Source organism: Lynx rufus, unplaced genomic scaffold (genome assembly GCF_022079265.1).
Source record: "Lynx rufus isolate CCGP_SWC_20201006 ecotype Redwood Valley unplaced genomic scaffold, mLynRuf1.p SCAF_16, whole genome shotgun sequence".
Classification (NCBI taxonomy): Eukaryota; Metazoa; Chordata; class Mammalia; order Carnivora; family Felidae; genus Lynx; species Lynx rufus.
In genome coordinates, this window is record NW_025814830.1 from 19,413,901 (window position 1) to 19,558,079 (window position 144,179).

A 144,179-nucleotide genomic window follows, 5' to 3' on the forward strand; every position below is an offset into this window, starting at 1 on the left:
CACATTTGGGGGCATTTTATTATACATGTTGAAAAAATAAGAACTATTAATATTTGGGCCCTTGTCCTGCTCACCGCCACCTACACCGTCTAATGCCCTTGTCTTTCACGCATCCCTCTCAACAGCAACAGCAGCAAAACAATAACACAAGCCCCAAGGTCATGAATGATGTGGAGTATCGGCAATGTTTTGCTGGGCCAGAGGGTTTTTACACTGTAATCAGTTTGATGCTCAAGAAGAGCCACAAGCAAGGGTTGGTGATACTCCCATTTTACAGGTAGAAAACAAACTACAAGAAGTGAAGTGACTTACACAAGGATAAACTTTGTGTATGTGATAGAACATGGATTTGAAAGATTGATTTAGCCATGAACCAGATCCTGCACTATCTTTTGTGCCATGTCTTTTTTTTTTTTTTTTATGCTCTGTATTGGAAATCCCCAAATGGCAACCTGTGTGCCATTGTACCTGTAGTGTTCCCAACCTGCACAGTCTTAAAAGGGAGATTTTTTGCGTGTTTTAAAATGTTGGAATCTGGCAACACTGAACTTGTTTTATCATGAGAAAAGTGCTGTGCACTGGCTGCCCTCTTAGTTGGAGCAATCACTCTTCCAGGTCATCACAGTTCTCACCAGACCTCCTCCATTGCGTTATCTGCCTGCCTGGCCCCACTGACAGTGACACTTGCCCTGCAAGCTAAGTTATTACCCCCACTCTCTTTAGTTTTCCTTCATTCACCCTGTTCTCTTTACTTTAAAATAATCCTCCCACCAGTTTTCCACATTTCCGTCTTACCAAATCAATCTCCGTTCAGGGTCAGGTCAATAAAATTTTATATCTGCTGATTCCTTTATTTTTATGGTACATAACGCTTCCTACTATTGGATTTCCTGGTGATTCCTCTGACCTTGAGATTGAGGCATAGAGAAGAATCTTTATTTTTCTGTTTCCTACAACCTCAGATTTTGCGTACAGGCAGTGCAGGATAGTGGTGAATGAATAAAATGGCGATTTTTGTTGTTGTTGTTTGGGGGCACCAGTGGGTTTTGGAGACACTGTTCAGGGCGTGAGCAGAGTACACCAGCCCATCCCAAGCCTATTCTTTGGATCTGGAGGTAAGAAACAATAAAGGAGGACAAAATTTCAACAGCAAATGCAAAAGCATCTTTGGAATTTGTCTAGTGACTAAAGGGTTTCTTCTAAAAATTAGAGGCTTACCTGACTTTCCCAAGAACAGGTAAATGATACAGAACCGTAAGGCAAACTTTTTCTATAATAATGCCTTCAGCTTGTAGTTTCAGTTCACGTTCTAATCTGTCTAGATGGTTTGTAGAAAGATAGTTCTGAGGGTGTGAAATGGGAGGGTTGGATCAGAAGATCCATGAGGTGAGAGGAAGATTTCCAAGACACATCAGAGTTCATCTTAAGAAAGAAAAACCTGTTTTTTGTTATAGTCTCTTAAATTTTCTCTATTTCCAGAAGTATCTGGTTTTGCTTGAGTTTAGAACTGAATCTAGCTAGCATCTTTGTTGCTAAAGTCACACCTAATACAGTTAATGTAAATTATTTAGAAATGACTTTTGCAATATGGCAGTTAAATTTCCCAAAATATTCATGGTGGTACAATATACAATAGTACAGTATTGTACTGTTGTACTAAAGTGTAACCTGCTAGGTAGAGTGGCAGTAGACAGCTGGATTTCTTTCACCACCAAATCTCTGGATGAGAATGTCAAAACCATTCTGTTTAATGTTCCTGTACATTTGCTTGTATACTGTTATATGGTTAAAGATTGTGGACACTGTTTTTAATGTAGAAGTATGGACTTTGGTTCCTTCATCTTTTAGGTATGATACACATTTTCCTTTGTAATTCCAGAGAATACCAAAGGAAGGTAATTCATACTTGATCCCAAACCCCAGTCTACACTGTTAGGTTAGCATTAGGTAGAAGTAGGGTAGTATATGATGTAATGTCACTTTGCCATAGTTGTAAATATTAGGTAGTCACTACCCTTGTCCTGGTCCCAGAAAAGTACATAGAGTGATTTTGATAGGTTTCACCATTGTTTGGGAATACAGCTGGCCCTTGAACAACATGGATTTGAACTGTGCAGGTCCACTTATATCTGGATTTTTTTTTTTTTATAAACATGGTACACTGCTGCAAATGTATTTTTTATGGTTTTCTTAATGTTTTCTTTTCCCTAGCTTACTTTATTATAAGAATTTATTATAAGAATTATATATATGAGATATATAACATACAAATTATGTGTTAATCCCACTGCATATGGGATCAGTGCCCCTAATCTCCACGTTCAAGGCTGACTTACAGCTTCCATTGTTACTGACTTTGAGAACCATGTGAAAAGTGTGGTCATGTTCTTTATTGTAATACTCAAGGAAGTATATTAGGATGAGACAGCCTGGTAGGCTGCAACTTACATGAAATTGCATTTTATAAGTACATTTTTCTTTTTGAAACAACACAGTTTTTAAGTGAGGAATTTTTAATGTCCCTTTTATAAAAAAAGAAACCTTGTGACAAATTTCCTAAAATGCGTATACAACTTGCAAAGAGATTTGCTTCCTGAAACATACTTAAAAGTGATGCCAGTAAGTTAATTTTTTGTCAGATATTTTAAAATAGTATGGACAAAAGGTCATAATCTGTTTAGTTTAAAAACTACTTACATCCAAAGTACTACATAAATAGTAATTAGTTAACATTCATTTGACACAAAGATCTGGCCAGCCTGCAGTAGTAGTGTCTCAGTTGAGAAATCCACAGCACTGAAAAAGAAAGATAATGCCCTTACTCTTACAGAAGTTACTGCCCTTCACTGAAGAGGGGGATATATGAAAATTTGTCTTTTATCCTGTACTAAGTTGAAATAACTGGCTCTTTTGGAGATTTCATTTGATAGTTGTGTATTTTGACAAGGATGTCCTTTTCTGCCCATTGGTGGCTTTACTTGAAGTTAAAGTAATACTGATTTATACTCCAGAGTCTAAAATAGAAAATCTCTTCATTTTCTGCAACTAAAGTTATACTAACAGTTCACAGAATGTTTATGGTAATAAGTATTTATGAATTTTTAGCAGTTCTACTGAACTTTCAGAGAGTAAGTAAATAATAATGTGAAGTTAGGGGCGCCTGGGTGGCGCAGTCGGTTAAGCGTCCGACTTCAGCCAGGTCACGATCTCGCGGTCCGTGAGTTCGAGCCCCGCGTCGGGCTCTGGGCTGATGGCTCAGAGCCTGGAGCCTGTTTCCGATGCTGTGTCTCCCTCTCTCTCTGCCCCTCGCCCGTTCATGCTCTGTCTCTCTCTGTCCCAAAAATAAATAAACGTTGAAAAAAAAAAATTAAAAAAAAAATAATGTGAAGTTAGACATTTGTTTTAATAAGATGATCACAAATCACCTTTTTTTTTTTTTTAATGTTTATTTTGTGCACGGAGAGAGAGAGAGAGAGAGAGAGAGAGAGAGAGAGAGAGAGAACGTGGGTGGGGGAGGGGCAGAGAGAGGGAGAGCGAAAATCTCAAGCAGGCTCCTGAAATCAGGAGTCAGACGCTTAACTGACCGAGCTACCCAGGAGCCCCACAAATCAACTTATTGGGTGGACTTGATGAGTTTTATGGTCCCTTGTAATCCAGAGAATATGGGAGGTAGTTAACATAGTTGTATGTCTTGGCATGTTGAATTTTGGGGATTTTAAAATATTGCTGTTTACAGTACTATTTAACTTTTTAGATTTGATCCACTAAATCGTTAGAAATTCTGAATCAACTGTGTTCAATCAGGAAGAACTCAGTTTACGCATATTATCCTGTGATTTCATACCAGTATGATAGGTAGTGATTGACTTCCATTTCTTTTTCAATATTTTCTATGCAGGCACTGCCATCCTGACCATTTCTGGCATTAGTGCTATATTTCACATTTTTATAACTTGATTTTTGCTTATGAATTCACAAAGGTTATTTCCTGATGTATACTTCTTTCAGGGTACTCATCTAATTGTTTTTTTAACTTTCTGTTTATCTTGCAGTCCCTGCTTCTGTTCGTTATTCCCACACAGACATCAGAGTGCCTGACTTCTCTGACTATCGACGCACCGAAGTGTTAGATGGTACAAAGTCTTCAAAAGAGAGCAGTGAGACTAGAAAAGGTTTCTCCTATTTGATAACTGCAACAACTAGTATAGGTGTTGCATATGCTGCCAAGAATGTCGTCTCTCAGTTTGTTTCCAGCATGAGTGCTTCTGCTGATGTGTTGGCCATGTCGAAAATCGAAATCAAGCTATCCGATATTCCAGAAGGCAAGAACATGGCTTTCAAATGGAGAGGAAAACCGCTGTTTGTGCGTCATAGAACCAAGAAGGAAATTGAGCAGGAAGCTGCAGTTGAAGTGTCCCAGTTGAGGGACCCGCAGCATGATTTAGATCGAGTAAAGAAACCTGAATGGGTTATCCTGATAGGTGTTTGCACTCATCTTGGTTGTGTACCCATTGCAAATGCAGGAGATTTTGGTGGTTATTACTGCCCTTGCCATGGGTCACACTACGATGCTTCTGGCAGGATCAGGAAGGGGCCTGCACCTCTCAATCTTGAAGTTCCCTCATATGAGTTCACCGGTGATGACATGGTGATTGTTGGTTAGAGATCTGGACTCAAGTCCAAGGTTCCTTTCAGTCGTCTTGTCACCTCAGAAGACCTATGAGCAAGCCTTCTGTACTTAAGTGGGTTGATTTGAAATATTTAAGAATTGCTGATAATGTATTTGCAAACATTTATGTGAAGTAAATTGAATTTAATGTTGAATGCTTTCAAGCATTCACCTAATAAAGCCACTGTTAAACATTATTAAGTTCAAAGACTTAAAAGGTGCAGTGTCTTTGATAGTTAATTCTAATTAAAAATTACAGATTTACATACCAGATATTTGTGAAATCTGTAACTGACTTTCTCCTTCATCTTCCTTCTTTATGTTAGGGTCAACAGATTCTGCAGAGCTAACGGTTAGACTGAGGTAAAATTAGCTGGTCATTTCCAAGTCCTGGGAGATGTTTATGGCATTGGCAGAAACAGTAGTATCCAGGTTTCCCTTTTGTTCTTTTACACATGAGTCCTGGCTGTGTGTGTCCTGCCGCACGTGCCCCCCCCCCCCCCCCCCCCCGGTCTGTATGATGATGTTGAATGTGATCTCTGGGAGAATCCTAAATGGGGTGTTAGCAGCTCTGAGGGTTTAGCCCCAGCTCTAGCTAGCTGTTTTCCTGCTAGGAAATTTTATTTTTCACTTACGGGAATAAGTAATTAGAATTCTTTAGTTTTAAGAGGCAGTGGTGAGATAGTATCTGAGAAAAGCTTTCCAAAATGGGAGTGCCACTGTTAACTCCTTCATCTGGTGAGGATATTTGTGTTCCCATTGCTTCTGCATCCACCCTATCTAGAGACAAAAGGGGAGTAGTGTATCTGAGACTACTGTAAAGGATTCTGCTGGTTTTGTTTCTGCAATGATAACATGTTGAGGTGTTTTCCTTCAGTTGGATACACAGTCCCCACTTTTCACCGTGATATGAAGGTGGTGGGCACAGGAAGACATCAGAATTGACACCCTCTTTCTGCCTTCTGCCTTCAATTACACAGCTGAAATAAGACAGATCTGATATTCTCCCTGGGAACTAGGAGTAGGCTTTGACCCTTGTTGAGAATCACAGCTACTTTGATAAGTGCCATTTGGCGGTAAGTCAGTAATATACCACTGGGTCCATCTTTGATCACACGTGCATTTGTAAGAAAGCAAACTAAATTCAGTGGTTAGATCTTCCAAAGGGAGCTGGTCATCCAGGACTCCAGTCTTTAAAACAGTAGCTAAGTGTATCAAAAAGAAAACTTTTTGTTTATGAGCAGATATTTGGTTCATTTCTTTACCATACCTTTACCATTCTAGAAAGAAAATTAGCATGGGTGATAAATGGGGCTAATAAATAATAGTATTTTATGTTCTGGTATCTAGGTGTAAACGTGAGACAAAAAGTGCCAAATATTGCTAATTTACTAAAAGCAGTGAAATTATATCATTAAGTATAAACAATATGGGTGTGTAGTATTTGATGTTAATATTTGGAGCATCTTGCATGAAGTCCGTGCCCCTCCCCCCACTCCCAACCATGAGGCCATGAGAAATTAGTATGTATTTGTTGGATATTTTGCTTATTGTTGTAGTGAAGATTCCTTTTTTCCCTAATATATATGGGGAAGATCATCTTACACTTACACATGCTGCTTTTTCATGGTGCCAGTTGTCCACAACTTACTGTTTAAAGCTACACCCATATATTTATTATAAGCTGACAAAATTTGAAGTTGAATTGTTAAGTTCCTACTTTAAAATGGCAGCAGGAGCTGTTCATCACTTCCTCAAGATACGCCAATGTAGAAACTGGTATATATTTTACATTCGTAAAATTCTTATTTGGATGGGATGATAAGTAAAAATGCCAGGTTTTAATTTGAAGGTGAATTATTAAGCCTGGAATGGAAACCTCAAAGCATTATTAAATGAATCCTTAGACCCCAGTGAATCTGAGTGACTTTTGGGGGGGTGGTGTTTGTCTTCATGTGTGAAAGTTAAAGGAATTTTGTTCCTTTGGACATAACTGAAGCTGCTGAGCTTTTAATATATCCATGTGTGGGTTGTGTGAGTTGGGGGCATGGTGTAGTAGAAGTAGTACTGGACTAGAATTTAGGGTTTTAATTCTGGCTTAGCCATTTCCTAGCCATGAGACTATGGGCCTGTCACTTCTTTTGGACATTTTTTCCCCCATCTGTAAATTTGGAATGGTTGAACTAGATTGCTAAGAGTTCTCTGACCTTTTAGGATACTCTGACACCCCCCCCCCACCCCGCCCTAGTAATGGGAATGGGTTTTCTTAAATAAGCATTTGTTGTGTTCTCAGTATTTGGTATTGCAACAAAGACACCCAAGCTGCTAAAAGCAGCATTTTAATCAGCTGAGCCAACCTTTTACAATAGTGGTTGGTCAACCTGGGACAGCACTACTATTCTAGGGGGTGTTTGTGGCCATTATGTGATTGTCACAGTGATGGAGCATGCTGCTGGTATTGGGGTGGAGGGATGCGGGAGTGGGAACACGAAATGTTCACTTGTGAGGGAAACGCAGGTCCACGAGCTAAAAGAATACTGTGCTGCCAAAAATATCAACAACACTTCACTGAAGAAAAATGCTCATACCCTATTATTACCCCCTCCCACCCTGAAGTGACACCTCAAAATATTTCATTTTTCCATATTTGAAATGCCAGAATAACTGCTCTAGTGGCTCCCAGCCTGTGGAGGACAAAATAGAAAGTTTGCAGGTTCCTAAATGTATTGCAGGTGTTCTGTGCTGGAATTGCTGGATTTGGTGGCTCATTATGGCTTTTGTGATATTTTGACTAATAATGATAAACTTAAATTCCACTCTTCCATTTATTTTTTTTTTTTAACGTTTATTTATTTCTGAGACAGAGAGAGACAGAGCATGAACGGGGGAGGGTCAGAGAGAGAGGAAGACACAGAATCTGAAACAGGCTCCAGGCTCTGAGCAGTCAGCACAGAGCCCGACGCGGGGCTCGAACTCACATACCTCGAGATCGTGACGTGAGCCGAAGTTGGAGGCTCAACCGACTGAGCCACCCAGGCGCCCCTGCACTCTTCCATTTATTTTTTAAAGAAGGCTTGGTTCCACAAGTGATAGGACAAGTAAAATTACTTCACTACTTTGCTAAGTGGGTAGAGCAGACTTAATGTTAGCTTTTTGATTGTTTCAGTGAAACAAAGTTCTGGATATTAGGGGGAAATGACTTAAAAAAAGAAGAAATTTGACCAGTTGGCATCCTGACATCAGATCATTAACATGTACTTATTTTTACTGGGAATGAAGACTGACAGTGTTGAGATAAAATGCCTTTTTATTATGCTTTAAACAAAGTGGTTATAGAAAATAACCTTTCAAAGAACTTAACATTGTTTGTTAATGTCAATTTACTTTGGTCTTTCTGAGAATAACTTTGTAAAATCTAGCTGACTCAAAACTGAGTGTGTAGAGGCATCTGTCCTTATTTGATATATATGGTTTAGGATCAGAATGTGCTATTAGTACTCTTAATTTTTCTGAATAATGTGAATATACTATATTTGTCATAAGTCATTCTTCATTCCCACACTGCTAAAACTGATATTTTCTATATTTTTATGTCATTTAAGTACATTTTATATATTAACACAAAATAAATGTGCATATTTTTCAGAATGATATTCTTGGCCCAGTGTTCTAACACTTACCTTGTCATCTGTTTGCTAATGACTCCCCTACATCACTTCCCTGAGCCTCATACTCATGTTCAACCATTTAAACCGGTTATTTATGCATAGATATTCCATTAATACCTTAAACTTAAAATGTCCAAAAGGAAAGGAAGTCCTCTCTGTTTTCCATAAGACAATCTCCTTTATTGTTGGTGGCCTTCCTAGCTAGCCAGTAATCTAGCTGGCAGTAAAAACCTCTAGTCCCCTCTGCCTCCCTTTCCATTCCCCCCTGTCCCCAGCCTGAATCCCCAAACCCTGCTAATTGTACCTACTTAGTAAAATAGGTCCATTCCTGTCTCTGCAACTTGTAACATTCTAGTAGGGGCAAACTTTGGGCACTCCTACCCACTAGGTGAAGTGTACTTCTGTGTAGGATTTCATTTAATCCTCAAAAAATCCTGTTGGCTGGGTAATGTTGCTATTACTAGTTTTACTGGTACTGAAACTGAGGCACATCATCATACTGCCAGTAAGTTAGTGGAACTGAAATTTTAGTTTCACCTAGGGAGTCTTAGTGCAGAGTCTATAGTCCTGATCACTATCCTATATATATACCTATATATCCTATATATATAGGATATGTGTGTGTGTGTGTGTGTGTGTGTGTGTGTGTGTGTGTGTGTGCGCGCGCGCGCGCTCATATGCTTTAACTGAGGCCTTGTATCTACCAAACAGGTCATCTTTCCTCCAGTCTTCTCACATTAAAGCCCATCTTCCATATAGTCACCAAGTGGTATAGAGGTTAAGAGTATGGACTCTGCATGGAACCTCTACAAGATCCTCCTTATCTGCATCCCATCAGTAAAACCTTTGCACTGACAGTTTTCTGGGCTTGTTTTGTCCTAGTCTCTTCCCATGCTGTCTCTTCTGCCTCGTTCCCATTTCCTTTGTCTTGTCTGGTTTGTCCTCTGCCTGCCCTTTGAGATTGTTTAGGTGTGGTATCCTGTACCTGAATTATATTCACTTTTGCAGCAAGTTTCCCCAAAATAACCAGGGCATACCCATTGAGATATCCATATTTTTCTCTATGTTAAAGTTCACTCTCGGTCTGTCTCCCAACCCACCACTAAACAGAGGGCTGGGGACCATGGCAAGTACTCAGCCATGGAGTTGAATGCTGAATGGGGGGTGGGGGTGGGGTGGGGAGGTGAACTTCTGAGTGGTATTGTCTGAAAGAAAAGGTTTCCAGGGAATACTTTGTATTAACATTTTTAAAAAATAGAACAATCATGTAATATCTGTATCTTTCTAGGACTTTAGGTCAGAGGAGAAATGAACTATATTACAGGATGTTTTGGATTTAAGTTTACACTCCTCCCAGAAGAAAAAAATGGAAAGAATAAATAATTCACAGTCTTAAAAAAAATGGATTATTTTACTTTTTCCATTTGCTTCATAATGAGCATTCTCCCCAAATAAGATTTCAATGTCAAAAGGTTTGTCCTCTAGTATTTTATTTCCAACACTAAAATGCTATGGACATCATGTCATTACTGCTACCATTTTCTCTCTCTTTTACTCACTTTCTGTCCTGGAATTTAGGATGGGAACATTTTGCTTAGCAGGGAAAATACTATCAAGTAGGTGAATTGACCAGTTCTCTGAGGTAGGAAGGGTGGAGGATTATTTTCTCTTTTTCAGTACTCAGCACTACTTATCGGAAGTTAAAAAGGTCCTACACATAGTACTGACAGGAATGTGAGGTTAAGATGGTTTCTACTCCAGGTGCTTAAAGGAAACCTAAATACACCACAAAAGAAAGACTAGCCAAGTGTTTGCTTATAAAAAGATTATTATAGATCAGAAATCTCTGGTCAGCGGTACAAGATTAAAATTAATTTTGTGAAGGACTTCAGCAGTATCTTTGTAATAACTCCTCCATAATGATCAACATAAGACTGGTCTATCAGTGAACCAAAAATCCCAAATTCAATAAACTACACTTTATACTTTTGCAGCTATTATCCTAAACTTGGGTCAATTTGAGTGCAAAAGCTTACAGTCATCTAGCTTTTGAAATCCTTATCTGATTAGAATATTTGCAAAGGTAAGAAATGAAAGTGCATAAGTAATAGGTTTTTCGTCCAGTTTTTAAGAGGGCAAACAAAACCTTGACTCCTTAATTGAAAGGGAAAAAAAGCTAATGCATTTCACATAATTGTCTGCTTTAAGATAAGTATCTGAAATTTGCTGTTTTCTTTTATCTGTTCATGGCTAAAATTTCAACTCATGCCTCTTCCTTATCTGAGGGAATACTTGCTTTCTTAGCTCTGCCTAAAATACACACTCTTCTGTGGGACCTGTTCAGCCCACTGGAGAAACAGCATTCTGAGGGCCCCAGCTGATCTCAGTATGTGAAAATCAGGTTAGGACTGTATTCCCCCTTAGTCAAGATTATCTATTAGACCCTTTTAAACACAAATCTCAAATGAGATTAAGGGTATGAAAGGCATTATAGACCTTAAAGCAAAATACAAATGCTCAAAATGTTATTTAGTGAACTATACCAGGGAGACCATACATGACATTTAGAATATGATTAGGTATGCAGAAAGGCAATTTTGGTGGAGGTATGTCCCTATTCAGATTGTGATTTATCAACTGAAAATAGGTATTAATCCTGCATTCTCATGATGCTTTGGTCCCTGGAAGTTCAGGTTCACATGTACACATGGTTTCAATGTTAATAGCAAAGCTGAACTCATCCACAGTAATGGCTCATGTTGTAGGGCCTCCTCCCCTGCCAGGTTTTAACTAAGGGATTATTAATTGAATCCAAAAGCTAGTTCTCTGAAAAGAACAAGAAAATAGACACAGCTTTTGTAAGCTTGATAAAAAGAAAACAAAAGCAAAAATACATAGAGAAGTAGACATCATCAAGTGATGGAAGATATTAATAGTAATGAAGTAACAAGAATGCAACTCTAGGGGCACCTGGGTGGTCAGTAGATTAAGTGACTTCGGCTCAGGTCATGATCTCACGGTTCGTGGGTTTGAGCCCTGCATTGGTCTCTGCTGACAGCTTGGGAACCTTCAGCCTGCTTTGGATTCTGTGTCTCCTTCTCTCTGTCCCCCCTGCTTGTGCTCTATCCCAGTCTCTCAAAAATAAATAAACATTAAAAAAAATTTTTTTAAACGGAATGCAACTCTGTGCAACAAAAGTTGTAAAGCTCAGGGGATACAGATGATTTATTAACAAAATATAAAATACCAAAATTCACCCAAGAAGTAGAAACCTTGAGTATACCATAATTATCATAGATCAAGTTAAGTATTAAAAGTTACCATAACTGGTTGGCTTCATATCTGAGTTCTGTATGACATTTTAAAGAAAAGATAGTTTCATCACTGTTTCAACCATTCTGGATCCGAGCTTCTCTAATCTTACCATGCATACAAGTCACCTGGGGATCTTGTTTGTGATGCATATCCTAATTAGGATATGGGGTAGGGCCTGAGATTTTTGCATTTCTAACAAATTCTAGGAAGTGAGCTTGACATCCAGTTGATATCCATGTTGCTAGTCCATGAAGCATACTTTGGGTTAGCAAAATTCTATACCATGGCGTTGTGGGGTAAGGTGGGATATGGAAGCTCTACAATTCATTTTGTGAATTCAACATAAGATTAATATTAAAACTAGACATTAAATATACAAAAAATACATCAATCTCATTTACTGAATAAACACATTTTAAAAATTTTTTAATGTTTTATTTTTGAGAGAGAGACAGAGCAGGAGTGGGGGGAGGGCAGAGAGAGAGGGAGACAGAGAATCTGAAGCAGGCTCCAGGCTCTGAGCTGTTAGCACAGAGCCCGACATGGGCTCAAACCCACAAATCGTGACCTGAGCCAAAGTCGGATGCTTAACTGACTAAACCACCCAGGCGCCCCACAAATAAAACATTTTAAATAAAATGCCAGTAAAATAAATCTAGCCTCTCTGTTTCTCCCTGTTGGACAGAGATAGCTGCACAATCCCTGAGATAGGATGGTGAAGGTTGGAGTGAATGGATTTGGCTATATTGTATGCCTGGTTACCAAGGCTGTTTTCAAATCTGGCAAAATGTATACTGTTGCCAATAATGACCCCTTTGTTGATCTCAACTTCATCCAGTATAATTCCACCCATGACTAGCTCAATAGCACAGTCAAGACTGAGAATGGGAAGCTTATTATCAAGGAAAAGCCCATGTTCATCTTCCAGGTATAAGATCCAGTGCTGAATATGTTGTAGAGTCTCCTGGTGCCTTCATTATCTTGAGAAGGCTGGGACTCATATGAAGAGAAGAGCCAAAAAGTAATCATTTCTGCCCCATCTGTTGATGCCCCCAAGTATTGTGTTGAGCTGAACCATAATTATGACAACTCAAGATTGTCAGCAGTACCTCCTGAACCACCAACTGCTTGCCCCCCGACCAAGGTCATCCATGACATCTTCAGCATTGTGGAGGGACTCATGAGCACAGTCCATGCCATCACTGCCACCCAGAAGACTGCAGATGGCACTTCTGGAAGCTGTGGCATGATGGCCGAGTGGCTACCCAGAATATCATTACTATTTCTCCTGGTGTTGCCAAGGCTGTGGACAAGGTCATCCCTGAGCTGAATGGGAAGCTTACTGGCATGGCCTTTATGTCCCCACCTCCAATGTATTGGATGTGGGTCTGACCTACTATCTAGAAAAAGCCGTCAAATGTGACATCAAGAAAGTGGTGAAGCAGGCATCGGAGGGACCCCTAAGGGCATCATGGGCTACGCTGAAGACCAGGTTGTCTTCTGCGACTTTAACAGTGACACCCCTTCTTCTACCTTTGATGTTAGGCCTGGCAATGATGGCTTTTCCTGTTATGACAATTAATTTGACTATAGCAACAGGACTTTATGAAAGATAAGTAAATTACAGGACTTTATGGGGAAAAAAAGTCAATCAATATTTAAGCAAATTAAACATGCTCTTGAGTGAGATAGCTTAGTTTCATTAAAAAGTAAATTCTCCAAATTAACATGCATTTAGGATCTCCGTAGTGGTTTTTGTTTGTATGCTTATTTTGTTTTATTTAGGATAAAATGGGAATACAATTTATACAGAATAAAAAATATCCAAAAAGAGCCAGGAAAAGTATGAAAAAGAATGAAGATTTGCTTGAGATACAAGAACCTGTTATAACATCATTGTAGTTAAACTCATATGATATTGGCATGGGAATAGACATGTTAGTGGAACAAAATAGACTGTAAAAAGAACTAGATCTCAGGGCATATGAGAATTTAATATTAGAAAAGCAGGATTCAATTCAGTTGTAAAAAGAATGAATTGTTTAAGAAATGGTGCTGATAACTGTTGGTGGGAATGCAAATTGGTGCAGCCGCTCTGGAAAGCAGTGTGGAGGTTCCTCAGAAAATTAAAAATAGACCTACCCTATGACCCAGCAATAGCACTGCTAGGAATTTATCCAAGGGATACAGGAGTACTGATGCATAGGGGCACTTGTACCCCAATGTTTATAGCAGCACTCTCAACAATAGCCAAATTATGGAAAGAACCTAAATGTCCATCAACTGATGAATGGATAAAGAAATTGTGGTTTACATACACAATGGAATACTACGTGGCAATGAGAAAAAATGAAATATGGCCTTTTGTAGCAATGTGGATGGAACTGGAGAGTGTGATGCTAAGTGAAATAAGCCATACAGAGAAAGACAGATACCATATGGTTTCACTCTTATGTGGATCCTGAGAAACTTAACAGAAACCCATGGGGGAGGGGAAGGAAAAAAAAAAAATAAGAGGTTAGAGTGGGAGAGAGCCAAAGCATAAGAGACTGTTAAAAACAGAACAGGGGCGCCTGGGTGGCGCAGTCGGTTAAGCGTCCGACTTCAGCCAGGTCACGATCTCACGGTCCGTGAGTTCGAGCCCCGCGTCAGGCTCTGGGCTGATGGCTCAGAGCCTGGAGCCTGTTTCCGATTCTGTGTCTCCCTCTCTCTCTGCCCCTCCCCCGTTCATGCTCTGTCTCTCTCTGTCCCAAAAATAAATAAACGTTGAAAAAAAATAAAAAAACTTTAAAAAAAAAAAAACTGAGAACAAACTGAGGGTTGATGGGGGGTGGGAGGGAGGGGAGGGTGGGTGATGGGTATTGAGGAGGGCACCTTTTGGGATGAGCACTGGGTGTTGTATGGAAGCCAATTTGACAATAAAGTTCATATATTAAAAAAAAATGGTGCTGATAAAACTTACTATCCCTCTGGAAGAAGAGTGGACCCCAGCTCTCGTTATGCATAAAGACAAATTCTAGGGAGATTAAAGATGCATGTAAGACAAAATATTTTAAGAAAAATCTCAGAAACTGCATATAATATGAAGATGGAAAACACCTTCTTAATCATGACAAGGCACTTAAAATCTATATCAGAAAATATAGGGCTGTTTGTACACAAAAATGAAATCTTGAGCAAAAAAGATATTAGCCAAATCAAACCACAATAGATTTGTAAGAAACTAACAATAAATAATGAAAATGAAAGAATTAGTCAATATAACATAGAGATTTTATAAATTGACAAAACTCCAGGAAAAAAGTAGGAAAAAGAAATGTACAAGTGAATACAGAAAAAGTAAATCTGAGAGACTAATAAATGAGAAGGTATTAAATATCTTAGTTGTTAGAGTAAGCACAATGGTAACGAGATATCACTTTACATCCATCAGGTGGGCAAAACTTTAAGGAGAAATAATATTTTGCTGTCAAATAAGTGTGAGAAAGGGGTACTCACATATTTCTGGCAGAAATAGGAAACAGTTTTAATATATTTCTCCAGATTGTTTTCCCAAGCCAAAAATACACATACCCATTAGTGCAGACATTAATCTTCTGAGACACTCCCCATAGAAATAAAAACTACAGAAAAATGAAGATATAAGAATATTTGTATCAGTGAATATATAGTGGGCCCAAGCTAGAAACAGAATGACAATGACACAAAATATATAAACATTTTTAATGTTTTATGAGTGTAAGAAAAGTGTGGAAGAATACCAAGTGCTGTTAACATGGATTATCTGGGATTGAGGTGGGTGTGGGGAAGAATTCAGGGGGAGGATAGGGGTTCATAGAAACAAGTTAATAAGAAAAAAGCAAGAAAATGTGACTAGCCCTGCCTAGCATGAATGATAGCCCATTTTGCACAATTATATATGTACAAACATACACATACATACATATATACATACATGTATGAATATATGCATATATGCATCTATCTGTGTATATGCAGAAACAGATTGGGGAAAATGAGTTATACAAATATCTATAGACGTATAGAGATGTTCATGACATATTGCTAAGTGGAAAAAAAAGAAAATTACAAAGTAAAATGTATAATATGATTCTCTTTGGCAAAAACAAAAACATCCTCTATATTGTTGCTTTGATATGTTTGCATGAGCAAAGAGGAAGGCATGGTCCTTTAACAGGACCCCTTCTATCCTGTTAGAAGGGGTCACAAGTGTAGAGTTGAGGGGAGGGTGATGATTAGGCTTTTTCTTTGAAAAATTTTTTAATGTTTATTTATTTTTTAACGAGAAAGAGAAAGAAAGCCACAGTGTGAGTGGGGGCAGAAAGTGAGGGAGACGCAGACTCTGAAGCAGGCTCCAGTCTCTGAGCTGTCAGCACAGAGCCTGACATGGGGCTCAATCTCATGAAGGATGAGATCATGACCTGAGTGAGGTCAGACGCTTAACTGACTAAGCCACCCAGGTGCCCCAGGTTTTTTCTTTACACAGTTTTTAGTATTATTTTACCTGCTAAAACAAACCTGTTTTGCTTTATAATTTGAAAAACTTGAAATTATATTGTCCATTTTCCTGACTGGGAACATCAGTTGGTCCCTCCTATTAATTAATATTAGACATTGACTAGTGTTTGTCAGTGGTCAATTTTTTGCATATTAGCCATTAGATATACACTTATACATAAAAGTCCTATGAAAGTACAGTTGTGTATATATGGGTAGAGTAATTTTTTAATTTAGTAATTGTTTTGTAGGAAGATTAAAAACAATAGATTACCACTTATTTACTTGCATCACTTATAAATCCTAAATCATAGTTTGCTTTGGTTGATTCAAACATGAACGGAAAAAGGATGGAGGTTAATTGCAGAAAATTCGTTTGTATCTTGACATATAATTATATATTAATATCTAGACCAGAGCTGTCTAATAGAATTTTCTGCATTGAGGGGCACCTGGGTGACTCGGTTAAGACTCTGACTTTGGCTTGGGTTATGATTTCACAGTTCATGAGTTCGAGTCCTGCATCGGGCTTTGTGCTGACAGCTCAGAACCTGGAGCCCGCTTTGGATTCTGTGCCTCCATTTCTCTCTGTCCCTCCCATGCTCTCTCTCTCTCTCACAAATAAATAAACATTAAAAAAATTAAAAATATAATTTTCTGCAATGAAAGAAATGTTCTATAATCTGTATTGTCTAATATTGTAGCCACTAGCACATGTGGTTATTGAGCACTTGAAATGTGACCAGTGAGTGAATCTGAAGAACTGAATTTCAAATTTCACTTAATTTTAATTTAGTAAATGGCCACATGTGTACAATGCAGATCTGAAACCACTTTTCTTACTAAAACCAAACAAACATATCCCAAAGCTGTTGACTGGAATAGCAAATTTGCCTCTTTTGTCTAATAACTAATGTGTAGGATAGTGTTCTCTATGTATAATGCTATAACAGCTTTTTAAAAACATTGTTATGATGATCTTTACATTTTAATAAACTATTTCAAACACAGAAATATGACAAAATGATAAACACTCATAAATCCACCATTGTATTTAACAAATGCTAACATTTCATTAAATTTTGCTTCAGATTTTTTAAATAAAATATTACATATCTAATTGAAGCCCTTTCCCTCCATCCTACACAACATTCCACTCCATATATATATACATATACATATATATACATATATACATATACATATCTATATATATACAGATATATAGGTATCTGAAAATCTATATATAGACATGTGTCCTTCCTGTCCATTGGTCTCAGATATTTACCTCATACTTTCAAAGGTGGACAAGAAACAAGTGCCTTTATCACTGTATAAAATTTTGTCTAGGCTATATGTTTATGTGTCTCTACATGTTTGCCATAAACAATCCAAGAAAGATTAGAGAGATTTCAGAGCCATAGACAGAAGTTTAAGCAACTTGGATGAGAGTTACCTACCTCAGAAAGTGAGAGTAGATTATGTAAAATAAGAATCATACAATTCTACAACAAAAAAAAAAACACACAAATGATTCAATTTTAAAATGGTCAAAGGACCTACACAGATATTTCTGCAAAGAAGACATACAAATGGCCAATAGGTATATGAAAAGCTACTCAACATCACTAATTACCAGAGAGAGGAGGATCAAAACCATAATGAGCTATCATTTCACACCTGTTATGTTGTCTATTATCAAAAAGATAAGAGATAACAGGTGCTGGCAAGGTTGTGGAAAATAGGAAATCTTCATACCTGTTGATAGAAATGTAAATTGGTACAGCTGTTATGGAAAATAGCATGGCTGTTCCTCAAAGAACTAAAAACTGAACTACCATATGATCCATCAATCCCACTCCTTGTTATGTATCTGCAGGAACTGAAATCAGTGTCTTAAAGAGATATCTGCACTTCCATGTTTATTGCAGCATTATTCACAATAGCTAAGATATGGAAACAAACTAAGTGCTCATCAACAGGTGAATGAATAAATAAAATGTGTATGCATATATATATATATATGCATACATATATATATATATATATGCATGTGTGTGTGAGTGTGTGTGTGTGTGAGTGTGTATGTGTGTGTGTATAAAATGGAATATTATTCAGCCAGAAAAAGTGATATCCTGCCATCTGTGACAACGTGGATGAACCTGGAAGGCATTATGCGAAGTGAAATAAACCAGACAGAAAAAGACAACAAATACTGTATGGTATTGCTTATAAATGGAATATTAAAAAAATTAAAAGCCAATTTCATAGAGAAACAGAGCAGAATGGTAGTTGTCTGATACTGGAGTAAGGAGGAAATGGGGTTATGTAGGCCAAAGGGTATAAATTTTTTCAGTTATAAGAAGAACAATTTCTGAGAATCTAATGCACAGCCCAGTGACTATAGTTAATAATAGATTTTGTATACTTAAAAGTTACTGGGAACAGAGCTTAATCATTCTCACCACACAAAAGAACTATGTTAACTATGTGAGGTGATGGATGTGTTAATTATCTTGATTTTGGTAATAATTTGGCAATGTATATGTATATCAAATCATGTTGTGTGCTTTAAATATATACAATTACATTTTTCAATTACTCCTCAATAAAATTATTTAAAAAATAATTATTAAGGAAGAATTAAGTTTGGTGGATTTTTATGAGAAAGGACATTTGCCAATAGGTAGGGGGGTCCAAGGGAAAGAGTCCATTTTCCTAGTCAACAATTGAGGGTCATCATAATGAGGTTTCTCTATATTTTTCATAAAGGGACTTGCCTAGAGAAGTGGTTCTCAAATTTGCTCATTAGAATCATCTGGGAGCTTCAAAAACCACTGATTCCCAATCCACTTCCAGAGATTGTGACTTGATTAGTCAGAATTTTTAAATGATCTCTAGGTGATTGCAATATGCAGTCATGATTGAAAGCAATAGCCCCAGACCAATTTTTCAAACTTGGTAGCCACTAGAATCACCTACTCAGCTTTAAAACTGCCTGGACTCACCCCTAGGCATTAGTTGTTTTAAAACTGATTTAAATGGTATGGAAGCCACCAAGAAAAACAGAGGAAAGTCAAATAAATACAACCAGAAATGAAAGAGGAAACATTCCAACTGATACCACAGAAATACAAAGGATCATAAGAGACTACTATGAACTTTACTATTATATGCCAACAAATTGCACAACCTAGAAGAAGTGGATAAATTCCTAGAAACATAAAACCTACCAAGTCTGAGTTATAATGAAATATAAAATCTGAACAGAAAAAAAAAATATTAGTAAGGAGATTGAATTAGTCATTAAAAACCTCCGAACAAGCAAAAGTCCATGACCAGATGGCTTCACTAGTGAATTCTACCAAACATTCAAAAAAATTAGTATCAATCCTTGTCAAACTCTTCAAAAAAAAAATATGAGGGGATTCTTCCAAACTCATTTTATGAGGCCAGCATTACTCTGATACCAAAACCAGACAGGATGTCACAAGAAAAGAAAATATCCCCGATAAACCTAGATGCAAAAATTGTCAACAAAATATTGCAAACCAAATTCAAGAATACATTGAAAGGATCATACACCATTATCAAGTGGGATTTATTTCAGGGATGCAAAGATGTTTCAACATCCACAAATCAGTCAATGTGATATACCACATTAACAAAATGAAAGATAAAAATAATGATTATCTCAATAGATGCAGAAAAATCATTTGACAAAATTCAATATCCACTTATGGCAAAAACTGTCAACAAAATGGGCATAGAGGAAATGTGCCTTGACATTTCCACATATGTGACAAGCCCACAGCTAACATCACACTCAACAGTTAAAAGCTGAAAGCCTTTCCTCAAAGATTTAGCGCACAACAAGGATGTCCACTCTTGCCGTCTCTATTCAACACTGAAAGTATTTGGAAGTCCTAGCTGGAGCAACTGGTAAAGAAAAATAAATAAGAGGCATCCAAATTGGAAATAAAGAAGTAAAACTGTCACTATTTGCAGATGACATGGTATTATTTAGAGAAAATCCTAAAGATTCTTAGAACTAATAAATTCAGTAAAGTTGCAGGATACAAAATTAATACATGAAAGTCTGTTGTGTTTCTATAATAACAAACTATCAGAAAGAGAAATTTAAAAAATTCCATTTATAATGCACCAAAAAGAAGAAAATACCCAGAAAGAAATATAACCAGGGAGGTGAAAAACCTATATATTTAAAACTATGAGACATTAATGACAGAAATTAAAAAGACACCAATAAATGGAAAGATATTCCATGCTCATGGATTAGAAGAATCAATATTGTTAAAATGTCCATACTACCCAAAGCAATCTACAGATTCAATTAAATCCTTATCAGATTTCCAATGGCATTTTATACAGAACTAGAACAAATAATTCTAAAACTTGTATGGAACCACAAAAGACCTCCCATATCAAATCTTTGAGAAAGAGCAAAGTTGGATGTATCACCCTCCCTGATTTCAAATTATAGTACAAAGCTATAGAAATTAAAATACTATGGTACTGGCATAAAAATAGACACATAGATCAATGGAACCAAATAGAGATTACAGAAATGAACCCATACATATACAATTAATTTATGACAAAGGAGCCAATAATATACAATGAGGAAAGGACAGTCTCTTTAATAAATCATGTTGGGAAAACAGGACAGCCAGCCACATGTTAAAAAATGAAACTTGACCACTTCTTACATCACACACAGAAATGAACTCAAAATGTATTAAAGACTTGAGCATAAGACCTGAACCATAAAATTCCTAAAAGAAAACATAGGCAGTAAGCAACTAGATATTAGTCTTGGAGATGATTTTTTGAATCTGAAACCAAAGTAAAAGCAATGAAAGCAAAAATGAGTAAGTAGGACACTAAAATACTTCTGCACAGCAAAGAAGACCATCAACAAAATGAAAAGGCAACCTACTGAATGGAAGAAAATATTTACAAATCATATATCTGATAAGGGGCTAATACCTAAAATATATAAAAAAACTCATACAGCTCAATAGCCAAACAAATAATCCAATTAAAAATGGGCAGAAGTTCTAAATAGTCATTTTCCCAAAGAAGACATACAGGTGGCCAACAGATACATGAAAGAGGCTCAACATCATTAATCATAAGAGAAATGCAAATCAAAACCACAATGAGATACCGTCTCATTGCTGTTAGAATGGCTATTACCAAAACCACAAGAAATAACAAGTGTTGGCAAGGATGTGGAACCCTTGTACGTTGTTGTGGGAATGTAACTGATGCAACAACATTGGAAAACGTGGAATTTCCTCAAAAACTTAAAAATAGAACTACCGTAAGATCCAGAAATTCCACTACTGGGTTATTTGAAGAAAATGAAAATACTAACTGAGAAGATTTATGCACCCTTATGTTTGTTGCAGCATTATTTACAATATCTAAGTTATGACAGAAGCTTCCATCATAAATGGATACAGAAATTGTACACAACCATACACAAGAATGAAATCCTGCCATGTGACAAGATGGATGGACCTCAAGGGCATTGTGCTATGTGAAATAAGTCTGACAGAGAAAGACAAACGCTGTATGATTTCTCTTATATTTAGAATCTAAAACAAAAACAAAAATAACAATAGAAGGAGCTCATAGATACAGAGAAGAGATTGGTGGTGCCAGAGGTGGGGGTGGGGGGATGGGGGAAATGCGTGAAGAGATCGGAAAGTCAAAAAGGTAAAAAGGAAAAAAATGCAGTTCGTGTAAAACAGACACAGAAATTTTTAATCATTTTCAAAATATTGACTATATATATATGTTTATATATATATATATATGTTTATATATATATATATATATGTTTATATATATATATATGTTTATATATATATATATATATATATGCTAAAAACACTTTGTTTTGATTCATTAAAAAACAATAAATGATAAAGAAGCAATTTGGGATTGGGATATTTTAAAGCTCCCAACCAATTCTAATGTGAGGTTAAATTTCTGAATCTCTGGCCTAAGGGCCTATGTTTAGAGGAAAGAATTAGCTCAAGAACCTCAAATGAATTTAGAGCTTTATTTCTGACTTTAATGTGCTGGATTCTGTCTATAGTGGCTATATAATTGAGGAAAAGGTGCACAAACACAAAATAGAACAATCTCTAGGACACATTTTGCTTCTAGTCAGTGCCAGTATATCCAATCCAAAACACTTGGATACACAATTCCATCCATTTGTCACTAGGGACTCTCTCTTGCATAAGAATTTTAGGATCCGGCCTTTTGAAGCACAGAAGTCATTTTGGATTATGAGAAAGAAAAGGATTTCAGGTTGTTTGATAGATGCAGGAACGATTATAGTGTAAGGGAATGAGGGGGCAGAGGACCAAAGGCAACTGCCATTTTTCCAGCCACTGCATTGCATTCCAGGAGTGGTTGATACTCGATGCGAAGGCCAGTATAAATCATATTATTTAAGGAAAGGGTGTATTTGTCATTTGCCTTCAACATTTACTTCATCTGAATGAAATGGTTGTTCCTAGAAAAGATAGCTCACTGCTGAGTTGAGTGAGTGAATAGGTTGCAACATCAGTAAGAAATGGAATGTGGCTTTCCCAACACGCTGAGATGAGGGAGCTGAACAGCTCTGACCCAGGAGTTGATGCTTTCTAGGGGAGGAAGGGGAAGCAATAAGAGGGCTGATTAATAAGAAAATGAAAAATCCCAACAATAAATGCTGTAGATACATATTGTGGGTACTGTACCTCTGAGCAGTTTCCTTTCATTTTTTGAACCAAAGGAGAAGAAACTGAGAGATTAATCTTCGATTGACTTGAGGGGGGAACAGGGGAAGATCTTTTAAGATCTAATATGTTCTTTGGTTGACAATTACACTTTTTATGGGAAGAAGGTAGTTCTAACATAAAGTGTAAAACATTCTTATATATTACCTGAAAAGTTAAAGACAACATTTTATGCAAATACTATTTTTTCTAAGCATTTTTCGTACAGATGAATCTATGTGCTTTTCTTAATACAAATCATATCCCCTGTACAAAGTAATTTACCAGAAGAATATTCTTGATATACTAAAGCTGTGTACAAAACAGTCTGCACAATCTATCACAGGAAAAACTCAGCTGATCACCCTTGTGGTACCTTTAAGGCATATAATTTCGAAGGATTTAACTTGAGGTGACCAGCAGAAAATACCCAAGTCTGGTTTCAGAAAACCACAGGGAAGATTCTGATTCTAAAGACTCCAAAATTTGCTTTTAGCCAGGCCTCATGTGAAATGGGGATATAATACGGCTAACTGCCATTTTGCACTTTGTTCCCTCACCCCCTTATATTTAGTCCAGACACTCTTCTTTCCTATCACTTCTTTTTTAGAGAGCTGTCATATTAGCTTATGGAAAAGACCCTCAGCAGACAGTAATTCAACTTGATGGAGGCTTACAAGGAGTTATTGGCATAAATTATCTCTGCACAATTACCCACCAGTTCATGTCACAAGTGTGTTCCATTGCTCTCGCTCTCTCTCTCTTTTTACAAACTACTTAGCATAATTATGTTATTTTAATGACTAGTCTAGCAACAGTAATTATGAAATTACCCAACAGTCTATCAATTGGCATTGAAAAGTTCTTTTTCAGTCCTAGAACTCTCAATTTTGGTGACACTTCTCAGAATTACCAATACTTCTGCTAAAGTTTTCTATGCTATTTCTGACCACCTCAAAGCAAAGGAACCAACCAGATGACATAGTCTTCGTCAGATACTAGTTTTCACCTGTCCATTCATAGACCTAAGTTGCTGTGGTGGAATGTTCTGAGAACCCAACAGAAAAACCAAAAGCTGGGTTAACTCTGCTGGAGGTGACTTCAGAGTCTTCTTCTCCAGTAGACAAGTGCTGCAGTTTCACGGAGTCTTTCTTGGCAATGATTGCAAACTGGGTGCCACAAAATACAAATATTTCTCAATCAACAGGACTAAGGCCTGGAAGCTGTGTGGTGACTTGTCCAGGATCTCACAGTTAATTAGCAGGTGGAATGGGACTCTGTTCTTTCCACTGCTCCTCCCATCTTGGGGCAACCAAGAAGACACGATATTTGACTGAGGACTCTTATAGGAATACTGTCACTTAGTGCCATTAACAAGTCACAGGTGTACAGCATTCAACAATTTTCTCAAGGCCTCTGTCTTCCTCTGACCTAGATGATGCCCTGAGTTCTGACCTCATTTCGAGGTCTTCCTGATTTCCTTTGAACTGCCCATAATAGGAAAGGCTTGATGTTAGTGTTCTTGACCCCACTCTAGAATTAGCTCAAGATTTGTGGACCACTAGGCAGGAAGAGCCAGAGTTTCTCCCATGTTCCAAATGCCTCACCTCCTAGCTACTCATTAAAAGTTTCTACCATCCCAGGTAGAGCATTTACTGAGAACCTACACAGGTACACCCCAATGTACCTGAAGTTTCTATAAGAACATTCAAGCCAATGAATGAAAATTTGGGGGCTGGCTGGCTGCTTATTTGCCCTTGTTTTGTGAATGGCTGCACTTCTGCCTTCCTTTGTAATAACTTTTTGTATAATAAAATTGGTGCATAACTTTGGAGGAACAAGAAGTAAAACACAACCTCAAGAGCCTTGTCAGTCATGTCATTTGGAATTGTTGGCAGTATTTTCTTACTATTCTTCTTAATGGGGTGAGCCATTAAACTCATGCCCTGAGAAAGGCACTAACTGGGCCAGAAGCCACAAGAAGCCAGAAGTAATCAGAGTAATAATTATATTATTATAACAAATATTACTAGCATTTTTTCCAACATTGTGTGCCAGAAAAGATTCTAAGAGCTTAAATATCCATACACCTGAGGCAGGTGGCAACTTCCCCCAGTGAGGAAGGGGATATAGAGAGGTTAAGTTCTTGCTCAAGCTCAAACAGCAAAACAACCTGACCTTAGTATATGTTCTTAATTAATTAAAATCTTTTTATTATTTTTCTTTTTCCTTAATGGGAAGAAGCACAGAGCAGCTGGGCTCAAGCTGCTTCACTTCTTCACAGTCCCTGGTGCCATCTTTGGTCATTAACAGGCCTGCAGGAGCTTCGATAGGCCTTGAGATATGATAGAGATCAGCGACTAAACAAAGCATATTCTTCCAGCAATCCCTATCAAAATGACATCAGCATTCTTCACAAAGCTAGAACAAACAATCCTAAAATTTTTATGGAACCAGAAAAGACCCCCATAGCCAAAGCAATCTTCAAAAAGAAAACCAAAGCTGGAGGCATCACAATCTGGACTTCAAGATGTATTACAAAGCTGTAATCATCAAGATAGTATGGTACTAGCACAGAAACAGACACTTAGATCAATGGAACAGAATAGGGAACCCAGAAATGGACAAACATATGGCCAACTAATTTTTGACAAAGCAGGAAAGAATATTCAATGCAAAAAGACAGTCTCTTCAGCAAATGGTGTTGGGAAAACTGGACAGTGACATGCAGAAGAATGGACCTGGACCACTTTCTTACACCATACACAAAAATAAACTCAAAATGGATGAAAGACCTAAATGTAAGACAGGAAGCCATCAAAATCCTCGAGGAGAAAACAGGCAATGACATCTTTGACCTTGACCGCAGCTACTTCTTACTAGACATGTCTCCAGAGGCAAGGGAAAGAAAAGCAAAAATGAACTACTGGGGCCTCATTAAGATAAAAAGCTATGCACAGTGAAGGGAACAATCGCAAAGCTTAAAGGCAACCAACAAAATGGGAGAAGATATTTGCAAATGACATATCGGATAAAGGGTTTGTATCCAAAATCTATAAAGAACTTACCAAACTCAACACCCAAAAAACAAATAATGGGCAAAAGACATGAATAGACACTTTTCCAAAGAAGACATTCAGATAGGTAAAAGACATATGAAAAGATGCTCACTCATCATCAGGAAAAGACAAATCAAAACCACACTTAGATACCACCTCACACCTGTCAGAAATGGCTAGAATTAACAATTCAGGCAACAGCAGGTGTTGGGAGGATGCAGAGAAAGAGGAACACTTTTGCACTGCTGGTGGGAATGCAAACTGGTGTAGCCACTCTGGAAAACAGTATGGAGGATCCTCAAAAAATCCCAGGAATTGCACTGCTTGGTATTTATCCAAAGGATATAGGAATGCTGATTCGAAGGGGCACATGTACTCCAATGTTTATAGCACCATTACCAACAATAGCCAAAGTATGGAAAGAGCCCAATGTCCATCAACTGATGAATGGATAAAGAAGATATGATACACACACACACACACACACACACACACACACACACAGGATACTACTCAGTGATCAAAAAGAATGACATCTTGCCATTTGCAACAACATGGATGGAACTAGAGTGTATTATTGCTAAGTGAAATAAATCAGTCAGAGAAAGACAAATATCATATGATTTCACTCATATATGGAATTTAAGATACAAAACAGATGAACATAAAGGAAGGGAAGCAAAAATAATATAAAAACAGAGAGAGAGACAAACCATAAGAGACTCTTAAAGAGAAGAAACTGAGGGTTGCTGGGGGTGGGGGGTGTTGGATGGGCTAAATAGGCAATGGGTATTAAGGAAGACACTTGGGATAAGCACTGGGTGTTATATGTAAGTGATGAATCACTAAATTCTGTTCCTGAAATCATTATTACACTATATGTTAACAACAACAACAACAACCCAACAAAAAACAAAACAAAGCGTATTCTTCCAAAATCTTCTGCTCCATTCTTGAACTTGGTGTTCCAGGTAATTGCCTACCACAAACTGTGAGTTTGATGCATCTGTAGGATGCCATTTGTAGGACGCTGAGACCATCAGCACCATAAGGCAAAACTAGATTTCTCTATTCATTAGCCTTCATTAAAGGAGGCACTACCCATTTGTTGACTTGGTTTAAATGAAGAATGATTGTATGCCAGGTGCATAAATAATGAGATTTAGCCTGGAGAAGAGCATATTGATTTAAAGAAACATGAGACCTGACTTTGATTTAGAGGGCCCTTGAGGAAAAGAGGTGTGCATGTGTTATCTGTGTCCAATGGTTGACTTCTTGGGAGAAGGCAGAGGAGACATGAGAAAGGGCTCATGGGATGGTAAGGCTACACGGGTACAGAGTGGGCTGCTTATAGGCAGCAAGACAGCCACATTGGATGTGAGCATCATATAAGGGATTCGAGAAAGAGTGGTTTTGCCTTAATAGCTGTCCTGATTCATGGACTCAGGTGTTCATTAGAACAGCTATATTTCAAGATTTGGAAAAAAACACTTAAATGCTTATAATTGGGCATTATATGAGCTAGGATGCTTTCTCTACCAAGAGATAGAAAACTGTACCAAATTGACTTAAGGAAAAAGGGAACATTTTGGTCTATGAGATATCAAAGTTCAGGGATAGTTAGACATGGCTGGACCCAGGGATTCAGGTGAACTCATCATGACCCTGCTTCTTCTGCCCAGGTTTTTGGCTCCAGTTCCTTGGTACTGGATCATTTTTAGGCAGCTTGTCCCCTTAGGGTGTGGAAACGGCTGAACCTCATCCTTCCAGATTCAAATATGGAGGTGCCAGCATTTCCAACAAAAGAGCTACTGGGGAAATTAAAAATCCTTCTAACAATAAGAACCCCCATCCCTACTCCATGCCAATAGGGAAGAGGGAACAAGCATCATTTTTTCTTTTTCTTTTTTTAAATTACAATATAATTAACATAGTGTTATATTATTTTAAGGTGTACAGTATAATGGTTTAAAATTTTTACACGTTATTCAGTGATCATCAAGATAAGTGTACTTTTAATCCCCTTTTATCAGTTTCTATTCCCCCAACAACCTCCCCTCTGGCAACCACCAATTTGTTCTCTGTATTTAAGAGTCTGCGCTTTTTTTGTTTGTTTCTCTCTTTTTTTCTTTGTTCATTTGTTTTGTTTCTTAAATTCCACATATGAATGAAATCATACAGTATTTGTCTTTCTCTGACTGACTTATTTCACTTAGCATTATACCCTCCAGGTATTCATTCATGCTGTCGCAAGTGGCAGGATTTCATTCTTTTTTATAGCTGAGCAATATTCCAGTGTGTGTGTGTGTGTGTGTGTGCACGCCACATCTTCCTTGTCCATTCATCTATTGATGAACATTTAGGTTGCTTCCATTTCTTGGGTATTGTAAATAATGCTACAATAAACATAGAAGTGAATATATCTTTTCAAATACGTGTTTTTGCTTTCTTCGCTTTCTTTGGATAAATACTCAGTAATGGAATTACTGGACACATTGTAATACTACTTTAAAAATTTTCAGGAAACTTCATACTGTTTCTGCAGTGGCTACACCAGTTTGAAATTCCCAGCAATAGTGCACAAGGATTCTTTTTTTTCCCCACATCCTCACCAAAACTTGTTGTTTCTTGTGTTTTGATTTTAGTCATTCTGACAGGTGTAGGTGATAGATATATCAATGTAGTTTTGATTTGCATTTCCCTGATAATGAGTGATGTTGAGCATCTTTTCATGTGTCTTTTAACCATCTGTATATTTTCTTTGGAAAAATGTCTATTCAGGTCCTCTGCCTATTTTTTAATTAGATTATTCATTTTTTGTGTGTGTTGAGTTGTATAAGTTCATTATATATCTTAGATATTAAATCCTTATCAAATATATATTTTACAAATATCTTCTCCCGTTTAGTAGGTGGCATTTTTGTTTTGTTGATAGTTTCATTCACTGTGCAAAGATTTTTACTTTGGTGTAGTCCCAATGGTTCAATTTTTGCTTTTGTTCCCTTGCCTCAGGAGACATATCTAGAAAACTATTACTATGACTGATGTCAAAGAACTTACAGCCTACATTTTATTTTAGGAGTTTTATGGTTTGAGGTCTTACATTTAGGTCTTTAATCCGTTTTGAATTTATTTTTGTAGATGGTGTAAGAAGGTGGTCCAGTTTCATTCTTTTGCATGTGGCTGTCCAGTTTCCCCAACACCATTTGTTGAAGTGATGGTCTTTTCCTTATTGTATATTCTTGCCTCCTTTGTCATAAATTAACTGACCATATATAAGTGTATGTTTATTCCTGGCTTTCTATTCTGTTCCACTGATATATATTTCTGTTTTTGTGTCAGTACCATACTGTTTTGATTAAACCTGATATTTTCTTGAGTAGGTGTGAACTTACACGCATTTAGATAGTCCATGCAAGACTACACATCTGTGCAGAATTTCACACAGTTTATACAGTAAAGTAGGAAAAAGAAAAAAAGAATGCTTCTTTTATCTTCTTGAGAGACAAATGGATGTACTTTGTGATAGCCTTGTGTACATTGTATGAGAGACTCCTGAGTCAATTTTGGGGGTATGTGTTTATACTTCATAGAGTCAGAAGGCCTGTGACTTTGTACTATAAAGTCTAGACACTAGGTTTATTTACCGTATGATTACAAGATCTGGCCTACCTATTATGTTTTTAAGAAGATACTCTAAAGGCCGGTGTGCCTGGGTGGCTCAGTCGGTTAAGTGTCCGACTTCAGCTCAGGTCATGAACTCACAGTTTGTGGGTTCGAGCCCCACAGCGGGCTCTGTGCTGACAGCTCAGAGCCCAGAGCCTGCTTCAGATTCTGTGTCTCCCTCTCTCTCTGCCCCTCCCCTGCTCATGCTCTGTTTCTCTCTGTCTCAAAAATAAATAAAACATTTAAAAAAATAAAAAAAGAAGATATTCTAAGGGTAACTAAAGGTAGGGAGGAGCAGCTGCTGCCCTTTATTAAACAAAATATCATTGTATTTACCTGCATCATACCACATTGATTCCAGTTTGATTCCAGTTGGGTGGTATGCTCATTGCTCACTGCTGAACCAATATATGTGGCCAGAAATAGGACATACTGATTGGCTTAGGCCTGGGTTATTGAGGGGAGGTTTCTAAGAGGGAAAGCAAAGTACAATAGGAGGAGGATTCATGAAGGCTGTGCAGAGCCTTCTAGATTCTCAGGGGCCTAGGGATAGGGCAGCAGTATTTCTCTGGTCAAACCTAACAGGTGACTTAGTTTGGCTGTCAGGAGTTGGTGTATCACTGTGCTGCCAATTCTCAAATCCTTTTTATAACCATAAGACTTCAGCTCAAAGAAGAATGAACAATTGCAGGTTTTTTGAGAATAATTGCTATGGATTTCAAAAAACCTACAGTGAGAGAACACAAAATACAGTCTGAGAGCCAAGTTTGAACTGAGGGCAGTCATCTTGAATGTTAAGGCCCTGCTTGTAAAGCAAATGTTTTAGGATGAAATCTGTGGGAAGGTTTGGAATCCATGGGGTACCCCAGCTTTCCTGCAAAGGATAACTACCCAAACCTAAAGTGGTTTAGCCAACTATCAAAGGGAGTGCCTAGATCATGGTGCACTATATTTGCCACACCCACAGCCAGTGTATTATATTATGTGTGAGTAACCACATTTTCTTCCAGGGACCTGGGGAGGGGGCAAGACCTTCAGCCTAGGTGGGGATTGTTGTAAAGTTTTGCCGGATAAATATCTATCTTCTAAAAATATTACCTCTTTGGAATCTATATGTGGTGGCCAGTTATTAATTGGACATCAGAATAAAAATGTTAAACAGAGAAAATCAGGATAGAGAAGGAAGTATATGAGTTTTGTTGGCCACAAAGTACTAGAACAGGAATTAGTAAACTCCAGCTCCAGCCTTATTGTGCAGATAAGAAAAGTGGGCCTTGGAGATTAACTTCCCAGGGACACTCAGACAGTTGTGGCCAAACTATAATTTTAACCCTACTATACTATTCCAAAGGCAATGATACTTTGCTCATGGTGGGAAAAAATACAGAATTTCCTGTAGTTATTGATAGGTGAGATTCCAAAATGCTATTGGAGGTCACTGCTCCCACGTCCAAAAAGACATTTCCCAAGTGATTTCCAAGGCCATCTTCTGGTGACAGGTGGAATGGAGGTGCTCTTGTTTAAGATCAGACCTTTATTCATGTCCATGCAGGATCATAGATCAAATGCAGGTGGCTGGAAAAGCCTTTACACAAATTGGCTGAGATAGTTAATACTAGTCTGAGATATCATATAAATAGAACTAGTAGTATAAGAAGCCTATCGCCCTTTGGACTGCAAGCAAAAGAAAGTTCTGACCAGCAAACTAGATAGGCAAACCCTGACTGTCAACCTCTAGTAAGGCCCAGAGAGCTGAATTTTCTAAAATTTTCTTCTTCTTGTAGTGAGTATGTGCTCTACTGGAGTGGGAGAGATGGAGGTGAGTTAGATGAGCGGTGAGTGAAGTGAGGTGAGTGCCTAGCCTCTCATTTCACAAGCACAGACATGAAGGCAGAGAGAAACCAGAATTCACTGTGCTTCCTCCCTCTGGAGATTGCAGCATTGACAGAAACAAGCCTGGTGGCTGCCTGGTATCACAGACTCACCATTCTGGCTCTGTGTGCTGGCTAACATAGGGGCTTCTCTTACCTTGTCTGGTCATCCCATCCTTAGTTGTCTGACACCAGGGTGATCAGGGATCTAATGGAGATGCTATGATTCATGGTCAGATAGAGTCTGTTGGCACTCACCTCCATAGACTAGAAGGAGCCCTTTTGCTTGCTGCCAATCACTCTTTGCCAACATTTGTTTTTTAAAGATAGCAACCTGCCTTGGCAGATAATCTGCTTTGGCTTATGATTAGCATTTCTGCCATCAACCTGAACCCTCCTCCTGTGTGCTCCATAAATCACTAGCCTTTTTTTGCTGTGAATTCCTTGTCATCTCCACATTGCTGGGCTGAGGTCATTAAAGGTTGTTGCTGCCAGTACTATTTATCTTCAAGCTTTGTTTTCTCTTCTGCCTTTCCAGGCCTCTTCTCTCTCAGGCAAGTCTCCTTTCAATTATCTCAATAGGTCATCCCCTCAGTGACTATGATCCATTTCATTAATTTTGTTCTAGCTGATGTGACAGACTATGGTGCCTTCATCTGGCCATCCCAGCCTCAAGGATGATTGAAGATGCTGGGCCATTTCCCTCCCACCCAAGGACATGAGGAACAAAAATGACATGGCAGAGATGTTGGTAGATCTGGCTAGGCTTCAAGGAAGCTGTGTGGCTCTGTAGAGCTTACAGATGGCTTGGCAGCCTTGTTAGACTGGGAGCTTCCAGCTAGTGACCAATCTCTAGCCTTTCCCCAATTCTCCCCCAACTCCTCCCTTTTCTAAAGCTGGGCACCTTGCAAATGCTCACTAGATGTAGGTTGAGTAAATGGATAAGAGAATAGATGAATGAATGTGATTAACTATTAAGGAAGTCAATGCAACAAAGCAGCAATTAAACTCAAACCCCTTTGATGTAAGGCCCTTTCTGGTCTGTCCCCTGCTGGCCTGTTTAGTTTCATCTCCCATACTGTACTCTTAAGACTTTATACTTCAGTAATATAGAATGACCAACACTCTAGCTCCGCAACAGTGGTTCACACTTCCAAGCTTTTGTGCAAGTGGTTACATATGTCTGAATTCTTTTCACTTCTTGCTTCAACTCAGATGTTTTTCCACTCCCCATTTGTATACCCATTAGTAAGAACTGTTCTCCAAAGTCACTCTATGGTCAGCTTTCCCCCTCTGATCCTCTTCTGTAACTGATGCACAGGGATCCTCAATTGTAATGATCTATAATTCTGTTCCTTATAGTGTGTTTGGTGAAGTGCCATCCAAAGAGATGGTCCCCAAATGACATTCTGTGTTAATAAGTCAGGAAAATACTGTAAATTGGACATCTCTCATAGAGATTCACAGTGCCCATTAGCTTTTTCCCTCAGTTTTATTGAGGCATAATTGACGATTACAAATTATACATATATTTAGAATTACAATGTGATGTTTGGTATATGTATATACCCTGAAATGATTACCACACTCAAGCTAATTAATATATCTATCACTTTACTTAGTTGCCTTTTTTTTTGTGGTGAGAACACACAAAATTGGCAAAATTGGCAAATTTCAAGTATACAGTATAATATTATTAGCTACAGTCACTATGCTGTACATTAGATCTCCAGAGTACATTCATCCTACATGACTGAAACTGTGCACCTTTGGACCAACATCTCCTCATTTCCCCCACTCCCCAATCCTCATCAACCACCATTCTACTCTCTGCTTTTATAAGTTCAATTTTTGCAGATTCCACATTTAATGAGATCATGCAATATTTGTTTTTCTCTGTCAGGCTTATTTCACTCAGCATAATATGCTCCAGGACATCCACTGTAGGATATCCCTTATTGTAGTTTCCATATTTGACTATTTGAATAATGCTGTAGTTCTTAACAGGGGTATACAGATATCTCTTTGAGACTGTGATTTATTTCTTTTGGATATATGTCAAAAAGCAGGATTGCTGGATCATATGAGAGTTTCATTTTTAATTTTTTAATTTAACATTTTCCATAATGGCTGAACCAATTTACATTCCCACAAACAGTGCACAAGGCTTCCCTTTTCTCCACATTCTTGCCAACACTTATCTTTTGAGTTTTTTTTTTTTTTTAATTTTTTTTTTCAACGTTTATTTATTTTTGGGACAGAGAGAGACAGAGCATGAATGGGGGAGGGGCAGAGAGAGAGGGAGACACAGAATCGGAAACAGGCTCCAGGCTCTGAGCCATCAGCCCAGAGCCCGACGCGGGGCTCGAACTCACGGACCGCGAGATCGTGACCTGGCTGAAGTCGGACGCTTAACCGACTGCGCCACCCAGGCACCCCTCTTTTGAGTTTTTATAATGGCTATGTGTGAGGTAACATCTCAATGTCTTTTTGATTTGCATTTCCATGATGATTAGTGATTTAAGCACCTTTTCATCTACTTGTTGGCCATTTGTGTGTCTTCTTTTGAGAAATATCTATTCATAGTCTTTGCCCATTTTTTAATTGGGTTGTTGAATTTTTTTGCTATTGGGTGCATTATACATTTCAGATATTAACACCTTACTAAATGTATGATTTGCAAATGTTTTCTCCCATTCTGTAGGCTGTCTCTTCACTCTATTAATTGTTTTCTTTGCTGTGCAGAATCATTGTAGTTTGTACTTTCACTTGTTTAGTTTTGCTTTTCTTGCCTGTGCTCTTGGGATTATATCAAAAAATCATCACCCAGACAAATGTCGGTGACTTGCCCCCTAAGTTTTCTCCTAGTAGTTTTATGGCCTCAACTCTTATGTTTACATCTATAATCCATTTTGAATTCATTTCCATATGTGGTGTGAGTTAAGAGTCCAGCTTAATTCTTCTCATGTGGATATAAATTCTCCTCAGCACCATTTATTGAAGAGACTATCCTTTCCCAATTGTGTGTTCTTGGTACACAAGATCAGTCAACCCAACATGGATAGCTTTATGTCTGGGCTCTCCATTCTGTTTCAATAGTCTGTACATCTGTTTTTATGCCAGCACCATATTCTTTCGATTATGGTAGATCTGTAATATATTTTAAATCAGAAAGTGTGATGTCTCTTTCTTTGCTCTTCTTGCTCAATATTACATTTTGTAGTTCCATATGGATTTTAGAATTTTTTTTGGTAAGAAATGTCATTGGAAATTTGATAGAGGCTGCATTGAATCTATACATGGCTTTGGTAGCATGGGCACTTTAACAATTCTTCCAATCCATGAATATGGAATATCTTTCTGTTTATTTTTGTTTGCTTCAATTTATTTTATGATTGTGTTACAGTTTTCAGTGTACAGATCTTTCACTTCCTTGGTTAAATTTGTTCCTTAGTATTTTATTGTTTTTGATACTGGTGTTATAAATGGGATTGTTTTTTTTCTTTTCCAGATTATTCATTTTTAATATATAGATGTGCAACTTATTTTTGTATATTGATTTTATATCCTGCAACTTTACAGAATTCAGTAATTATTTCTTGAAAGAGAATCTCTTTTGTATTGTTGGTGGGAATGCAAGCTGGTGCAGCCACTCTGGAGAACAGAATGGAGGTTCCTCAAAAAACTAAAAATAGAACTACCCTACGACCCAGCAATTGCACTACTAGGCATTTATCCAAGGGATACAGGTGTGCTGTTTCGAAGGGACACAGGCACCTCCATGTTTATAGCAGCACTATCAACAATAACCAAAGTATGGAAAGAGCCCAAACGTCCATCGATGGGTGAATGGATAAAGAAAATGTGGTATATATGTATACAATGGAGTATTACTCAGAAATTAAAAAGAATGAAATCTTGCCATTTGCAACTACGGATGGAACTGGAGGGTATTATGCTAAGTGAAATCAGTCAGTCAGAGAAAGACAAAAATCATATGACTTCACTCATATGAGGACTTTAAGAGGCAAAACAAATGAACATAAGGGAAGGGAAGCAAAAATAATATAAAAACAGGGAGGGCGACAAAACAAAAGACACTCATAAATATGGAGAACAAACTGAGGTTTGCTGGAGGGGTTGTGGGAGGGGGGATGGGCTAAATGGGTAAGGGGCATTAAGGAATCTACTGAAATCATCGCTTCACTATATACTAACTAATTTGGATGTAAATTTTAAAAAATAAAGTTAAATAAAAAAAAGAATTCATTAATTAGTTCTTACAATTCTTTGGTGGTCTATAGGATAAGATCATATCATCTGCAAACAGAGGCATTTTTACTTTTTCATTTCCAGTTTGGATGCCATTTGTTTTCTTTTTCTCTCCTTATTGCTTTGGGTGGAATTTCCAATACCGTGTTGAATAGAAATTGTGAGAGTGGACATACTTGTCTTTTTCTTGATCTTAGAGGAAAAACTTTCAGTTTTTTACCACTGAGTATGATGTTTCCTGCAGGCTAATCATAAATGGTATTTATTATGTTTATGTACATTCCATCTGCACTTAACTTGTTGAGATTTTTATTGTGAAGGTGTTAAATTATGTCAGATACTTTTTCTGCAACTGTTAAGATGATTATATGATGTTTATCCTTTATTCTGTTAATGTGGTATATCAATGTGACTTATTGCATCCTTGCATCCCAGAGATAAATCCCACTTGATAATAGTGTATGATCCTTTAATGTGTTACTGAATTTAGTTCGCTAACATTTTTTTGAGAATTTTTTCATCTTTTTTCATCAGGAATGTTAGAAAATCCTGTAATTTTACTGTTGCTATTTGGTTTTAGTATCAGGGTAATGCTAATATTGTAGAATTAGTTTGGGAGTGTTTCCTCCTCTTCAAATTTTTGAAAAAGTTTGAAAAGGATTGATATTCTTCTTTAAATATTTGGCTAAATTTGCCAGTAAAACTATCTGGTCCTGGACTTTTTTTTTTTTATGGGTAGGGTTTTGATTACTCTTTAATTATTAGTCTGTTAACATTTTCTCTTTCTTCTTGATTCAGTTTTGGTAGGTTGTACATTTCTTCTAGCTTATCCAATTTGTATATAATTATTCCTATTAGTCTCTTATTATCCTTTTTTTAAATATAAAATTTATTGTCAAATTGGTTTCCATACAACACCCAGTGCTCATCCCAACAGGTGCCTTCCTCAATGCCCATCACCCACTTCCCCCTCCCTCCCACCCCCCTATCAACCCTTAGTTTATTCTCAGTTTTTAAGAGTCTCTTATGGTTTGGCTCCCTCCCTCTCTAACTTTTTATTTTATCTTTTGTATTTCTGTGGTATCAGTTGAACTATTTCCTCTTTTCATACATAATTTTATTTATTTCACTCTTCTCTCTCTTGGTTAGTCTAAAGATTTGTCAATTTTGTTTATCATTTCTTTAATTTTTTTTTTTTTACCATTTATTCCGTTTTGAGAGAGAGAGACAGAGAGAGAGAGAGAGAGAGAGAGCGAGCATGAGCGGGGTAGGGGCAGAGAGAGAGGGAGATACAGAATACAGAATCTGAAGCAGGCTCCAGGCTCTGAGCTATAAGCACAGAGCCCGATGCAGGGCTTGAACTCACAAACCATGAGATCATGACCTGAGCTGAAGTCGGATGCTTAACTGACTGAGCCACCCACGCACCCCAATTTTGTTTATCTTTTTTAAAAAAACTAGTCTTAGTTTAATTAATTTTTATTATCTTTTAGTATGTATTTAATTTATTTCTGCCATCTTTATTATTTTCTTCCTTCTGCCAGCTCTGGGCTTCGTTCTTCTTACTCTAGTTTCTTGAGATATAAAGTTAGGTTATTAATTTGAATTTTTTTTCTTAAAGTAGGCATCTATCACTTCAAAGTTCCCTGTTAGAACGGCTTTTGCTGCATCCCATAGACTCAGGTATGTTTTGTTTCCGTTTTTATTTGTCTCAAGCTATTTTCTATTTCTCTTTTGATTTATTCTTTGACCCATTCGTTGTTCAAGGTAGTGTTTAAGCTTCACATATTTGTGAATTTTTTCCAATATTCATCTTGTTATTGATTTCTGTTTCATACCATTTTGATCAGAAGAGATGCCTGATATCATTTCAGTTTTCCCAAATTTGTGAAGACTTGTTTTGTATTTTAAAATATGATTGCTGCTGGATAATGTTGCATGAGCACTTGAGAAAAATGTGTACTCTGCTGCTGTTGGACGGAATGTTCTGTATGTCTTTTAGTTCTTTTTGGCCCATCTGGCTTATAGTGATATTCAACTACTCTCTTCTCTTATTGATTTTCTGTCTGGATGATCTATTTATTGTTGAAAGTGGAGTATTGAAGTCCCCTACTATAATGTTATTGCTGTCTATTTCTCCCTTTAGTTCTGTTAATATTTGCTTTATATATTTAGGTGCTCCAATATTGGATGAATATATATTTATAAGTGTTATGTCTGGTCAATGAATTGACAGCTTTATCAATGTGACCTTTTTTTATCTCATGTGACAGTTTCTGATTTAAAATCTTAGGGATCCTATGCAGTTGGGTAAGCTAGGCACTCACTGTGCTCTCACCTTCCCTTGTGGGAGAAATTGTGGGCTTAGGGGGTCACTTTTGGCATTGAGCTCAATGCTCAATGGAAGGAAGGGTAACATGAGAAAGTGAAATGGTTCTTCTTGTCCTCTTCAATGCATCCATTCTTGGATTTTTTGCTTCAGCATGATGCTGGGACCTCTCTACTGGACTTCCATGCTCCCACAGAGGCACATTTGCTCATGAGTTGTCAAAATCAATTTTTCTTTGGGGGATAAATGCAGAAAACTATGATTCCACCATATTGCTGATTTCCCTCTACCACTGTCATTAAAAAAGCTTCAGTAAGTCCAAGAATAAACAAATCTATTCAATTTTAGCTCAAATTTTCTAAAAATTTTTCTAAACTTTAAATACAGAGCCCTCTTTCATTAGTAGTTACTGACATCCCACCTATTTATGTTTGCTTGAAGTTCCCTTGGCAACACTACTTCATTACATTCCATTTTCATCTCAGGGTCGAAGTTTAGGGAGAGCAAGGACTTTTTATCCTATCCTGGACACCTCACAAGTGCACAAAAAAAATATGTTTAATTGAATTGGTTTGAGCTGACAAGGTGAGCAGTGCACCTCCAAGAATTTTAAGAAGTTTCCCCATGATTCTCCAGTCTGGTTTTCAGCAGGCTTGCTTTTTAAGGCTATGTTCTCTACTGACTGACACCAATAATTCTCACTCATGACCCCTGATAATGCTTCCTTTACTATCACTTGTGGGCAGTGACATCAAATGAAGGTGAGCAGCAATGAGAGGGAAGACATGTGTTCCTTTTGGGAAATTCATGCTTGGCTGGAGAGAGGAGATGGAAGTGTTTCTCAGAGGATGTCATCTGAGTGCCTCAGATGGGAGGCAACTCATGATCACAAAGGGATACTGGAGCTGCCATAGGTGGGGTGAATGATATAGCAGGGTCAGGTGGAAGAAGAAAAGGATGAAATGCACTCATTTATTTAGGAAGCATCAGCCCATCTGCTGTAACATAGCTATGTTAGAGCATGGTGTGTAGTATGATGGTATAACAGACAACACAAGAGGAAGGTTGCAGTGAAGTTTCTCTAGGACTGCTGATACCTGTGGCAGCCTAACCAGAGGGGATGATGCTAGAGCTCAGTTCTTCAGATAGACATGGGGGGAAAGGCTTTCTTGGGAAAAGTTATAGTGTATGCACATTATGATGGTATGAAACAACTGGCCATACAAAGGGAGCTAAGGGGTTCTGAGGGTGTCTTAGGGCAGTGGGTGGAGAGTAGCATGAGGAGCAGGTAGGAAAACGTCATGGAGGGCCTCATAAGTCATGGAATGAAATCTACCTTGAGTGCAATGAGAAGCTGCTGAAGGGCTTTAGAGAGAAAGTTGAAATCACTTTACAACTGTGGAAGGCCAACTTAGCAGAAGCAGAGGATGGAGTAAGGAGGAAGTGAACAAGAAACAAGAAAATCATGAACGAGACTCTGGTGTTCAGATATATAGGTGCTGAACAGTAGCAGAGGGGATGGAGAGAGATGAAGGAGTCTGTAAATACATGGAAATAAAGAAATATTTTATTTTAAATTTATCAATATCACTAGGACTTGGTTCTTGTGGTGATGTGGGAAATGTCAAGAGAGTTGCAGGTAGCTTCTGATTTCTGCCATGGGCTTCTGGGTTTGTCTATATGAAAACATAAGAGTTAGAAGTTATCATGATTTTGTATTAGGACAATCGACTCAATTGGCTGGTGTTTGTAACAAGTGAAAGTGATAGATTTCTACCTTTTGCTTTGCAGTCTTCTCTTCCTTCATGCTTGTTTCAGTAATTTCTTTTGGGGAATAAAGTCTCCACCAAACTGTTTGCATTCCACAAGTTTATTCAGATTCCACAAATCTTGTTTCACAGCATGGAAGAAAATGCCTTCATGTTTTTATTCACAAATGGCTACAATCAAAGCAAAAGATTAACTGGGTTTCTATTCTTATTCATCATAATTTAGTTGGGACCTACCTGCTCTTGTGTGAACTATAGGGCTGGGATTTTCTTTCACAATTGATGCAGTTCTGGGGCTCTGAGACATCCAGCTGAGAGCTTGGCACACCCTCAGTGCCCAGAAACACTTATTGACCTGACACTCCTGCTCTTCCTACCCCAACATTTCTGAAATCTTATTTTTTCTTCACAGATGCCAGACTGTATGAGTCGATATTTTACCATCAAGGACCAAACATGCCCCTTCTCCATGGAGGCTTCCATGGCTTCTGGGAGGAAACATTCTCCGTCCTCAAATCCTATCATTCTCTCCTGGCACCTCTGATGAGGCGGTTATCAGCAACTGGGACTCAGAGTCAAGCATTGGTGTCCACATTCCAGTTCCAACACATACTACCTAGGAGACATCCAGAGCCTCAGTTTCCTCATTTGCAGAAATGAGAATAATAGTCACTCCTCTCTCTGGAGGTTGTTGTATGTGTTAAATGAGTTAATGCATATTAAGCAGTTCACATAGTAAGTGCTCATTTCATGTTAGCTATCATTATTATAATTTTACTTTTACTAATGTAATTATGCCTCATATTAGATTTATCTGTGGTCATATTTCCTCTATAAGACTGTGAGGACAACATTGTGACTATTTCAGGCCTTTGACCTGTAGAGTGCTAATCACAATGCTTGCCACATAGTGAGTACTCAGTAAATGATGAATGTTCAATGAATATCCCTGAACAGTTATTACTAGAAATTTTTGAGAAATTTAGTTTTTCTCATTCTCTGTGATTTATCCTATTTCTAGGCCTTTAGCCCAATTGAGCCACCTCTGAGACAAGGGTGTGCTACAGACAGTGTCCAAGTGAGATCCTCACCCTGTGTGTTATTTTTTTTTGGCTCTTGTCCATGTCATAATGTCCTTGAAGAGTTGTGGTATCTCATAGCACCTGGGCATTTTCAAATAGTTTTAACTTTTATTCTCTCAGGAAGAGAGACATACAAGCACATTTTTGTATCCTTATTAGTTGAAGACATGGACTAGGAAACACTAGGCAGATGGCAATTTTCAAGACTTAGAGTGACAGTAGAAAGCTTGATTCATGGGTAGGTGAATACCTTGAAAGACACAGACAGATTATATCATCTGTATGGGTTCTTTTTTTAATAAATTAAGAAAGAAAATATAATTTTATGGTTATCCACATGTTTAACATTTCCAATGCTTTAAATTCTTTTCTATAGATTTGAATTTCCATCTGGTATCATTACTCTTAAGCATTTCTTGTCTATGGCAATACGTTTCCCCTGCTTTCTGTTAGCTGTAAATAGCTTTATTTTACCTTCATTTTGGAAGGATATTTCACTAGATACAGAATTCAATGTTGACACCTTTTTTGTCTTTCACTACTATAAACCTATTGTTCCAGATGTCCTCTGATCTCTATTATTCCTGGTGAGAAGTTAGCTGTTACTCTAATATTGTTTCCTTGCACATAATATGTTTCTTGCCTCTTTCTGGATTTAAAGATTTTCTCTTTACCTTTGTTTTTGATAGTTAGGTTATAATGTGCCTAAATATAGTAGACAAATTGTCCACAGCTTACTGAGACTCTATTTTTCAAGGAAATCTTTCTGTCTGGGTTTCAGTTTGGATAATTTCTACTGGTTTGTCTTCAAGTTTGTTGTTTTTTTCTTCTCAATTGTTCAATTGGATATTAAGCCCATACAATACACTTTTCATTTTGCATATTGTGTTTTTTCACTTCTAATACTGCCAATATTTAGTATTTTCATATCTCTCCTAAAATATACCACTTCTATACTTTTTTAAAAATATTTATTTTGGGGGCGCCTGGGTGGCGCAGTCGGTTAAGTGTCCGACTTCAGCCAGGTCACGATCTCGCGGTCCGTGAGTTCGAGCCCCGCGTCAGGCTCTGGGCTGACAGCTCAGAGCCTGGAGCCTGTTTTGGATTCTGTGTCTCCCTCTCTCTCTGCCCCTCCCCCGTTCATGCTCTGTCTCTCTCTGTCCCAAAAATAAATAAACGTTGAAAAAAATATATATTTATTTTGGGGTGCCTGGATGCCTCAGTTGGTTAATCATCCGACTTTGGCTCAGGTCATGATCTTGCAGTCCATGGGTTCAAGCCCCGCATCAGGCTCTGTGCTGGCAGCTCAGAGCCTGGAGTCTGCTTTGGATTCTGTGTTTCCCTCTCTCTGCCTGCCCTCCTCCCCACCCCACCCCCCACTCACACTCTGTCTCTCTCTTTCAAAAATAAACATTAAATTTTTTTTAATTAAAAAAATATTTATTTTGAGGGAAAGCGCATGTGTGCGTGTGCATTGGTGGAGGAGGGGCAGAGAGAGAGAGAGAGAGAGAGAGAGAGAGAGAGAGAATCCCAAGCAGGCTCCGTGTGTCAGCACAGAGCTCAACATGGGATTCAATCTCACTAACTGTGAGATCATGACCTGACTGGAAATCAAGAATTGGATGCTTAACCAACTGAGCCACCCAGCCCCTTCACTTGTAATATCAACATTTTCCTGTAAATTTAAATATATTTATAGTAGCTATTTAAAGATATTTGCTAAATTCAACATCTAATTCATCTACAGATCTGCCCCCATTAATTATTCTTTTCTTTTGGGAAAAAAATGGGTCACATTTCCCTGCTTTTTTGCATGTCTAGTAATTTTTTATTGTATATTTAACTTTTTAGATGATAAATTATATAGGCTTTTGATTCTGTTATCCTATTCTGAAAACTGTTAGGTTGTAATGGGAAGTTACGTTACTGGGGAATAATTTTGTTCTTGTACAGGCTTGGTTTTAAGCATTTGAGCTCTTTGTTAGAGCATTTCAGATTTTTCTTTATTCCCAGAATATAGTCTTTAGTCCTAATATATAGTTTTTATTCTTAAAAAGGTGTGGTCTTGATATTTCAGTGGATAACTCCAGGTACTGAACAAGCTCCTCTAACTTGGTGGGATTTGAAATTCAAACTTGTCTCCCCAGCACCAGGAGCTGCCAAACTGTTTTCAACTCTTAGCTGTCCAGCACTTGCTATATGCTTAGTTCCTAAGAACACTCCCACACACATATGAAGTTTAGGAGTCATCCATGATTTTGAAGGCCCTGTACACAGATACGAGGGATCCACCTCATTCTGAGAATCCATCCCGCCTCAATTTTCATTTGTGTCTGGCAGCTCACAACTGCAACCTCTGACCCTCCAGCCCAGTACGACAGCCACTTTTTACCTGAGTGCTGTACCTTGTGCTCTGAAAACTTGTTAGGACCTTTGAGAAGAGGAGGTAATGTAAATTTCACCTAGTTTGCTTTCTTCTTTTTGAGGGCCATATCTCTTCCAGTTTATTACCGCTTTTTGTTGCTCCCTAGTGCCTTAAAACAGTTGTTTTTCTTGCATTTTTTCCAAAGTTTATGCTTGTTATTGGCAGGAAGGTTAGTAATCTGATCATTGTACCATTACTAGAGTTAGAACTGACTTGTCCAAGCATATTCTTGTTTTACAGAGCCTTTTATTTTTTTAAATCCTTAAGACAGAAAAAGATGTTCTCCCGTGATTGAACTAAGGAGCTCTGTAAATATGTTTATTCCTTCTTTAATTTGCCCAAGAAATATATTCTGAACTCTAGACTGTATAAGGATCTGCCAAGCATGCTGTATACTTCTCTTTAAAAAGATTTTATGGGGGCGCCTGGGTGGCACAGTCGGTTAAGCGTCCGACTTCAGCCAGGTCACGATCTCGCGGTCCGTGAGTTCGAGCCCCGCGTCAGGCTCTGGGCTGATGGCTCGGAGCCTGGAGCCTGTTTCCGATTCTGTGTCTCCCTCTCTCTCTGCCCCTCCCCCGTTCATGCTCTGTTTCTCTCTGTCCCAAAAATAAATAAACGTTGAAAAAAAAATTAAGTAAAAAGATTTTATGTTTAAGTAATCTCTACATCTAAGGTGGGGCTTGAACCCACAATCCCAAAATCAAGAGTCCCACACTCTACCTACTGAGCCACACAGGCGCTCCTCCATATACCCTTTCAACTACACTTACCAAGTTAAAATTTAGCAGCAACTTGTCATTATTTGGAATTGGTTTTATGACCTTTGATGCTCCTCCCAAACCTCAAAATCCACAATATTCTGAATTAGGTATGGGACCTACCTAAAAGTATCTCCATTATATAATATTAAATTATACTTATTGTTTCAGTTATAGTGGATGTCATTTAAATTTTTTTATCTCACCAGAATCCATTTGTTTTTCATTTTTTTAATTTTATTTTTTAAATTTACATACAAATTAGTTATCATCTAGTGCAACAATGATTTGAGGAGTAGATTCTTAATGCCCCTCACCCATTTAGCCCATCCCCCCTCCCACAACCCCTCCAGCAACCCTCAGTTTGTTCTCCATATTTATGGGTATCTTTTGTTTTGTCCCCCTCCCTGTTTTTATATTATTTTTGCTTCCCTTCCCTTATGTTCATCTGTTTTGTCTCTTAAAGTCCTCATATGAGTGAAGTCATATGATTTTTGTCTTTCTCTGACTAATTTCGCTTAGCATAATACCCTCCAGCTCCATCCACATAGTTGCAAATGGCAAGATTTCATTCTTTTTGATTGCCAAGTAATACTCCATTGTATATATGTGCCACATCTTCTTTATGCATTCAACCATCAATGGACATTTGGGCTCTTTCCATACTTTGGCTATTGTTGATAGTGCTGCTATAAACATGGGGGTGCATGTGTCCCTTCAAAACAGCACACCTGAGGGGCGCCTGGGTGGCGCAGTCGGTTAAGCGTCCGACTTCAGCCAGGTCACGATCTCACGGTCCGTGAGTTCGAGCCCCGCGTCCGGCTCTGGGCTGATGGCTCAGAGCCTGGAGCCTGTTTCCGATTCTGTGTCTCCCTCTCTCTCTGCCCCTCCCCCGTTCATGCTGTGTCTCTCTCTGTCCCAAAAATAAATAAACGTTGAAAAAAAAAAAACAGCACACCTGTATCCCATGGATAAATGCCTAGTCGTGCAATTGCTGGGTGGTAGGGTACTTCTATTTTTAGTTTTTTGAGGAACTTCCATACTCTTTTCCAGAGTGGCTTCCCCAGCTTGCATTCCCACCAGCAATGCAAAAGCGATCTTCTTTCTCCACATCCTTGCCAACATCTGTCATTGTCTGAGTTGTTAATGTTAGCCATTCTGACAGGTGTAAGGTGGTATCTCATTGTGGTTTTGATTTGTATTTCCCTGATGATGAGTGATGTTGAGCATTTTTTCATGTGTCGGTTGGCCATCTGGATGTCTTCTTTGGAGAATTGTCTATTCATGTCTTTTACCCATTTATTCACTGGATTATTTTTTTTTTGGGTGTTAAGTTTGATAAGTTCTTTGTAGATTTTGGATACTGACCCTTTATCTGATATGTCATTTGCAAATATCTTCTCCCATTCTGTCGGTTGCCTTTTAGTTTTGCTGATTGTTTCCTTCGCTGTGCAGAAGCTTTTTATTTTGATGAGATCCCAGTAGTTCATTTTTGCTTTTGTTTCCCTTGCCTCCAGAGACGTGTTGAGTAAGAAATTGCTGTGGGCAAGATCAAAGAGGTTTTTGCCTGCTTTCTCCTTGAGGATTTTGATGGCTCCCTGTCTTACATTGAGGTCTTTCATCCACTTTGAGTTTATTTTTGTGTATGGTGTAAGAAAGTGGTCCAGGTTTATTCTTCTGCATGTCGCTGTCCAGTTTTCCCAGCACCACTTGCTGAAGAGACTGTCTTTATTCCACTGGATATTCTTTCCTGCTTTGTCAAAAATTAGTTAGCCATGTGTTTGTGGGTCCATTTGTGGGTTCTTTATTCTATTCCATTGATCTGAGTGTCTGTTCTTGTGCCAGTGCCATACTGTCTTGATGATTACAGCTTTGTAATAGAGCTTGAAGTCTGGGATTGTGATGCCTACTGCTTTGGTCTTCTTTTTCAAGATTGCTTTGGCTATTCAGGGTCTTTTCTGGTTCCATACAAATTTAGGATTATTTCTAGCTTTGTGAAGCATGCTGGTTTATTTTGATAGGGATTGCATTGAATATATAGATTGCTTTGGGTAGTATTGACATTTTAACAATATTTGTTCTCCTATCCAGGTGCATAGAATATTTTTCTATTTTTTGTGTATTCTTCAATTTCTTTCATAAGCTTCCTATAGTTTTCAGTGTATAGATTTTTCACCTCTTTGGTTAGATTTTTTTCCTAGGTATTTTATGGGTTTTGGTGCAATTGTAAATGGGATTGATTCCTTGATTTCTCTTTCTGTTGCTTCATTGTTGGTGTATAGGAATGCAACCAATTTCTGTGCATTGATTTTATATCCTGCTACTTTGCTGAATTCATGAATCAGTTCTAGCAGTTTTTTAGTGTATTCCTTTGGGTTTTCCGTATAGAGTATCATGTCATCTGCGAAGAGTGAAAGTTTGACCTCTTCCTGGCCAATTTGGATGGCTTTTATTTCTTTGTGTTGTCTGATTGCACAGGGTAAGACTTCCAATACTATGTTGAATAACTGTGATGAGAGTGGACATCCCTGTCTTGTTCCTGACCTTAGGGGGAAAGCTCTCAGTTTTTCCCCATTGAGGATGATATTAGCGTTGGGTCGCTCATATATGGCTTTTATGATCTCGAGGTATGATCCTTCTGTCCCTACTTTCTTGAGGGTTTTTATCAAGAAATGATGCTGTATCTTGTCAAATACTTTCTCTGCATCTTTTGAGAAGATCATAAGGTTCTTGTCCTTTCTTTTATTCATGTGATGAATCACATTGATTGTTTTGCAGATATTGAATCAGCCCTGCATCTCAGGTATAAATCCCACTTGGTTGTGTTGAATAATTTTTTTAATGTATTGTTGGATCTAGTTGGCTAATATCTTGTTGGGGAATTTTGCATCCATGTTCATCAGGGAAATTGGTCTATAATTGCCCTTGTTAGTGGGGTCTCTGTCTGGTTTTGGAATCAAGGTAATGCTGGCTTCATAGAAAGAGTTTGGAAGTTTTCCTTCCATTTCTATTTTTTTGGAACAGCTTCAAGAGAATAGGTGTTAACTCTTCCTTAAATATTTGTTAGAATTCCCCTGGAAAGCCATCTGGCCCTGGACTCCTGTTTTTTGGGAGATTTTTGATTACTAATTCTATTTCTTTACTAGTTATGAGTCTGTTCAAATTTTCTACTTCTTCCTGTTTCAGTTTTGGTAGTGTATATGTTTCTAGGAATTTATGCATTTCTTCCAGATTGCCCATTTTATTGGCATATAATTGCTCATAATATTCTCATATTATTGTTTTTATTTCTGCTGTGTTGTTTGTGATCTCTCCTCTTTCATTCTTGATTTTGTTTATTTGGGTCCTTTCCTTTTTCTTTTTGATCAAACTGGCTAGTGGTTTATCAATTTTATTAATTCTTTCAAAGAACCAGCATCTGATTTCATTGATCTGTTCTACTTTTTTTGGGTTTCGATAGCATTAATCTCTGCTTTAATCTTTATTATTTCCTGTCTTCTGCTGGTTTTAGTTTTATTTGCTGTTATTTTTCCAGATCTATAAGGTGTAATGTTATGTTGTGTATCTGAGATCTTTCTTCCTGCTTTAGGACGGCCTGGATTGCTAAGGTCCTCTTATGACCACCTTTCCTGCATCCCAGAAGTTTTGGGTTGTGGTGTTATCATTTTCATTGGCTTCCATGAACTTTTAAATTTCTTCTTTAACTTCTTGGTTAGCCCATTCACTCAGAATCCATTTTTGCTTCCTCTAATAAGTACCTAGAATAGGGAACTATTTCTCTCCCCACTCTCATAGGCCATGTGGTTCAGGTAGGGTTATATCCCATTCAGAAGAAGAACATGAGACTCTGGTTGAGCCAATCAGACTACTACCAAATCTTAGTAGTCATAAGTGATTGGTTTAGGGCCTGCCATGTAAATCAAACCCAGTCAATCAACATAATTACATCTCTTGGCTAAAGTAATTATTTCATTATATCAAGATGCAGATAATGGCCCAAGAGTGAATACGTGAAGAAGCTACTGGAAAATAAACTCCTGGGTATTTATCAAACTTGAAAACATAAAGATGTAGATGGGGGACTATTGGCATTATATTCACATTAGAGGAAACTGAAATTAGAACAGTATAGAAGAGAGCAGAGACAAAATTTGAAGAGAATGAGTGCAAATCATTTGAGGGCTTGGATACAGTTGTGCACTCTAAGCCTATACTTTTCAGGTATGTGAATTAGAGAAATTCTCTTTTTTCCCTTAAGACAGTTTGAGTTGGGTTATCTTTCACTTAGAACAGAAATAGTCCTGACCTATCAGCCAAAGGTCTAAATGCGGAGTGCCAATTATGGCACCCAACGATGGAAAGGTAGGCCTGGCCATTCCAACTTGTTTTTGAGTGAACACATTTAAACAAGGCATGTCAATCACCAGATTCACAGCTGATGGCCTTTCTTTGGCACCCTGCAATCATTCTCCTGCAATTTTCCAGAATAAGTGGATGCAGACACTAGATCAACAACACTGATGATATGTTTATATGCTACACATTCTTAACCCATCCTGCAATCAGGCTACATCTCTCTTCCCAAGTGGATGGAAATTCTTCATATATTAGCATTCTATGTATTCCCTCTCTGAGCAGGGCTTCAGCTATTATGCAACCTCAGTCCCTGTCTACTGGACGAGAGGTAACCTTTGAGCAATTTGTGGGAACAGTTATACAATCCAATTTCTGACTGTTCTTGGCAAAACTGAACTTTAAAGGTGCTTACCTGATCAGAAAATTCCACATGTTGGTTTAGAAAAAATGTGCCTGCTTCTATTTTTTTTAAGGTTTCAGCCAAAATTAATCTGCAGTGTCTCCCAGACATTTAAAAAATAGTCTCTGACACCTCAACTACTTGATCTGTCAAATATTTTTTCCTCTTCTAATTGTTATAATGTTCAAGACCTTTTGTGCAAATTTCAAACAGAAAAGAGAATTACAAAATAGTCATTGTCTTTCTCTTTTTCTCTGTGTGTGTGCTACAGTGAGGCTTTTTCCTGGGCACCCACAAAATCAGAGAGTCTTAGGAATATGAAGATGATTTTTGACAAGCAGCAAACTGTCACTTTGGACCAGAAAAACATCCCCTTTTTCGTTTATAATGCCTGATTTTTCCACAGCAGCATAAGCACAGCATGACCATTATTCCCAATTCATAATTTATTTTGGACCAGATTAGATTGTCAGTCATGTGTCATTCTGTGTCCCATAGAGTTACCACTGCAATGCTATGGACCAGGCGTGTCCTGGATGAGTATCTGCTCTGATTCCTTCAGTTAATTTCACAAATTCATTTTGTTGTTGTTGTTGCATTTTCCCAGGTACATTTACAGAGTTCTTTACTTCTGTCTACCAGGAAGTATTAGCTCAGCTATGTTAGAAGAAGGGAAATAAATGAATCACTTATTGAATCTTCCTTTGTGAAAAGAAGGGTATCCCATTTACTGAGACCAGATCTGGGCACAGGGATAAAATTGTAGTAATCAGTATATGGAAAGTTGCCAAAATGGAAGACCCTTGGGGACAGGGCTAAGACAGACATTTCTAGTGTTCACCAATATTTGGTAATCCTTTCTTTCATGAACACTTGGGAGCCTACACTCCCCCATCCTTTGCATTTAGTCAGTGCCATTTAGATCCTGACCAATAGGATATGAGGGGAAGTAACTTATGTCCTATCTGGGCTGAGGTAGTTTAAATGCTCTGTATGATTCAGTATTCTCTCTCCTGTCAAAGGTGCTATAGGAGGCTTCATGATAAGATGCAGAGACACAATATTGAAAGAGAGCTGCCCAGGCCTGCAGTGCACTCTGAACAAGAAATAAACATTGGTTATTAAGAGTTAGGTGTTGTATGTTGCCACAATATAGCCTAATTTGTCCTGAATGATGTAGAAATTTTGAATTTAAAAAGTTGAGATAGGAGCGCCTGGGTGGCTAATTTGGTGAAGTGTCCAACTCTTGATCTCTGCTCAGGTCATGATCTCATGGTTTCATGAGTTTCAGCCCCGCATTGGCCTCTACACTGACAGTGGGAAGCCTGCCTGTGATTCTCTCTTTCCTCTCTCTCTGCCCCTCCCCTACTTGCACTGCCTCTCTCTCTCTCTCTATCTCTCTCAAAATAAATAAACATTTTAAAAGTTAAGATGTAATTTATAAACAGCAAAATATAGATCTTTAAGTGTACAGTTTGAACTATTTTTACAAATACCTGTATTCATGTACAAATACCTGTACTCATATAGCCAATACCCGTTTTCAGGCACAGACATTACCGTCACCCCAGACAGTTATTTTTTTGTTTGCCCCTTTCCACTAAATCTCTTTCCTCCAGAGAAATCATTGATTTGCTTTATTTTTACTCTAGTTTTGTCATTTCTAGAACTTCACATAAATAGAATTGTATACCGTATAAATTTTGTGTGTGTCTGATTTCTTTCACTCATTGTAATATTTTTGAGATTTATCCATATTGATAGCATGCACTAGTAGGGCTTTTTATTTTTTCTTTTCTTGCTGAGTAATGGTCTATTATATGATTTGCCATAGCTTATCCATTCTTCTTGTAATTCCAGTTTGGGGTAATTGTGAATAAAGTTCCTATGAAAACTTGTTTACAAGGCTTATTGTAGACATATATTTTCATTTCTCTTGGATAAACACCTTGGTGTGGGATTTTTGGGTCATAAGATGTATGTTTAACTTTCTTAAAAGGTTAAACTCTCAAAACCATTTCCAAAATATTTATACTATGTATACCTGCAACGTATGAGAGTTCTAGTTGTCTCTACATCCTCTCCAACCTGCAGAGTTGTTACTCTTTTTCATTGTAGCCATTCCTGGGGTGTGTAATGGTATCTTGTTTCTTTAAATTAAAATAGTTTTAATTTTCATCACTCTGATGACTAATAGTATTGAGCATTTTTTTCATGTGGTTATTAGCAATTTGTATATTTTAATTTGTGATACATCTGCTTATATTTTTTGCTTGTTTAAAAAGAACTGGGTTATGTGTTCTTTTGTAAATGAGTTGTAGAAGATATACGTATATATGTGTATATATATAATAAATATATTCCGATTGATATATTGTGAATATTTTCTTCCAGGCTATAGCTTGTCTTTATTTTCTTAATGGTATTTTTTGATGAGAGGATAATTTTTTATTTTAATAAAATCCAGTTATCAATGTTTTTCATTTATGGTTAGTACTTTTTGTATGCTAAGAATCTATACTGTCTCCCAAGTTATGGAGATATCTTCTGCCTTAGAAGAAGCATTATAGTTTTTGTCTTGAGTCTAAGATTTATTTTGAATTAATATTTGTGTGTAGTATAGGATAACACTCATGACTCTTTTTTCCTTTTTATTCATGTGGATATATAGTTATTCTAAAAAACTTGTTGAAGAAATTTTCTTTTTCCCAATGGGTTGTTTTGGCATCCTTGTCAAAAATCATTTACTTTTATACATATGGACATATTTTGGACTTTCAATTACATTCCATTGATCTATTCTGTCACCAAAAACACATTTTATTTTCTTTTAGTTTTAATTTAAATTCCAGTGAGTTAACATACAGAGTAATATTAGTATCATATGTAGAACATAGTGATTCATCACTTACATACAACACCTGGTTGCTCATCACAAATGCACTCCTTACTCCCCTTCATCTATTTAACCCATCCCGCTATCCTAGCCCCTGTAACCATCTGTTTGTTCTCTATAGTTAAGAGTCTGTTTCTTGGTTTGCCTCTCTTTTTTGCCACCCCCATATTTGTTTGTGTTATTCCTTAGATTCCACATGTGAGTGAAATATTTGTCTTTTCTGACTGACTTATTTCACTTAGCGTAATACTCTTTAATTCCATCCATGTCATTGCAAATGGCAAGATTTCATTCTTTTTTATGGCTGAATGATATTCCAATGTGTGTGAATGTGTGTGTGTGTGTGTGTGTGTGTGTGTGTGTGTATCTCACCACATCTTTATCCATGCCTCAGTTGATGGACATTTGGTCTGTCTTTATAATTTGGTTATTGTAGATAATGCTGCTATAAACATTGAGATGCAGGTATCCCTTTGAATTAGTACTTTGTATTCTTTGGGTAAATACCTGGTACTGCAATTGCTGGATATTAGGGAGTTTTTTTTTTTTTTTAGCTTTTTGAGGAAACTCCATACTGTTATCCAGAGTGCCTGTACCAGTTTGCATTCCCACCAAAAGTGCAAGAGGGTTTCCCTTTCTCCACATCCTCAGCAACACCTGCTGTTTCTTGTGTTGTTGAATTTAGCCATTCTGACATGTAAGAGGTGATGTCTCAGTAGTTGTTTTTTTTTTTTAATTTTTTTTCAACGTTTATTTATTTTTGGGACAGAGAGAGACAGAGCATGAATGGGGGAGGGGCAGAGAGAGAGGGAGACACAGAATCGGAAACAGGCTCCAGGCTCTGAGCCATCAGCCCAGAGCCCGATGCGGGGCTCGAACTCACGGACCGCAAGATCGTGACCTGGCTGAAGTCGGACGCTTAACCGACTGCGCCACCCAGGCGCCCCATCAGTAGTTTTGATTTGTATTTCCCTGATGATGACTGGTGTGGAGCATCTTTTCATATGTCTGTTGTCCACCTGTATGTCTTCTTTGGAAAAATATCTATTCATATCATCTGCCCATTTTTTAATTGCATTATTCATTTTTTGGGTGTTGAGTTTTATAAGTTCTAAATATATATATGTGGATACTAACCCTTTATCAGATATATCATTTGCAAATATCTTCTCTCATTCTGTCAGTTGCCTTCCCCATCACCCTGTAGATTGCTTTTTAGTTTCATTGATTGTTTCATTTACTGTGCAAAAAACTTTTTATTTTGATGTAGTCCCAACAAGTTTAGGTTTGCTTTTGTTTACTTTGCCTCAGCAGACATATCTAGAAAGAATTCGCTATGGCTGATGAGAAAGAGGCTACAGCCTGTATTCTCCTTTTGGATTTTGATGGTTTCTTGTCTCACATTTGGGACTTTCATCCATTTTGAATTTATTTTTCTATATGGTGAAAAAAAGTGATCCAGTTACATTCTTCTGCTTGTCTCTGTCCAGTTTTCCCAACACCATTTGTTGAAGAGACTGTCTTTTTCCCACTGGATATTCTTTCCTGTTTTGTTGAAGATTAATTGACTATAGGGGCGCCTGGGTGGCGCAGTCGGTTAAGCGTCCGACTTCAGCCAGGTCACGATCTCGCGGTCCGTGAGTTCGAGCTCCGCGTCAGGCTCTGGGCTGATGGCTCAGAGCCTGGAGCCTGTTTCCGATTCTGTGTCTCCCTCTCTCTCTGCCCCTCCCCCGTTCATGCTCTGTCTCTCTCTGTCCCAAAAAAAATAAATAAATGTTGAAAAAAAAAATTAAAAAAAAAAAAAGATTAATTGACTATAGAGTTGTGGGCTCATTTCTGGGTTCTCTATTCTGTTCCATTGATCAATGTTTCTATTTTTGTGCCACTACCATACTGTTTTGATCACTACAGCTTTGTAATATAACTTGAAGTCCAGAATTATGACTCTTCAGCTTTGTTTTCCTTTTTCAAGGTTGCTTTGGCTATTGGGGGACTTGTGTGGTTTCATATAATTTCAGGATTTTTTCTGTGTGATGAATGCTGGTGGTATTTTGCTAAGGATTGAATTAAATATGTAGATTACTTAGGGTGATATAGACATTTTAACAATATTTGTTCTTCCAACCCATGAGTATGGAATATCTTTCCATTTCTTTCTGTCATCTTGAAGATCTTTCATAAGTGTTTTATAGAATACAGGTTTTCAGAATATAGGTCGTTTACCTCTCTGGTTAGGTTTATTCCTAGGTAACTTATTGTTTTTGGTGCAATTGTAAATGGGATTGATTTCTAAATTTCTGTTTCTGCTGCTTAATTATTGGTGTGTAGAAATGCAACAGATTTCTTTACATTGATTTTGTGTCCTGCAACTTTAATGAATTCATCGATCAGTTCTAGCAGTTTTTTGGTGGAGTCTTTCAGGTTTTCTATGTAGATATCATAGCTTTATAATAAGACTTAAAAGTTGAGGAGGTCATCTAACTTTATTCTACTTTTTCAAGATTCTTTTATCATTCTTGGTCCTTTCCAGTTCCAAATAAAATTTAAAATTAGCTCAGCCTTCAAAAATCCCTGTTGTAAGTTTATTTGGTACTGAATTGAATATATAGATCAATTTTGAGAGAACTGAAACCTCAACATTAATGAATTTTCCAGTTCATGAAAATGGTATATCTCTCCATTTATTTGGGACTTTGTTAATTTCTCTTAACACTCTTTTATAGTTTTCAGTATAGAAGTCTTGCACATACTTGTTAAATTTATTATTAGGTGTACTATATTTTGAAATGCAATTTTAAATACTAGTTTTTAAATGGAATTTTTGAATTCTGATGTCTTTGAAACTATAATATTGCCCTGAGCATTTAATAAATTTGGATTTAAGTGTATGCAAATACTCTTTCTTTGCCTCTTGTCACTTTATGTAATTTCACATACTTGCCAATGACCTTTCTTCTTCCTTGTGTTAAATAAAATCCTGTTTTTACGTCGAGAATTTTCTTGCTCTTTGAGAAGATGGCGGCATAGGAGGACGCTAGGCTTGCCGCGCATCCTGCTGATCACTTAGATTCCACCTACACCTGCCTAAATAACCCAGAAAACCACCAGAGGATTAGCAGAACGGAGTCTCCGGAGCCAAGCTCAGATGAGAGGCCCACGGAAGAGGGGCCCCTCCTGAAGTGGATCACCTAAGGAGAAGCGAGCTAAGCCTGCCCCTCCTGCCCCTGTGAAACTTGCCTACCCACCCCAGCTAATACGCCAGACCCCCAGCACCACAAGCCTGGCAGTGTGCAAGTAGCCCAGATGGGCCACGCCACCCCACAGTGAATCCCGCCCCTAGGAGAGGGGAAGAGAAGGCACACACCAGTCTGACTGTGGCCCCAGCAGTGGGCTGGGGGCAGACATCAGGACTGACTGCGGCGCCGCCCACCAACTCCAGTTATACACCACAGCACAGGGGAAGTGCCCTGCAGGTCCGCACCACTCCAGGGACTATCCAAAATGACCAAACAGAAGAATTCCCCTCAAAAGAATCTCCAGGAAATAACAACAGCTAATGAACTGATCAAAAAGGATTTAAATAATATAACAGAAAGTAAATTTAGAATAATAGTCATAAAATTAATCGCTGGGCTTGAAAACAGTATAGAGGACAGCAGAGAATCTCTTGCTACAGAGATCAAGGGACTAAGGAACAGTCAGGAGGAGCTGAAAAATGCTCTAAACGAGATGCAAAATAAAATGGAAATGACCACAGCTCGGACTGAAGAGGCAGAGGAGAGAATAGGCGAACTAGAAGATAAAACTATGGAAAAAGAGGAAGCTGAGAAAAAGAGAGAAAAAAAAATCCAAGAGTATGAGGGGAAAATTAGAGAACTAAGTGATACACTAAAAAGAAATAATATACGCATAATTGGTATCCCAGAGGAGGAAGAGAGAGGGAAAGGTGCTGAAGTTGTACTTGAAGAAATAATAGCTGAGAACTTCTCTGAACTGGGGAAGGAAAAAGGCATTGAAAACCAAGAGGCACAGACAACTCCCTTCAGACGTAACTTGAATCGATCTTCTGCACGACATATCATAGTGAAACTGGCAAAATACAAGGATAAAGAGAAAATTCTGAAAGCAGCAAGGGATAAACGTGCCCTAACATGTAAAGGGAGACCTATAAGACTCGTGACTGATCTCTCTTTTGAAACTTGGCAGGCCAGAAAGGAATGGCAAGAGATCTTCAATGTGATGAACAGAAAAAATATGCAGCCGAGAATCCTTTATCCAGCAAGTCTGTCATTTAGAATAGAAGGAGAGATAAAGGTCTTCCCAAACAAACAAACACTGAAGGAATTCGTCACCACTAAACCAGCTCTACAAGAGATCCTAAGGGGAATCCTGTGAGACAAACTACCAGAGACATCGCTACAAGCATAAAACATACAGACATCACAATGACTCTAAACCTGTATCTTTCTATAATAACACTGAATGTAAATGGACTAAATGCACCAACCAAAAGACATAGGGTATCAGAATGGATAAAAAAACAAGACCCATCTATTTGCTGTCTACAAGAGACTCATTTTAGACCTGAGGACACCTTTAGATTGAGAGTGAGGGGATGGAGAACTATTTATCATGCTACTGGAAGCCAAAAGAAAGCTGGAGTAGCCATACTTATATCAGACAAACTAGACTTTAAATTAAAGGCTGTAACAAGAGATGGAGAAGGGCATTATATAATAATTACAGGGTCTATACATCAGGAAGAGCTAACAATTATAAATGTCTATGCGCCGAATACCGGAGCCCCCAAATATATAAAACAATTAATCACAAACATAAGCAACCTTATTGATAAGAATGTGGTAATTGCAGGGGACTTTAACACTCCACTTACAGAAATGGATAGATCTAGACACACAGTCAATAAAGAAACAAGGGCCCTGAATGAGACATTGGATCAGATGGACTTGACAGATATATTTAGAACTCTGCATCCCAAAGCAACAGAATATACTTTCTTATCAAGTGCATATGGAACATTCTCCAAGATAGATCATATACTGGGTCACAAAACAGCCCTTCATAAGTTTACAAGAATTGAAATTATACCATGCATACTTTCAGACCACAATGCTATGAAGCTTGAAATCAACCACAGGAAAAAGTCTGGAAAACCTCCAAAAGCATGGAGGTTAAAGAACACCCTACTAACGAATGAGTGGGTCAACCAGGCAATTAGAGAAGAAATCAAAAAATATATGAAACAAATGAAAATGAAAATACAACAATCCGAACGCTTTGGGATGCAGCGAAGGCAGTCCTGAGAGGAAAATACATTGCAATCCAGGCCTATCTCAAGAAACAAGAAAAATCCCAAATACAAAATCTAACAGCACACCTAAAGGAACTAGAAGCAGAACAGCAAAGGCAGCCTAAACCCAGCAGAAGAGAAATAATAAAGATCAGAGCAGAAATAATATAAAATCTAAAAAAACTGTAGAGCAGATCAATGAAACCAAGAATTGGTTTTTTGAAAAAATAAACAAAATTGACAAACCTCTAGCCAGGCTTCTCAAAAAGAAAAGGGAGATGACCCAAATAGATAAAATCATGAATGAAAATGGAATTATTACAACCAATCCCTCAGAGATACAAACAATTATCAGGGAATACTATGAAAAATTATATGCCAACAAATTGGACAACCTGGAAGAAATGGACAAATTCCTAAACACCCACATTCTTCCAAAACTCAATCAGGAGGAAATAGAAAGCTTGAACAGACCCATAACCAGCGAAGAAATTGAATCGGTTATCAAAAATCTCCCAACAAATAAGAGTCCAGGACCAGATGGCTTCCCAGGGGAGTTCTACCAGACGTTTAAAGCAGAGATAATACCTATCCTTCTCAAGCTATTCCAAGAAATAGAAAGGGAAGAAAAACTTCCAGACTCATTCTATGAATCCAGTATTACTTTGATTCCCAAACCAGACAGAGACCCAGTAAAAAAAGAGAACTACAGGCCAATATCCCTGATGAATATGGATGTAAAAATTCTCAGTAAAATACCAGCAAATCAAATTCAACAGCATATAAAAAGAATTATTCACCATGATCAAGTGGGATTCATTCCTGGGATGCAGGGCTGGTTCAACATTCGCAAATCAATCAACGTGATACATCACATTAATAAAAGAAAAGATAAGAACCATATGATCCTGTCAATCGATGCAGAAAAGGCCTTTGACAAAATTCCGCACCCTTTCTTGATAAAAACGCTTGAGAAAGTTGGGATAGAAGGAACACACTTAAACATCATAAAAGCCATTTATGAAAAGCCCACAGCTAACATCATCCTCAATGGGGAAAAACCGAGAGCTTTTTCCCTGAGATCAGGAACATGACAGGGATGCCCACTCTCACCGCTGTTGTTTAACATAGTGTTGGAAGTTCTAGCATCAGCAATCAGACAACAAAAGGAAATCAAAGGCATCAAAATTGGCAAAGATGAAGTCAAGCTTTCACTTTTTGCAGATGACATGATACTATACATGGAAAATCTGATAGGTTCCACCAAAATTCTGCTAGAACTGATACATGAATTTAGCAAAGTTGCAGGATACAAAATCAATGTACAGAAATCAGTTGCATTCTTATACACTAATAATGAAGCAACAGAAAGACAAATAAAGAAACTGATCCCATTCACAATTGCAGGAAGAAACATAAAATGCCTAGGAATAAATCTAACCAAAGATGTACAAGATCTGTATGCTGAAAACTATAGAAAGCTTATGAAGGAAATTGAAGAAGATATAAAGAAATGGAAAAACATTCCGTGCTCATGGATTGGAAGAATAAATATTGTCAAAATGTCAATACTACCCAAAGCTATCTACACATTCAATGCAATCCCAATCAAAATTACACCAGCATTCTTCTCGAAACTAGAACAAGCAATCACAAAATTCATATGGAACCACAAAAGGCCCCGAATAGCCAAAGTAATTTTCAAGAAGAAGACCAAAGCAGGAAGCATCACAATCCCAGACTTTAGCCTCTACTACAAAGCTGTAATCATCAAGACAGCATGGTATTGGCACAAAAACAGACACATAGACCAATGGAACTGAATAGAAACCCCAGAACTAGACCCACAAACGTATGGCCAACTCATCTTTGACAAAGCAGGAGAGAACATCCAATGGAAAAAAGACAGTCTCTTTAACAAATGGTGCTGGGAGAACTGGACAGCAACATGCAGAAGGTTGAAACTAGACCACTTTCTCACACCATTCACAAAAATAAACTCAAAATGGATAAAGGACCTGAATGTGAGACACGAAACCATCAAAACGCTAGAGAAGAAAGCAGGAAAAGACCTCTCTGACCTCAGCCATAGCAATCTCTTACTCGACACATCCCTAAAGGCAAGGGAATTAAAAGCAAAAATGAATTACTGGGACCTTATGAAGATAAAAAGCTTCTGCACAGCAAAGGAAACAACCAACAAAACTAAAAGGCAACCGATGGAATGGGAAAGATATTTGCAAATGACATATCGGACAAAGCACTAGTATCCAAAATCTATAAAGAGCTCACCAAACTCCACAACCGAAAAGCAAATAACCCAGTGAAGAAATGGGCAGAAAACATGAATAGACACTTCTCTAAAGAAGACATCCAGATGGCCAACAGGCACATGAAAAGATGTTCAACGTCGCTCCTTATCAGGGAAATACAAATCAAAACCACACTCAGATATCACCTCACGCCAGTCAGAGTGGCTAAAATGAACAAATCAGGAGACTATAGATGCTGGCGAGGATGTGGAGAAACGGAACCCTCTTGCACTGTTGGTGGGAATGCAAATTGGTGCAGCCACTCTGGAAAGCAGTGTGGAGGTTCCTCAGAAAATTAAAAATAGACCTACCCTATGACCCAGCAATAGCACTGCTAGGAATTTCCCCAAGGGATACAGGAGTACTGATGCATAGGGGCACTTGTACCCCAATGTTTATAGCAGCACTCTCAACAATAGCCAAATTATGGAAAGAGCCTAAATGTCCATCAACTGATGAATGGATAAAGAAATTGTGGTTTATATACACAATGGAGCACTACAGGGCAATGAGAAAGAACGAAATATGGCCCTTTGTAGTAACGTGGATGGAACTGGAGAGTGTGATGCTAAGTGAAATAAGCCATACAGAGAAAGACAGATACCATGTGGTTTCACTCTTATGTGGATCCTGAGAAACTTAACAGAAACCCATGGGGGAGGGGAAGAAAAAAAAAAGAGGTTAGAGTGGGAGAGAGCCAAAGCATAAGAGACTGTTAAAAACTGAGAACAAACTGAGGGTTGATGGGGGGTGGGAGGGAGGGGAGGGTGGGTGATGGGTATTGAGGAGGGCACCTTTTGGGATGAGCACTGGGTGTTGTATGGAAACTAATTTCACAATAAATTTCATATATTGAAAAAAAAAAAGAATTTTCTCCTCCAGGAAGACATTTTTAATTACTGTGTCCTTGTAGTTCTTCCCATCCTCCCTCCTTTCATTCTTGCATTATCCGTTCAAGCACTCATTAATTAGAAAGATAGATCAGGCATGGCTCCTGTTCTCAAGGAACTTAAGTTATAGGAGAGGAGGCACACAAATAAATGTTAAGTAGAAAATAACCAATGTCATCTGAAAGTTAAAAATAAAATGAAAAACACTCTTGGCTGGAAGAGGAAGGTAAGATCATGGGAGGTTGCCTGAGGACTTTTTGGGTTGTAATTGTCTTTAAGGTCCTATAGCATTCGCAAGACTATTAAGCATTATCTAAATTCCTCAGTTAGATTACATGGTTCTAGATTGCAGGGACCACACCTTACATTTGCTATGTTTTCCAATGTGGTAGTGCTTCTCAAAGATCAGTGTACCAGAGAATCACTTGGTATGCTTTTTTAAACGCTTATAGTCCCAGGTCCACCCCTAGGGATTTTGAATAAGTCTACGGAAGGGTTCAGGACTCTATTTTTAACGAGGTTTTGTTTACTCTAGTGCAATGGTCTGTTGAATTACACCTTATGGTGACTGGCATAGTTTTAGGCACACACTTAGTATTGAGAGAGTAGTATATTCCTTAATGAATGTATCTCAATAGCATCATAGGAATGCAAAAAATACCAGAACCTTAGTAAGAACCTTTTAACATCTCTTGCAATCAGAATGGCATAATTTTATGTGGCAAACAACTTGGATGAAGTCTCTGCTCTGTTTTCTTTCTTTCTCTTTTCTTTTCTTTCTTTTTTCTCTTTTTTTCTCCTACTGTTCTGCTTAGAACTTTTCCTGCCACTGTTTGATGTGAAATGACCTTGCAAATTCTCCTTTCTGCTTTTGCAAAATCCTGTCTCTCTTAGACACTTCCAATCTTGATCTTTTCCCTGCTGGAGTATTTCTTTGGCTTTTACTCTCCTTGTAAAGGATTCCCTGACTGAGTCTACCTCTGCTTTAGTTACATTCCTGCATTATTCACTCAAGAGGAAAAATAACCTTCATAGCAGAAGAAAATATCCTACCTGCTACAGTCTTGACGACCTCCAGCTGTTCCTGTGATTGGTGTGACCCACACCTCAGATTCCCTGGGTGACATACAACCCATGCAGATCAGTTGTTATGACAACCATATTTATTTTCATGCAAGTCTTTCTCCTGTAACTCTTTTCAAAGACTAATTTTGCATTGTACTCTCCACTCTAATGTATAGTATATAGCATACAATAGTTCTCCAAGACACCTTAGATCAAGGGTCTTGAATTTCAATGATAATGGCTTCTTCAGAGCCAAGTGAATTTTTCAGTTCAACTATATAGCTACTGTTTAATCTCCCAAATGAGACAGGGAGAGGCCAGGTAGGACATTTTTCATAAGCGAAAAGGTTCTAAACCTTGAATGTAGACTTTAAAAACTTGCATATATTTCAGGTAACTGGTACTTGGCTGCTTTATAATGAAAGGTCTCCTCAATAAATATTCTTGAGTGAGCTCAAACTAATCTGAGGAAAAGTGGGAAGTGCCACTCAACCACGAGGAGTTCAATTTGGCAAAATCATGGGTCAGAGGGGATTGCCCCCTATAACTGAGTTACTTATATGTGTTTATCTCATGTAATGTACTTCACACTCAATCCTCTGGCACATTTGTTTTTTTCTAGGGCATCCAAGAGAATGGATTGTGGCTATGTAAACAAACTGATAAATAATGTGAGATGCTCTGGCCACTGGACCTGTCCCATTTACACACCTTTCCTGATAATTCCTTCCATGCCTATTCATCCTCCTTTCAGGGTTGACCCATAATTCTGAGCTGTGGCTGGAGGAAGCTTAATAAAGCTAAGCCTAGGACATTCATTGTGAGATCCCCATAAACAAGAATGGTTGACACATGGGCAGTTTAAATCAGGCCTGAAATGTTATCTCCCCTGGCCAGAGGCTGTTGACTACTGAGTTTTTCCCTCCCTACAGCTATCGTGGGTTGTGTTTGTGTGTCTACATGCACACGGAGGAGCACTGAGGAAAAGGATCACTTTGTGCACTGATTCAGTTAGTGCTACTTTTGAGTTAATGTCAGTGGGCTGGTGAATGAGTCATATTTGTGGCAGTAGGGCTGCTTCTTTGAGCTATCACACCAACCACGGTGATTCTAGGAATTGTCTCTGAGGTGTACCCAGTCTATTCACTTCTCGTGGTCACACCCTCACACCAATACTGAGCTTCTTCCCTGCCTTCTGCATGACCCTACTTCAGATGGGAATACTGATTAAAGCCCTCTCATACTTGAAGGACCAGCTCAGGGACCCCCCTCCCCCCGCACCAGGAAAGCTTCCAATCCCCTTCCTGTCTTAGTTTGAAATGGATGACTGTTGTGTGTGTCTGTGTGTGTGTGTGTCTGTGTGTGTGTGTGTGTGTGTGACTTTTCAAAACATGCTGGAGTTTTTATTGAAATAGTAATGCATAGCAGTCAAAAAGGTAAACCTAGGAGATTGAGGATCTCATGCCAACTCTGCCACTTAACAGCTGTGGACTTGGGGAAAATTACTCTGGTTTCTCCAAATCTCAATTTTCTTATGAGTAAAACAGGAATTATAATAGCTTTCTTACAAGAAGTATAATGAGCTTCCCTTGAAGGATTTTTGGAGGAATTATACAGCATTGTTTTTTAATTTTTAAAAAAATATTTATTTATTTTTGAGAGAGAGAGAGAGAGAGCACGATAGGGAGTGACACAGAGAGAGAGGGAGACACAGAATCTGAAGCAGGCTCTAGGCTCTGAGCTGTCAGCACAGAGCCAGACACAGGGCTTGAACTCATCAACCCTGAGATCATGACCTGAGCCAAAGTTGGACACTTAACTGACTGAGCCACCCAGGCGCCCCTATATGGGACATTTTTAAAGCATCCAACATAGGACCTGTTTGTAATATATGCTCATTAAATGTTACTTGTTGTTGTTATATTTATTTGTTCATTAAACAAATATGAATTGGGCATTGTGTAAGGTGCCACAGATACAGAGATGAACAGTCCCTGTCTTGAAGGAATTTACAGGCTAGTAAGGGAGAAAAACGAGATTCTATGAATTGCAGTTAAATGAGGTAAATTTAATGGTGGAGATGGGAACCTTCATGGTGCTGCCCAAGGCAGAGTTGGAAACTCTGGCAGAGTTGGAAACTCTGCCTCATCTTGTTGTTGGCTTGGGTGTAGCTATGTGTACTATGGGCCCATAGGTTCCTGATGGGCAGGGGCAGTATTTCTTCGATTTGATTCTAAGATTTTGGTAAATGATTAAATAAACGTATAGCCATTGAATTCAAAGCAGAGAACTTGGATGTTCCTCATCTTCCCATGTTTCCATCAAAGCCCATCTATCTCTGCCTCTTCAAGCTATAAGTAGCACTAAGTTCTGAAGGGCACTTGCAGTGAGGATAAGGCTTTAAAATTCCAGGTTATCCTGAGCAGATGACCATCCTGGATTGCATGGAAGGTCCCTGGTGGGCGCTGTGCCAAGTCAGAGTTGACTCAGTGCCCTTTCTCTCTGCCAAGGTCAACACTATGGGCAAGCGATTTCCAGGAGCGGGACTCCCACCCTGGTGGGTAGTTACTTAAGTTTTTATGAGCATGGCTTGATTAATTAGCTTCTGAAAGGACAGTAGTTATTCCCAGAGAGGCTGTTAGGAAGCACCTATGTTATTTGGTCCTTGCAAGAAACGATTAACTAAAATTCACAGTCTGCAAAATAATTAACCAAGAACTGTGACACTACATTATGCAGTCATTTTGAAGAAAAGGTCTCTTACATTGCAACTTAAAACTTTAAATTATTTTGGAGAGTAGCTTTGGCTTTTAGATAGATTATAATAAAAGCAAATTATTGTACATTTTAATAACTGGCTTCTTTGAAAAGGAGATCTGATACAACGCTGATGACTGTGATGTATCTCATAAAAGCTAATTGACAATCTAGTTCTTTAAATACCACAAGAATCCATCATGGTTAATATTACTACGATGAGTTCCAAAGGAATTAAAGATGATTTACCAGCCATTGAGACATTTTGCTAATATTATACATACTGAAGGAAGTAGTAAAAGAGATTAATACTTTTAGCCATCTCCAATTGCCTAATTTGTAAACAGATGCCATGCTCAGCACCTGCAGTTCAAGGGCATGTACCTGGTTAGGATGAAAACAGCACTGTGATTATGCACATGGCTTTATCTTGTCTCTACATTGTACTTTCTCTGGAATTTCTACAGGCCCATTGGGATATGGTGGTTCTATTCTTGGAAACAGCTGTCTCCTTTATTCATTTTGTTGTATTCTGTCTCTCTTCTCTGTGCCTCTCCTAAGAGACTCTATTGCAAGAGGTGCACTGTGATACACTGGGCCCCCTTGGGGACAATTCAGTAGACACAGTTAACACTTATTGACTTTACAAAATGACCAGGGGACTGATAAAGGAAAGAAGGGATTTAACAATGGAAGAATTCTTCTTCAAAGAACACTAGAGTGGGGGTCCCAGCTCAGTTGGCCCAGGGTATTCAAATCTTGGTATATTGACTAGAGGTCACAATCTGATGAATGCAGAGCAATCCATCCTCAAAGAGTTAAAAAAGGTTTTGAGTCAATGTTTAAAAATCTAGACTTTTGGGGGCAGTCTTTCTTAGAAAACCAGAAATGTGATAAAACTAGGCTCCGAACCCCATAGAGTAGGAAGCTCTACCTGCTTTAGACAGGACACAGGTCATCTCCCTATCCTTGTCTTGGTTTAATAACTATCTTCTTGCACTTCAAATATGGAGTCTGGGGGCTCTATCAGAGACCACTAACTCTAGAACTTGAAAAAACTCTAGGGAACTTAATTATACGAGGATTTTTCTTTGCCCTCAGAAAGAGTCTAGAAACTTGCTCGATGTGTGAGGCACTTTGATTTGGCCTCCTGATTCCTAGACTCTACTCTCACCACTCCCCTCCTCATCCCCAAAGCTCCAGCCATGTATTTCTCTAGCTGAGAAGAAACATGGCCCAGTTGAATATTAGAAAACAAAATAATCTGAATGCTAAAGCATGCATATATCCTGAGGGCAAAAGTATGGGAAGCCATACGCTCTACCTATGCCATGCTGACTTTCTGTCACACTTTGGGTTCTTTGTGGACAGAGACAGCAGGGGAAGTAGCAATTATGTTAGGCCTTTTCTCCTTAGTAAGAGGATTTCCCCTTCTCTCTGTTAATTTAGTTTAGTTTTACAGAATTCTCATCTTGTGATATTAATACATTGTCAACTTGCTCTTGTCACTAGTTAGTAAGCTCATTGAGGGGCAATCCATCTGGGTGTAAAGTGGGTTTCCCTAGGCCTCACTTGCCTGAAGATGCAATGGAGCAACATGCTTCATTACACACATTTGGCTCTGCTGCTATCTCAGCACTATAGTATGCTACAAAACGTCATTCAGCAATTCTGGAAGGTTTCAGGAGGTGGCTCATGCTTGCTCACAAATCAGAGTGTTCAGCTGTCTGGAGCTATCTGCCATTTGCTTCCACTTCTACTCCAGGCTCCCTTGGTTGATCCACCATACCAACCGGGATGCTGTGTTTATTGAGCTTGGCCACTGAAGCCCCTGGATGATTGTGCCCACCTGGTACCCAGACTCTGTTTCTGACACCACTTCTATAGCAGGGTGGGTCCACAGCTATTTCTGCTTTGTCTCCCACTGTCTCCTGACAGGAACCAAGATGGGGATAACCAGAGCTCCAGAGAAGTCTTCTAACAACAGCTCATTTTAGAGAATCAGCATTCCAAATGTGTGGTAGGCACTGCACTGGAGGGTTCCAGAATGGGGGATGCAATGCACAAATCTTGTACCTCAGGAAACATAGACCCGCAAACATGCAACTACATCATGATAGGTAAAGTAGGAACAAAGAGGCAGGACCCTGTATCCAGACTCCTCTCTAGGAAAAGTAACATTTAGACTAAAACCTGAAGGCACATAGCAATTAGGTAAGAAAAGGTGGAACTAGAAGAAAGAAGGCAAAAAGGAAAGACGAATGAATTGCAATGCATTTAAAAACAGAGAGAGGGAAAGGGCATGGGTTTTTCTAATGACTGCAAGTAGTATAATTCAGTTCCAGTAAAAAGAGGGTGCTTGGGTGATTGCTGATAAAAAGAAAAAAAAGGAGACTGGAGATGTTGCAGAGGCAGGAGGAGGAGCTTAAAAACCACCTTAAGTGGTTAGACTTAGAGTGATATGGAGCCCATGACAGGCTTTAAACAGGAAGGCTGGCACAGAAACAGACACTCAGATCAATGGAACAGAACAGAGAACCCAGAAATGGACCCACAAGCATATGGCCAACTAATCTTTGGCAAAGCAGGAAAGAATATCCAATGGAATAAAGACAGTCTCTTCATCAGGTGGTGCTGGGAAAACTGGACAGCAACATGCAGAAGAATGAACCTGGACCACTTTCTTACACCATACACAGACATAAACTCAAAATGGATGAAAGACCTCAATGTAAGACAGGAAGCCATCAAAATCCTCGAGGAGAAAGCAGGCAAAACCTCTTTGACCTTGGCCGCAGCAACTTACTCAACAGATCTCCAGAGGCAAAGGAAGCAAAAGCAAACATGAACTATTGGGACCTCATCACAATAAAAACCTTCTGAACAGTGAAGGAAACAGTTAGAAAAACTAAAAGGCAATCAACGGAGTGGGAGAACATATTTGGAAATGACATTATCAGGGTTAGTATCCAAAATCCATAAAGAACTTATCAAACTCAACACCCAAAAAACCAAATAATCCAGTGAAGAAATGGGCAAAAGACACGAATAGACATTTCTCCAAAGAAGACATCCAGATGGCCAACCGACACATGAAAAAATGCTCGACCTCAATCATCATCAGGGAAATACAAATAAAAACCACACTGAGATACCACCTTACACCTGTCAGAATGGTTAACGTTAACAACTCAGGCAAAAACAGATGTTGGTGAGGATGCGGAGAAAGTTGCATTGTTGGTGGGAATGCAAACTGGTGAAGTCACTCTGGAAAACAGTATGGAGGTTCCTCAAAAAATTAAAAATAGAACTACCCTACGACCCAGAAATTGCACTACTAGGCATTTATTCAAGGAATATAGGTATGCTGTCTTGAAGGGACAAATGCACTCCAATGTTTATAGCAGCACTATCAACAATAGCCAAAGTATGGAAAGAGCCCAAATGCCCATTGACGGATGAATGGATAAAGAAGATGTGGTACATATATACAATGGAGTATTACTTGGCAATCAAAAAGAATGAAATCTTGCCATTTGCAACTATGTGGATGGAGCTGGAGGGTATTATGCTAAGTGAAATTAGTCAGTCAGAGAAAGACAAATATCATATGACTTCACTCATATGAGAACTTTAAGAGACAAAACAGATGAACATAAAGTAAGGGAAGCAAAAATAATATGAAAACAGGGAGGGGGACAAAACATAAGAATCTCTTAAACATGGAGAACAAACAGAGGGTTGCTGGAGGGGTTGTGGGAGGGGGGATGGGCCAAATGGGTAAGGGGCATTAAGAAATCTACTCTTGAAATCATTGTTGCACTAGATGATAACCAATTTGGATATAAATTTTTTTAAAAAATTTTTTAATTAAAAAATTAAAAATTTAAATTAAATTAAATAATATATCATAAAGCATGCATCTAGGTCATAAAAAAATAAAAATAAGCAGAAGGGGGATTTGAGTGAATGTGAACCTTAGATATACCATTCTTGTGTAAAGAATGGGTGAGACCTGCAATTCCTGCAGAATGACAGGCTAGGGACTCTGTCAAATCCTCCTGCTGGAACACTGGATATGTAACATTGGAGAAAGCATCTTTGAATTGGCACGTTGGTTGGGAATAGTCAGAGGTCAAAAACTAAATAAAATCAAGTAACCAGGAGTAAACAGGGCATGTAAGCCAGCTTCCACCTTAAGTGTGTTTGCCAAATTGAGGGACCTTGAATCTTGGATTTTGTGGCTCTACAGAGTACATAGTACAGGGCTTATCCAAAGTGGAGAGTCTAGTAGGAATGCTTTCCCTCACCCTTCCTGTGTCCCCACTTAAAGCTGATATCTCAAATGGCCACACTGTCCATGAAAGTGTAAACTAGAAATAAACCACCCATCTCATCACCAACTACCTCACCAAGGAACTGCAAGGAAAATTGCCCTTCTCAAACTTTGGAGCTGAGTAGGTAAAGGGAATAAAGAAAAAAAAAATCTCTTCTTAAAACTTATAATACACCAACCCTTATGTAGGTTTGCATTCCAAAATCAAACTATCCATTTACCTAAGAATTTAGTTTAAATTGATTCTGGCTGGTAGATTCCCCCAGGCATGTGGCAGAATCAAATTCAAATCTTCCCTGGGGATCTAGCTTTCCTACCGGTCTCAAATAATTTCAACAGATAAAGTTCTGGAAATAAAAAATAACACATACCTCTACACACATATAAGGAAATGAGGCATAATGAATAAAAATCAGCAGAAATATAAGTATTTGACCTGAAAATATTTCAGATAGTGGAATTATAGAACAGTCACCATAAAATAAGAATGTTTAATGGTTTTCAAGTAACAGAAATGCAAACAAAAAGTAAAACACTATAAAACAGGATGGATTATATTAACAAGAGCATTTAGATATTGAAATATGATGATTGGCATAGAAAAGTATAATGAATGAGTTTAACAGTAGATTAGGCACAATTAAAAGAGAGAATTAGTGAACTTCAGATAGATCTGAAAAAACTATCCAGAATAAAACACAGAATCAAAGAAAAGAAATATCTGACAGTTAAGGGAAGAAATTGCAGAGAAGAGAGAGAGAATGGGGCAGAAGCAATATTTGAATAGGCAATGATTGAGAATTTTCCAGAAGAGATAAAAGAAGCCATTGTACAGCTTTGCGAATTCCTACAAAAGCAGAATTAAAGAAAACAACAACAACAATGACAACAACACACCCTGCACATCATAAAGAAACACCAAAGGCAAAGATAAGATTTTAAACAGAGCCAGGTTAGAAAAAAGAGATAATTTCCAAAGGAATGGCAATGAAACTGATAGCAGACTTCTACACTAAAATATGGAATCCAAAAGACTATGGAATAGTATCTTCACTGTGTTGACAGAAAAACTTGTGGACCTGGAATTATATATCCAGAACAATTATCTTTCTATAATTAGAGTAAAATATAGATAATTTCAAATGAAAACTGAGCACATTTCCCCACAGCTCACTCTAATTAAAGAAGATTCTAAAGAGTTCACTTCAGAAGAACTGCAATCACAAATGAAAAAATATGATGTGAAGGGAAAAATCATGAGCAGAAGATGGGATAAATATGCAGGTGAATTTCACAAATTCTGGTGGCATAAAACAATAAAAAGATATGGCATGAGGTTTTAAAAACAAGATGTCATACACACCAGTAACAAAATAAAAGTGAGAGCGCTTGCAGTCAACATGATAACATCTTAAAAACAATGTTTATGTAAAAGCAAGTTACAAAATAATCCATGTGATATTATACTTTTTAATTAAAGTTTGAGAGCTTGCAAAGTAAGAGTCTACATCACATATGGCTGCATACCCATATAGTACAAGTATGTAGCATTCACGAGTAGCATACACACCAACTTAAGTTTGTGGTTTCCTACTGGCAGCGATCAGAGAAAGAAACAGGGAATTTCAGTTGTAAATACATGTTCTGTTTTGGAAATAAAAATATATCTGAAACAAATATGTACAAGTTTAAGATTTGTTCAATCTGGGTAGTAGGTACACAGATATTTATGTATATTTGAAATATTGTAATAAATTATGTTAAAGTCAACATGGCCAGAAAGGAAAGTTTAAAGGGTATTAATTGGAGAATATGGTGGCTTGAAAGAGTCCTCTTCCTTCTTTTTAAAGTAAATCTGACTGAGAATTCAGCGTGCTCAAATGCTGCCAGGGTGGAGCTAGCAGAAAGGGCAATTGGTACAGTGTGATCTCTAAGGGGGGATCAGATGCCTGGATTCTAGAACAATGCTTCAGGAAACTGCCTCATATAGAAGAGGAGTCCTTCTTTCTTGATAAGAGGTGTGTAGAAGGAAACCAGGTGAATTTCTGAGTTTGGTACAGTTGAAGGTGTTCCCATTTGATACCTTGAGTCAACTCAGAGAGAGAGGACAGATGTTTGAGGAGCCTGAAAGGGGCTTGGTATCAACTGAGAGGTGCCATGGTGTTCTTGGCAAAGTGGGCCAAATGTGTGTCACATGCTCCCAGTGTACCAAAGCCCTGTCTCTCCTTTCCTCAGCCAGTTAGCAGAACTTTTAGTGAAATAGCTCCTCTGGAGGTGCCACAGCTTTTAGGTATGAGCCTGAATGGGCTGGTGGGAATGCTGTCTGGTAGTAGTCACCTTTACCTGAGTACATCATCCCTGTACACAACCAAGGGCAAACTTAGTGGTTCTCAGATTTTACCTGGAAATATCGTTCCAATCTCTCACTATTTCTTTCTCCTCTCTTGGGAGGCTCTTTTTTTCTCCATCCAAATAGAGTTTTGCTACATTGCCTCACCATTTTTTAATTTTATTTTTTATTTTTTAAAATTTACTTCCAAATTAGTTAGCATATAGTGAAACAAAAATAATATAAAAACAGGGAGGGGGACAAAGCAGAAGAGACTCATAAATATGGAGTCCATTGTCTCACCATTTTGCTACATGTGCCCATCCTGGTCATAACACCAGGCTAAATGAAACTTTGGACCAAACAAGGTCCTTTGCTCCATCTGGGTCCCAGTGCCCAGCCCTGGTTTCTGGTCAGAGCAGGGGCTCGCTCATCACCAGGCAAATCTCACATCTTACCTCTCTCCTTTGTACAGCACAGCACTGCATCAATGTAGTCAGAAAATGAGACCCTCAGCACCTCTTTAGGCCTTTGATCACATGATCCCCACTTATCCCATTAACAGAAACAAAATCAGCAATGGTACTGATTGACCATTTTCTCCAAGACCTGGAAAACCATTATATTCATGAAATATTAAGCACCTCTTAATCTGACAGTACTTGTTCACTTCTTACATAACTTTAATTGCTTTATATCCATGGCATTATGGAAATTATGCACCACTGCCTCTGAGACTGTTTGAATAGTGTTCCCACATTCAAGTAACAGGTAAAAGTTCCTATAGTTCCTGTATCACCTCAAATCAGTAGTCAGTACTGACTACAAGTCAGTAGTCTCAGATTTTAGTTTCATTCAGTTATATGATGATAACAGTCAACTCATGGGTTCTTTGATATTCATCTTATAGACTGATATCCCCTGACAGAAATTCTTGGGAAGAAAATACAGAAGTGATCAGTGTCCATGGACCAGTGGGTCTAATGGTGGTCAGTATGCTTCTAGAATGGGGTTTCTCAATCTTGACACTAATGACATTTGGGGCTGGATAAATCTTTTTGTGTGAGTCTGTCTTGTGCATTGTAGGATGATTAACATATCTGTGGCCACTACCTACTAGATTTAGGTAGCATCCCCCCCAAATTGTGACAACCAAAATGTCTCCATACATTGCTAAATGTCCCCTGATCAAGAACTGCTGTTACAGAAGATTGTCTGAAACTGAGAGACAAACACAAATCAGTTAGGTGAACTTGATGTTGGAGGATTCATTAACTTAGATTGCAGGGAGGACCCATCTGTACTATAAATATTTTATTTGCCAGTGCTATCAGTTAACACATTAACCAATGAGGCCTGAATGCTGGTGATTCTCAGGTTTTTGCCTTGATCTTCTTATTTCCTTGATTGATCCCTGTGTATCTCATTTACTTCTAAAGTTCTAGTGATTCTTGTAGGCTGGAGAATTCATACCAACCTAAACATTTCTGGTGAGCTCTGGACCAATAAACCCAATTTCTTATGGAATCTGGATGTTCTCTGAACACTTCAAACACAATTTTCTCCAGATAGATTTATTGCATTAGCCAGAAGGATATTTTGACACTAAAAATTTGATGATATTTTTCTTCTTCTTGAAACTTTTGTTCATACCCCATTACTCTCAAATAAAATCCAACCTGCTTAACACAATGGACAAGTCCCTTCATAATCTGCCTGTTGGTCCTCTTGTTTCTTACTAATACTTCTTTCTCTGGCACCTTGCTCCAGCTACACCCATGTTCTTTCTTGACTTCAAGCATTTGATCTGTTTCTCCCTTCTCCTGGCTCAGGCCTGCTGAATATTCCAGTTATAGCTTGGATATTACTTCCTCCTGAAGTATTCTTAGAGCCCACAGATTGGGTCTGTAGCTTGGTCCTGTGTCTCTTCCTTTGTAGTGGAAAATTTTCCCAAGAGATTTACTTTTACTAAGAAGATCACATTTCCCAGGGGCTCCATGTACTGCCCTCCATAAAGAGAAGAGGAAGATTAGGGCAGAGAGTCCAGTTTCCCTAGTTGAGGTCCCCATGGTCACTCATTGTGAATTTATGTTGTAGAGACTCTGAATTCTATTATGTTCCTCTTAAGAGTGTTGAGTCTTTTTCAATATGAGGCAGTTAAATTGCTGGCAGGACAACCAGAGTTATTGGAAGCTAGGCTTTATGTTTTATTAGAGCTGGTGTGTTGCTTTACCCCTGGACCTAGGGAGCACTACTTAGTTTGGGGCAGAATCTTAACTTCTAAGTAAAATTATAGTATTTCAATGGAATGCCTAAGATGTTTACCAAGTCCTTCTAACTGGCTAGGATACATACTTCAAATTTAGTCTCCCATGCACTGAAGAGGAGCTGAGATAGGGCATCAGTCTTTTTACTGTGTTTCTTGGAGTTCCCACCGTTCATAGACAGTTTAGGGATGGACCAAGAGATGGAGGGAAGTTTCTAGACAGATATGGGGACTCCCTCTTCTCTATAGCTTCTCTGGTTAAAGGATTTGCATCTTGAATTACCAGCCATTTTGGCAGTTTCAAACTCCCTCTCAAGTCAACATGACCATAGCTTTCAGCTTGTACCTTAGTGGCCAGCTTGTATGACTATGGTTCTCACTCTCTCCAGCACTTTTATTTCCAAGGAAAAAATTGCCCCATGTTCTGTCAACTTTTGGGTTCTTCCCAGTTCCCTGAAGTAACTATGCTTTATATTTTTCCCCCAGAGTTTATAATTGTTTTCTGGGAAAATTCTACCATTCCTGGAACTGGAAATCTTAAGAAATATTAAAAAGAATTAAAAAAAAAAGAATAAATAAATGAATGTGTAAGTTTTGTATTAATATCAAAAGCAACATAGGGAACTTCTAATTAATTGCATGTAAACATTGTACAAAACATATTTGTGGTTGATTGGAAATACTTCGGTCTCAATTATTTTAACTATACTTTGGGATTTTTATCTTTTCTTAAAGGTGTGTTGTAGAGGCTGACTCAAACACAAAGTTTTGCTACCTCAATATTCCTTAATATTAGACAATAAATTAAAGGGTTTTTTTTTTTTTTGGAAGGCGAGTTGGTGAGCCAGCAGATCACCTAAGTACCTAATGTAACAGCAAACTCTAAGAGTGGTTGATATTTTCTGTTTCCAATTCTTCTTGTATTTTCATAGCTACACTAAAACTGCAAGTGACCTACACATTGATAACCAAAATTGCCAATGATCAGTCTTTATTTAACTTGACTCTTTGTAATATTTGAATATTTTTCAAATATTTGCAATATTTAAGATGTTTTTCTCCAAAAACACGTTTTTGCTTGGCTTTCAGGAAAACCAGACTTTTCTAGTTTTTCTTCTACATTACTTCCCAGATCCCTTTGCCATTTTCTCTGTTTCCCTAATTGCTAAAATTAGAATGCCCCCAGGTAAAGTCTTTATACACAATTTCTTTTCTATTGACCTTTTGTCCCTCGGTAACTGTATCATGGCTTTAAATATCATCTATACAATGACAAATTCCCAACAGTCCTCTCATTTCCATCTCAGAAATCTCTGAACTGTAGAATTGTATATCCAGCTACCTACTCTCCTTATTCATTCTGATATCTAATTAGGCATCTCAAACTCAACATGTCCAAAGTAGAACTATCTTCCTCCACCCCCTCACAACCTGGCTATTCTACAATCTTCTCCATATCAGTTGGTAGCAACTCCAATCTTTCATTTCCTTAGGCCAAAATTCTCAGAGTCACCCTTGACTACCCTCTTGGAAAGTACCCAAAATGCAGTCTTTCAGCAAATCTTGTTAGTTTACCTTCAAAATCTAACCAAAATTTCCTAGTCACCCCATCATTTCTAACCTAGGTTACTACAGAAGTTTCCCAACTGGCCTCCTTGTTTGGCCCTTTACCTCTGTAGTCTACTCCAGAGTGATTATTTTTATTTATTTTTACTTCGTTGTCTTTATTAAACTGGACAATCCCCCAATTTGACTCAAGTATAGAAAATACTATGTTTCCCAGACTTTGTTTTGGAGTATTAAAAATATCTGTATTGTACATATTAGGTTGTAAAGCATGCAACATGAAGGGTTTTGTGTGTATGTGTGTGTGTGTGTGTGTGTGTGTGTGTGTTGTTTTGTTTTGTTTTGTTTTTTTTTTTTAGTTTTTATTTTAATTCCAGATTTCAAACTACATTGCAAAGCTGTAGTAATCAAAACAGTATGGTCCTGGCACAGTAATAGACACAGATTAATGGAACAGAACAGAAAGCACAGAAATGAACTCACAACTATATGGTCAATTAATCTTTGACAAAGCAGGAAAGAATATATGATGAAAAAAGACAGTTTCTTCAATAAATTGTGTTGAGAACACAGGACAGCAACATGCAAAAGAAAGAAATGGGACCACTTTCTCACACCATACACAAAAATAATTCAAAATGGATTAAAGACCTAAATGGGAGACCTAAACTATAAATATCCTAGAAGAGAACACAGGTAGTAACCTCTTTGACATTGGCCATGGCAAGTTTTTTTCTAGATATAGCTTCTGAGGGAAGGGAAACAAAAGCAAAAATAAACTATTGGGACTTCATAAAAAAAAAAAAAAACTTCTGCAAAATGATCATTATTTAAGGTACCCACTTGCTTCCCATCCATTCAGAGTAAAAGCTGAAGTCCATACAATGTCTACATGTTCTTCCCTACCATTCTCATCTCATGTACTATTCTCTCCTCTCTTGTTATGCCACACAGGTCTTCTTAAAGAGTCTAGGCACACTGCTGCCTCAGGGCCTTTGCACTGGCTGTTCACTATGCCTGGAATATTCTTCCTTTAACTTCCTTCGCTTCATCACCTTCTTCACAACTTTCTTAAAAATCCCTACCATATGATTGTGATGCTATTCCTGTCCACTCTATTTTAGTCATGTCTTTCCCTCCTCCCCTACCCTGTTTTTCCCCAAGCACTTATCATCATCTTACATCCTACATATTGTACTATACTTTTCTATTTATTGTCCACATTAACTGAGTAGACTCTAAGTTCCATAAGGGAAAGGATTCTAATCCTGGAATATAGATGAGTACCCAGTACAAGAAATTGACTCAATATCTATCTATCTATCGATCTATCTACCTATCTATCATCTATTTTTATTTATATTGAAGTTAGTTAACATACAGTATAGTCTTTACTTCAGGAGTAAAACCCAGTGATTCATCTCTTACATATGTACTCAGTACTCATCCTGAAAAGTGCCCTCCTTAAGGCCCATCACCCACTTAACTCACCCCCCATAACCTCCCACTCCAACAACCCCCAATTTGTTCTCTATATTTAAGAGTCTCTTATGATTTGCCTCCCTCTCTGTTTTTATTTTTCCCTACTCTCCCCCATGTTCATCTGTTGGGTTTCTCAAATTCCACATATGAGTGAAATCTTATGATATCTGTCTTTCTCTGACTGACTTATTTCGCTTAGCATAATACCCTCCAGTTTTATTCACATTGTTGCAAATGGTAAGATTTCATTATTTTTCATTGTCAAGGAGTATCCCATTGTATAACTTCATTGTATCGAATAGTATCCCATTGTCTAACCCTCAGCCCAGAGAGGAGGCCAACTCTCTCCCCAAAGACCTGGACCAGCCTACATACAACTTCTTCTGCTGGGAAAGTTCAAATGCCCTGAGCCTCTGGATATCCACATAGTTCTAAAACCAAATTAATTAGTTAAGAGTGGGCCCTGTGGCAAAACCTCTCCCACAGTCACAAGGTCTGGACACGACTCCCAGGTTGAAGGCAGAGGATGTGTCTCTGAGACACTCTCTCTGAATGGATTCAGGGAAGGACTTATAAAGGTGCAAAGAAGTGTAAAGGTGTATATGGAAAGAAAGAGCCCTTCAGACATTGGAAGGGAATTATGTGGAGAAGGCAGTGCCCCGCACAATCTCCTAACAACCTGGCTGTGTGAAAAAGAAGAAACATCTGAAGGCTTAGGGAAAAAATCCCTCTAACAGTCTCCATGTGGGAGCCCTATCAGCAACAGGCCTGTCTTCTTCTTTCAGAAGGACTGGAGAGCCCTGGAGCTTTGTCTGCTTTCTTGCTTTTCCCATCAGGGAGAGGAGTGAACAGTGACTGTGCTGCACTGTGAGTTGAGCCCAGCTGTAGATCCAAAGTGTGAGAATGGGCATTGGTGCGATCTTCCTCTAAAGGGCTCTTTCCTTGATGACCAGTTCCTGAGCCTACTGCTCCTGTGTGGACTGTCTGCTTTGCAGGATGAAGTCACTGCATTTATACAGGCTATTGAGGCAAGCTGGCTCCCACCCACCCCACCCACATTCCAGAGAAAGCCTACCACCAAGCTTAGGGATCAGAGGGCTTCTCCTTTGGGATATCAGATGGTGATGGCTGTAACTGAGTGCAGAACAGAGTGGGAATCATCTGCCCATCCCTTGGTGCTGCTGAGTGAGTGCCAGCTTCTTGGCTCCAAAGGGTGAAGAAAGATATAGCTACAAGTGCAGTAAGGGGAAGGGAATGGCCACACAGGGGACCAAAGTTGGTTTGCCATTTCCATCCAATGGGAATGTGATCAATGTAGAAAGATGTTTAACTTCATTTCTCCTCTGCCCAGAAAATGGGCTACCTCCATCCTAATACCTCTGGCTCAGCCTCCACACAAACAGTTCTCAACCAGATCTCTTCCAATGCCTTAGGACTTTGGATGTCCATGTAGTCCTGAAACCAAAATTCCAGGGACACTGTGTCTCAACCTATCTCACAGTCAAAAGGGCTGGACCAGATTCGACATTTGCAAGCAGAAGATATTACTCTGGAAAACTGAATTTATATGCACCTCAAGAAAAAACCTAGATTGATAATAAAGCAATATGGTGAAAATGGATACATGCAAGGCCAGAGTTCTTCATTATGGGTGAGAATTGGATAGTGTTGAGAATGGACTGACTAGCAGAATGTATTAGCAAGGTGGCTGCGTCAGGAATCAGAAGAATCTTGTGTGGGTTTTGGCTAAGGAGTACTCTACAGGCTGTCTCTTGGCTCCCTGTGAGCAAGAGACCCACATTCTACCTTAAGAAAGTGAGGGAAACCTTTGGCTTTTGTCATGTTTCTGCCCCTAAGATCAGTAGATAGGAGCAGGGGTGATTCTGGGGTATATATCAATTACATATTCTTAATCCATTCATCAGTTGATGGACATATTTTCCATACCTTGACTCTTGTCAATAGCATTGCTATGAATATTGGGGTACATGTGCCCCTATGAATCAGCACTCCTGTATCCTTTGGATAAATTCCTGGTAGTGCAATTGCTAGGATGTAGGGTAGCTCTATTTTTAATTTTTTGAGGAAATTCCACACTGTTTTCCAGAGTGGTTGCACCCACCAGTTTTCATTTTCACCAACAGTGCAAAAGGTTTCCCCTATCTCCACATCCTCACCAATATCTGCTGTTTCCTGAATTGTTAATTTTAGTCATTCTGACAGGTGTGAGGTTGATTTATAGTTTCCTGATGATGAGTGATGTTGAACATCTGTTTTCCATCTGGATATCTTCTTTGGAAAAGTGTCTATTCATGTATTCTGCTCATTTCTTCACTGTATTATTTGCTTTTTGAGTGTTGAGTTTAATAAATTCTTTACAGATATGGATACTAACCCTTTACCTCTGATATGTCATTTACAAATATCTCCTCTCATTCTGTCAGTTGCCTTTTAGCTTTGCTGATTGTTTCCTTCATTGTGCAGAAGCTTTTTATTTTGATGAGCTCCCAGTAGTTCATTTTTGCTTTTGTTTCCCTTGCCTCCAGAGACATGTTGAGTAAGAAGTTGCTGTGGCCTATGTCAAAGAGGTTGCTGCCTGTCTTCTTCTGTAGGATTTTGATCGTTTCCTGTCTCACATTTAGATCTTTCATTCATTTTAAATTTATTTTTGTGTGTGGTGTAAGAAAGTGGTCCAGTTTCATTTTTCTGCATGTTGTTGTCCAGTTCTTCCAGCACCATTTGCTAAAGAGACTGTCTTTTTTCCATTGGATACTTTTTCCTGCTTTGTTGAAGATCATTTGGCTATATAATTGTGGATCCATTTCTGGGTTCTCTATTCTATCCTATTGATCTATGTGTCTGTTTTTATGCCAATACCATGCTGTCTTGATGATTACAGCTTTGTAATACAGGTTAAAGTCTGGAACTGTGGTGCTTCCAGCTTTGGTTTTCTTTTTCAACATTACTTTAGGTATGTGGAGTCTTTTGTGGTTCCATACACATTTTAGGACTGTTTGTTCTAGTTCTGTGAAGAATGCTGGTGTTATTTTGCTAGGAATTACATTGAATGTGTAAATTGCTTTGGGTAGTATTAACATTTTAACAATATTTAACAAATATCCAATTTTTCCCATTTCTTTGTGTCATCTTCAATTTCTTTCATAAGTTTTCTATGGTTTTAGTGTACATATCTTTTACCTCTCTGGTTAGGTTTATTCCTAGATATCTTATAGGTTTTGGTGCAATTGTAAATGGGATCAATTCCTTAATATCTCTTTCTGTAGCTTCATTATTGGTGTATAGAAATGCAACCGATTTCTGTACATTGATTTTATATCCTGAAACTTTGCTAATTCATGTGTCAGATCTAGAAGGCTTTTGGTGGAGTCTTTTGGGTTTTCTACATAGAGTATCATGTCATCTGTGAAGAGTGAAAGTTTGACTTCTTCTTTGCCAATTTGGATGCCTTTTATTTTGTTTTGTTGTCTGATTGCTGAGACTAGGATTTCCAATACCATGTTGAATAACGTCATGAGAGTGGACAACCCTGTCGTGTTCCTGATACTAGGGGGAAAGCTCTCAGTATTTCCCCATTGAAGATGATATTATCTGTGGGCCTTTTATATATGGCTTTTATGATGTTAAGTTATGTTCTTCTATCCTGAATTTCTTGGGGGTTTTTATCAAGAAAAGATGCTGTATTTTGTCAAATGCTTTTTCTGCATCTATTGATGGGATCCTATGGTTCTTAAACTTTTATATATACATTGTATATAATTATATATATATATATATATATATATATATATATAATAAGAATTGACCAAAAACAAATCAGAAACTCTGAGTCTGATTCCAAAAGAAAAAAAAGAAGAGGGAGGAAAGAAAAAGAAAAAAAAAAAAACAAAAAAACCCAAAAACCACAACAAAAAAGGAAACAGTTGTCTGTTGATGGCTGTGCTGGTCTGGAAGAGAGACTGGCTGTGTTGAGTCAGTCAGACCCACTCAAGTAAGTAAGAAGTTGCCAGGCAAGGAGGGGAGGAGTTTGATGTAAGCAGGTCCTGCCTCCACGGGGGCCTCTGTGCTGCTCTCTGAAGCCCCACCATGTTGGTGTTGGAAGGGAAAATGGCGACGCTCCAATCTCTCCTCCTTGGACCAGGAATCTCAACCCACACTGTTCAGGTAGCCCTCAGAGAATAGAGGATGGTCAACTTGTCCTGCTCCACAGTTCTCCTGCACTTTCTAGGTGCTCAGCTGGGATTCAAAACAAGAAATCTTAAAGGACCCAGCTCCGTGTAGCTCCTCTCCCCTGTTCCAGAGTAGAGCCACTCCACTCTGCTGATAAAAGGCTTTTGGCTGATACCTGCAAGGTCTATTGTCCTTGGGGAGGCAATAAACCCTTTTCCCAAAGTACTCCAGGAAGGGGACTGTTGTCTCTCAGTGTGCCTCTGAGATCACTACACTGGGCTATACATACCGGGGCTGGCTCCCTCCTCCCCAGGAGTGTGTGCCCTGGCTTCCAGTTCTGTTCCAGAGGAAATCATGCACTTTGAAACCTTGGAGTTTCAGCTCCTAAGGCTGTTTGAAAAAAAAGAAACTGGCACTCTCCGTACTTCTCATTCCCCTGTCTGTGGTCCAGAAAGGTTTTCCTCTTGTGCTAATCAATGCTGCATTTTCACAACCCTTCTCTCTTTCTCTCCCTGGTCTCTCCACAGAAAGGGTTCCCTCTCCTCTGTGCCTATGCTGTTTTATTTCCCCAAATTCACATACACACATCTCAATCTTGCCAAGCTGTCTCCCTCCAACTGTGGAGATCCTTCTGCCACTACACAGATTGATTTCCTGGGAGTTCCAAATGATATCCCCTCAATACAGCTGTGTTTGAGGGATGAGAAAATCCTGGTTCCCCTACTTCTGTGCCACCTTAACTCCATCCTCAATAAACATTTATTGAATGACTACTAATGCATTATATTTAGGTTGATATAAAGCAACTAGATTCTTAGGTGCATGGTGGTTAGGTACTGAAAGAGATGACTCTTGATGAACATATAATGGTTTATGGGAAAACAGAGGATCCAAAGAAACTAAACTCAAACCAAGGAGGCTCACAGATTCCTCTTCAGCTTCAGCAGCATTCTTGTTACAACACTTCTATTCTTTCCCCCTTTGGATGCTGACTTGTATTTCTGTTAGAACATTTGTAGGAAGCAACAGTTTTTTGCCTATTTTCTCCTCATTGTGATAATAGCACCTTGCTTTTCTCTGAGGGCATTACCCATCCTCAGAGTTCAGTCCATGACTTTTGGATGGAGCCATGATCTTCTTTCCCCAGGCTCTTGGAGTGAGTCATGGACCAGTCCTGGGCAATGAAATATTCCATCTCCCTGAATGGCTATTAGATTAGGGATGGCTTCATAATTCAAGTTGATCCAGTTAGAACAAGCAAATTCTGAGATATTTGCTAGAAGCATAAGAGAAACTTTTTTTTTTGTGATTGTAGTAAGACTAACGTAAACTTGACCTATAGGAATCTATCATGTAGAGACAGTCTATCTGAGAATGAAGCCAACATAGGAAAGGAGAGTAGAGAGATACAGACTGATTTCTGACAATAATGTTTAATCTCCTGGATCCATCTATCCTTAAACCCATCCCAAGCTATTCAGTTATATGAGCCAATAAATTCCCTTTTTTGATTGAGTTGAAGGAGGTTATGTCACTTATAACCAAAGAGTCCTGAGACAGTACTTGGTAATTTTGCCATCAGTTTCTTATGTTCATGGCACTTCCAACTTCCATAGAAACCTGTTGGATTCATCTTTGCATCTCCAGTTGCACTCGTAGTGATCCAGGTAGGAGGTGCTTAATAAATAAATACTGAGATGCATGGATGATGGATGGATGCATGGATAAGGAGAAATGTCTTGGTTCAAATTGTTTATGCTTTATTTTATTTTTTAAATATGAAATTTATTGTCAAATTGGTTTCCATACAACACCCAGTGCTCATCCCAACAGGTAAAGCAGGGACTGTAGTTTATCAAATGAAATCTGTAATTGTATGTCCTGTGTCTATAAATTCAATATACTTGAAGGAAAATATTCTTTCGGTTAGTGAAATTTTTAAAAACCATTTTGGAAACGAGTTTCTGGATTATCTTCTGGGGCTAATACTATCAATGATAAAAATCCGTTATGAGTAGGAAGGCTGTGACAGGATAGTAGAGATTCTGGGATTCTGGCTGGTTTCTTAAGAAATGATATGAATATATAAGAATGGTTAATTACAGCCAAGAAGGGGGAGGTGGTTGTGACTTAAGCTGGTTTGTAGGGTGTGGTTTTGTTTTCTTGTAACTCCTAGAGGCTGTCTGGGGTATAGATGTCACAGATGAGATTGCTCAGTAATCTGATAGTTATCTATACATCCTATTAGTGTACTTTGAATTAAAGACCACTACTTCTTTAGTTTCCTCATATTGAGAGTGCTTGCTATAGTGGTCCCTAGATCTTCCTTCACAACTTTTTTGTGAATGTATGATTATGATAAAATGCTTTTTTATTTTTATTTTTATTATTTTGGGGGGAGCAAATAATTTTTAATTTTTTTTAAAGCAAATACACCAAAGAATCGTGCAATGCTGCCAGCACTGGATGCAATCCTGACCCACAAGTCTGCACACTTCTTTGTAGCTGGTCCTGTGATAGCAGAAGCTTTCATTTCACCTTTGTTGTTTACTATGATCCCTGTGATATCCTCAAATAGAGAAACATGCCTTCTTTTCTCCGGTATGAATCTCGTTGTCGAATTACCACTGCTGGATGTAACTTCTTTCTCAACTCTGGTTTGCCTTTGTTCACTGTGGCCATCACCATGTCCCCCACAGCAGCAGCAGGAAGTCTGTTCAGTCGCCTTGATCCCCCTTCACAGAGACGACACACAGATTTTTGTCTCCTGTGTTATCAGCATAGTTGATATTGCCTCCTGCCAGAAGACCCAGAGAAATTTGGAATTTCCCACTGGACCACACACCATGTCCTCGCTTTGACATCTTGAACACCAGAAAGGGACAGAAAAAGCAAAATGTTTTTTAACTAATTGCTTAAATGGAATTATTTTACATTGTTTTGCATATTAAAATGGATACCTCATTCAAAGGCTTAATTTATTCCTCAGCCTCCATTAAATCCCTTGTTTTAATGTTAAATTAATGTTAACTTAATTTTCAAATACCACCAAAAAGCCTGTGGTAGCTTTGTTAGTGATAAACTCATTCTAACGCTGTCAATTTTCTCTTATTAAGTGTTTGTTCAAATGTTCTTGCCACCAGAAAAACATAAGCAAGACTTTCCTCTAGGCAGACTCATTTTGCTTCCATGCATTCTTCTGTGTTTCCTTGGTCTCAGGATGGCTGATGTTGTTGGGGCAGGTTTTAGGAAAGTCCAAGGTTGTGACAGAATGATGTTGGAACCATTGCCTCCTTGGCTGCAGGTGTGATGAGGTTGCATGAAACCAGGCTCCTTGAAAGTGACTAGCACTTTCCCTGTTCCTGAGAGGCATCTGCTTTCTTATGGCTTGCATTTCCTCAGACTTTGCAAGTCAGGTCTGTGACCACTGAATGGGAAGGAGGATTGCTAGTCCTCTTCCCAGAGGCTGACCTGTGACAGGAACTGTGACTGACCTGTTCGGGGCAGCCATCCAACTGCCTATAGGACCAGCACATGAAAAGCTGATGAGTGAAGTGGCTGTTTGGCAGCAGGAGACTATATACCCTGCAGAGCAAACGGTTGCAGTTAGCTCTGTGCATTCCCAGAGCGGTTGGGTCTTCCTGAGATGCCAATTTTGAACTCTTTTTTTTTTTTTTTGAGGTGGGGGAGGTGGGGGGAGGAAGGGACAGAGAGATTGAGAGTCCCAATTAGGCTCCACACTGTCAGTGCAGAGACCAATGTGGGGCTCCATCTCAGGAACTGCGAGATCATGACCTGAGCTGAAATCAAGAGTCAGACGCTTAACAAACTGAGCCACCCAGGCATCCCTCCAATTTTGAACCTCTGTATGCAGGTACCTAAATCGAAAATATTAGCAACTAACCCAATATTTTATAAAACTCGGTGCAGCATTGTGTGACCTTTCCTTTGTCTCTCACACTTAGTGGCTGAGTTCTAGCCCTGTGGACCCCTGCTCCTCTGTCCTTGGTCTGCTCCTTTAGAACCTCACCCCCTCTCTGGCCTGCTGTGTGAGTTTGGCAGTCATTTGGCTTCTGTGTCTAAGTTCATTCTCTAAGAACACTTCAGCCCTCCCAGTAATCGAGGGATAATTATAACCATCATGATGCCACCTCCAAGGACTGGGATGAAAATTAATGAAGTGCTTCTCACATGCTCTCAAGCAACTTCAGAAGAAGTTGCTACTTTCTCACAGAATGTTATTCATCCCCTACCAGGTGGAAATTAGAGAACTAATAGGGCAATGTTTCTGGAAGCTTGGCAAGCCTACCATCTGCATCAGGATCCCCTGGGGGAGACAAGGGATTGAGTGGGGGAGGGACTTCCTCCTTGAAATGCAGGTTCCCAGCTCTACTCCACTCCCACAAAATCAGATCCTGAGAGAATGGGGCTTGGGAACTTGTGTTTTAACAAGCACACTCTCACCCCCAGGTGACATTAATGTCATTAAAGTTTGGGGAGAACTTCTGAGCCTTCAGAGGAAAGTGAAGGGGAATTGCTATGAAAAAAAGCTTTGGGTGAAAAGGGGGCATCTCACTCAGCTTCCTTGAGCCTGTGAAAATGGCTTAGTAAGACATTGGAATTATTTAAAATAGAACAAAAGGGATTCTGGGAAGATGGCGGCGTAGGAGGACGCTGGGCTCACCGCGCGTCCTGCTGATTACTTAGATTCCACCTACACCTGCCTAAATAACCCAGAAAACCACCAGAGGATTAGCAGAACGGAGTCAACAGACCCAAGTGCAGACGAGAGGCCCACGGAAAAGGGTAGGAAGGGCGGCGAGGCGGTGCGCGCTCCACGGACTGGCGGGAGGGAGCCGGGGCGGAGGGGCGGCTCGCCGGCCAAGCAGAGCCCCCGAGTCTGGCTTGCAAAAGCGGAGGGGCCTGACGGACTGTGTTCCGACAGCAAGCGCGACTTAGCGTCTGGGAGGTCATAAGTTAACAGCTCTGCTCGGAAAGCGGGAAGGCCGGAGGACAAAGGGAGGGTGAGCTGCGGAGCCCCCGGACGACAGAGCTCAGTTTGGCGGGGAACAAAGGCGCTCGCCAGCGCCATCTCCCCCGCCCATCCCCCAGCCAAAATCCCAAAGGGAACCGGTTCCGGCAAGGGAACTTGCTCGCTCCGCGCAAACACCCAACTCTGTGCTTCTGCGGAGCCAAACCTCCGGCAGCGGATCTGACTCCCTCCGGCTGCCACAGGGCCCCTCCTGAAGTGGATCACCTAAGGAGAAGCGAGCTAAGCCTGCCCCTCCTGCCCCCGTGCACCTTGCCTACCCACCCCAGCTAATACGCCAGATCCCCAGCATCACAAGCCTGGCAGTGTGCAAGTAGCCCAGACGGGCCACGCCACCCCACAGTGAATCCCGCCCCTAGGAGAGGGGAAGAGAAGGCACACACCAGTCTGACTGTGGCCCCAGCGGTGGGCTGGGGGCAGACATCAGGTCGGACTGCGGCCCCGCCCACCAACTCCAGTTATACACCACAGCATAGGGGAAGTGCTCTGCAGGCCCTCACCACACCAGGGACTATCCAAAATGACCAAGCGGAAGAATTCCCCTCAGAAGAATCTCCAGGAAATAACAACAGCTAATGAGCTGATCAAAAAGGATTTAAATAATATAACAGAAAGTGAATTTAGAATAATAGTCATAAAATTAATTGCTGGGTTGGAAAACAGCATACAGGACAGCAGAGAATCTCTTGCTACAGAGATCAAGGGACTAAGGAGCAGTCACGAGGAGCTGAAAAACGCTTTAAATGAAATGCAAAACAAAATGCAAACCACCACGGCTCGGATGGAAGAGGCAGAGGAGAGAATAGGTGAACTAGAAGATAAAGTTATGGAAAAAGAGGAAGCTGAGAAAAAGAGAGATAAAAAAATCCAGGAGTATGAGGGGAAAATTAGAGAACTAAGTGATACACTAAAAAGAAATAATATATGCACAATTGGTATCCCAGAGGAGGAAGAGAGAGGGAAAGGTGCTGAAAGGGTACTTGAAGAAATAATAGCTGAGAACTTCCCTGAACTGGGGAAGGAAAAAGGCATTGAAATCCAAGAGGCACAGAGAACTCCCTTCAGACGTAACTTGAATCGACCTTCTGCACGACATATCATAGTGAAACTGGCAAAATACAAGGATAAAGAGAAAATTCTGAAAGCAGCAAGGGGTAAACGTGCCCTCACATATAAAGGGAGACCTATAAGACTCGTGACTGATCTCTCTTTTGAAACTTGGCAGGCCAGAAAGAATTGGCACGAGATTTTCAGGGTGCTAGACAGAAAAAATATGCAGCCGAGAATCCTTTATCCAGAAAGTCTGTCATTTAGAATAGAAGGAGAGATAAAGGTCTTCCCAAACAAACAAAAACTGAAGGAATTTGTCACCACTAAACCAGCCCTACAAGAGATCCTAAGGGGGACCCTGTGAGACAAAGTACCAGAGACATCACTACAAGCATAAAACATACAGACATCACAATGACTCTAAACCCGTATCTTTCTATAATAACACTGAATGTAAATGGACTAAATGCGCCAACCAAAAGACATAGGGTATCAGAATGGATAAAAAAACAAGACCCATCTATTTGCTGTCTACAAGAGACTCATTTTAGACCTGAGGACACCTTTAGATTCAGAGTGAGGGGATGGAGAACTATTTATCATGCTACTGGAAGCCAAAAGAAAGCTGGAGTAGCCATACTTATATCAGACAAACTAGACTTTAAATTAAAGGCTGTAACAAGAGGGGCGCCTGGGTGGCGCAGTCGGTTAAGCGTCCGACTTCAGCCAGGTCACGATCTCGCGGTCCACGAGTTCGAGCCCCGCGTCGGGCTCTGGGCTGATGGCTCAGAGCCTGGAGCCTGTTTCCGATTCTGTGTCTCCCTCTCTCTCTGCCCCTCCCCCGTTCATGCTCTGTCTCTCTCTGTCCCAAAAATAAATAAACGTTGAAAAAAAAAATTTTAAAGGCTGTAACAAGAGATGAAGAAGGACATTATATAATAGTTACAGGGTCTATCCATCAGGAAGAGCTAACAATTATAAATGTCTATGCGCCGAATACCGGAGCCCCCAAATATATAAAACAATTACTCATAAACAGAAGCAACCTTATTGATAAGAATGTGGTAATTGCTGGGGACTTTAACACCCCACTTACAGAAATGGATAGATCATCTAGACACATGGTTAATAAAGAAACAAGGGCCCTGAATGAGACACTGGCTCAGATGGACTTGACAGATATATTTAGAACTCTGCATCCCAAAGCAACAGAATATACTTTCTTCTCGAGTGCACATGGAACATTCTCCAAGATAGATCATATACTGGGTCACAAAACAGCCCTTCATAAGTTTACAAGAATTGAAATTATACCATGCATACTTTCAGACCACAATGCTATGAAGCTTGAAATCAACCACAGGAAAAAGTCTGGAAAACCTCCAAAAGCATGGAGGTTAAAGAACACCCTACTAACGAATGAGTGGGTCAACCAGGCAATTAGAGAAGAAATCAAAAAATATATGGAAACAAACGAAAATGAAAATACAACAATCCAAACGCTTTGGGACGCAGCGAAGGCAGTCCTGAGAGGAAAGTACATTGCAATCCAGGCCTATCTCAAGAAACAAGAAAAATCCCAAATACAAAATCTAACAGCACACCTAAAGGAACTAGAAGCAGAACAGCAAAGGCAGCCTAAACCCAGCAGAAGAAGAGAAATAATAAAGATCAGAGCAGAAATAAACAATATAGAATCTAAAAAAACTGTAGAGCAGATCAATGAAACCAAGAGTTGGTTTTTTGAAAAAATAAACAAAATTGACAAACCTCTAGCCAGGCTTCTCAAAAAGAAAAGGGAGATGACCCAAATAGATAAAATCATGAATGAAAATGGAATTATTACAACCAATCCCTCAGAGATACAAACAATTATCAGGGAATACTATGAAAAATTATATGCCAACAAATTGGACAACCTGGAAGAAATGGACAAATTCCTGAACACCCACACTCTTCCAAAACTCAATCAGGAGGAAATAGAAAGCTTGAACAGACCCATAACCAGCGAAGAAATTGAATCGGTTATCAAAAATCTCCCAACAAATAAGAGTCCAGGACCAGATGGTTTCCCAGGGGAGTTCTACCAGACGTTTAAAGCAGAGATAATACCTATCCTTCTCAAGCTATTCCAAGAAATAGAAAGGGAAGGAAAACTTCCAGACTCATTCTATGAAGCCAGTATTACTTTGATTCCTAAACCAGACAGAGACCCAGTAAAAAAAGAGAACTACAGGCCAATATCCCTGATGAATATGGATGCAAAAATTCTCAATAAGATACTAGCAAATCGAATTCAACGGCATATAAAAAGAATTATTCACCATGATCAAGTGGGATTCATTCCTGGGATGCAGGGCTGGTTCAACATTCGCAAATCAATCAACGTGATACATCACATTAACAAAAAAAAAGAGAAGAACCATATGATCCTGTCAATCGATGCAGAAAAGGCCTTTGACAAAATCCAGCACCCTTTCTTAATAAAAACCCTTGAGAAAGTCGGAATAGAAGGAACATACTTAAAGATCATAAAAGCCATTTATGAAAAGCCCACAGCTAACATCATCCTCAACGGGGAAATACTGAGAGCTTTTTCCCTGAGATCAGGAACACGACAGGGATGCCCACTCTCACCGCTGTTGTTTAACATAGTGCTGGAAGTTCTAGCATCAGCAATCAGACAACAAAAGGAAATCAAAGGCATCAAAATTGGCAAAGATGAAGTCAAGCTTTCGCTTTTTGCAGATGACATGATATTATACATGGAAAATCCGATAGACTCCACCAAAAGTCTGCTAGAACTGATACATGAATTCAGCAAAGTTGCAGGATACAAAATCAATGTACAGAAATCATTGCATTCTTATACACTAACAATGAAGCAACAGAAAGACAAATAAAGAAACTGATCCCATTCACAATTGCACCAAGAAGCATAAAATACCTAGGAATAAATCTAACCAAAGATGTAAAGGATCTGTATGCTGAAAACTATAGAAAGCTTATGAAGGTAATTGAAGAAGATTTAAAGAAATGGAAAGACATTCCCTGCTCATGGATTGGAAAAATAAATACTGTCAAAATGTCAATACTACCCAAAGCTATCTACACATTCAATGCAATCCCAATCAAAATTACACCAGCATTCTTCTCGAAACTAGAACAAGCAATCCTAAAATTCATATGGAACCACAAAAGGCCCCGAATAGCCAAAGGAATTTTGAAGAAGAAGACCAAAGCAGGAGGCATCACAATCCCAGACTTTAGCCTCTACTACAAAGCTGTCATCATCAAGACAGCATGGTATTGGCACAAAAACAGACACACAGACCAATGGAATAGAATAGAAACCCCAGAACTAGACCCACAAACGTATGGCCAACTCATCTTTGACAAAGCAGGAAAGAACATCCAATGGAAAAAAGACAGCCTCTTTAACAAATGGTGCTGGGAGAACTGGACAGCAACATGCAGAAGGTTGAAACTAGACCACTTTCTCACACCATTTACAAAAATAAACTCAAAATGGATAAAGGACCTAAATGTGAGACAGGAAACCATCAAAACCTTAGAGGAGAAAGCAGGAAAAGACCTCTCTGACCTCAGCCGTAGCAATCTCTTACTCGACACATCCCCAAAGGCAAGGGAATTAAAAGCAAAAGTGAATTACTGGGACCTTATGAAGATAAAAAGCTTCTGCACAGCAAAGGAAACAACCAACAAAACTAAAAGGCAACCAACGGAATGGGAAAAGATATTTGCAAATGACATATCGGACAAAGGGCTAGTATCTAAAATCTATAAAGAGCTCACCAAACTCCACACCCGAAAAACAAATAACCCAGTGAAGAAATGGGCAGAAAACATGAATAGACACTTCTCTAAAGAAGACATCCAGATGGCCAACAAGCACATGAAAAGATGTTCAGCATCGCTCCTTATCAGGGAAATACAAATCAAAACCACACTCAGGTATCACCTCACGCCAGTCAGAGTGGCCAAAATGAACAAATCAGGAGACTACAGATGCTGGAGAGGATGTGGAGAAACGGGAACCCTATTGCACTGTTGGTGGGAATGCAAATTGGTGCAGCCGCTCTGGAAAGCAGTGTGGAGGTTCCTCAGAAAATTAAAAATAGACCTACCCTATGACCCAGCAATAGCACTGCTAGGAATTTCCCCAAGGGATACAGGAGTACTGATGCATAGGGGCACTTGTACCCCAATGTTCATAGCAGCACTCTCAACAATAGCCAAATTATGGAAAGAGCCTAAATGTCCATCAACTGATGAATGGATAAAGAAATTGTGGTTTATATACACAATGGAATACTACGTGGCAATGAGAAAGAATGAAATATGGCCTTTTGTAGCAACGTGGATGGAACTGGAGAGTGTGATGCTGAGTGAAATAAGCCATACAGAGAAAGACAGATACCATATGGTTTCACTCTTATGTGGATCCTGAGAAACTTAACAGGAACCCATGGGGGAGGGGAAGGAAAAAAAAAAAAAAAGAGAGAGGTTAGAGTGGGAGAGAGCCAAAGCATAAGAGACTGTTAAAAACTGAGAACAAACTGAGGGTTGATGGGGGGGTGGGAGGGAGGGGCGGGTGGGTGATGGGTATTGAGGAGGGCACCTTTTGGGATGAGCACTGGGTGTTGTATGGAAACCAATTTGTCAATAAATTTCATATATAAAAAAAAATAAAAAAAAATAAATAAATAAACAAGGCAAAAAAATAAAAATAAAAAAAATAAATAAAAATAAAAATAAAAAAAATAAAATAGAACAAAAGGATAAGCCTGGAGATTTTAGGTGGTAAATATAGGTAGTGTGGACAGTTTATGGAGACCTAGAGAGTGGGGTTCAAATTCAGGAATGAGGCCAGAGAAAACTTACTTTTCATCTCTGAGCTTCAGTCTCCCCATATGGTTCAAGGATGAAAAGCTAGGGGTACAACTCTCCCATAGGAGTTTCTTGGGATCAGGGTACCCACATTTAAGCCAGGAAAATGGACTGTGGGTGTGGCTATTGCTACCTGGATCTGCCTGGAATCAAATAGATAAGAAATAAATAGATCTTCCAGAGAGTTCTGCTACCAAAAGAATCACTGACCAGAACAAATAGAGGCCAAGGCTGTTTGCAACTTAACCCTTAAGCCTCCTCTGGCCAGGAAGCAGGCTGAGAAAACTAAATACTTCCCCCAAGTAGAGCATATTCTCTGTTGCCTTTTTTAGAGATGGACAAGAACAGCAGAACAGAAAGGACCTGAAACAAAGGGCTGCAGAAAGCAAGGCCCTAGGGGCCCTCTTGAGGAGTAGGATTGGTGTGCACCCAGTAGGGCAGCTGGAGTGTGAAATGGGTCCATCCCTGTTCCACAACTGTATGTGGGGTAAGAGAGGCTGCTCCTGCCCACAGACACAGCCCCAGGAGATGGCCTCCCATTGATGCCTTGAGGGGGTGGGCCATCTCCCCTGGGTAAGGGGTGTGTGTTTCCCACATGAGAGGAAAGCAAACTTCACATCTGTTACTAGGGGAAAGGCTTAGATGAGAGGATTAGCTTGTCGTTCATGATTATTTGCTTCCCCTCCTGGGGTGGAGGAAATGGGAAGGGGAAAGTGGGGATTATTCTTCCCTTTCCAGGGATGTTAGGCTTTGGCCAGTGAACTGTGAGTGGATAACTTCTGTTATTTCAGAGCAGAAGCCATGTCTGTTCTCCCTTTGCCAGCACAATTGGCAAAGCTCCAGATAGGACATGCCACTATAACCAAGGCAGAGAAGGAGGGTTGCAGGATCCATGGCTGCCTCCAGCGATCGGCAGTGGGAGCAAGACATAAACTGTAGTTGCTCTAAGCTGGGGTCAGCACCATTTCTGTAAAGGGCCAGGAAGGAAATATTTTTGGGTTTGTGGGCCATGTGGCCTCTGTCACAACTACTCAGTTCTGCTTCTTTATCAGAACATTGGTCATAGACAACATTTAAATGAACAGGCATGGCTGTATTCCAAGGAGACTATTTACATACAGAGAGTAGGCTGACTTTGGTGCTTGACCATAGTTTACCAACCCCTGCTATAAGACATTGTGATTTGGGGGTCCTTCATTTTCCCTAGGCTGCTGGATCTCATACTTTAACATATATCAGAATCACCTGGGGGCGTGTTAGAACACAGATTGCTGGCCCTGCCCAAAGGTTCTGGTAGATATGCCCATATGGGGGGCCTACGGATATACATTTCTAACATGTTTCCAGGTGATGTTGATGCTGCTGATCCTTGACACCTCTTGAGTATCACTGCTTTGGTCCTTCTTGATTGATATATTATTTGTAAACTGGGGATAATATCAGAACTTAGCTCATGGTGGTGGTGTCCTAACTAAAGGAGATAACGTTGTAACATTATTAGGGGAAGTCCTGGGACTTTGTAAGTTCTCAGTTAGGCACTGTTACCATAACTTACATACAAACACACTCTCTTTCCTGTCTGAAGACACAGAATAGTAAATAAAAGGAGGACCGTTTGCTTCACAGGTGAGTCCTCACTTCATCAAAGACTCTACCATAGGATTTATTTAAAAAACACAGTGTTTTAGTCCGTTTGCAATGGGCCCTCAATGTCAACTTCATTTCCAACCAGGAAGATCGCTATTACTAAGAACAGGTGGGCCTTTACCATCTCACTGAGAAGGTGGTCATTAGCCCTCTGGCTTCTTTGAGGTCAAGACACTCTAGATAAACTTGATTTCTTCAGGTAAGCACTAAAAATAAAACAAAACAGTTCAACCCAACACAATTTGTGGCCAGGAATGTTACAGCTGTTCTGAGAAGGTATTGTAAGCACTATCAGATGGAGACATGGGTTACAACTGTAGGATTAGGGTGTTCTTGGGAGTCCAGAGGAGATCCCACCAAGCTACCTAACATCTATGACCTGGATCCTCACCTGCAACGGGGATAATATGATTCATCACAGGCTCGTTGACAAGATTAAACCAGAGTGTGTGTTTGACACTTGGGAGTCAGTTACTCTCAGGTTCCGTGCCCTCTTCTTCCTGGAAGTCAGCAGGGTGTAGGAATCAAGGATGTAGCCTCTGGATTCAGCTATCTGGGTTCAAAGCTTGCCTCTTTCATTTTGTTGGCTGTGTGTTCCACTCACATTATTTAGCTGTGCAGTCCTCCAGTGACACTATGTTCTCCTCTCAGTGATGATGACTATAACCTTTATTAGACTCACCACATGCCAGGGATTTTGCTACACAGCCCTTCTATCTCCTTTAGTCCTCCATGACACCCTAGAGTGGGTGCTTTTATCACCCCCATTTTATAAATAAGGAAACTAAGCCCTGGGGAAGTTAAATAATTTGCCCAATACAGGCAGTCTGCAGGTTATGAGGGCTGAATTCTGATCTTATGTTTTGGGAGTAGAGTCCACCCTTTTGGCTGTGACACTGTATTGTTTCAGTCCCAGTTCTTACTCTATCCCCTGGCAGTGTGCTTTGGGGCCCACCTATGCATCCAACCCCCATGAGGCTTCCTTCATCTGTGCCCTCTCAGTAAATGTTTGTTGAGGGAATGTAGGAAGGTATAATAAATGCATGTATGAATGTTAATCTGTCTTCAGCCTCTGTGGTGTGTGCCCAGACCTTCCTGGGGAAAGAGGCACAGACACCAGAGTCTTCTTTCACACAGTAGTGTGAAGAACAGACTGTGAGCCTGTCTTGGGAGTTGCTCCCAAGTTCCTCCAGGTTCTGGTAACTGTCTCCCACCTGATGTCAGCTGTAGGCACATCACAGTTGGGCCTGAGCATGGTTAATCTTTTTTTCTGTCTCAGCCAGCTAAATCCACATTTGAGTCTCCCATAAATGCTTCTGAGGATGTACCACCCTCCCCTCCACAAGCACCAGACATAGTGGTAACACAGGAACTGACAGATCCAGTGCTGAACTGAGGCTGGTTGTTCTCAGGCCTGTGGAGAGAGAAGGATATTACCTTCCCTTCAAGGAGGAGGAGAGAGCAGCCAGTTCCCTGAGCAGCCCAGCTTAGAGGGCATCTCTGGTCAAAAGTGAGGAAAACCAATGTCTCTGTGATTTATGTGAGTTAACAAGGGTCATGTTCTTTCTTGTGCTTCCTATTGGGGGTCTTCTATATGTTAAGCAATTTATATCAATGATTTTTATATGATTATTATTGTCAAGGAAATTAAAGCCATATTTAGATTGGATGCATTATTCAGTTTCTTCATTTATTTAAAAGTCAGTGTTGATAACCCTCTCTTTTGAAGCAAAGTTGGAAGTACAGGCTACAAATTGGCAAATGAAATTCTAGTTCCAAATAGCACAGTGGCATTTGCAAACCCTGTGGCTTCTAATCTGTGTTTGCTTTGGATGGAATGAGAACTGGGAAAGCTTTGGAAAAGCCATCTGCTCAACTCCCAGAAGCAGGTTTATGCTTCTCATTTGGTCTGAAATTTGGACTTGAGTGGGGGGAGTGAGGGGCATGGTGAACAGTCCTTTTCCTAAACCTACTCATCCCAAATGTCAGGAAGCCATCCTTCTCCACTTCCTGACTCCTCGCTTTCTCAAGGCTCCCTAAGTCATGATCATGTAGCTTAGGGGATGAGATCTGGCATTCCTACTATCTCCATGTCAATTGGGTGTTGTGCCCCTCACCTAGCAGTGCTACCCCTAGGCTGTCTCTTTTTTGTTTTTCCTTCTCTAGTGCAACTTAGCATGTTCATGTCCCAAAAGTCAAGTTCTGGTCAATCCTGTGCTTAGGAAACTTCATTACATCCCTACTGGCTATGTGGCAAAGTCCAGACTTTTTGGTCTCTGGTGCCCTATGCATGTCCTTGTCTCATCAGCACACACCATTGGTCCTGGGCTTCCCTGCCCAAGGGCTTTCTCTGGAGCCCATCATGCCCACCACACAGAGTTCCAGAAAATTAACACCTCCCTATTCCACCACCCCTACCCCCTATCATGATAGTGGCCCTGAACTCACGGGAGTTGGTACATAAATACCCAGTTCCCTTGCCTTGCAGCTGGAGGTTCTGCACGGCTTTCAACATTCCCCAGAGGCATCCAACCCCAGTGCCCTCAGAGGTCCCTGGATTGATAACACATTGTTTGTTGGCTGTCTTCCTATCCCTGCCTCACTTCCCTTCTCCTCCACCAGTGTTCCCAGACTCCCACTCTCCAAGTCTACTTGTGCTGTGTCTTCGCCCCATAGTGGACTTCTGAAGGAACCCAAACTACAATGCTCCCTGTACTACTTTCCTAGGGCTGCTGTGACAAGTTCCAGACACTGGGTGACTTAAAACAGCAGAAATTTATTTTCTCAAGTTCTGGAGACTGAAAAGTCTGAAATCAAGATGTTGGCAGGGTCACACTTTCTGACAGCTCTTGAGGAAAATCCTTTCTTTCCTCTTTTAGTTTTCTGGTGTTTGCTGCCACTCTTTGGTGTTCCTTGGCTTGTAGATACATGACTCCAGTCATATAGCATCTTCTCCCTATGTCTTCATGTTGTCTCTCTGTGGATGTGTCTCCATCCAAATTTCCCCTTTTTATAAGGAAACCAATTCCATTGGATTAGGGCCCACACTAATGACCTCATTTTTACTTGATTACTTCTATTTCCAGATAAGGTCACTTTCTGAGTCACTAGAGGTTACTACTTCAACACGTATTTATGGGCAACATAGTTCATCCCTGCCTTTCCTCTTGCTCTTTTGGAGCTGACATTTGTTTCTGCTACTTCCTTGTCCCAGGGTAAGAACATCATTCCCTCATTTCTGACTGTGAGACTCAGATGTGTCTTCAATTCTCACCTCTTCTACATATAGCACTTTGGGAATGCTTATCCACAGGCTGTACCCCTGCCTGCCTGGGGCCATGGTGTCTCTGAGGCTTAAGGGTGGGCCCCAGGATGACACAGCTGAGCCCATAGTGGTGACAGGCACAGAGGCACTCTGAAAATACTTCTTGCATGATGGTCAGAAGGATGCTGCAAAACCTCAGTAAGATAAAACACTCAGGAAATGGATTATTTTACATTATTTTTGGAATCAACTTGGGCTCAGACAAATAACTATTTTCATTTTCATTTCAACACTTATTGGCATTCTTTCTGGAAGATACATGTCTTCTTTTCTGCCTCAAGAAATCTAGCTTAATAAATACAATTTAACCTTCCTTGGATTTTGGACACTAGCAGCACCTGAGGGTTACAGTGTGAGCATAGCTCTCACATGCAGGCAGCAGATGTAGAAGGGGCAGATGACTGGGTGGTATCTGTGGGGAGGGAGCAGACCCCAGGAGTGATGTTCCAGGACTACATTACCAGCCTTGTTTTATGTCAGCTAGTACTTTCTCCTCAAAGCCAACTATGGAGAAAAATAATTCTGGTGACCTGAAGGCCATGAGACCTTGAACAACTGGGCCTATACAGACACAGTAATAGGTAGGTCCTAGGAAACATTTGATCGTAAATATGGACAGCAGATGGTTCTATTTGAGATTGCAAATCTTACAATTCTTTGCTGGATTTTTAGGAAAATATAACCAGTCCACAATTCTTTAGAGTCTACTTGATGGAGGCTCATTTCTGTGCTTCCTGAAGTGCATGGGGATAATAAATGGAGGGGCTTATGGGGTTTAGCCCAACATAGCATTGTGGCCCCAGACATGTGAGCACCACTCCCCATTCCTGCAGATCAGAGCCAAAGAATGAGAAAATAAAACCAGTGTGCCCTTGAGAGCTATGACTGAAAGTTAGCTATGCCCCACCTCCTCACAGAACCCCCCCCCCACGGGGTTCTGGCTGTTAGAAAGACAAACTCACATTGGGCTCTTAGCACATGGGGACTGATCCCACTTATTATTCCATCTATCAGTATGGCAGATGCAATCACATTCAATCCCACAAGACCCTTTGGGAAGGACATTACTACTCCATTCTGGCTGTGAGGAAACAGAGGTCCAGCAGGGTTAGGTAGAGTACCTAAAGTCATGTGGAGAGTGAGACGAGAGTTGGTTCAGGGTGGTCTGCTGGTCCCCAACTTACAGCTGGACATGTTATCTCCCACACTCAGGGCATCTCCAACTGAGTAGAGTTCTGGACCTAAACCTGGGACTCTGATTTGAATTCCATGAGTGAAGGCTCAACAGAAAGCCAATTTCAGAAGTCCTTGGCTACCAGCAGAGAGCACATGAAATGAAGAAAGAATGCTAAAATTGGCAAGGCAGAAACTTCCACCCCCAATATTGTCTCATCTCTGGGAATATAAATGATATCTGAGAAATAGCAACTTCTCTGTGCCTTTCCTTCTATCGCCTGTGCTCTGCCTTGGATAAATAATTTACTCTCCAGCAAAGAGAACCAAATTTGATTTATAAACCATAGTTCAGATACATAAGACAACTTGCAAAAATCTGCCTATATAAATCCCAGCCATCCCAGGGGTGTTTATCGTTTTATGCATATGGAGAACAGGGAAACAGAGATTTAAGCCTTTTTAATCTGTGTTTATTGAAAAGTGCTTTTGTCTGTGTTTATTGAAAAGTGTTTTTGAACTACAGGCATTCAGGGCCCCAAAGGGAAGCAGTAATGTCTCTGAGCCACAAATGACCATGTTTCCTTCAGAGTTCTCCTGCCTCCATGCTTTTCTGCTTGGCTTCCATTTGCCCCACACCTTTCTTTGCTATCGTTTGAATTCATCCTTCAAAGCCCATGTCAGATGCCAGCCCTGTGTCACTGATGGGCTTTCAAACTCAAACTCTATCCTGGACTCATTGACCCCCCCCCCCCGCCCTAGACACACACCATCCTCCTTCTTCTCCTACACTCTGCACTCCCTCCTGGTACTTGCCAGGCAGACTCTGCCATGGATTCAAGGTCAGGGAGCACCCTGTGGTGTGTTCAGAGAAGGCAACACACCCAGTTCCACCGGGCTCATCCACAAAACCTGGCACCAGTGGGGTGTCTGGCTGTAGCTGCTGAGTTAGGCAAGAATCACCTGAGAGGGAGAGGAGAACAAGTGTTCTTCCAGGGCTCACTTAGGTGGGGAGCAGGGCAATGGCTGAGCAGCTCTCTGGCAATAAACAAAGGCCACCCAAATGACAACAAGCAAAGGTTATTTATTCAGAACCCACAATAGCAAGGGAGTCAGCTATTGTCACTTATGTTTTGGCAGCAACTCAAAGACAGGTGCAGGAATGGAAAGTTTTATGGTAGAAAAAGGGAAGGAGTGCTCTGTTGGCATGGGGAAGCTGTAAGCAGGCTAACCAGAGGCAGGGAATCCTATGTGATTGCTTAGGGGTGCATATTTGGCTCTCTGGTTGGTGTTAAGTTGAAAGCAAAGACAAAAATTGGAGTTTTGTCAGTTACAAACCACGTCCTGGCCAGTTTAGGCCCATAGTTACAGGGGTTATTGTTTGGCTTCCTGGACCAGTTGCTAGAGATAGTAGGCTGACTTCCTCTAAGTCTAACTTGCAGACAGTAAGTTGGCTTGCTGGACTGGTTACTATGGACCATGGATTGGTTTCCTGGGCTAGTTGCTGCAGCTTGTGGGTCAGAGTTCTATTTTTATGTTTGGTGTGGCTGTTATCTCTTTGTACATTCAATCTCTCAGGCAGTACTTACCCAGCTCTTGCCCATGAGGTCAGGCCACATGGGGCCCCCCACCTGTAAGAAAACAGCCCAGCCAAACAGACTACAGGCTTTTAACCAGACCACAAAGGGCCCAGAACAGTGAGGTGAGACTGGCAGGCAGGGTGGACAGTAAATGACCTAGAACCTAGGAAGACAGTCATCCTGTTAGCCTGGGTTGGGAGCAGAGGAGTAATCCCACCACAGTGCCAAAGAAGGGGGTTTCACAGGCCCTTTCCCCCAATCCCGACTTCCTTGCTGCTGACTCCCTGCCGGTCTATGGGGAGGGCACAGTTCTGGATGTTGCTCTCCCATGGGTGATCTTCATTTTAAGAGAGTGTTGCAGGATGGGGTTCCTGGGAGGGAGAAGGGGGGGTGGCTTCCATGATGTTCAAACAACTTTCACCCTCAAAACCTATTTACAAGTGGATCCCCAAGGCATTTGCCTGCTCAGCATCCATGCCCCCCACCCTAATTTGGAAATAAGACCCCCATTTTTTCTCTCACTTTGTGAGAAAAACTGCTTATCCTTCAGGACTCTTGGGTGGGTGTGGAATGCAGGCCTGGCCATTCAATGCATTGAATACTCCTAGCCATAGTGATTGCTTCAGAGGTAGAATGTGACTGAAAGCAGTCTGACCAGAGGTAATCCTGGTACATGTGCAGGACCACTGGGAAAGGTGACTTGCCTTTATTGGGACTACTAAGCTCATAGGGTATAAACTCAGAGCTGTTGGCAGTCATTACAAGAGGAAATTATGTTTGGAAATGGGTCAACACATAGGAAAATAGAATCAATAAATAGTAAAAATAAGATTGAGTCATGATGACCTCGTTGAGCCCCTGGATCCACCCTTGCCTGAAAGCCCTGCTCCTGGATGTTTTGATTAAGAGGAATAACATACGTCCTTTTTAGCTTAAGCCTGTTCAGTCAATTTTTGGTAGTTTTCAACCACAGAGCTGTGATGAATATACCCCCTTTGGGGAAATAAAAGCACAATTACTCCTCATCTCATCTGGCGTGTGTACCCCAGACTCTGTTAGTCACCCTCTGGCTCTTTTCTCTTTCTGCAGGAGTCACTGGTGAGTTCCTTGTTCCTGAAAGTGTAAGAATTTGGTGCCTACCTGGTAATGATATGGCTTAGAGATTAAAGTTGGCTTTGGAAGGGAAGTTTAACTAAATGATCTCTAGTTTTTCTTCCTGCTCAATCTAAGACTTTGAACCACCTAGCTATCAGATGAGAAAAATTAACAATCTTAAATGACGAAAGTCAACATTTACTCTGTGTCAGGTATTGTTCTAAACACTTCTTCTATGATTATTTAACAGCCCCAAAGGGCAGGTTTTGCTGTCGCCTTGTTGGAGGCTGCATGGCTTGTGTGGTGATGCGTGGATCTGAATTGCACAGATCTAAGCTCTTAACTGCCGAGTTACAGAACTGGTACACATTGTGCTTGCTTTAGCACCCATCCTCTTCCCACACAGATGGACAGCTTGCCACTTGAGCTCTTGAGCTTCTCTGCTCTATACAGGACCTCTTTCTTCCCTGCCTCTCAACAGGACCTGGATCTTGACGGAGAAGATAAGCTCACAGTGGTGGGGCTTACAGGGGAAGACCAGGGAGCAGATAGCAGGAGTGAGGAGGGAGAGTGCTGAGGCAGGGGAGGGTGGGGTTTTCTTTAGAGGTTGTATCAGGGGCTGAGGGACATGTGGGAAGAGATGGGTTATGTCAGGGTGTGATTGTGTGTGTGTGCGTGTGTGTGTGTTATAGGTTAAAATTCCTTTTAAATGATTTTGGGGGAAGGAAATTAAAGACTTTAAGTTATTATCAGTAGTAGCTTTTTTAAATGTTTATTTATTTTGAGAGAGGAGAGAGAGAGAGAGAGAGAGAGAGAGAGAGAACCCCAAGCAGGCTCTGCACTGTCAGCCCAGAGCCCAACTTGGGGTTCCATCTCACAAATCCAGGAGGATCACAACCTGAGCTGAAATCCAGAGTCAGATGCTTAACTGACCGAGACACCCAGGTGCCCATTAGTAGTAGTTGTTTTTAACCTAGACTGTATATCTATGTAAAGACTGGACCACAAGTTCAGTCTATTTCCTCTTCCTTCCTCCCTCTCTCCCTCCCTCCCTCCCTTCCTTCCTTTCTTCTTTCCATTCAGTAAGTTAGTGCAAACATTCTGCCAGCAAGCCATGGAGAACATTGCAATGGAGATAAATGTGGAGAGATAGGATACTAGTATGTGGGGCCAGTAAGCCAAACTAAGCTGTCTGGGTCTTACCCTTGTGGCTTAGGTGGGAGTAAGATGCAGACAATGTTCCCTCTGGCTTAGGGACATCAGCTTTAGGGGAGGGTAAGGCTCTCTCTTGGCTCTTGGCTGTTTCCCAGCCCATTAGGGGTAAAGACCTACCTTGAATGTGTACTGTGTGACACTTTGAGGGCTGTCTTGGCTCCAGGTGAAAGGAAGCATCAGTTATTTCTGGAAATTCTTCTCTCAGGCAGCAAGTAGTTCCTGCTTTCAAGGGTGAAGCCATGTGCTCTCCTGGGGTGATTACACTAATGGAATGAGGGTCCTCTTCTGATGGATAATGCTAACTCTGTGGTCAGAACCAGGGTCAGTTGGCATTCTAGCTCTGATATAAAAGGAGTTGGTTTCATGCTGACAGAAAAGTAACAGACATCCCAATGGGTCTGAGCACAGAGTCTGGCATTGTTTGCAGGAGAATCAATCTCCTTCAAGTCCCCAGCGATGACAGACTGGAGGCAGTGGCCAATTACTGTCTAAGTGGTTTCAAGGCTCATAGTAGGTGCTCAGTAAATACTTGCTGACTTGAACCAAAGGGAATTTTGTGATTTGGCTCCTTAAAGTGATGCTCGTATGACCAGCCTCTAAGGCAAAGCAGCAGAAGCTGAGATCAGGAGGCAGGGCCCTGGTGCAAGTACTCTTTGAGACTGATGGCTCAGGTGTTACTGCCACTGGGAGTGTGCTGAGAAGGGACCTAGAGAGTGTCTGTATGGCCCTGAGCCTCCACTTTCACATCTGGGAAGTGGGGCAGTTCCATGAGTCCTCTTTTATGGGACAGTTCTGGGAAGTAACTGAGGCAACATGCTTAGGAAACTGGTACCTGGTAAGCATGCAGACCACAGCCCCAGGATCCTCTTCTGTTCCGGGAGCTCCAGCTGTTTTGCCTTGCTTTTCCCACCAAGGTCTGTGCTCCAGTGTGCTGGGTAGAATCCCACTCGTGGTTTTACTTTGTCCCTACAGAGGGACATAAAACCTCAGCCTTCCATGAAACCATTTTTGTTCCATTTGGACCAAGATTCCTGCTGTGTCATGCTCATTTTCCAATATATTTGCTACTCTTACCTATTAAATAGCCAATAGTTGGGGTGCCTGGATGGCTCAGTCAGTTAAGCATATGACTCTTGATTTCAGCTTAGGTCATGATCTCATGGTTTGTGGGTTTGAGCCCCACATCAGGCTCTGATAGCACAGAGTCTGCTTGGGATTTTCTCTCTTCCTCTCTCCCTGCCCCTCCCCTGTTTGTTCTCTCTCTCTTCTCTCTCTCTCTTTCTTTCTTTCTCCCTCACAAAATAAATAAACATGAAAAAAAAATAAAAAATAAACTAAAAATAGCCAATGGTCAGTCTCCTCCTATTTTGCCCTCTTTTCTCCCTAATGCCATTTTTTTCTGTTTTGTCTTCCCTGGCACTTCAGATGTATCATGAATTGGACCATACACACATAAGCAGAGCTAAGACCCTCTCAGTCCCTAGCAAAGGTGACGTGTAGTTTTCAGTGGTGGGGCGGGGAAGGGGCAACCACTTTGATACTGTGCAGTCATGGGTGGCTTCTGTGTGAGCTGGCCAGGCATAGGATTGGTTGTAAGGTAGAGGGGAATGGCTGACCCTCAAGGTCAGCTGGAAGTGGGATCCATCAGCACTTTGCTCTCAACTGGAGCCTGAGGAAGCCTTCTCCTTCCCTCTGGCCATCATCTAGGCTGGGCTGTCCATCTATGGTGGCCTGTGCTCCATCAGTAGAGACCAGGGTCAAGCACAAGAATAGGGTTCTATTTCAAAGGGAGGATGTGGGAGTGCTATGTGTGAACACAGGGACCCTGGAGGATCCTATCCGTGCTTGGCTGGGGTAATGTAGGAGGGCAGCATTGGGGAGAAGGACACTCGAGAAGGGGGAGCAGCATTGGGACATGGAGGTGGAGTGTATGAGGTGTTAGTGTGGTGAAAGAAGGAGAAGGAGAAGCACATCCCAGTGGTCCCATGTGCCATGCATGGGGACAGGTTCAGGGCACTTGTAGACATGTTTATAGACAGTTCTATGGAGCAGGTAGGGTTTTTTCCAGCTTTATTGGGGTATGACTGACAAATGAAAAGTGTATATATTTAAGGTGTACAATGGGATGTCCTGATACATTGTTTAATGTATGTTTACATTGTATACATTTTAATGTACTCATTGAACATTTAATTAACATTGTTTAATGTATACATTGTTGAATGATGACCACAATCAAGCTAATTAAGACATTAACATAGTTACAATTTTCATGTGTGTGTGGTTAGAATACTTAAGATCAACTCTCAGCAAATTTCAAGTATACAATCCATATTAACTATAATACTTTGCATGTGAGGACATATTCAGAGAAGCTCAGAGAGGTAAACCCTTTGCAGAAGGTAGGTCACCCCACCAGACACTTGAGCCTCGAGTGTCTGATACTGAGGGCACACTCCTCCTACTTCACCCACCTGCTCTGGTCAGGACACTGCCTTCCTCTGGTATCCCTGGAGGGAAGGTCCAAGCACTTACACAACAGGGCCAGTTGGATTTTCCCTCAAAGACATGCCAGACCCAGGAGAGCTTGCAGGCTGCAAGTGCATCCTCCAATTATGCCAGCATGCCTCTCTCTCATAAATCCCCCTCAGTGGAGTGGGGCCGTGTTTTCTTTGTTTGGAGCTAAATCCTGCTGCTCTATTGATTACTATAATTCAGCCCTAATTGGACTTCTGCAAAGCACATGCACAGACGACAGTGGGCCTTTAGGCAGCATGGCATCCATTATTAACACAATGATGATGGCCTTTGCCCTGCTCTGTGCCTTCCCCTCAGGGAGTGCTGAGAAGCAGACCTGCTGAGTAATGTGCCTTCCCTATGAATTCGTCTCTTCAAAATATTTGTTTCCTCTTGGAGGAGAAGAAGGATGTGAACCACACAGCTAGCACACTCCTCTAATTGCCTCTCTGCTGGCCTGGGCTGGGGAGCCACTCAGGCCCTCTCAAAGCAAGGCACTGGTCTTTTGAATGACAGGGCTGCAGTGGAGCCCTGGGCAGGGCCAGGAGCTGGTGAGGTTTGAGAAACTGGTGGACAGAGACCAAGAATCTGTACCTGGTTGCTGATGGGTTAGCCAGAGAAGAAAAGTCACAGTGGGCCAAACACCTGAGACAAGAAGCCAGGGCTGGGAAGGTGTCTACATTCTGCAGGCTGAAGCAGAACAGATTTTCATTATTAGGACAGGTCTGGGTAGTTTACTTCCTAATAAGAGCTTGGAGACAAGTGTAGGGTTTTGTGACCCACTGAGGACTGAAAACGTCAGCTGGTGTGGCTGGCAGTCTGCACTTAGCACATGCTGGGGTGCAGGTTCTGGATGGTGGGCTGACCTTCTCAGCATGGAATCTGCTCTGGTACAATGTAATGGTCAGGAGGAGCCATCCGACGGCCATAGGCATCTGCTTTGTTAATTAGAGAAGGGAGTTGCCCAGACTTATGCCTTCCATGCCTTCTGAGCCTGGGTCCCCTTCCCTGCCTAGGTGGATGGAGTTGGGCTGTCACCATGATGGTGGTCAGATGGGGCCTCAGGGAAGCTGCACATGCTGCTCAGACCCTGAGAGGACAAATGACAGGCACAGGCCAAGGTGGGTTATGGACTGACACCAGCATGGACCCTGGGGGGGGGGTGTTTTTTCTGAAGTCAAGTCACATACTCTCTGTTAACACTGGCAGGCAGGAGATGGAATCCCCTGGATCCTCTGGCCATCCTGCTTCCCATCACTCAGTCAGTCGACAAACCTCAGTTACTAGAAAACTCTGACAGGCTTTGGGGAAATAACTGCAGGTAAGGACTACAAAGTCTATCCTCCTGCAGCTTACAGTAGGGTAAGAAAGACAGACAGACACTAAACAAGTAAAGCATACACATGGACAAGGGCTTCTCAGAACCCAAGGGCTGGAAAACAACTGAACAGGGATGAAGAGATAGGGCTTCCCTAAACTTATGTCTTCAGGCATCATGAGTGATAGGCCATGTTTCTGTGCCCAGTGCTACCGACTGCCTCCTAAGGGCTGGCTGCAGAGGCAGCATGGCTCTGACTCCACAGTTCACTCTGTGCAGGGAGGATGGAGCAAGGATCAGACAGGCCCTGTGGAGTGCTCCTTCCTGAGCCAGCCACTCACAGGACATGCACTCACACTCATATGGGCATGCACTGACTTGCTCTTGCAGTGGACAGAGGTGATCCTTAGGAGCAGGGACTGGGCAGGGGCCTTGCCTGTCCTCAGTGTTCAAAGAATAAGTGGAGAAAAGATGACAGGGAAGGGGGCACTAGTGCTGGTGCAAAAAGAGATAGGGCACTGAAAGTCCTCATATGAGTGAAGTCATATGACTTTTGTCTTTCTCTGACTAATTTCACTTAGCATAATACCCTCCAGTTCCATCCATGTAGTTGCAAATGGCAACATTTCATTCTTTTTGATTGCCAAGTAATACTCCATTGTATATAGATACCACATCTTCTTTATCCATTCAGACAAAACATGAACATAAGGGAAGGGAAACAAAAATACTATAAAAACATGGAGAGGGACAAAACAGAAGAGACTCATAAATATGGAAAACAAACAGAGGGTTGCTGGAGGAGTTGTGGGAGGGGGGATGGGCTATGTGTAAGGGGCACTAAGGAACCTACTCCTGAAATCATGGTTGCACTACATTCTAACTAATTTGGATGCAAATTTTAAAAAATAAAAAATAAAACAAGTTAAAAAAAAAAAAAGAGAAAGATAGGGCACTGAGACCCTTGTCTATACAGCTCTGCGAACCAAACATGGCATCCCTGAGAACCTTCCCAGGAGTCTTCGAGCTAGAGCATGTCTAATGCAGCAGGCAGCCTCGTGGATGCTCATCTGCTCACGTTCTCCCACTAGAAGCCAGGAGACCACCTGCACCGCCTTCTAGCTCTCCCCAGATGGGTCCCTGGCCACACTGGCAGGACCTGGTGGCAGCTAACTTCTTGGCCCTTTCTCCTTTTCTGCCTCACCGTTCCTTTCCCTGGAACGGATGTCTGCCAGGACCAGAAGCTAAGTCCTAATCTCGAGACAACAAGCCTGGGGGCAAGAGACGATGCCACCTTCCTGAGGTGAGTGTGGGTTGTGTGTCCATCAGGGACTTCTTGCAGGCCTTGCATGTGCCACCACCTTGCCTTCAATCGGGTTCCTCATATATCTCTGCACACTGGTCCCTATGTCGTGTCAGTACAAAATCTCGAATCATTTGTTGGAAAGTCAGTGTCTGCTCCCTTCTGATTTTATTTCTGTGGGGGAGGGACAGAGGTTTATGGGAGAGCAGGTGAGAAGTAAGGCTGTCTCCCAGACTCAGCACTCCTGGAAGCAGCCCAACCCCGGCCCTGCCCCCTCCACCTTCTTCCACCGCTCCATCCTCCTTACTCCTCCCTGGTGATCTGAACCAGTCCCCAGGGCCCAACAGCCCTACACCCTGCTCATCTCACCATCCCACCAGTAGAGGCAGAAGGCCACAGGCTGCTAGTACAGGCAGTGGAGCCGTGGCACCTGGCTTCACATCCCAGCCAGACAGCCACCTGCTGTGTGTACTTAGGTAGTTTTCTTAGCCTCCCTGTGCCTCAGTTGGCTCACCTAGAAAATGGGGTAATCCTAGTGGTTGTGAGGCTCAATGAGAGTCTGTAGAGGCCTCAGTTCAGTGGCTGACAGGTGTGAGTGCTGCAGCTATTAGCTGGCACTGTCACATACCCTTTGTTTTCTGTCCCCACTGCCCCTGCCCTTGCCTAGGCTCCCCTTCCTTTGTCTGAATGATTACATCAGCCTCCCCAGGGAGCGCCTCTCACCTCATGTCCCTCTCCTCCTTCCTGACATCATCCTTGCTGTTCCAGAGGCCCTGTCTCTGCACCGCTCAAGACCCTCCACTGGCTCCAGCTACTGCCAGGACAAAACCCAGCCCATGTCCTGGTGCCCCCATGCCTCTCCAGCTCCCCATGTGCTCGGCACCCAGGGCTCTCAGAGCCTCCCTGGGGCACCAGGCTCATGGGGCCATGGGCCATCCTAGTTTGCATTGGCATAGTCTATAGATTGAGATAGCATCCTGCTCTTGACTATTGTAGGAAATGCCGTGTGACAAAACACACACATATAAGTGTCACTGAACAAACTTAATGAAATCTATAGATTTTGGAAGTAAAATGACTGCAACATTTTTGATGTCAGAAAGAGATTTTTATACCTGAGCAATATAGAAATCTCATTCCCCTCAACATGCCTGGCACTTTCTGGCCTGTGTTTCTTCATGCTGTTCCTTTTCAGAGCACCCTTCCTTCCCCTTGTCTGCAGGCACCTCTGACACTGGGCTGAATGTCACCCCCTCTCTATAGCCTGTTCTCATCCCCACAGAACATCGTAAGAGCCTGGGGATTACACCACATTTGAGTGATGCTGCTTTGCAATGCCAATTTGTCTCAATTCAAAACCAGACTGTACTGCTCACCAGCTGTGTGAGTGACTTAACCTCTCTGTGTCAGCATCCTTGCCTTTGCGATGGCAGAACTTACTTTGCAGAACTTCTGAGAGGTCTGAGTGTGTCAATACATGTAAGACACTTCTGGTAGTTCCTGGAACAGTAGTGCTACTTAAGAACTTACCATATTATATTATTTAAATGGGGTGTTTTGTGTCCTGCCTTTCTGGGCCCTGGGATGGAGTGAGCCTGCATGCGGCAGGGGCTGTGGTCCTGGATGCTAACTTTTCGCGTCCAGGCTCAGAGACCACCAGTGTTCAGGAGAGCTGGGCTGGGGAATTGTTTGTGGTGCCCAGTCTCCATCTCAGAGTCCGCTCACGGAGATCACATGAGGTGCCAGGAGGACAAGGTCACCAAAGTCTGACATGGACTTTGAGGCACTCAGGGCTTGTGAACTCCATCTCTCGCTGCTCCTTCCCCTGTGGGGACCCTCTACACCTATTCCCCCTCCCTCTACCAACCAGCTTTGCAGGAGGATGCCCACAGTTCCATTCAGAGGACCTCCAGGTCCTGCAGAGGAATTGGGTCACCTGTGCCCAGAAGCCAGCAAGGCCACATCTGAAGGCGTGAGGTGCTGCTGTCCACCCTCCCAAGTATTTCTCAGAGCCCATTCTAGGAGAGAAGGTGTATGCACACCTGGGGACAAGATACACTGGGCTCCATAGAAGGGGGGATGGGGAGCAGGTGAGGGGTCTGGGTCAGGAAGGTGGAATCTGAAGTGGGCAAGAACCCTCCCTGGTTCAGGGAGGGATCCAGGGCACTGTAATGGGAAGGAACCAGCTCAGGTCCTCACCTGCTCCTGGTGCAAAAGCCCCTGGCAAGTGGGGACAGGTCTATGCCTCAGGTCCTCTTCTGGTCTGAGGGACTGAGATTCCACTGTCATGCAGCCAGGGGAGATCTGGGTGAGCAAGTCCCCGACATGGAGCTCCAATGTCCTTCTTTAATGGGTCACCTGGCAAAGCAGAAGGAACAGCATGGAGATGCTGTGTGGATGATCTGGGGAGGGGGAGGCAGGGCCCAGAGGCCCTTGGAATTCTGTCACTGAACTGAAGGGAGATTGAAGCAAAGCTGCTAAGTGCTGCCCGCTGCTCTCATTACTGTCCCCATGGGAATATGAAGTGGGAAATCCTTTCTGTGTGGGACCATTCCAGGTGGTTGGGTACTTAACATCCCTGGACACTGCCAACTCTGATACCAGTGATGGCTCTATTCCCACCCCAACAGTCCCTGGATCAACCACAAACACTTCACACATGTCCACTGTCCACCCTCCTCTGTTCCCCGGAATTTGGCAAGAGACAGTCAGGAGTAGGCTGCTGCTGACTAGATCCCATCCCCAGGGGGCTCTGGGGAAGGGGTGACACGGAAGGCCAGGGGCCCATTCTTCAAGGATAGGCTTGTAAACATGGGCCCCCAGGCTGGCCTCGAGCCTCACTTTAACCCACAATGTCCCCTCCATGCAGGGAGGTAGAAAGCCTCTGGTAGGTCCCTGCAGGTTAACTTAGGGGCTGGGAACAGGTGAGAAGATGGGGTTGGCTGTGCCAGTATCCCACCTTGGGGCCACAGTAGGCAGTGAGTTTGTCCTGTGGCCTTGGAGCCTGGACTGCCCCCCTCTCCTTGTGGTCCGTGAGGGCATCCCACCCTGATGTTCTCTCCTGGAGTGACTGCCAGAACAGCTTCTGGTCCTTGATCTGGGATTCTTTATCTTCCTCAGGTAGAACAGAAATGCCTGGGTGTTTTTCTGGACATGACACTGGTTATGGGTCATCATGAGACTGTGGTGCTCATCTTGCTGCTCTGTGAACACAGGACTTTGAGGACCCAGGAGAGCAGGGTGGCTGCTGCAGCAGCTCACCAGCCCCAGGCGAGCCACCCTGCACACTGGCTTCCTCTTTCCTTCCTCTGCTCCCCTAGAGCTGCCTTTGGGGCACACCACCCCTCACTCTACTCAGCAGCCCTACCCCAAACTCTCCATCATTATCCCCCTACAGCCTTATCCTATGAACCCTCACCACTCCACACTGTGAATCCCAACACCCCTAGCCCCTGCCCTACCCCTCCCAGCACTGTCCTGGGGAATCTACCCATCCTACATCTTAAGTCCCTCTTACCTCCCCTTTTCAATGGATTTGTGGGAATCTGACTCCCCTTCCACCTTCTTTCTCTTCTTCATTAAGGCAGAAAGAGATTGTTGCAACCCCAACAATCAACCCCAAGCTGCGACCACCACTCTAGAGTTGGGAGACAGTTACGAATCATCCTGAGACCCTGACATGGACCCCTAGTCCAGATCGTAGAATGAAGTTAAGATAGAATGGCCCTGAGAGAGAGAGAGAGAGAGAGAGAGAGAGAGTCCCACAAACCCCATGTGAAAAGAATCCCATTTTAAGGGCATTCAAACCCTGTATTCAAAGGAATCGTGGAGATGATCTTCCTTCAAACCTAGGACCTTTGATAAAGCAAACCATTATTCCTTTTCCTTTGTAAACTTTTCTTTGGCAACTTGGTCAGAGTGGCACAAACGTATTCATTTGGGAACCATAGAAATCTTTGAGTGATAAAAGGACTGTCTACATGCTAGTCTTCAACTCACATCTTCTTAGGGTGAAGGTGGTCACAAATGGTGCACTGCTGGGGTGGGAAACACTAGTTGGAAGGAAATCCACCCCTGAGAGAACCCTGTGCTCATGACCTTGCCTCCTCTTTTAGGGTCTGGAAAGAAGGTTTTATGCCTGTCTTCCCAATCTCAGTCTTATAGCAGATGGCACAGAAGGCTTTTCTGTTATCTCTTGAAGAAGCTGTGACATGGTGTACCATTTCTCCAAACAGAAAAATATAGATGACATGTCTAATGCTGGCTGAACACATAGCTCTGGAGACAGGCCACAGAGGTGTTCACCCCAGCTCCACTGTCTCCCGGCCCATGTCCTATGATGCCATGTGCCTGCTATACCCGGGTAAGCTGGAGATGCCCAAGACCTTAACTTTTAGAGTTATTCCCAGGATTGAATGAGTTGGCACATGTGAGGCACTTAATCTGTTCATAGCACATCCTTTCCCTGGCTGCTGTATTGCCAACCTGGAGACCTTTTCATCCACAGCCACTATCCACAAACTTGGGGCTGGTTCTGGACCACACAGTCTAACAGGGCTGTGTCCCCATGCTGAGGAGAGTTCCAAATGGGGAGCACCGTGCCAGCTAGGGAGGTCATGAGCAACTGCCTGCAGGGATACAACATCTGATCTGGGATTTGTGGGCAGGATGGACACAGGGGCATGAGGCAGTGAGAGCTTGACAGAGGGGGCGTGGGTGTGGCAGTGGGGAAGTGGTGTGGGAGGAGGCTGACTAGACCACTAGACCAGTGGGCTCCTGCATGCCCAGAGAATGACCCTGGATGTTGAACTACAGGAGATGAGAAGTATTCAGGGTTTTGTTTTAATTCTTATTACTCCTTTTCTGCTTACATAAAAGTCACAGTGAAACACTTTTGTAGGTGAAAAATGAAAGTACCATGTAAAAAACAAATAATGAATGGTCCTAGAATTGACCAGAATTTTAGAGGGCTTATATCCAGAATTATGTATGTATCCCATGAATGACCAGGGAGGGATGCAGGCTCTGTCCCTCACCATGGAGGATCCCACCCTGCTCATGAGGGAGCAGGAGTGCACATGGAAGCCAGAGAGCCTTCAAGCCTCCAGTCAGTCTGTGCCAGTCTCCCCTCCCACCATGCCCCAAACATACCTCCCTGTCTTGCTTTACCTCCTCCTCCTCCCAGTTTTGGCCTCCCTGATCTTCCCTTCATCAGGCTGAAGCAGCTGCAAGACTGACAGGTCTTTCTCATGTTAATTCATTGTTTTGCCTGCCAAATGACTCCTCCAGTCACTGGTGGAGGGAGAGGCAGGACTTGGGGTGGGGGGTGTTGGAGACCTAGTTCCCCTTCTGTTCCACTGGAGGCACAAAGTCTGCATAATGGGGCAGAAACCTCCAGCGTCTCCCCAGGCTTTTTCCTCCATCACACCTCCTCTCCCAACTCCCCTCCTCCCCCTTCTCCTCTCCCCTTTATCATCCTCTCAGAATGCTGCCTGGGACCTTGATGGGTATCAGAATGGAAGAGCTGCCATCGGATCCACCCTGGACCGTGGTTGCAGTTTGGGACCACTTCACATAAGAGAATACTGGCGTGATTCTTGGCTCTGTTCCCCTCTAGTTCCAGGCCCTGCAGGAGCCACTGAGTTCTCCCCCACTAACCTCCAGGCACCCGTGGTCTCCAGCATCAGGTAGTTCCTGACTGCCAGTGGAACTCAGTGCTTTCACAGTGGGGTTCTTCCTCCTGCTGGGTCTCCAGCACTGATGGTCTTTCCTCACATCTGTATGCCTGCAGGGAAGTGGGAGCTGGTGAGGGTTAGGAGTACAGGCTCATATCTCTGTCTTACAAAGAAATTTTATGATTTCCTCTAAAAGGAAAAATCAATATATCATTAAGATACCTTTAGAGAAGATGAAATGAATGAACAAAGCTTATTCTTACCATTCTCGGAAGGTCACACTTTACAGACCCGATCACTTGCTAAAAGCTCTGAGGATCTCTGGGACGGTCTGGCGGCTGCTCTTCTGTCTTGCTAGCCCTGCAGAGGGAGGCTGTGGATTGATCCTCTTGGCTGGTAGGTCAGTGGCTACCCCTCAAACCCCTTTCTTAATGGGCCCCTTAGGAAGTTAGTCAACCTGCCTTTCTGTGCACATGGCCAACCCAGGCCTTCTTCGTGTACTGTACTTTTCTTGCAGACAGAAGCGTTTTCCGAAGTCTGAGAGTCTTCTCTCTCTCCTGGGCATGTGACAGGGTTAAGGGTTGGAAAATTACTGAGTTCCTGACCTGTAATGAAATCTGGATGTTTAGTTTCCTTGGAGGTGTTTGTTTGTTTATTCTAAAAGATCTTCAAATTTCAAGCAGCAATGGGATAAAAATAGCAAACCTGCCACATTTGTAAGCATCTTTGTAACTCACCAATGACAGCACAGCCAGGGCTCATTTGCTGCTTCCAGTTTAGGAGAGGCAGCTAAGCAGGGATTACCAATCAACCTCCCTTCACAGATGAAGAATGGAGGTGAACACGGGTGAAGTAACTTGCCTAAACCCACTCTGTAAATTACTGAAAAAAAAAACTAGGAAGCAACCCCAGACCCCTGGCTCCTACACCTGTGAATTCTATGCCAACCTCAGAGATTGACTTCAGTTCCTGGGAATTAAAAGATTTCAGGAAAGAGATATTAGTTCTAAAGTATATCTTTGACATTGATGAACAATCTCCTAGCCTAAACTCTAAAGAATATACCCCAGTTCTTCAAATCTTATGGACTTAAAACAACAAAGGATGGAACAAACAACAGAAATTCCTTTACTCCCTTAGATGCATTTGCAGAGCACAAGGAAATAGGTGTGGTCCCCAAAAGTCTACTCTGATTATACCTGGGACGCAGCCTCATCCTCCCTGCTCTTCTCAGGGAAATACCATTCCCATCACAGTTTTATTTTCAGTAGGTTTCAATAGTTTGAAATTTAAAAGCTTAAAAAGTAATGAATACAATGAAACTCTCTCTCTTATCCATTGTCAAGTCAGCCAGGACCCAGTTTATGTTCCAGAATGTAACCCATGTGTCTGTCTCAAGTGTCTTTGCAGAGAAAACAGATACATGCAAATAAGCACCTATTACCCCCTTTTGTGTGACAGGTCTTAGTGCACTGCCATACACACTGTTCTTGGGCTTGTCTTCACCCTGCATCTTAGAGCATGGCAGTACACTTGGGCATCTGTATTCCCACCATGGTTATAGTATCCGTGTTGATGGGAATTTGCAGGATTTCCAATATGTTGGTATCATAAGCACTGTTTCAATGAATAGCCCTGGGCATTTGACATTGAGCTGTTATTCCTAGAAATGGGATTCCTTGTACATGCATTTATAATTTTGACAGAGGTAAACTGCCCTCCATAGAGGTTGTGCAATACATACCCGGGGCATCAATTAGTCCCCATCCCTCTTCACTCAACTGATTGCAAATCCTGCTACTATACGCCACCTACATCATCCTTATAAAGCCTGAACAGTGTGAAAAAAATTAAAAAAAAAAAAAACTTCAAAAAGCCTGGGTGGCTCAGTCGGTTAAGCGTCTGACTTCGGCTGAGGTCGTGATCTCACAGTTCGTGGGTTCGAGCCCCGCGTTAAGCTCTGTGCTGACAGCTCAGAGCCTGGAGCCTTTGGATTCTGTGTCTCCATCTCTATCTCTGCCCCTCCCCTGCTCATGCTCTGTCTCTGTCTCAAAACTAAATAAATACTAAAAAAAAAAATTTTTAAAGCCTGAACAGTGTGACAGCCACATCATCGCAGTTCCTGAGAGGCCAACGAAGAAGGTGGTGAACACCTCTCAGCAATGTCACCAGTGACTTTCATGTTGCTAAATCCAGTGAACACTTCAGGTTCTGATCCTACTGACCCTCAGCAGCACTTGGCACTGTTGACTCTCCTTCCTGCATGATGTTCCTCCTATTTCTTTAGATGATACTTTCTGTTTCCTTGGCAGCTCTTCCCAGCTGTTAAGTCAGTAGTTTCCAACCTTGGCTGCACATTAGAATCACTTGGGGAGCTTTAAAAAATTGGAATGCTCAGGTCACACCCAAGACCAATTCAGTCATAAAATTATAATCTCTGTAGGGGGGACCCATGTGTCAGCATTTTTAAAGCCCTCTGCATGACTCTAATGAAGAGCCAAGGTGGAGAACAACTTTGTTAAGTGGTGGACTTCATACGGATTGATCCATTTCTGTTTTCTTATCATTGTATCATCTCTCAAGAAATTACATGCATGCTCACAGCTTCAATTACCCTCTACATATGGATGGCTTGTAAATTTATACCTCCATCCTAGATCTTTCCTGTGTGATCTGTGCCTGAGTATGGATCTGGCTTAATATCTTTCTCACAGACACCCCACATTTAACGATCCAAAACCAAATTCATGACCTTCACCCCTTAAACTTGGTACTTTCCACTTGTTTCCATTTTGGTGAATGGCACACCTTCCATCCAATTGTACAGCTCATAAGCAGAAGGACTTTGTGTGTATGCGTGAAAGGTCAACTTTAGAAAAAAAATAGTAGCCTCCATTTTTTACATTCAAAATAAAAACAAATTTAGCAAGGCACGTGGAAAAGATGTATTTTTAGATTCTTACTATGTTGAACAGAAAATGTTAATTAAAACAACTGACACTGTTTCTCTAGTCATGCATGCATTACTTGTTTTCTGGGCATAACTATAAGTAAGAAGCACAGAGGACCCTTCCTAGTCTCTCATTCCATACTTTGTCGTGGCCTGGTACTTCACACCCCATCCACACATTCTAATTGTCTAGGGAACTACTAGAGCTATTTTTTTAAATGCTGCCTGGGATATCCTCCTCCCAGCCTCATACCAGCCTCCTTGCTGGCCCATCTGCTTGTGCTCAGCACCCCCTCCAGTCGCTACACCATATTGCAGCTGGAGTGATGGCTTCCAGAGCACATTTATGTATAGTAGCCCTTCCCACTCTGCTATAAGCCCTCCAATGGCTCTCCCTGAATAAAGATACATCTGCCATGCTGGCCTTCCCTGGTAGGGCTCTTGCCTTCCCCTCCAGCCCCCCTCCTAGCATGCCCCCCATCAGTCTTTTGTCTTCTAGTCACCCAGTCTTCTCTCAGGTCTCATACACTTTGCTCTTTCTCCTACACCTGGACCTTGCCTCTGCTCTTCCTTCCCCTCTCAGCCTATTTGAATCCTTCTAGCTTTATAAATCTTACAGATGTCAGCTCAAGGGTTTTTCCTAGGAGAACCTTTTTCTGCCCTTGTGGACTGATCCAAGGCAGGTCTCTCTCTCTCTCTCTCTCTCTGAACAACCCGCAGTGAACTGCATATCTTTCATTTATGGCAGTTGCACATTTACAGTTTTACATTTGCTGTGTGTTCTTTGATGCCTCTGACTGGTTTTGGACCATAAGCTCTGTGAAGGAAGGGATGGTGGCTCTTTTTCCTTGCCATTGCATTCCTAGGGCCTTGTACAGTGCCTGGAATCATGCAGTAGGTGAAACACATGATAAAAAAATAAATGATATGCAAGAATGATTGCCTCTTCTCTTATAACTGGGGAGATAGAGGCCTAAGGAGTCAGGGAATTTTCCAGTGATCACTGGGTGAGGTCAGGATGGCCCAGAATGCCTTCAGTTCAGAAGGAAGTTCCAGGAGCAGCTTCATGCATCTGACCCTGCATGGGAATTTTTCCCTCTTACCATCTTTAGTTTGAGTCAGCTGGAAGCTCCTTCAGAATGAGAGTTATCAATGAAAATCATTCCCGTTTAATAACTTCTAACAGCACTACATAAATACTTGAACAAAATATGGAGAAGTGTTTACAGTAGCTGCATCTAATAAGGGAGATTTACAGGACTATTAAAAATTATTAGACTTCTCCCACGACAGAGTAGCTTTCACAAGCTGTACTGCACGACTTCATATACGAGCTCTGTGGAATGTTTATTTTTGTGTTTTCAAAATACCGTATTTCTTCCACCATTAAATTTTATCTCAGCAGCGTTGTTTTAAAGCACCAATTTCCACAACTCTTCTTATCTTATAATTCAGCTCCAAACTATGTTGCTTTGGAAACCCTCTGGAGACCATACGGGTCCAGGGCATGGCTGCAGGGACTACACTAGATCATGTACTGCATGAAGCTTCTGAGGATTGCAGGAATGTGTGTGTGTGTGTGTGTGTGTGTGTGTGCGCACGCACACATACACGCATGTCACAGGCCTGCTGCTCTACCACTGGCTTGGACTTCTTGGCAGAAGTAGAGTGTTCTAACTGTGGGTATGAGAGCTAGGAAGGAGCAAGAGAGAGCCAGTCTGGATCTCAACTGGCTTCTGATTTCACTTTGGCTATGGAGGCACAGACCTGACTGTTTTTATTTCCTCCATGATGTCTGCATTAAAACTGGTCTTTCCAAAGTGTCAACCACGCCTTCTTCCCACATCCCTTATCATGCCCCAGCATTATCAAGAGCTGATGGGGATTCCTTCCTTCTTGAGGAGTTGACTTCCCTGACAGAAGCCAAGGCTCTCAGAGCAGATGAAGGCATCCTTGTGTGGTGATGTGATAGTGACCCTACTTCAGAGCAGAGGCTGCTTGAACCATATCAGATAGGGGATGTCTGTGGTGTGTTGAAATGTGCCAAGGAAAGAGGTTTGGAAACCTCTTTCTATTTCCCTAGGATTTAACATCCCTGTAGTCAGTTCTTATGAAAGTCCCTGGACTTCCCCATCCTGATGCCTTGGCCCTGCTGTCCCCCTGCTATGCCTCCTCCAACCCCTTAGCCCATCTGAGGAATCCAGCACAAATGCCACTCCCCTAGCTGTTTGGAAGTGACTCTTCCCCACTGGGGTAACTCCTTGTTGGCTCTCTGACCAGGTCACATGCTCTGTCCTGGATTCTTGGATGCTATCAGTCCAGTGCCTCTTTGGCACAGCTTCACTGTCTAGAAGGTGGGATTCACAGACTCAGGTGTTCATGGGGGCCAGGCTGGTGAGGTAAATAAGGGAAGCAGGTCCACAGGTGGTTGGATGAATCTCTTGTCATCATGAGAGCATGTGGGCTCAGTGCGGCCAAATTTTATGATTTTCCAAATGAAGCCAGAAGTCTTGATTTTTATGTGAACTTCTCTGATTTTTGTTTTATGTTGACCAAATTTTAAAATATTGCAGTCTGCATAACGATACAAAGCGGATGACCAACTTTTCACTTAGACTCTTAGGGTCCATGACTTCACTTCCCCAACCCCCAGGTCCTTCCAATGTTCCCAGAGTCCCTTTCTAAGAGGCTTAGGCAGCTCCAAAGCCAGCAGTAAGGATGTCCAGGAAAGGCTGGGAAGTGGAGAGTGGCCACAGGATGGCAGGGCAGGGAGGTGTGGGTTCTGTGGTTCTGTGGCAGACTCTGCAGTGGGCTCCCAATCTCCCTGTGGGCTCTGTCACTCCATTGCCCCAGTGATTAATTCTGCTACTTAGGAACCCTTTCTGCAGTGGGAAGAGTGGGAAAGGAAAGAATCTTGGGAAATCCCTATACTCTGTGCATTAGTAGAGCCACTGAACCAGGGACTTGGAATCTCATCTCAATTGGGCTCCATTCCCTGCTTCCTTAATGAGGCTGTGACATCTGGTTTTGAGCCCAGTGTAGCAGTGCCTGGAAGCCTCAATTAGCTGCACTTATGCCCTGCTGCCCCTCTGCCCACTGGGCCCAAAGTGAGGGTCACCATCAGTGTTCAGCCCCATTAATTAATTACATTTCAGGTGGAGCAGGAGTGTCCATCATAATTCACACAGCTTCATCAGGGCCCAACCTCTCAATGGTAAATCAAGACAAAAAAAATAGTTTATTCAGGGTAATCCTAGTTAAACCAGATAAATTTTCTACATATCCCACTGGCCCCATTTACAGAGGAAGGGGATGTGACTGGAATTGCTGAGGACAGATTCAGTCCCAGAGATACCTGCATATAGAGAGGCACTAAGAACCCTGCCTGGAGGCATAATAAAGCTGTTTCAAGGGACACTTTGGCTTTCATTTCCGTGGGTCAGGCCCCCTTTGGGACCACTTAGCAAAATTTGAAGATCACTGAAGCCTGGGTGGAGAGCTCACCTTCACCATCAATGCCCTGGAGGCCTAGGGTGGGAGGGCTGCAGCTGGGGACCAAGTTGGGGGGAATATCTTGGCCACAAGAGGATAGAAAAGTCTGTCAAATGCTTCCTTACAAGGAGCCAAAGCTCCTTTTGGCTCCCACCCTTCCCTTGAGAGCTAAGCCCCTGATTCTATGCTTGAAAGCTCCAGGCTAGTCATTCTAGCTCCAGGGTGGACTTCCGAGAAGGGGAAGCTTCATGTGAACACAAGGCCAGCCCACCACACAGTCTGTTTTCTGGGAAGTCTGCTCCTGGCAGAACCCATCCTATCTCTCTGCATGGTCTCATGGTACTCTCCACACCTCTGACATCATCTTGGACAACTCCCCATCTGCTCCAGCCCTACAAGGGGATGTGTGTGTCTGTGTGTGTCTGTGTGTGTGTGTGTGTGTGTGTCTGTGCTCCTTTACTGTTTTCTAGACATGCTAAACTTGGAGCTGTTGGTTGCACTTGCTGCTCTGCCCTGGCCAGACTCACCCTTCCCCAGACACTCACATAACTAGTTTCTTCTCATGGATCAGGACTACATCCATGTGCTGCCTCCTCCTCAGCAAGGTATTCCTGACCACCAACTCTCAGGTACACCCCTGTATTTTATTATCTCCTGCACACTCTTTTGCAGCCCCAAATTCCAATTTATTTTCTTCTTGTTTGTGCTCTCCACAACAGCAGAGACCTTATGCACTTGATAGTATATAAAACCCCCAATGCCTGGTTTAGTGCCTGATACTTGGTAGATGCTGGACAGATAGCCATTGAATGCAAATGTGTGTAGCTGCCAAGAGGAGTGTCTGGGCTTAGGGTGGTGAGTCCCTTGGGAGAGGTAGGACATGACTTCTTCAGGTAGAAGTTTGGCTCCCACACTTCCTGAGGATGGGCAAACTCCACACAGCAGGTGTTCTTTCTTGTACTTCAGGATCAGCTCAAATGCTGCATTCTCCATACAGCCTTCCTAAGAATTATTCCCTGCTCCAACAGCCTCTTGCTCTATCACATTGGGCACGTCCTGCTCTGTGCTGTGTACCTGGGTATTGTTCTTGGCTTTAGCGTCCCTTTTTACCTCTCTGATTCAGCCCAGCCTCTCCAGCCCAGATCAGGTGCTCAGAATGGGTTTGGGAGTCAAGTGCTGGAGGTGTCTGTGAGAGGGCCTGGAAGAGCTCATTCTCTGCTTGGGGATGAAAAGTGTGAGTGCCTCAAGGAAGTATTGCTCCTGTACATCTTCAGGATAGGAAGCAGGACACAACAGGCATGCGGACATTTTTGAACCTGACAAAATTTAGAGTTCTCCCATTTCGTCTTCTGTATCTCAGCTTTCCTAGGTGCTGTAGCCAGGCCTGCTTTCTCCAAGTGAAACACTGCTTTTCCTCAAGAACTTTCCTTCAGCTGAAACCTCACCTTCCATGTTCTGCTCTTGTAGTTGGACTGCAGAACTGCTGTGTCAGAAAGCTCTCAGAGGAGGGGACCCGGCCAAAGAGCTAATAGCATGGGGAGACAACCATGCCTGGTAGTGGAAGGGTCTATAGACTGAATGTTTGTGTCTCCCCCAGAATTCATATGTTAGATCTTCTTAAAAATTTTTAATGTTTATTTTTATTTTTGAAGGAGAGAGAGAGAGAGAGACGGAGCATGAGTGGGGGGAGGGACACAGAGAGAGGGAGACACAGAACCTGAAGCAGGCTCCAGGCTCTGAGCAGTCTCACAGAGCCTGACACTGGGCTCAAACTCATGAGTTGTGAGATCATGACCTGAGCCAAAGTCGGATGTTCAAATGACATAGCCACCCACGTGACCCTCATATATTAGATCTTCATGCTCAGTATAATGGCATTAAGAGTTAGGGTCTTTGGGAGTGATTAGGTCATGAAGGTGGAGCATTCAGGAATGGGATTAGGGCCCTTATCAAGAAAACCCCACAGAGCTCCCTTGCCCCTTCCATCTTGTGAAGACACAGAGAGAAGGCACCCCTCTGAGCAAGAAAGTGAATCCTCACCAGACACTAGTGCTGGTGTCTTGATCTTGGACTTACCAGACTCCACAACTCTGAGAAATAAGTTTCTGTTGTTTATAAGCTATCCCCTACTCCAGTCTATTGTATTTTGTTTAAATAGCAGCTGAAACAGATTAAGACAAAGAGGATAAGGACCTTCGGGAAATAGCTTAAAGGCAGAAACCTTGAGCATATCCTCCATAGGCAAAGCCTGGTAATGGTTGTGGGGTCTTATAAACAGACTCAAAGGGAAGTGAGTAATGGTCACTGCAGGGGAGAGGTCACAGTCCTGCTGGTTATTTGTAAGGGTCCAGGAGGGGATGGGTTACAATGCCATTAATCAGAGTCCATTTGGAGCCCTATATCATGACCTGCTCTTCCTACTACTTAGTCTCCAGAGCTCTGGAAAGGGTGCTTTATTTTATTTTATTTTATTTTTTTATGGGCAAAGCAAATGAAAATGTACATAGAACACATTCTGCTTGGTCTCAGTGAGCCCTGGTTTATGAATCTTTTGGAAGAACTGAACAAAGATTCACTTTAATATGGAGTTTTATAAGACGTGTGTAGGGACCTCTCATTTCTCATCAGCCTGGATCCAGGCAGGACCTGGTGGGTTGAGATGGTTGGGCAAGTTGTCATCTGCAATAGATTAAAAAACCAACAGTTGGTAAGAGGACAAATGTACTGTTAGCAAAATACAACCAAGATTGTGTTTGTAGGGAGAATGACAAGAACTGTGAAGGGTCTGAGATTGCAACCTACTTGCAAGCTAACAAGTTTCCCACCACAGTGTCATGGATATTGGAAGAAGACACAGGGTTCCTGGATCAGAGACAAATAACTTATTACTCACAGCATTAGCAGTAGCAAAAGTATCAATACTTTTTTTTTGCTGCATGCTCCTGAGCCCCAGTCCCACAGGGGGATATAAAGGAGGCACGTGACATCTGCATACTTGGTGGATATGTTATGGGAGAGGAATCTAGAGCTTAGAGAACTTGAATTTTTTTTATAATGGGCAGGAAGCAGACCTAGTCTTTGATTGAGAGAGAGATATTCTATCTTCTGAGGCTGTTGACCCTACAGTCATTATTTTTAAGATCATTGAGGACAAAGGCAGTCAGTATCTCTGCTTGCAAGATGTGCACAAACATGGAGATCCAATGAGGATAAAAATCCCACTGAAGGCTTTTGCAGATTGTCTTTGCAATATAAGATGTGACTCATTTATTTTACATATTTAGAAAGAAACAAAGAGGAACAAACTAAAATAAAGCAGAATGCAGCCCAGTCTGGAAGATCATCCTATCCCTCCTCTGTCCAGCAGTGGAAAATGGCAGGGGAAATAAGCCACACCTGGGGCCATGATCATACCATACAGAAAGAAACTCCGGTCTGGCGCAAGGCCTGGGGAAGGATAAAGGTGGGGAATTCATGTGGAGAGAAGTTACCTTTGAGGAAGAAGGTAAGAGGTGATGTGGTATTTGACTGAGGGTCAATGCCTGGTATTTCTCTTAAGTCTTCATCTTCAGTTTTATCACTAAAAACTTAGGAAGATGACTGAGTCTTCTCCAGGATTCTGGAGATGAGGTGTCATATAAGGAGGGAAGAAGTTACCTTTCCTGATTGCAGACATGTCCATGTGGGCAGCAAGTAGTGAGAGAGAATAGTGGTATTCTCTTAACATTTATTCCTCTTTTCCTCTGAAAGGAGAGAGAGAGAGAGAGAGAGAGAAGTGGCAGCTCAAGTAGCACCTAGGTGACTTGGTAGCTCAAGTAGCACAAAAGGTGACTTTTGTGACTGTCATATATGAGACAGCTCCTGAGGTCAGGTGCATCCAACTCAAACAAAAAAGTAGGATTTGGCAAAGCATCAGAGTGGATATGAATGTAATAGAAATTCCTTCTCCATGTGATAATTCTGAGTTAGCCAGGACCATAACTTCCTTGTCTCTTGGGAGTCACTAGGTCTAGAAATGAACCTGCTGGGAAGGAGGAGGAACACATGGTGATGCCACCCCAAATTCCAGACTTGATAGGCTCTGCAGTGCATTTTTCTCAGTATTTACTGAGCCCAGCTCTCTGCCTGAGGCTGTGGCCCCTTTTGATCTCTTTTCTTGGGGGCTGGGCATGTTCTTCCATGTGAGACATTAGATAACGCTTACCAAGGGCCATTGGCCCCAGCTCAGAAGGATGAGAGAGAAGCAGTGCACCCAAGTGGCATCATAAAGGCAAGGAGAGCTGCTTGTCATGCTCAGTGTGAAGCTGGATGGAGAACTCCCCTTCTGCGGTCAACAACATGCATTCCCATTCTTTTGTAAGCAGTGCACCATGCCCAACAGAGCTACGTATTGTGTCAAACTGCTTTACAATAATCTTTAATAACGAATGCCAGGGCATTTCAAGTAGTGCCAAATGAGTTCTGAAGTGGAAACAGGGAGGCTGCTTCTGAGCATGGCAGCTTTGCCATCTTCCTGCTACCAGGGCACCAAGGGGGTGGTGAATGGATGAACACCCTTAATTGCCTTGCTTGTGGGCCAAATGTTGTTAGTGAGAAATAAGTTCCTCAAATGTGGCACTTTGGAGCTGGATTTTGCTATCGGTTGTGATGTGGACATGGGCACAGAAGAACGATGGGGCAGATCTGATGGTGGCATATGCACAGGGCACACTGTTGGCTGCCAACTGGACATAGGGGAAGCTCTGAAGCCAGACAGCAGTGTAGAGGGAGGGGGATAAGTCTGTTGACCTTGGTAGTCTTTTCAGCTGAGGATTTTCTGTTTGTGTACAAAGAACCTTTTATTTAGTATTACATTGACTCAGGTGGATGGGCTTTCAAGTTTATCTTGTCTTACATCTCTTTTTTGGGGATGGAGAAACTGAGGTCAAGACAAACAATTTAATGAAAATAATTCAACTCAGAGCCACCTTCTTTTGAGACTACCCCACTGCATGGATGGGGAATAAGATTTGCTCCAAACCAGCTGGTAAGTTAAGGGCAGAACTGTACTCGACCATCAATATATGAGATCAGTGCCTCTCAAGATTAATATGAACATATTTGGGCACCTGCTTTGGGCAGGAAACTACTTTGGGCACTGAAAATATAGTGGGAGATATGATGGAAACATCCTGTTCTTACAATTTTTCTAGAAATTATAGAATTATTGGGTTCCTGGGTGCCAGGACTTGGCATTGTTTGTGAGGCCAACACCCCCCCCCCCGCCCCAGTCAAAAGTGATTCCCCTGAGGACTAAAATATATGGAGCCCCCAAATGACACATATGTGAGGGGCAGTTTCCTCAGACAAAGGGGATTGGGGTGGGCAACAAGAAGGAGGCTGTCCACCCAGAAATCACATTTGGAATTAGAAAGTGATTTTCACATTATTGTGTTTGGATGGTTAATGCTCTTCTTTGTTCTTTCCCACCTCTTATCAGGAGTGCTGTCCCTCCTCATCAAAGCAGGAGTGGGGTATTCAGAAAGATTTAATTTTACAGTGCAAAGAAACGGATACTATTCATTTATTAGTATAATTAGGACGAGAGACAAAACACATCTCAGATGTGTTTGAGCATTTTGTTGCTTCAGGTATCTTCTTTCAAAACATCTTAAAATGAAGCCATGAAGCAGCATTCACAATCCCTAAATTGCCAGCAGGATAAGTCTCCCTGGGAAGGCAAGGGGAGCTGCTACAGCTGGATCATATGCACTTTATTCATTAGGCTGTAATAAGAATTTTACCATTTTCCATAAAGGTGCCATTTCAGATCCCACCAACAAATGAGCCAGGGTTCCAACAGGTGTGAAATTCTTCATCAGCATATGCATGAGGGAGCAGAATCACACCTCAAATATTTAAGATAAAACTCCTTAATAACAGCATGAAAGCAAAGCAGGTGTTAAATTACTGCAGAATTTGTACTATCATCTGGGACCAAATGTGGATGCTTCTGAATGATTGTGACATTCCTGCCACAGAGAGCTGGGTGATCTGAACTTGCTAAATCCAGCTAGGTAGGTTCTGGGGCTAAGGTGATGAGGACCACAGAAGAGAAGGCAAAAAGGATCACACCTCAAGAAATGGAAGTTGATGATCAAAGTCTTGCCTCTCTGCCTGAATCATCTGGTTATACCAAGAGCAGAAGGCAAGGAACTTCTGCAAAAGTCAAGGATCATTTGTATCAGACATTTGTTGACTTCTGTATCTTATCCATGCCTTCTTTTCTTAATAAAAATATTTTTCTTGCTATTTGGGAAATCACTTCTGTTCTACTGTGTTAAAGCTCATTGGGATTGTCAAAGTACCCTGCCACCCTCACCCCATTAGATAAGGGACTAACCTGATTGGTTTCTCTCTTGGGACTTTGACTCTTGAGTGGCATAAAGTAAGAAGAATGGGATGGTTAGGACTGATAAGCCACCACTTAGTTTCAACTGCCTGTGTCCCTGGAGCAGCCATTGTTCCGGTTTCTTTTGTGCCTGTTTGTCTGGATGGGCCTTTGATTTGGTGAGCTCTCTAAGATCTTCCCATTAAATTTTACTTTTGCTTAAGTTAACAACCAGAGTTGATTTCTATTGCTTGCAATTAAAGAAACTTGACTGATATAAAGATAACAAAAACAACCACAACAGATGCAGGTGTTGTTTATTGAGCACTAGCTTTACATATGTTACTGCATCTGAAGCTCACTATGACACTCTAAAGTAGATATTATTATCTCTGTCTTATACACTGGGGTAGTCAGAGGCATAAGCAGCCTAGGCCAAATAACTCTTTAAAGCTGTATTTGTGATCCCAGATGAAGCCCTCTTTGGCGAGCCTCTAACTCACCCTGCACAGTCTCGTTTGGGAGAATCACAGCATGTCTCAAGTTCCCACTCTTTTTTTTTTTTAATGTTTATTTTTGAGACAGAGAGACAGAGCATGAGTGGGGGAGGGGCAGAGAGAGAGGGAAACACAAAATCTGAAGCTGGCTCCAGGCTCTGAGCTGTCAGCACAGAGCCCGAGGCAGGGCTTGAACTCACAAGCCATGAGATCATGACCTGAGCTGAAGTTGGATGCTCAACAGACTGAGCCACCCAGCCGCCCCTCAAGTTCCCACTCTTAAGGTGAAAGTGGCTTGAAAACCATTTCCACTAATGGTAAAAGGTCAGAAGGAGAACTGACCATAAGCATTTGTCTTTCTTCTGAATCAGTTGTTTATGGGAATCAAGAAATTTCCAAAGGGGAGAGATGAATGCTTAGTGGAGTAGCCAGAGAGCTGGCTTCAAACGGCCAAAGGTCTGCCATTGAAGAATAAGCAGAAACAGTATCCAAGATGGGATAAAACAGGGAGGTGTGATGTCTCTGCACTGGAGAACTTCCTGGGAAACAGGTCTATCCAATGTGCAGCTATGGTCCTGCAGAATGTCCTTCAGGCCTGGCTTCAGGCCACTTGTGGATAAAACCATGCACTTATCCAAGGCACACCATGCAAATGGCCTAGTTCAGAGATTGCAAATTCAAATATCAACACAAGCCAAGTGCAAGTGGTCATATACAGAGTGAAGCGGGTCATATATAACACAGAAGGACCATGAGGTCTATTGTGCAGTGGAGAGTGTCCATCTCACGGGGGTACGCTGGACCCACTGCTGGAATTTTAAGACCTTGAACAGTTGGAGACAGAGTTTATTTGGAGGCAAGGACCCTTCCAGGAAATGAGGAGGGAACATTTTGTTCACTAGATTTTCTTAGAAATATTTGAGAGTATGGCTTGACACAGGCTTGTTAGGGGAGAACTGCCCTGTCTTTCCTCTATGCATTGGTAGCCCACAATTACAGATTGGCATTGCACTTAAAAGTCTGGATTCCTGACTTCTCTAAAATTCTGGTTTGCTTTTTTCTTTCTGTGTATCATCCCATGTTAGCTCTGATTAGGTAGCAGGCTGATGAGAACCGGGCCCCACGAGGCTAGGACACTGTAATTACTGGGATACCATAGAGGAGGGTGAGCACATGAATACGTGGGGCTTCACTGTTTTGTTGCAGAGCTGTTCTTCACACAGCATGTTCCCAGCTTAGGATGGCCTGTCAGGGCTAGTGATCAATTAAGGGACCGTCATTTCTGGCACCTCAGGTGAGCCTGGGGATATTCTGTCTCATGGGGCAAGAGACATTTCTCTCCTGTAAGCAGAAGCCTGCCAAATGATCTTGTTTGGTATCTCAGATCTGGCTTGTACCCCTAAAATATGGCCAGAGGCATCAATGGTGTTTCATCATCCATGCTCAAAAGATCCAAATATTCCCAATTATTCTGGGCAGGCTGTTTTAAACAAGGGATTCTGATCTAATAGTTGATCTATGTAAATTGCCTTAGGAGTCATTTCATTTGAATAATGTTTGCATTCACACTTAAATTCTCTATGATCTGAAGAAGAAATAGTCATTAGACACAGACAGGGCTCTGTTTTTTACTTACACCCCAGGGCTGAGCCGTCTGAGGCCAAAGGCAGGGAATGAAATTTTCATGGTGATAGCAGGTTGGGTTATCAGTGTACTCCTTCCTAACCTCATCGCTCAGTTATGGGAGTGTGTGTGCTATGCTTCCAGAAGCTTGTACTTTGAGACTTCCACCAATGCTGAGACTCCAGAGGAGAAGAGCAGAGGGAATAAAAAGCATCTTTTCTTTCCTGTGTCCCCATTTGGGTTTGTGTGGGAGGAAGGTGAAGAATGATTATGATGCTTCCCAAAGCCAGACAGACATCACTGAGGACTGAAGCAGCCCCAGCAGGCAGAGGTAAACTGGGAGCACACTCACTTTGATTAAAAGAGACAACAGGTACTAAAGAGCCCAATGTCAAATCCTCTTAATATTTTTCAAGAGAACTGGTATCTTAATTTTTCTGTGAAATCTCTAAGTGCTTAAAATGTTGGTAGAAACTCAAATTTCAAGAGGAAAAAAAAGTCCTCAACTTTTAACCACACTCTGGTACCATTGCAGGCTGGATTAGAGTCACAACTATGCATTCCTATGATCCAGGCAGGCTCATCAGGCCTACAGTTGTTCTTTGCACTATCTTCTTTGCCAGCAGAATGGGATCTGTGGTGTGGGTCCAAGATGGATGAGATTTGGTAAGATGCTTTGAAGGTAAATAAGAATTTCATTGTCTTTATGCTAAACACCATTCATGCCAATGCCAAACACATTTTAGCAGTGGAAATGTTGGCAAGTGGCAATGTGGTAAGGTAAGTTTCTGATCTGTAACTCGATGTTTTCGGAGTTTTCTTTCACAAGAAAACCATCCTGACTGCCTGATGCTTCTGAGTGTTGTGCCTAGAAGGCTTTGCTTCCTGAAATCCTTTTTTTTTTTATTTATTTATTTTGAGAAAGAGAGAAAGTGAGAGAGAGAGGGGCACAGAGGGAGACAGACAAAATCCCAAGCAGGATCCACGCTGTCAGTGCAGAGCGGGGATGCAAGGCTCAAACTTACAAATCATGAGATCATGGCCTGAGGCCAACATCAAGAGTCAGACACTTAACAGACTGAGCTGCCCAGGCGCCTCTGCTTCCTGACATTCTTGAGCCCCCTGGGAGGTAAGGGCCGCCCATTATCTTCAGGAATGCATGCACTTCAGGAAGCTGTGTGCAAGCCTTTGTCACCCTGTCAGGCACATTTTACATCTCCGAATGGTAAGCCTTTCTTAAGTGTTTATGCAGGCTATGAGCAAACCATAATTTTGAGTTCTTAAAGCAGAGTTGCAAATTATAAGGGTTGCAAACTGGGAGAAGAAGCCAGCACATATTTGCCCTGCTAATGGCTACAACCTAATGCTGCAGAATAGTGTTTATGCAGAATGCTGAGGGCAAAATTGGCAATGTTGTGTATAGGCAAGGAGAATTTCTATAGAGATAAAGACAGGGAGAGAGATATTAAAACAACCATTCCCTGCTCTGATCTTGTAATGTCTCCAGTGAACCAAAAGGAAGGCTTTAAACAAAAATTTTTTTTCCAGTTACAAAAGCAGCTCAGAGCCAATGTAGAAAAAATTATAGGAAAGAACAAAATGGGGGGGAAAAAACTCCAAACCATCTTTAAATTCACCACCCAAAGATCATCACCACTGGCCGTCAAAGATAAACAAATCCAGACACCAGTCAAGCTGGTAAAAATAGATTCTAATCAGTAATACACTATTGTAATGGGGTGAAACTCCAGCGTGAACTGAAGTTTGATTTGTAGAGGTAACAGGGAGTCTTAAAGGGAGAATGAGGGTATAGGAGGGGGTGAGTGGGGCCAAGCAAGAATCAGGGAAGTGAAAAATTACAAGCAGGAAGGGGGGTCGGCCAGTGCGATTAGCCCATTTGGGTTTGTTAATAGGCATTTATGGAAATCAGAATCCTTCCCCACCATAGACACTGGGGAACAGGGCCCTATTTTCAGGTTGGCTGGAAAAAACAGTAAATTCTCTTGGCAGCCTTGAGTTTTCTCAGGCAGGCACTTTAAGGGGGACTAGGGTCACCCTAGGGATGCGGCCTTGAGCTATCAAAACTATGCTGGTGTTTGATCATATCTTCACAGGCCAAGGTTGAGGCCTAGCAGGGAAGAGTGTTCAGAGGAGCTTGTCAAGAGTTTGGTCAAGCAGAGTCCTTGTCATATGTTTCAGAGTGGAACCTTCCAGTATGTGGGATTGTGTGTGGACATTTTCCTGTATGTTTCTTCAGCTGGCTCACACCTCTTAGAAAGTTAGCATGAACATCTGTCTACAACAAACATCAAACATCCCCTCTCATTACTATATTTATGGGGTTATGGCTGTAGAGTATTCCATGCTTTGGAACAAAGTTGGACTTTACCTTTCTTGAACATTTCATTTCCTTTTCAGAAGCATAGATAACTCTGCTATGATTATCCTTAATTATACCTCTCTGCATATTTCTGATGATTTCTTTAGAATAAATATCTAGAAGTGGGTTTGCTAGGACAAATGGCATGCAGCTCCATTAACACTGGTCACGGTTTGGCCTACTTCCTCCACACCGTCTCCTCCACGTACACAGCCTCAAATGTCCTCGATCTGTCAACAACATCCAAGTGACCTGTGGCTTCAGGCCCCTAGAGCCAACAGTCTCAGCCACAGTAGAGTGGACATGCTGGAAATGGAGCTCAGTCTCTTTTCCAACCCCTGTCCTGGATAACAGGACTCTGTCTTCGCAGAGTGTGAACTTACCATTTTCCAGGTTGTCAGGACAGAAACACAGCAATCATCTTAGTGTGCTCCCTCCCACATCCAATAAATCACCAAGTCCTGGGAATTCTTTCCCCTGAGGGTCTTGAATATGTCCACACACTTTCATTTTGTCTGATACCACCTGAGAGCAAGCCACTAGCTTGTGTGTGTCAGTGGATTTCTTCAGGAGATTCCTAAACCCTGAGGAGTTTTGTCAGAGATAAATCAGCCTGATAAACACATTCAAACCAATGTGAATGGGACATAAAGTTCTCTCTCTCCTGGGGATTTTATCTTAAAAGAGAATTGAGGCCATGAGGAATTGTGAACTATTGGGTTAATCTTGACATTTGGTCTGTAGAGAGTTTTGAAATAAGGAGTCTCTTGGTTTCCTATTATTGAATCACTGCTTCCTTTACATCCCTTATTTTCCCTGTTTGAGACAGTGTCCAGGTCTGAGTGACCTAGGTAGGATCCTTAGGAATAGCAAGACCAGGCCATAGCCTTGTGCCTGATGCCCACCACCCATGAGCTTCTCCTCTGCCAGCTGGGAGCCTCCCAGACATATATCTCCAGGCCTGGCTCAAGTCCTAGATGAACTGAGTGCTTAGCAGGTATTTGAAGGAACTGAGAAAGCACTTAGGCCCATACTGTGCTGGGGACCTGGTCAAAGTGAGAAGCAGGATCAGAATCCTTGGCCTCCAGACTTGAGTAATGTAGGCAACTGCTCATATAAGGAAGCCCCGGCCACTGTCAAAGAGATAGCTGTGGCTTCAAGCGTCTGCTGCCAGTACTGCCACCTGCCATTTCTCTGCCTTTATTACCTTCAGAGCACTGTTGAGTCAATAGCCAGGGACTCAACATGTATATTTAGGCCATATGCTGCTTGGTGAATATGTTTATAAATGACTTGCTGTCCCCAAACCAGGGGACATAAATCCAGGTATTAGTCATCTCCTGCTACATAACAAATTGCCACAAACTTGACAGCTTAAACCAACACACATTTATTATCTCCCAGTTTCTGTGGGCTGGGAATCAAAACAAGCTTTATCTGAATCCTCTGCTGTAGGGTCTCCAATGAAGCTGAAATCAAGGTGTCAGCTGGAGTCTCATTTGAAGGCTTGACTGGGGAGGCTGTTGGCAGAATTCAGTTATTTGAGAGCTATTGCACTGAAGGCTTTGGTTCCTACCTGGCTGTTGACCAAAGGTCATCCTCATTTCCTTCTGGAATGGGCACCTCCAGCATGCCAGCTCACTTCACCAAAGCATGAAAGCCAAGAAGGGAATAGAAAAAGTCTACTAGCAAGAAGTCAATTTTTTGTCACCAAATCACTGAAATGACATCTCACCATCTTTGCCTTTGCTGTATCTTTGGGTGAGAAGCAGGTCACAGGTCCTGCCCAGCCCCATGGAAAGGGGATTACACAGAGGTGGGAACACCAGGAAGTGGGTACCACTGTTGGCCATCTCAGAGGCTGCCTGCCACAAAGTAGGTAGCTGGCCATGTTCTCATGGGCTCCAGCTGAGCAGCTCTGCCCCCTCAAGATTAATGCTCCACCAAGGGGTCTCCTAGTTCCCAAAATTATAACCTTCCCATTCTCCTGCTTAGTTCATGAGCTCTTTGAGAGCAAGGCCTGTGTCCCTTTTGCTTTCTATAATTGTCCCTAGGGTAGTGCCTACTGACTCCCAGGTACTGACTACATAGTGGATGGATAAATATGTGGGGATCTGAGATCAGGGCAGAGCCATGGCCCCTGCCTGCATGTACATCCAACTCTGCAAGAGCCAGAGATGCTGGTGCTGAAGACAGATCAGGCTGGCCTCACTATGGGTGTGCTGTTTATTTAGATGCTTCTGCAAAACCTGTCTCCTCCAGGAAACCTGGCTCTGTTAGCCTAACCTTGACTTCTAATCCTTTCTAAACCACTCACTTGAGTTTCCCTGTCATAATGTCAGTGTTTTCAGGCTTTGCTTTCCAGCTTAGAATCAGAGTTCAGGAGGTTCCCTTTTCTTAAATCCCTTAAATACCAAGCCCCCCCCCACTATCTCCCCCACACCCACCCACCACACACACAAAACACCCACAGCAAGATGCCTCAATTTCTCTGCCCCAGACAATGTTGTCATACAGTTGTCACACTGGTACTTCCCAGTGTTCCAATTTTTCTAGGAAATTTGGAAATTTGGATTTTTATGTACAGTTTCCCTATTTTAAAAAATGTGTACAGGTAAAACAAACACATCTGCGGGCTTGATCTGGCATGTGGGCCATAGGTGTGTGATTCTTGGTTATACCATATGTTCACACAATGACTGTACTTTACTCTGGGATCTTTGTGACAGGACCACAGTGCCTGCCATAATGTGTGCTCCCAAAGTGCCCACACACAGTATGTACTCAGCTGCTGGGTTCATGTGCTCGTTGAGTGGGGATGGGGAATACACATTCTGAAGCTCTTCCAGGAAAAGGGCCACTGTTTGTTGCTGCCATTTGGAATGAACCCATGTGGGGGTGCCCCCTTGGTAGTGAGGTGTAGGTTGGTGGTCCTCAGCCCTGTCTTAGTAAGTTATGGAACTGTTCTTTGAGCAAAGCAAATGAAGAGGAGGTTTGTGAATATCTGAGAAGCTGCACAGAAACAGCAGTAAAGAGTTTATGTCCATACTCACAAATAAAAATGCAATTGGATAGGGGCACCTGGGTGGCTCAGTTGGTTAAGTGTCTGACTTTGGATCAGACCATGATCCCATGGTTCCTGAGTTTGAGCCCCACGTTGGGCTTTGTGCTGACAGCTCAGAGCCTGGAGCCTGCTTCAGATTCTGTCTTTCTCTCTCTTGGCCCTCCCCTGCTCTCACTCTCTCTCTCTCAAAAATAAATAAACATTAAAAAAATTTTTTAATGCATTTTGATAATTCAAAGCTCAGAATAAGTTAAAAGTAGTGCTGGGGACAACAGAAAATCCATTAGTGGCTAATCCACATTAATGACCTTTAGAAACCTTGGCTGTCAACAGTGGACCTTGGCAGCTGCCAGATGGCATCACAGGACTGTCCCTCCATGTTAGCTTGGCCGCAGGATTGTGTATAGCCATCCACATCACTGCCATCACAGAGACTGTGCAGCACCCACGTTCAGCCAGAGCTAGGGAGGGAGGTCTCTCACAGAATGTCTGAGGTAATGTGGAGCTAGAGAAATTCTGGGGATCAGATTTGGTGAGGACATTGTACTTTCCTTGCTTGTCTCACGTGGGGTAATAAACTTTTCTGGCATGAAGAGAAAATAAATGAAAACGAAACTCTGGGATGAGGAATAGTTTGGTTTTAGCAACAGAAGCTGATGGGGCGGCAGGGTTCGGGGGGGGGGGTCCTACAAAAAGATTTCCCAGCTCAGCAGCAGTGAAAGACCAGGTTTTATTTATTCCCCATCAGTCACAGACTGATACTTTTGCAACATTCCATAAAAAGTGAGTTATGACAAAAATGAAATTAAAAAAAAATCATGTGAAATACAAGCCACGGGTTTTTATTATTAAAAAATTGAACAGTAATACTCTGTTACTCCATCAGATTGCTGCTGAGGTTTCAAAGCATTTCATCATGATCACACTAAGGCAGGAGCAAACCAGAGGTTTCCCTGACACCTGGACTGTCCCACTCTGTCCTTGCTTGGCTGTTCCCCCTGCTTGGAGCCACCCTTCCTCATCTGATCTCTTCTCATGTTGAGTGGGTGCCCACGAATATCCAGAACTGTGCCTGCAATGTCCACATCTGCCACATCTCTCCACCCTTCCCCAAAGCTGCTACAGTTGGGATCTGTCCCCTGTCACCTGGACCACTCAGCTTCTCCTGGCTGGGGCCTTGGTCTCCCACACTTGACACATTCTCTTACTTTCCCTCCACAAGGCTGCCAAAGAGATCAACTCCCTAAAACACGCATCTGATTACATCCATTGCCTGCTGGCTAAAGTCCTTCAGCAGCTTGTAGGCAACTACAGGGTGGACTCTAGTTCCCAGTTATGGGCAGAGCCCCACATACCTGGCTGCCTCCCTCCTGGCCCCACCTCTAATAGCTGCCAGATCTCTTGCTGTGCTTGAGTGGGCTCTGCTTCCTCTTGCCTGAGCCCTCACTGTGCTTTTCTCCTCCCCTTCTCCCCCGCCCCAGTCTCCCGCTCCTCCTACCACTCCTCCTCTTCCTTCTCCCCCTCTTTCTCCCTCTCTGTATGATCTCAGACCCAGGCCAGGTGCCCCTTCTTCTGAGGGGCTTCTCTGCCTCATCCAACCCCAGATCCTAGTGATCCATAGAACATTCATCTTGCCTTCTTCTAGCACTTGTCACATTGTAGTTTGTTTCTTTCCTTGGAGCCTGTCCATGGTACAAGATGGTGTCCTTCTTAGGGAAACATCTCTGAGTGTGATATCTGCCTCCTTAACCCCATAAGCTAGACTTACCCTCAGGAACCACTCCACAGCTGTGTGAGTGACTAGAGGGTGGTCAGAGGTTGATGTCAGGGACATCAATGACATAATAGCATCACACACCTCAAGAGAAGTGGGAAGATCTCAGGGAGTGGACAGGGAAGGGAGTCAGGAGATGTCAGCTCCAATGGAGGGACAGATGCCCACAGACACAGACTTTGGAGGTAGAGCTGGATAAACCCCAATTTTGTCTCCCCCTGAGTGGGACAACTCCAAAGCACATTCCACAAGCCTCTGGGCATGTTGAGCCCCGGGCCACAGAGGTAACCTGCTCATCCTTCCCTACCTTGCTCCCGCATTCCCTCTCTTGTTTCTGAACATCACCTCTCACACAAACTGCTTCCAAGCTCTTCTCTCAGTTCTTCTTTCTGGGATCCAGAACTGGGATAGAGAACTCCGTGGCTGGCTCCTGTCATAGTCTAGTGCCAGGGGTGGGAACAATCACTGCAAGTTGTGACAGAGACTCAGAAAAATACCTCAGGGCAGGATAGCAAATTTTCCTGAGTGGGTCAGAGAAGGCTTGTGGGGCTAAGTGACCTTTACAAAGTTGCAATCCCACACAAAAGGTGTCATAGAGGGGCTCAGAGGAGGAAGGGTTAGTCCTATTTGGAGCAAAAAAAGTTTCAGACAGGCAGAGATTGAGCTGAGGAAAGGGTGCAGTGTAGTCCATAGCTGAGCAGAGAATGCAGGTGAGGGCATGACTGCCACCTGGGCTACCAAGATAGTAAACATCTGTGGAGCACACCTGTGGAGGACTTGGGCAGGAGGTGCTACATGTGCCATCTCATTAGATGCCTACAGTAATTTTCTGGGCCATCCCCAACATAGAAGAAGAGGAAACTGAGGCTCAGTGCCTGGCCAAGGTGGAGCCAGGGTATGAAATCATGGGCAGAGAGAGAAGGAATGGACCATAGGGATTGCTCTTGGTGATTCCTTTTAGATTTCCTGTCCATGGAAGGTCCTAATGGGCCTGCTCTATGCCAGGACGTGTGCTAGGCCATTTGAACATGGTATTGTGCTCTAGGCAGCCCTTTCTATATTAAACATTAATACTATATAATATTTTGTCTTATGTAAATGTGCTTGTGTTGGATGAGATATGAATAATTTATGTGGCTGTGAAGTTGTCATCCCAGATGTTAGGGACAAAGAGTTGTTCATCCCTCTTGTCCTGTGCTACTGTGCCCCAACCCACTGAACTGAGAAAGGGCTGCCTTTGCCTCCCTGCCACTTGCTGTCAAGGGACAAAGATGAAACAGAGATAGAGAGATGAGCAGAAGACAGCATGGGGGAGTTTCTGAGGTCTTGAGCCACATATAGGCAGAACCAGTATCTCCACCGTGCAGTAAAATGCCCCAAATCCTATCCCTCCTCTCCTGGGAGGCTGGGCTTCTCCTCCAGGGCCACACTCCTGCCCAATCCTCCAGGAAAATCCTAAACTCCAACTTGCACTGATGGCTAGCTACCTCTGTCTCTGCCTCTGTTCTCCTCTGTCTATGTCTCTCTCTGTCTCTGACTGTTTTTCTTTCTGTCTCTGTCCTTCTATTTGTCTGTGTCCTGTCTGCCTCTGTCTCTCTGTCTGTCTTTCTCTCTGACCTCTGGCCACATTCTCATTCTGTTCACCTCACACCACTTTGGAGATCCTGGCCCTCACAGGCAGCCAGATTCATTGTTATTGGCTCAAATCAGAGCCTCTTTTCTTCATATTTATCGCAGACTCCTGTATCATGGTTATACACAAGGCTCTTGGAGGTGGAGCTGGGAAGCAGGAATGAGGGAGTGAGCAAGTGAGACAAGGAAGAGAAAAAAATCCAATCCAAAGTTCTGGAGCTGGTTATTACTGTGGGCAGTGGAGGCTAGATCCCGTGGAGGCTCCTCTAAAAACTCATCAGCTATGTGCCTAAGACATGCCCCATCTCTGTGAAGGATGGGGACTTGGGCTTCCCTGGGAGGAGCTGAGGGAATATGGGGAGTGGCCAAGGGGTGGGGGGAGTAGAAAAGTGTGGAAATTCAGCAGGTGCTGGGGGGATGGTTCTGGCATGTGCAGGAGAGCTGCTCCCCACAAATGCAGCTGAAATCTGAGCTCAGGTAGGGACAATACTTGGTACAATTCCTGGTTGACTGCAAAATGACACCCAACACCCTTAGTGTGGTATTCAAGTCCCCCAGGACTTGGCTTTGGTTGACCAATTAACCTTTATCTACTACTGTTAGCCCTACTGTCATTAAAGTAGACTGCTCCTGTGGCATGTGATAGCTCTTCATGTTTGGCCATCTCAGAGTGTTGGTTTTACCATTCCCACACCCTGAGATGTACTTATATCCTGTACCCTTCCATCTGCATCCATCTAATACCTGTTCATCTTTCAAGTCACACTTCTACCAAGAAAACTTTGGAAGCCTCTCTATCCCAATGTGAGATCTTGGCTCTACCATCAGTAGCTACATTTCTCTTTCACTGGCTTTTCTTCAATTAAATTTCTTCAATATTACCAGGCTTCAATTTGCCAGGCATGACACCAGGGACCAAGGTCACAGAAATGTATGCCTGCCCTCGAAGACCTGGTAGCACACTGAGGTATCTGAGCACAGGTAGAGTATGAGTTCTTAAGGCAAGAATTATCTTATTGCTGTGGTGTTCTAGAACCCAGCAAGGTGCTGGCTGATTGAAGGTGCGGCTGTTTTCATTCTGGGTGTGTAGCTCTCTCTTTTCCATTTAGTCTAAATTCCTTAGATAAAATGGCACCTGCTTTGTCACACCTTGCTTCAGTCCTGCAGCCTTAGGAGTTGGTGGAGTTTTCAGGCCCTGTTGTAAAAATCTTCTGGCAGCCTGGGCACCTGAGCAGTTGCCCTGGGCTCTCTAATGAAGACTACAATGGAGGTAGATAAGTGACCTGCCAGAGGCAGGGCCAAGAAGCTCTGCCAGACCTCCCCTGAGGGGTGTCTGCATTCTCCTGGCTAATGGCAAACATTTCTCTCTCTGGCTGCCAAGAATCCCCCTTTTCTGGTTGCTTTTGGACTCCTGGCATGACACAAGCCCTTTGGGAGGCTGCAAGGTCGCCTCATGCCAGCATCAACATCATTGTCTGTTGGCCAGATGTCCCAAGACAGGTGTCAGACTTAGTGACTACAGGGAGTGTGTCCTGAACCCAGAGATCTGGCAATCCTCAGTGCAAGTGAAGATGAGCTTTAAAATAGGTCCAATCAACTAAAAGCTTGGGCTGATTAGATGGGAGTTTCTGATTTTTAAAAGTTTTTAAATTGTAATATACATTCTATTTTAAAATGTATATATTTACAGTTTAAATAATAAAAGGAGAAGCCATGTACCGACGATCCAATTTAAGAAATAGAACATAATCCTCTGTGCTCCTCCCAACCTCATCCACCTCCAGATATAACCAGTACCCTGAAGTTCGTGTTTACCATTCCTTACTTTTCTTTATAGCTTTATCACATTACATGCATTCCTAAATAAAATTTTAGTTATGCCCACTTTTGAAGTTTAAGTGTTTCTACTGTATATATATACGTTGTGTGATTTGTTGTTTTTGTTCCACATTTTTTAAAAAAATTGCCCACATTCATGAATATGGCTATAGCTCATTCATTTGCACCATGATATAGTATTCCACAAAATGCATTTATGCATGCATTTATCCAATTTGCTTTTAAGGGAGATTTGGATTGTTTTCAGTTTTTTGCTTTTTTTATATCATGCTGCAATGAGCTCTTCTATACACGGTTTCTGGGGTACATATGCAAATGCTCTTGTTAGGGCAGTAGTTCTCAACACCAGTGCCCCCCTCTGTGACAAAAATTTTGTGATGTTTTTACTATTTTGAAATGAATTTTTTTTATCATATACCATAGCATATTTATGGAATTTCAAGAAATCAATCTGTTGCTCTAATAGTAATATAATAGAGAAATAAAACATAGCAAATTATAACAACAGATGGTTTGTACCAATATGCAAATTTGGGATAACAATTACACCAGGAGCCAGAATAATGATGTCCAATGTTTTCACCTGTGTGTAGACTTACCATGATTTTTCTAGCTACAAATGCAAGCAGACATAGGTGTTTTGAATTGGTGACCCTAATACCATATGCAAGGTTCTCAATAGAGATATGATTTTCTGAAATATTGGCCAATTCTGGGCAAAGTTCCAAACACCAATGGAAAGCACAGTCTTCCTTCATGTTGGAAGGTAGTTGCAGTACTAGAAAATGCAGTATGTTAAAACTCATTAACACAACATGTGTATTATATGTAAAACAAAGGTAGAGTAGGATTTCAGGATCAGATAAGTATGAACAGATGCTCACCTGCATAAATTATGTAGCCACGTGGGATGAAGGCTAATTCACCTTTGTGTGGGACTGCTCCAGAAACTGTAGGACACCTACTGTTCATTGTCCCACCTACTAAATGTCAATGTGCCCCTCACTCTTAGTGACATCCTCCTAGGGTGTGGTAATGAGCCTGTTGGGAACCACTTTTTTAGGGTACTTAAGAGTGAAAGTGCTAGGTTTGAGGGTAAGTGCACATTTAACTGATTAGATAATAACAAATGGCTTTCCAAGATGGTTAACTCAATGTACTGTTCCATTACCCATGCATGAGGATTTCTTTGTTCTGCTTTCTTACTTGCACTGGGAATTGTCAGACTTCTACATTTTTGCCTGTCTGGTAGGAGTCAAATTGTCTTTAATTGTATTTTCTCAGCTTCTCACATAATTAAACACTTTTACATGTTTATGGATCATTAGTGTTTTTATTCTATGAAATTGGTCATGTCATTTGCCTATGTTTTCTTGTTTATTTTTAAAGGTCCTTTATTTTTATTGATACTAATCTGTCAATTATATGTATGCAAATATATTCTCCTAGTTGGTGACTTTGTATTTTTACCTGTTTTATGATGTCTTTTGATGAGACGTTTGTAATTTGAATTTTATACCTAAAGATACATGGAATTATCTAGTCTTATAACTTTCCCTTGGGAAAGGATCATCCAGTCTGCTCAATGAGCTCACTATTTATCCATACTTTTTCTGTCTTAGTAAAATATATCACTTCTGTCCTCATCCACCACTCCCACACATATGCACTTTGCACTTTTTAGCTCTGAGGCAGATTTCCGTGATATCCTTTAAATAGCTGTTGATATGGCAGAGTTCTGCTCTCTCTATTGTCTTGAGTGTTGATTTAACAGGTGTCCCCCTTGGTGAATGTGGACCACAAGTGCTTAAGCACAGAGTTGCCTATGTCCCCAGACATTCTGCAGGAAAGCAGGGGTCTTTTTGAGGATTCCAGAATTAACTGAACTCACAGAACCAGCCAGTCAGTCTGATGTAAGTTTTGAAGAAGGCTATGCCTTTAAGGCTATAATGCCACTGTCTCCAGATGTGTAAATGGAAAAGATAACAAATTGAGACAGATTTCCATATTGGGCTCCCCATCTCTACAGTGAAGTTCCCTTCGGAGAGAGCTGGACATATCAATGAATTGGTATGAGTAGGGAGTCTCTGAAAGCCAACGTCTAATAAGTTTGGTGCAAAGGCAGATCAAGCTCATTTTTCCCTAAGCTTTACCTTCTGATGGTTTAATTTTTTTTTTTGAGAGAGAGAGAGAGAGAGAGAGAGCAAGAGAGCAGGCAATCAGGAGAAGAGCAGAGAGAGAAGGAGAGAGAGAATCTCAAGCAGGCTCCATGATCAGCACAGAGCCCATTGTGGGGCTTGATCTCACAGCCATGATATTATGACTTGAGCTGAAATCAAGAGTTGGACACTTAACTGACTGAGTTAAGGTGCCCCTGATGGTTTCAAATGTGAAGTGCCCCTGATGGTTTAAAATATGAAGAAAGTTAACCAATTATAATGATACAGACTTACAGGGACACAACTGCATCCCAAGTTAGCAGTCAGCTCTAGTCTCTTCCAGAGGTTCTGGAATACTTCCCAAGGTGGCTTTTCTTGAGCTTGCCCAGGCCACCCATGTCCTGCTCACATCTGGTGCTGTGGGCTGGAGCCCACCAGAGCTGTCTGCAGCAGATTGTAGGATCAGGTCTCTTTGACCACAACCCTCTTGGAGGAATCTGACCATGCCTCTGCACCAGGGATAATTAGATGGATTTGTGCTTAATGCGTTTTCCAATCAATGCAACGACCTGAGGACTAATTTATGAAAATTGAATATGGTGACAAAACACTGCATTAAAACCTTACATATCTTTATAGATTAAAAGTTAGTGTTGGGGGTAGATTTACAGATGGCTTGGGGAAACCACAAGACAATAGAGAGTTTTCCTCTTTCGTTTTACCTTATAGATTGATAATGTCCATAATGATGGAAGAAAGGCTGGGAAATCAAAATCTCTTCTTAGGGGGTGAAGTATATCTCTTCCTTCCAGTGTGTTTATCTCACTGCCTATTCTCTTCTATTCTAATGACAGAACATAGACTCTCTGGTCTCTTAAATCCACACCCTCTGCCCCACCAAAAATAAGATTTGAGAATGTGTCTCAACGTCTGAGCTAAATTCCAAGACAGCCACTTCTCTAAAGCAGGAACATTATCAAGTGGGCCTGACCCAAATGGCCAGTGGTTTCCACACTCCTTTGGTATTTCTTTCTGGGCAGAAAGAACCTTGAATCCAAGAACCTAACCCTGGACTCTGGTGTGGGGAGGAAGGGCCAGCAGATCTCTAAAAGGCTTTAACATATGAGCTAACAACAACTACCCTGCTCCAAAACAAACAAAAAACCCAAACAAAACAAAAAAAAATACAAAACCACAGAAAACTTCAAAGCCTCTGGAAACTCATCAGAGAAAAGGGGGAGGGGAGAAAAGCTTGTTTTATTGCATTTCATTTCTGGAGGGCCAGGGAGATTGTAAAGAAAGTCTGAGAGTTTTTGTGGTTGGTATGAACAGCAGCGTCTGGCAGAGGAAATGCTCCCTGACAGGACATGGGTGCAAATGCTTCCTGACAATTCTAATCAAGGAGTGCTCTCGTTAGCATTCAGGATGGCTGGGATGATAAATTATATGAATAATTTTGGTTCTTTGTCAGGGCTTGGATGATATCTTCCTGCAACACATCTGTAGCTGCGCATACTTAATTACTAACTAAAGAACAGACAGGACGCATGAAGTGCAGGCACATCTTTATGCTGCAGAACTGACACATGTGTCCGATGGGGCATACGTTAGAGAAACAAATGAGATGGCAAGCTTTTAAGCCAGAGGCCTCCTGGGACCCTTGGTTGAGCACAGGATCCAGCTGGAAACAAGGCAGAGACTTTGATCCTGGCAGGGTTAATTTATGGGCTGGGGCTGGGTTACTGTAACAGTCACACTATCTTACCAGGCTCCCTTCAGACCAACTTTGCATTCCTGAATTCAGACAAGTGATACATGAAGACGATGGCAAGTTTGAACCTTTAAAATGTGCCAAGCACTTTGTGAGTACTTCATAAATGACACTGATATGACCAGTTTCATCCACTTCAGGGACAAATATAAATACAGTGTTTGGGAAAACCATTAACTTAAAACTCTACATGTTCCAATATCAACATTTTCTCCACTAAGCTTCCTGATCGTCACTGGCTTCTGTAACCTCTGACTACAAAGTGCAAACAGTTCAAAGTAAAATTACAGGTCTTGGGAATGGAGCAAAATTTCATGATGCCAATGAAAGTGATGTGGGGATGTTGTTCACATCCCATGCAAACTCTTGGCTAGTTGAGGCTCTGGTTGAGGTGCACTAAGTAACTGTGGAAGAGAAAGCTAGCATGAAGACAACAGAAAAGGCACTTAAAAGAGGACTAATTTGAAAATCAAAGAATGAAGAGAGGCCTCTGGAAAAACTGAATGAAGTTTTCTATGACAGTCATCTTTTATAACAATATTTAGAAAATCTTTTTAAAATAGTGCTTAGAAAATAAAACATGAAACCCAAGATGATCTATTTTACTATCATATGTTATTAACAGCTCAGTGGTTCCTTAAACATACCCACTGGTTGAAGGATGGAATCTGGAGAGCTTTCAACATCAGCCATGTGGTGTACTGAAATCAGCCCCCTCATCATGTCCCTTTCTTCCACATAATTTAATTCCAAAAGGCTTATTACCCTTCCTAACTCTGAGCCTTGGATGGACTCATTTGGACCTTCCAGCCAGCTTTGAATCTTGGAGAATGGGATGGGCAGATGTAGAATGTGACTTGCCAGTGGAGAATGAGTGAAAACTTCTTTCTCACTTCCAGAAAGAAACTTTATAAGACCTAAGGGAGTTGCACCATTGCTTTTCCCACCTTGCAATGCTCGTGGGGCATGTATCAAGATGAAGCCCAACAAAGATGTGATATGCTCTGCTTGTCTATTTTCATACATACAGACTCCTAGCTCATCAGATCTCCTAGTTCAGTTATGGCTTTTCATTACTTCATTAATAGTATTTAAGAAACACTATGAAAAAGCTAAATGTTTTATGCTGATGGTATCATTTAATCTTCACAATAAGTTATGAAACAGCTTTTGTTAGCTTCGTCCATAAAGAATGAAGAAACTGAGGCTCATAGAGGTTGGTCATCTGGTCAGTGGATTGGGATTTGATTTATGGTCTCTCTAACATCAATATATGTTCATTTTACCTTCACACTCTACTAAGTTTCCGATAGGGCCCAATCCTATCAGCCCATGTGCAAAAAAACCACCTTTCTTTATGTTCACTAAACCTGTTTCTGGCAGGCTGTGCACAGCTAAGTGCTCTTTACTGTTTGCTTAGTAGGTCATTGAGAGTGTGCAGATGCGCAAGTGCACATATAAACACAGCTGCCTTGAAAACATATGGTGTGTGTACCTGTGACTTGTGTGCTTATCTTTTTGAAGATTCTGAGCATTGATTAGGCATCATCTATATTCATCAGCATGTTAGGAGGCAGTACGTGGCATGCATGGGCCAGTGTGTGGGGCAGGTATGAGGTCACCTGGTTTTGGTCTGCATCAGGCTGAGGCATTGGTTTGGGTGTCCCAGAAGAGTAGCTGTGCATGTTACTTTATTGATGATTTCTTACACCTATTTCTCCAGGAAAGACACAGGACTTGCCTTTTATTCACAACTCCACTCCAGAGAAACATGAGTCTATATACTCTGACAAGGGGTGACATTTCTGAGGCCATCAGAGTCAGCATCCTTCCACAAGTTCTATGAGTAAGGCCCTGCCCTGTGTGTATTTATATGTGTGTGTGTATGTGTGTGTGCACACGCACGTGTGTTGTTGGGGAGACTGGGGAGAGAAAAACTTGAAGGAGAACCCTGCACTCCATGCAGCTCAACTATCTATAACGCTTGAAAATAGCTCTGAGTCAATGTAGATAGATATGGAAAGCTTTCTGAGATACTAAGTAGAAAACTGAATGTGGAATATACCTTCATTTCTGGAAAAAATAAACATTATTTAAGTAAAATTTGATTTAAACACCTATCCCATGAATAGTAGGTCCTATGGAGTCTTGGAGAAAGTTGGCCTGCAATTTTCTTTGTTTGGGTTCCAGGTCCTGGCTGAATTACTGATCTCACATAGCTCTCACCTCCTGTGACTTCTCTCCTCCCAACTCTCACCCTCCTCAAATGGAATGCAATCATGTCCTTTGTTCCCCACTCCTGTCAGTGCAAAGCAGAGGCTGGCATGGCCTTCAGAGGGGTGGATGCTGCCTGCGGTCTGCAGTGGTGAGGACCTGCTCCATATAGGGCTGCCTCAACTGCAAAGAAAGACATG

The 144,179-nt window shown here is 41.4% G+C and overlaps 1 protein-coding gene and 1 pseudogene across 1 annotated transcript in view; one reads left to right on the forward strand and one right to left on the reverse strand.

Moving 5' to 3' along the window:
- The window catches only part of LOC124511280 (cytochrome b-c1 complex subunit Rieske, mitochondrial), a 5,670-nt gene extending 728 nt beyond the window's left edge, over nucleotides 1-4,942 (forward strand). Inside the window, exon 2 of the mRNA XM_047078334.1 lies at nucleotides 4,053-4,942. Coding sequence (XP_046934290.1) covers nucleotides 4,053-4,663 — 611 coding nt within the window. The 3' untranslated portion in view covers nucleotides 4,664-4,942. The remainder of the gene's footprint in view (nucleotides 1-4,052) is intronic.
- A 19,053-nt stretch (nucleotides 4,943-23,995) lies between these two features.
- On the reverse strand, nucleotides 23,996-83,219 carry LOC124510741 (60S ribosomal protein L23-like; annotated as a pseudogene).
- Nucleotides 83,220-144,179: the final 60,960 nt, after the last annotated feature.